Here is a 142478-nt window from a genome sequence, read left to right on the forward strand (position 1 = left end):
CTGGGGCATAGTCCTCATGCAAAGTGTATGGTATACCGCAGAGCTATAGCACCCCCCCCCCAAAAAAGCACACTTTAAAGATAAATACGCTTAAGAAGGCACAGCAGGGATCTTGCAATTGCCAAACACACATGGTCTGGGTGCCACAGTCTTCCCCACTATGGTATTTCTATTTAACTTAACAGTCATTTCTAGTCTTTCATCTGTGTACATATAAACCAGCATACACATTTTTTAAAAAATGCAAATATGCCAACTTTCCTCTCTCTCTTTGTCTGGAGGAGGCTATGTGTGAGTGGCCACTTAACTCCTGTCTGTTTCTCATTCCACTTTGCTGGCCCAACAGAATATTTACATGTTTACCCCACAGATATTTATATCTTCATCTTAATGTTTCTGGAATCTGGGCATATCAAGTTATCATCTGGGACAGAAAAAACCCCCGCAAGCGTTTCTTCCCTCCCAGCAGCAGTAACAATCCACATTTATTTATTATTTAGAAACAATTTGCTGCCCTGTCATTGCTCCCCGAGACGGCTGCCAGAATGCTTTGAAATAAGAAGATGAAGCCATCTAGAACGCTTATTGCAAGTTTGCATTTAGCCCAGCAAAACGGGGCATTTAGCTTTCGCCACAGACCAAGGAAGGCCAGAGGCTCTTATTTTCCAGCAATGGGGATCAGATCAAAGTGAAAACATTTGCGGATCATGCTCACTACCCCACCTCCCTCCCTCCTTGCCCGCCAGTAGACTCCAGCTGTAACACATCTCTGGAGCCTTATCTGGGACTCTGGTGCCTCTGCTTGCTGGTCAATCCCAGCTGTGAATTTCCTGCCAGGGATAAACAGATCAGGGGCCCTCGCTGACACAACCCAGGCCTGACAGGATAAAGGAAACCATTGCAAAGGCAACTTGTGAAACACACCAGCTGGGAAATACATGGATGGGAGTCCAGCCGTCAAATTCCCTCTTCACAGCCCCTCTCCAGTTGGTGGAAGTCTCTGATCCTGGACTCAAAAATGCCTTACAGAAATTGTGTTTGTTTTTTTCCTCTAGAGTGTACGGATGCAGCCCCTGATGCAGAATCCACACCATACATTAAAACCCCCCCCACTATAATACCATTTTAAAAGTCCTAAGGGATATGGAGGGGCGGGGCTCCAATTTGCTAAAAGTGCTGGGAAGGAACTGTAGCTTCATTGACAGCAAAATGGTTGGGAGTTGTCTGCTCTGTGGTGGGTAGACTACAGTCCCCAAGGTTCTTTAGAGAGGATGTCCTTTGATGGATGGTGCATACAGAACTGCCGCCTGTCTGATGATTTCTACAATGGCAACCCTAAGGCCAAGGAGGAAGTTGGTAGGCAGTGCCACCCCTTGGACTGGTTGAGATTGGTGGGGCAGGGGCCTCACTTGCCCTAGGGAAGCAGCCTGCAATGTCTGGTTAAATGAAGCACTGGCCCCTCTGCACACTAATTCTACTCATGTAGCCCATTGCATTATCTATTGCACTTCAGTTATTGCATCCACGCTGCCATTCAGGTATTGGTAACTTTGAACGGGTTGATCTACAAGGTTACATACAACTGCCTGGCAGGCCGCTAAACACAGGCCTGCAACAGGGTTTCTCCTAGTCTATAAGTAAGGGATGGGAACCGGCAGTCCTTGCCCTGATTTCATGCATGTGGCAAGGGGAGGGTGGCAGAGAAAAAAATGGGTGGAGAGAGAAGGGGAAAGGGTGCATTCTTTCCCCACTTGGCTTGGATCCTGGTTGCTGCCAGCATGCAGCCATGGCAGGTTGCCCCAAGTGAGTGTGGCTCTTGACAGGGAAGGAGAGGAAAGCCCCCCCCCCCCCGATATAAGAGAGCAGCATTCAGTTAATGTCCTGCCCCTGCATACAAAACTCACACCACCTGAATACTGAATGGGTTCAGTTCTATTAGATGGGGAACAGCAGGTGAGACCCAGGGCGCTTCACATCCTTGTGAGTCACGTTAATTCATCTTAATTAATCCGGAATGCGTGCCACTTCCAGCTCTGCAGCTAGAAAGCATTAATGCAGATTTTAGCCTCCGCTCTTCACCAAACAAAATTGGGCACAGAGATTGGCACAGTCAGCATAAGGCGACCAGGTGACAAATCGGGTGTGCAATGTAGAAGCGGGCTATTCTTGCCCCACATCCTCTGCGACAGCCCCCCCCCCAACTCAGCCAGTAGTGCGCAGCATATGCATTGGAAGCTGCGGCGGCATCGAACAACTGCTCTATGGCGGCGCCATCTTGTTTTAAGATGGCGGTTGCTCCAATCAACTGCACCTGTGTGTTGAGGGAGGGAGGACTGGCCCTGTCCAACAGGCAGTAGAAATGGCCGAAGGGACTCAGGGGCAGCAAAACGACGAGGCCATCTCCCCCTGGCAGCCCAGGCTCAAAAATACTCCGAGCTAATAGGGAAAGCTTTCGAGATGGAACAGAGGTCCCCTCCTGGCCTTGGTAGTGCAGGTTCTGAGTAGAGATGGGACTTCCCTTTGCCCCTAGTTTCCCCCTCATAAAAGGATCCCTGAGGAAAGAGGGAGTGGCAGCTTGGAAAACCCCTGAAGAGGAAATGCAGCTCTCTCCAATTACAGCAAAACGGACACAGTTGTTTTGGGCCTGCGTATCAAGGTTGCAATCACCTTGCCGACAAAGGTCCGTATAGTTAAAGCTATGGTTTTCCCAGTAGTAATGTACGGAAGTGAGAGCTGGACCATAAAGAAGGCTGATCACCGAAGAATTGATTGCTTTTGAATTATGGTGCTGGAGGAGACTCTTGAGAGTCCCATGGACTGCAAGAAGACCAAAGCTATCCATCCTTAAGAAATCAGCCCCGAGTGCTCACTGGAAGGACAGATCCTGAAGTTGAGGCTCCAGTACTTTGGCCACCTCATGAGAAGAGAAGACCTCCCTGGAAAAGACCCTGATGTTGGGAAAGATGGAGGGCACAAGGAGAAGGGGACGACAGAGGATGAGATGGTTGGACAGTGTTCTCGAAGCTACTAACATGAGTTTGGCCAAACTGCGAGAGGCAGTGAAGGATAGGCGTGCTGGCGTGCTCTGGTCCATGGGGTCACGAAGAGTCGGATACGACTGAACGACTGAACAACAATCAAGGTTAATTTTCAGCCAAGGCCTACCTAAAGCAGGGGTAACCTACCGGTATGTGGTCATCCCCCACCACCCAAATGTGACAGGACTACAACTCCCATAATTCCTCCTAGGTTTGCTGGCCATGCTGGCTCAGGGGGTTGTGGGATGTGTAGTCCAACAACATCTGGAGAGCATCACTTGGCAACCTCCGGCCTAGTTGGTCGGCATTGAAGGATCCTTTGGTTAAGAAATGCTCCATGGGATGGGGGGTGGGGCACATTTAGGGCACCCACCCTCCATGGCAGCTGGGTCCAGGGGGCTCTTCTCAGTGGGTGTGACATATGCCCCTCTTTTATCACCTCGTGCTTTGCCACTCCTTGTGCCAGGTTGGTTCAAGGCGGTGCTGGTTTTCTTTAAAAGCAAACAAATATACAGGAAGTGCCAGGGATCAAACCGGTCTGGGAACACCACCTGCCGCTTTTGTGAAACCTTTTTATCTTGAGTGTGGGAATTGGGTGTAATTACTCAGGGCTGAAGAAATGGCACTCTGCCCATGCTCGGGGCACTTTCCTTCCTCCTTTTATTTTTTTCCCCCGCACTCTGCGCGCCAAGCTCGAGTCCCAGCGCAAATTAAACCCCTGGTGAAAGGATTCGAGCCTGCGCGGCGCGTATAAAAAGCTAACCCGAAACACGAAGGGAAGAAAGCGTGGGGCCTTCGCCCTCTGCTGGCTGTGGGTGCAAATGGTTGCAACACTTTACAAAAAAATAAAAAATAATAACAGAGGAGGATTGTGGGATCGCGAGCTTCCTTCTTCTGTCCAGGAAGACGAGCTCGTTGCACGCGAGGAGGAGGCGGCGGCGGCGGCGGCGTGGAGCTGTTGCTCCTGGAAGCAGAGTCGGGGAGTGGCACACCCAGCCCACGAAGTCCCTGGAAGTCTGTCGGGCCACGGTAAGTGGAGTCTCTCCTCCCGTCCTTAACTCGCCTGCCGTTTCTTTTCTTTTTTTTACTTAAGGCTCAGAAGAAGGTCGATTTAGGAGCTGTGAGACCTGGGTTCTAATCCCCGCACTGGGCCATGAAACTCGCCGGTTGACGCTGGGCCAGTCGGTGCCTCCCCGCCTAACCTACCTCGCAGGGTTGTTGTGGGAATTTAAGCGGGGGGGGGGACTTGGGTTGGCCGCCGTGAGCGCGTGGGATGCGCAGGCAGGTAATAAAACAACAACAGAGTCGCTACAGGAGGAGCTGCCCATAAATGCTTTGCTTCATTCCATTTAAGAGGGCTTCCAGACGAACGGGGCATTAAGGTAGTGCGTTTTGTTTTTTGGGGGGTGGGAATGCCCTCCCATCAGATGTCAAAGAAATAAACAACATCTGACTTTTAGAAGACATCTGAAAGCAGCCCTGTTTAGGGAAGTTTTAATGTTGATGTTTTTATCGTGTTTTTAATATTCTGTTGGGAGCTGCCCAGAGTGGCTGGGGAAACCCAGCCAGACGGGCGGGGTAGAAATAATAAATTTATTATTATTATTTATTAATATTATTCTCGACCCACCAACCTCAGTCTGCCCTCAGCCAGCCTCCACTTGCCTTCTTTCTTCCTTAAAAACAGTCCAGGGCATGCCCCTGGCTTTTGTTCCTCCTGCACTTTAGTAGTGCCCTTTGTAAACTAAACCAGGAGAAGCAGGAGTGGGGGACTTGAATTAGTTGGCTCCACCTGCCATTATCTTGGCTGCTTTCCACCCTACTAGCCTAAGTGGACCCTGCTACTCACACATTCCTGGTTTTTCTTTTCATTGCAATTCTGCCTCTTGCCGGCCACACTGATGAAACACACCCTGCTGGCATGTCTTAGGGCTGTTATTTCGCCCTCCCTTTACTGGTTACCATTCTGAGCATGCACACAAGTATACGTCTGTCCCTGTGCATCACATCTTTCTTTTCTTTTAAACAACCACCACCACCAATATTTCCAGGAGGGCACAAGAGCAAACATCACCCAAACTGCATGGAGGTGGTTATCTTGTTTCACAATGGACAAGATGACCTCCACCAGCAGCATCTCTCATATTGCTCTTTTATTTTGATACTAATTTTAAGTAAGCAGCATTGGAGGGGAAATCACTCTTGGTTGAATGTCAGGGTATAGATGTGATACCCAGGGTATAGATATAATAAAATTTAAATCTGATCGACTCAATGCAAGGTTTTTGTGGGTGATCAGTGTCGCACCTCCTCTTGTTTTTGAAGCCTTACAGGCCCCCCCCCAGATGGTGTTGTGTTTTAAGGTGGTTGCGGTGACTTTGAGGCAGAGAATTCATAAGATACAACTAAGAGAGAGACAGTGTGCCACTCATTGCTGCCCGAGTTGCTACATCCTACAGAACACAATTGTCACCCTCTTAATTGATGTGTTTGACCACATTCCTTTCCCACCTAGTGTTCAAAGTTCACATATATTGGCTCAGCCATCACCTAACATGCCTGTAAATGCATGTCGGAATTGTCTCCGTTGTGCTCACAGGCGAGGGTGGATTTAAACCAGACACTTCCTGGTTCGTAATTTCCAAACTCTTCCGCAGCACCTTATGCGATCTTGGTACCTCATCTCGCTCCTGTTTTCAGGGACAGCATATCACTTCCCAGGCTCTGATTATTCCTTACAGCTACCCTCTTATGACCCATTATTGATATTGTCCCGAGGAACAGCATGTGAGAAACTGGTTACAGTAAAATTTGTCTTCTAAAAATTTTTTGTTCTTCCATAGAGCGATTCCAATTTGTAGCTATGGCTGAATTGGTTCCCTCCCTTGAGGATTCCCCCACTCACCTCTGTTCTGATACCCCTGTGGAACCACTGGCAGCCCCCGTTCTCTTCCAGCTGAGCAATCCCTTGCCGAGATCGACATCCCTTGCCGCTTTTTCCTAGAAGGTCGTTGCCGCTTTGGTTCCCGCTGCCGGAACAGTCACCCTGGTGACATGGAGCTGCTCCTCGTTCAGAAGACTGCGGATCCACCGCAGTCGTTTCTCCACAAGGCAAGAAGCCCCCCCATGAAGACTGCAGAGGATTGTTATCTCTGTCTCCTCTGGGACCCCAGGTGCCCGCTGAACATTTTTCTATTGGTTACCTTCGATCGGTTCTTGGGGGTTTGGAAGAGCCGTTTTGCTGCGTTCTCGTGGGAGGATCTGGCTTCAGCCGGGCCTGCGTGCTGGCTATCCCCATAACATGGATCCACTATTTCAAATACAAGACTTGCATGGTGTGGGACAAAGTGAGCCGCACAGACGACGTCTTTGGGTCCACAGGAATTGGGAGAACCATCTTGGATGTGATGAAGGAAGTCGACGAGGCAGCCAGAACCACCGAGGAAAGGGCTCAGGACCCCCCTTCAAATGGAGACAGGAGAAAAGGGGATGGGAGGTGTCGGACCAAGGCAGCTAGAGGCCGGCGGAGAAGAGGCAGTCATGGTTCAAGCCATAGAAAAACAGGGGTGCCAAGACAGTTGGTGGACACAATGTGTTCAAAGCAATGGATAATTTGGATGCCTTCAGCATCACAGAGGAAAATGATCCAAGAGTGGGAAGATGAGGAAAACCGGCTTTGCAGAGCAGGAAGGTGGACACCTTCCGCATCGCAAACAGCGTCCCAACCCATTTCATAGCTATCCGGTACCAGCCGAGAGACCTGGGAAGCTGTGAACTCTTGCAAGGCGCCCTCTCTGAGGTTCAGCCAGACCTAGAAGAGTTTCTACACCCTTTGCCTACTCTGCATATCACACTGTGTCTACTGCACTTAGATACTTCGGAACACATCTGCAAAGCTGTTACGGCTACTCCAGGAACTGCAAGCCAAGCCAGCGCCTGCTGCCCCCAGCCTTGCTTCTCTCCTTCCACAAGGTCGAGGCTTTCCATTCTCGTGTGCTTTACTTGTCACCAGCACCTACGCCTGGGCTGGGATCACTGGCCCGGACTTTGGAGGACGCCTTTAGCAAGAAGGGCTTGGCAGTGATTCCTCCTCCGGACAAAGAAAAGTTCCACTTGACCATGGTGAAGATCCCACGGGCAAAGGCAGATCTACGGTTGCCAGCAGATTCCTCATGGATTCCAAGTATTAATGATTTAGGAACACAGGCTGTAGAGGCATTGTGTTTGTGTGAGGTTGGAAAAGGTAGGAGACTGATGGGTTTTACACCACGGTTCTGAAAATCAATCTATACTGAGACGGGTGGCGCCTCCTGTTCTGCTGCTCGAGGCGAAACAGGAAGTTTTGCCATGCTGCTGCTACTGCTACCATGCGCCTTGTCAACACTGGTGGTGATTTTGGGCAAGATTGTGTTGATTTCAGACGAGATCTTACCTCGAATAGACAGGTTTTGTCCAAAATCGGCACAAATTGCGGTGGCACTTCTCTGCTGCTGGTAGAGGGGCAGATGCATGCTGCCCAGGGGCTTCTGCCACCTGAGGCCAGCAGCAGCACCCTGCCTAATGGTAGAGCTGGCTCTGCTGAGGCAGTTATCAAGCAGCAGGTAGCATCTTGCAGTCAAAATCCACTCTACCGAAGGGGTCTAACCCTGTAAATTTTATTATTATGAACAGCAGGAACACAACTAAGATGGTGAATTAGCCTGCTTTGAATAACCTGGGCTGGCTACCTACAGAAGGAATTTAAGAGGAATGGGGATGGTGGGGGATGCTCAGACTGTGCAGATACTATACTCATACTGCATTAGAGCTATTTTGATGGCAACAGTAGGAACTACGGTGTCCTTTCCCCATTTATTCAGGCAGGATACATCTGGTAGACTAGAGCAGGGGTCAGCAACTTTTTCAGCAGGGGGGCCGGTCCACTGTCCATCAGACCTTGTGGGGGCTGGACTGTATTTTGAAAAAAAGTATGAACGCATTCCTATGCCCCACAAATAACCTAGAGATGCATTTTAAAGAGAGTGGTACCTCTGGTTACATACTTAATTCGTTCCGGAGGTCCGTTCTTAACCTGAAGCACCACTTTAGCTAATGGGGCCTCCCGCTTGCGCCGCCAGAGCATGATTTCTGTTCTCATCCTGAAGCAAAGTTCTTAACCTGAAGCATTACTTCGGGTTAGCAGAGTATGTAACCTGCAGTGTATGTAACCCGAGGTACCACTGTAAAAGCACACATTCTACTCAGGTAAAAACACGCTGATTCCCGGACTGTCCGCGTGCCGGATTTAGAAGGCAATTGGGCCACATCCGGCACCTGGGCCTTAGTTTGGGCACCCCTGGACAAGATAAGTACATTGGGGTACTGGGAGCTACACCATCCATGTGATGAGAACACCAAACTTTGACGACAACAGGGACATAAAATAGGGAAGTGGCTTGGATGACATGGCCTCACCCCCCCCCCCTTTGCGTAACAAAATGAAGCAAGACTTTTGAATGCAGATAAATTTGTTCTTACCATTTAGTCATGACCAAGACCTTTTGAGAAGAAAGTGACTCAACTGTGCACTTTTAGTTGTACTGCTTTCAATGGATGTTTGTCATGACTAAATGGCAAGGATTGCCGGCCACTGTCCCTGTACCATGTAAAGAGGAAATCTGCAAACATTGTAGCTAACTAGCTCAGAAAGGCTGTAGGCTCTTATGTTCCTCTAACAACCTCCTCTCCCCCCTGTCCAAACACTTTGTATGGTAGCTTTTGCAAGTCAGCAAATCTACACACATCACACACACCTTGCCTGTTACTTTCGGGGGGGGTGTGTGTGAAAACAAGCTACAATCTCCCTTTGCATGTGCTCTGTTCCTGTGTTTTGTTCCTAGAGACTCTCCCCCCCCCCCCCGTTCAATCTTAGAAGCCAAAACACCAGAGATTTTGCAGATTTTTGTTTCAAAAATTTGCTTTAAATCAGATGGAAAAAGATTCAGAGGTTTCTGTAAAGGAAAAAGGAATCTTTGAAAAATCCAGCCCAAGCAAAAACATCCCAAAATTACACATGTTCAAAAATAAAGAGAGAAAGAAAAGAGGAATCAGAGCAAAGGAGAGAGGGTGGGGAAGGGATTATGAGAAGGCTAGAGACTAAGGGTGGGAAAGGAGGAGAGAGAGAGAGAAATGGGAAGGGAGAAAAGACAATTGGACAATCCTTCAAAACTTTATAAACAAAATTGAAAAAATGTGAAGGAAGAAAAGTAGAAATGGGGTGGTGCGTTTTCTGAGTTTACCTGTAAAGAACTGAGGACAGAGGGAGAAAAATAAATAATAAAATTTAAAAAACAAAACAAAAACTGAGCATGACAACTCCAGAACACAATAGAAAAGGAGGAGATTGCAAGGATCATCTTGTGTGTTGATTCAATTCCTCTGTGGTTCCTTCTTACTGCCTTGATTTGATTCTCTTTACGTCGCCACATCCACAATGAGGTGCAATTTACAAAGAAGTCTTTTGCATTCTCTGCACAGGAAAGAGTCACTGAAACTGGTAGGAAACACGCCAAGGCAAGGCAGGCTTTGCTTTGCTCTTCCCCCTCAGGCTGGTTTTTTGATCGGCTGGAGAGGTGACATCTCTTTCTCCCCCTCATGCTCTTTTGGAGCCAGGCCGTAGCTCGGAAGAGGAAAAAACTGAGACAGCGTTAGTTTTTTGAGGAGCACAATGGAGAACACAAAATGTGCACACAAAACAACCTGGATTTTTCATCTTCAGAGAAAACCATCTGTTAAACTCATCATTATAAAAGTAGAAAAGCACAGATTTTTTTTTCCTCTTAGAAAACAAAGAGTTTTCCTAGCATTATTTACAACTTGTAGCTTCTGTACAAAATCATCATTCCACATATTTACACAAGGGAACCATTAGTTCTCATGTACCGCTGACTTCTCAAATGTTTTCCCGGTGGAATCTAGATGAAATTACGCCTCTGGAAAGATACTCGAGTGGGTTTTAGAAAAATCTAGACAAAGGGGTCCCCCTGTAGCTTAGGGAGAAATCATTCTAGCTTCCTGAACACTCTTGTGAGGGTGAAGGGACGGCAACACCAGGAGACAGCAGTTAATTCCACATCTCCCAGTGATTCATTAAAGATCCCTGTTCTTTCCCCAACCCGTTATCTCAGCCATTTCTGACCAGTGAGTGGTGGATGGGGTCTTGCAGCTATGGTCTCTCATGCATCTTGACACGAGGGGAAGAAAAAAAACACCAGATGATCGTAAACTGATGCTCACGTATTCCCCAGCACCTCCCTACCCCACTGCTGGCAAAAAACACAATCGTTAAGACTGAACTCTCTGCTCTTCTCCGTTCCTGGTGGTCTCAGACGCCATCCGATGTCCTTGGATCTTACCCCTCTTCTCTCCGTGTGCGGCGTGGACAAGCGGGAGAGGCGCAGCACAGCTAGGTTCCGGCATGCCCACAGCAGCCAACTGAATCTGGTTTTATATATGTATAAATATATATATACATATGTACATAGGTTAAAACAGGGCAGGGCGGGGAAGTGGGCCTTATACTTTCAGAAATTGGCCAGGACCGCCAAGCTCTGCTTGCAGTCAATCTTGGTGGCGTCGGGACTAGTATACACAAGGGACAGAGCTGCGAGGAAAGCTTGGCACTCCTCCTCGCTCTCGAAGGCCAGCTCTGACACAACGTAGGAGACTGGAAGCACCGGGCGGAAACTGGGGGAGATAAAAAGAGACACTGGTGAATGGGAAAAGGCAGCAGATGAAATCCAGGCTAAGACGACAAGCAGAATCCTGACCCTAAGTATCCAATTAGTTACCGTTAGCTACCCTGGCAACGTGAAGAAACTTCACTTGAGCTCGTTTCGTATTTAAGCTCCTGGCCCTCGTGGTTGTTTTAAGGAGTGTTTGAAAAGAAGGGGTCCATTGGGATGGGCTTTCAATGTGCTGTTTCATTTGTGAAGAGGAGCCAAAGTTCAGCTGGCATAAAGTTGAGTGTGTGTAGAGAATTAATTACAAAGATATGGGGCTGGATGCAATAACTGAGGCATTCTATCCTTGCTCAGAAGCACATTCAGGAGGCCTGCAGATTATAGAAGTCCTAAGCTATGAACGACACACAAAAACTAAACCTACCTCTACACCCCAATGCAATGGTACTAAACATACAGAGTGAGGTAGAAGAGGCAGCTAGCTACACCCAAGGCAAGGTGGAAAGAGTTGTCCAGACTGTACTGGTAAATAAATAGCAAGTTAGTGATGAAGCGCCCACACATCCTGAAAATGCAGAATAGTCAGGACTGGCATTGAGCAGGTATCGGCTCTCCTCCAAGTGGAAGGAAAAGCTTAGAAAAATGTACACAGCTGTGCCTGGGGAGCAAGTGGGGGAATAAACCCACTTCAGGGAACTCTCCTACGTCAAAGTAGAATTGACTTTATATAGTACAATTGTCAAAAGGGTGACACCGCAGAAAGAGATCTTGGGAAATGGGGCAGGAAAGAGTGTGCTATGACAAAACATACTAACTTGCTGTTCTAAGGAATCCTATTAGTCGTTCACAACCTTGCACACAATTAAAATTTGCTCCTTCCAACACTCTCTCTCTCTCTCTCTCTCTCTCTCTCTCTATCTATCTATCTATTTTTGCTTGCTATCTTTTGGTTACTTCTGGACTAATGGGCAGTTACCACTGCCACTAATTACCACAAGTGCTTTGTAAGCTTTTGGACCTTACAACCATTTTATTAAATCCCTGTAGACAAGAGACCTCCCTGGCACTTTATAAAGGCTTGTGGCATAAACTGAAGGAGCATGCAAAGCATATGTGAGCAGATACCACCCCTCTATGCAAGCCCTTTTTTCAGTGCAATGCGCACATCGGATTCCTTTCCTATCAGGATGCAACATCCAAGGCTGCGTCCCACTCAAAACAACAGAGTGTAGATAGATTGCATCCATGCTCAAATGCACATCCAAGGGAGGCCCAGTTTCCCAGTTCCAACAAACGATAGCTATGCAGCGGCTGCCTTCTTCTGCAGCTCTCTTTATCTGAACCAGGGCAGGCACTGTGCCATGGGACAGTCCTATTCCTTACCCTGCCCTCTGTCCCTCTTCAGGTGTGGGATGCAGCAGCAGCAACAAAATTAAATCCCACAGGTTTGCTCCTGTAATTATTATTTCTTTCCCATACACCAATTTTGTTTTTTGTCTGGGGCAAATGCTATTTATTGCTTCTTGTGCCCAAATAAAATCTCAACGCTGTATTTCCAGAATCAAGTAAAAATAAGATGAGCACTTCCTTTAGCTGTTAAGTTACTTAGATTTCTTAAGTGAATCCAAACAGCCCTGGTGGGTCCTCAACCTGGTCCCAGTTTCACAGCCAAACTGCTATTTAAAACCCAAGGGATCAATGGTGGCTTAAGCCATCTTCCTACTTACCTGTGAAGGACATGGCCCTCTAAGCTACAGTCGCAGAAACACAACCCCCTTTTACCCGCCTCTAGCTACAGGGGACTTAACTCTTCCTCTTTGCCCCACAACAGAGTTGGGGCAAAGGGGAGAGGCAGGAGAAGTGTGCAGGTGTGAGTCATCTCCCCAGCCCTGACCCCAGGAGTGTCTGGTTTGACTTCACATACGTTTTGATCATGGCTTTGAGGGCCGTTTTCCTCTCTCGCTCAGCAAACTTGTCAATGAGGTAGCCGGACATGCAGGGCGCCTGGCGGTACAGGCAGAAGAAGCGGTGGTAGTTGGACAGGGCCCAGGCAGCCCGCAGGGCAAGCGCATGTGCCACACAGGGGTCCGCTTTCATCTCTTTTGTCAAATACGCCAGCTCTGTAGTGATGTCTGGAGGGGAGAAAACAGAGTCATCAAGATTCATTCTCATGCTATAACCTTCCCCGCCCCCATTTGCTTACTCTCAAATGCCCATCATGTTTGGCTTAAATATACAGGCCTATTCTTCATGCCAACATTTAAGCTTCCTTGGCTTGGCACAGTCTATTAACACAGTTGGTCAAGAATTTAAGCTCTTCTTTCCCAATAGTCTGGAGCCTTTATCTGCTTTACAGTATTTTGAAAGCAGGTTTAGCAATATACTTGATATCCTTCTAGGGCTGGCACTGATGGAAAGAACACTAGCCTTTGCAGGGGCAGGCTGTGGGGAAGAGAGGCGCAGGGGCTGGGAATTCCTGATAGGTCTCACGCTACAGTCCAATGTGTAGTGACTGCATCTTCCGCCTACAGGCACAGTGGCTACAAGGACACGTTCACGGGCAAAATGCCACAAAAATGGGATCCCCATGTGCCAAAGGAACTCGGCAGACTAGCCTTGAACTACCAGAGACTCCTGCATCCCCTTCCCTTCAAGAAAAATGTGCTAAACAGCAATGAACAGGGATTGGTTTCCTAATTGCAATTTACAAGTAAGATAGGCAGCCTCACCACAAAACTGCTGCAGGGTCAATTCAGATTTAGCTATGACCATACAGGTCTTCCTCTCCACCCATGCACCCCTCCCCTTCCCAGCCCCAGCACTCACCCCCTGAGTTTTTTGTGAAAATGTAATAGAGGATGCGGTAAGCAGTGAATTCTCCAACATTCCCAGGGAGGTTCTCTGCATAGAGTGACTTCAGCTGTGTCTGGCACTGGTTGAACTCCTCATGGTCACCCTAGAGAAGATACTCCCGTTATTATGGAACAGTTTCAAGTTGCCGCACACCCCTCCCGCCTCCTAGAGCCAGATACAAACTTGGCAGTCATGTGCTCCAACCTCACCAAGCCAGAAAGGCTCTGTGCCTTCCCTGAATTAGCACCATCCTCCTGCACTTATCCATGTATTGAGAGTGTAATGTGTGAATGGGCCCTTAATCCTCACAGGTTCTCATCTGGCTAGTGTAAGAGAGAGAAACTCTTTGTGCCACAAGGGCTACCTGCGTTGGGAATTGTCACACACCTGCGCCTCCCTCCCTCAAGTTCTGCGTGTAGCAAGTTCTAGATATAATTCAATTTACTAATATTTTATGAAACACACTGAGAAACTATCAGTATGTGACAGGTGAAGGAGATAGGAAAAAGGCAGAGGATAGGCCAAGGGTTATGATGTTTTTGGGCTCTTGGGCACACCTGCAAACGAGACTGCCATGGGCACCCCAGCTGCACTATATTTGCCTCTCCCCAGCTGTAGCCCCACCCCAACTGCCCCCTGCCCCACAATTCTATGTGAAAAAGGCTTCTATTGGCTCACTAAGGCTTCTTTCAAACCTGATTTTGGGGTGAGGGAGCTGATAGGACCCTGTGGGTGCCAGAGAAGGTCTCTGAGGATATGTGTGTAATCATGAGCACTAAGCTGGCAACACATTAACTAGGAGAACAAGGCACCTATGTCGTTCCCCAAGGCATCTTCTTGTTTTTAAGTAGGTGCAAGAAACTACAGGCAGATTTATAAAGTTCTCCACGGTTACAAAGTGAAGTACACTGATTCTTTTTCCTTACTAAAATGCAAAAGGAAAAGCAGGGATTCTCCAGTTTGAGAATACCTTGGTGCATCTGACTGAGGGTGGTAGCCACTCTATCTCTTCTCTACTGAGAAGGGCAAACAACACATTTCCTGGGACATGGTCTGAAGAAATGCCATGAAGCAATCTTGTTGAAGCTAATTAGTTCTGGGTCGGGCGATTACTTTGTGTATGCACACGAAAGCTCATACCAAGAACAAACTTAGTTGGTCTTTAAGGGGCTACTGGAAGGATGTTTTTTATTTTTTATTTTGTTTCGACTATGGCAGACCAACACGGCTACCTACCTGTAACTTAAGGTTATGTACATGGTTCTCCCACCTTTTCTCCTCATATCAACCCTGTGAGGTAAGCTAAGCTACAAGACGGTGGTTGGCCCAAGATGACCCAGTGAGCTTCATGACTGAGGAAGGATCTTAACCTGGATCTCCCCCATTCTAGCTGTGACGTCCCATTGGCTCTTACCTTCTCCAGTGCTATCCTGGCATGGGTTTCATAGACCTCCACAGTGAATTCTGTACGAATTCCCTGAACCTAAGCAGGGCAAGAGAGAGAGTTAGCAAGCAGCTATAAGACAGTAAGTATTTACATATTCATCAGTGGCTGAATTCATTTCTGCTTTCCCACAGTGAAAGGAAGGTTTGGAATATACGTGGATAAATGAAGTGCAGGCTGATTCTGAAGCTATCAGGTTTGGGAGACACGTCGCAGCCTCCTGCAATGGGTGGAGAGACTTTGTTGGCCATGCATAAAATGCTCTCCTAACACCGCCCCTTGGCAAATAGAAGTTTCTACAAGGCCAACCTGATCTTCCCTTCCTTGTTCTTGCATGATTCACGGATATGGGCAGTAACCAAACCAGAAGCAGAAATTGCAAAGTAAGAGCATAAAAGTGTTCCAATAACTCAAATGAAGCAAGCCAGCAAGCCAAGGAGGCGGCTCGAAAGCCCAGTTATTTTAAACCAACACAAAAGATAATACAGATAATCTGTGCCACAAGCAGCAGAAGACCAAGGTGTACCAAACCCTACATTAAAAATAGCCTTTAAATCTGCTTCATCGTATGAAGATTGCATTTTTAAAAGCTTTTCTGAAAGCTTCTATCTTGGTGTTACCTCCTGTGGACAACTCTAATACGGCTCCCCCAAATAATTTATCTCCTTCGCTCCCTGCCCCCAAAAGTAACCACCAACCCTAGTTAGAACTTGGAAAGCTATAAAAACTACATTAAACAAAAAAGTTGGACATTTTTGAACCAGCTTTACTGTACTGTTGATGCCACCTGCTACTGTGGAAGCTCCAGAGGTGATGCAAGGCCCTTTGTTGAAAGCAGCTCCCACATGATTATAGAAAGCGGCAGGCCTGTGTCACCTTGGGGGGCTTTCAGAGTGCCATTCTGAGTTCACCTTGGCTGTTCACATGGCTTCAAACAGCTGTTTCCTTTCTTAGTACTTAATAATGAGAGAACAGCCTATGGCAGAAGGCTAACATGAATAAATTGCTATTAGCTGTTGCTCCACCTATATTATGTCAGTGCTGCTCAACCCCATAAAGCAGTGGTGTCCAAACTTTTTTCAAAGAGGGCCGGATTTGATGAAGTGAGGGACCCTGAGGGCCGACCAAAGGGCCAACCTTTTTTAAGGACTGAAGTTGTTGAGGTTTTTTTTAGGATTTTACCCCAGGAAATAAACTGTCACAGGGGCCGGATTGAACCAACTGATGGGCCGGATTAGGCCCACGAAACGGACTTTGGACATGCCTGCCATAAAGTAACACAGCAGTTCACAAAGGGCACATGTGTTAAAAGCTACAGGAACACAAAAAGTTGCCTAATTTAAGTGTTCCTTACACAAGTAAAGGTATGGCCAAGTACAGAAAGAACCAGGGAATCACTCATAAACGTTGAACTGCAGAAATACAGCTTTTCTTGCACAGAATTGGGTTGAACTCTGTGACTTGCATAAATTGCACACTTCTAAGGCCCTGAAACAACAGTCCACCTATTTGCGGAAAGCTGCTCTTTCCACCTCTGGTTTCCGATAATTTCACTAAAAATATCATTGCCAGCACTTCCAGATTTAGTTTTATAAAACAAACAAACAAGAGAAGCAGAATCTCAGGACACCAAACTGTATTCGGTACAAAGTTTCATGCTTGCACCAAAACAAAAACAAACAAAAAACAAAACAAAACAGCCCACAAAAAACCTACAAATACATGTGCTAATCAGGAGACATGATACCCATTATGGAGAATTCAAATGTACCAATTCCCTTGCCAAAATAACTGGTAATTACAAGTTCTGTTGGCAAGAAGCAAGTCAATAGATGAAGACCTCTTGTCTAGCCAAGTCTATTACAGTCACAGCAAAACCCTCCACCCTCACCAACTCCTGCCATTCAGTGCCTCAGGAAAGCTTACAGTGAGATCTTGCCGTATGGATTTCATCTGTTCACAAGCATAGGCATAATCTTGCTTCTCTTTCCAGTGAGATTTCACCATGGTCAATGATTTTTTAAGCACCTGGGAGAAAAATAAAATAAACGGTTAAGTTAAAGAGACTTCTGCCAAGCATTAGCTGAGAAAGCTGCTCAGCCTTGGAGAAACGTCTTTGGAATAGGAGTGGGTAGGATGCTGAGTGGTGGCTGGGTGACAAAGCAATGGCAATTGCTACCCAGGCTGCAGCACCTGGCATCACTGAGTTTTAATACAAGGTTTCCCCCCTTCCCAAGCCAGCATGCTTGTTTATTTTAGCACATTTCGCACTTTCCATTCAAATTAATAACCATCATAATCAAGGCAGCTATCGGTAAAGCACAGTTCCTATTCAATAAAACAGTACAGTACTTTGCTCCTTACAAAAATATGTGCGCCCTGGTCAGTCTGATCCTGCCATCAGTATGTTGTAAGTTTCCATTTGCCACTCAGGAGCCATATGGGTTCCAGCTGGTTTCCCCCACACCTGCATCAGTGTACTCTCTTTTCCTTATGCATGTGAATGAGGTCTTGCTCTTTCCCCTTGCTCTGTCTGGCACACCCTTTCCTCGAGTTTTGGGTGTATGCACCTCCCTCTTTCTCACCCACCCCCCTTGTTTGGATGTCTTTTTAACACTGATAAGAGCCTATGGGCTCCTGTACCATATATACATACATCACAACCTACTCTATTAGCCAAAAATAAAATGCTTCTTCCAAGCCTAATTTTAGCAGGGGGAGGAGCCCGTGGGCACCAGGAAAAGCTTCTGCAGGCACAACAGCTGCCCCTTATCATTCTATCTGTGGCTGTTGCCCAGAAGCGAACACAGAAAGGTAGTATGTCCAGGTGGAACAGCAGAAAGGCACAAGGTAAGCTCTTGAAGAAGACTCCACTGCCTAGGGTTACTCACAGACACGGGCCGGACAGTAGAGGGGTCCGGTGCACAAGTGAGACGCAGGTAATGTTTGGTGATCTCCTGGCAGGTGCCCACAATTTTCAGTTCGTTCCAGTCGAGTCCATCAGAGCCAGTGCTGTCAAGGCTATTGATCTGCAAAACGAGGGGCTCCAGGCGCAGTTTTTTGAAAAGGCTCGCATGCTGGAAGCGGGCTGCCCGCCGCTCCTTCTTGAACTCTTTCTCAGGATCTTCATAGTCCATGGTGTTGCGCTTCCGGTTGCGCTTGGAAGGGCCCTGATCATGCCTGCAGAGACCAGAATGAAAGGAAGGAAATGCTATTCATGGGAAATGCCCAGTTCCTCTGTGGATCAGACAGAACATGGTAACCCCTCACAGCCGCTCCTGCTCTCATGGTCTTTCACTCACTAATCTAAAAACCACACGCAAGCAGCCAGTGAATATGCTGAACTTTGGTTTTCCACCCAGCCAACCTACCTTTTCCCCCGCTGAGCTCTCATCCGGCCTCGTTCCATGTGACCTCCACGGCCCCGGTTCTTCTGGGTGTTCCTGCGGCCACCCAAGCGACACTCAGTGCCTGAATAGGAACTGTCTGAATCAGAATCACTATTTTGAGAGAGGGAGAAGAAGAGTTAAAGTGTTTCATCCCTTAACTCTTCACTGCAAGTCAAGGTCCTATATTGTAATCAGATTCATGTTACACCTGCCCCACTAGCTCTTGCGAACCTTAAGGCTGTTTGTACAATCATAAAATAACCTGGTTTTCAAATTAGCCCAGCTTGTATGTAACTTTTCCTTTTAAATTTTGTAGCTCTTACACCAAATACAATTCTGTCAACGTTCAGTATATGCCACTTCAGTGTACACCAACCAACATGCCCCTTAATGACCTGGTGCAAACTAGGGAGAGCCCAAGAAACAGTCTCTGTTCCCATTTTGCTTCTTTCACTTACCTCCGTCGGAAGTGGCGGCTGGGAGACCGTGACGAGGAACGTGACCTGGAACGTGAATCAACGCTTGAGGATGAACTGTTATCCTTCATGAAGACATTGCGGTTTCCAAACTTGGTGGGGAAGCCATTTCCGCGAGCCCGACCAGCCCCCGTTCCCCCTCCACCTCCTCCACGCTGTAGTTGAGAGTTGCCACCACCACTTCGATGCTGCTGCTGCTGCTGCTGCTGCTGCTGCTGCTGCTGCTGCTGCTGCTGTTGTTGTTGCTGCTGCTGCTGCTGCTGCTGGGAAAGGCTGGACTGCATGGAGTTCCGTGGTGAGTGGAGAGAAGACATCTCCCAGCGCTGCTGTTTCTTCTTGGGGCTTTCAGCCATGCTGTCTCGGCCCAGGCTGCAGAGAAAGCATGGGACTGATAAGTGTTCTGGATGCAATCAAGTATTTATCCACATGCGCCTTTCAAGGAAAATTCATGGCCCCCAACATGTCTCTCTCCAAATGCCCTGGATCTCACTCAGAATAGTGGGGACAGCAAAACTAGCAACAACTAAGGTCAGTGCTCCCAAGTCTGAAATCAGAAATCCTATGTAACGTGCCTGGCCTTGCAGCTACTTACCCTGGAAGTGGCTCTCTGCTCCAGTCAATTGTATAGGCAGTGCCATCTTGCAGCCTGGCTTGTAGAACTTCCTTGAGCAGCTTCTCAGTGCGGTCTTTGTCCTCTTCTGACTCGCAGGCAGTGAAGCAGCGTTGGACGTACTCCTTCATGTCTGGTGGCCAGTCTTCTGGCTTCCCCGTTGAAGAACTGCAAGGAGAAATGTATTTATATTTCAAGGGTGGTGCTGTGGGGTTAAACCAGAGCCTAGGGCTTGCTGATCAGAAGGTCAGCGGTTTGAATCCCTGCGACGGGGTGAGCTCCCGTTGCTCGGTCCCAGCTCCTGCCCACCTAGCAGTTCGAAAGCACGTCAAAGTGCAAGTGCAAAGTGCTCTGGTCCATGGGGTCACGAAGAGTCGGACACGACTGAACGACTGAACAACAACAACTGGCGGGAAGGTAAACGGCGTTTCCGTGCACTGCTCTGGTTCACCAGAAGCGGCATAGTCATGCTGGCCACATGACCCGGAAGCTGTACGCCGGCTCCCTCCGCCAGTAACGCGAGATGAGCACCGCAACCCCAGATTTGGACACTGCTGGACCTAATGGTCAGGGGTCCCTTTACCTTTACACTTTGAAGGCTTTTGCCATGTTTAAGTGGGAGGCAGAGAAAAAGCAAAAGTTTTGGGGAAACGCCATCTTTATTATATACCTTCAGACTACGTCTAACTGTGTTAGGCTGGCAAACATGGCAGCAATCAGCATTCTGAAACAGAAAGAAAACCCCTCACCAAGACTCATGCCACTCTTCAGGGTATGGCCTCTCTGAAGTGTTACCAACACGGTCAAATGTTTTTATGAAAGAAACTCATCTATATTGCATGGTAATTTCTTCTGAGCCAAACTCGTTTTAAAATTCACTGAACCTAGCTTTTTCAACACTATCTCACCAACAGTTTTAAGGCCACATCTTCCTATGAATGCATCAGCTGGGGATGGACCAACCTCCAGAAAGAAATGAATGTTCAAGAGGCTTCAGCAATGAAACACAAAAGCCTTTAAGCAATCTTCTCATTTAGTACTGAAAGGTGCTAGCTAGTTGCGAAGAACACCTGGCTACAGAGCATGCCTGAAGTGTTTCTCAATGTGGAAGGAGGCAGTGGGTGCTAGAACTTAGTCGGGGCTCTCAAGGAAGGACAGAAGTAGGCTCAGTGATGGGCAGGGCTTGGGGAGAAAGTACAGCAAGCCAGACTGAGAGGCCTAGTGGGCTGCATTCAGGCTGCGGACCAGAGATTCCCATCTTTGCATGTACACCTCTGTGCTGTGAGAACTTTAGGGATTTGAGAGTGAGACACTATAGTGGAAGTCAAAGAGCAGCGATGGCCAAGCAAAAGGCAGCACTGCTCTTAGGCTTCCCTCCTAGCATAATGGCATCCTAGTTGGTGAAATGGGGACCAGGTATGACCATGATGTGGAAATCTCTGGTATATTTAATAATCTGGGCTGGATTGAAGTGAACAGGTACAAAGTAAGGTGCTTCATTTCTACAGGCTGAACATCAGCTGCTGTTCTGAATCAGAAACCTTGGGTTACAAGAAACTCAGCAGTGCACAATCTTAATTATAGTGGCAGCAAGAATGTTCGCTCCCAGAAACCCTACACTGAAACCAAGCAACCAGGTGCTTTCCAGCCTCTTCCTAGAACTAGAAGGCTAGAAACGTGCAAAAATGAAAGTGAAGTATTTCCAGGAATATGGAACAATCACTGACACTAACCCCGCCCCCCCAGAAAGCACAGCCACAGGCAAGGGGATTTCTGCAACCTAGAGATTTGCTTGCCACCATCCCAGTTTCCTTCCCCTTACTAGAAGTGTGAGCGCCTACCACCCAAACATAAATAATGAAAAACTGAGGAACTTGTGCACACCTGTGATTGTGGCGTTTCTCAGAATTCTGCTGGGAACCAAAGTTGCTGTGTTGTTGCTGCTGCTGTTGCTCTGAGGAGTTGAAGTTCTGATTTGTTACCACAAAGGGGCGTTTTGGTAGGTTGAATTTCAGACCACCAGACCCAGGTGCTTCTGTTGGGAAAGAGAGGGGTTTGTGGCGATTCTTTTTTGGAATTTGGCCGTCAGTCTCCTCCAGGCACAGAGTTAAAATGCCATAAGGGAGACTCTTATTAGTTACTGTGGCCGCAGACGCTAGCACAATGGAATCTCGTGTGCCATTTCAGTTACACGAAAATGCTTTTACTCAATCAGTTCACTTGGATTCATGGTTCTTCACTGTAAATAAAATCCTGCAATCTGCTCATGAAGCAAGTGGTACCATTCGTTTCTGTAAAACTGCAGAGAAACAGCAGTTCCTTTGAGTGAAAGCACAGCAACAAAGGATTATTTTAATTATTTGGAAATGCAGTAAGCACTCCAACTAGTCAGGACTGGATGCCAGGTCTTTTATAAGAAAAAAGAAATCTCTTTCTCATTGAAATCAGTGAGACAAGAGTAAAGACACAGCTACCGGTAACTTACTGCATCAAACACCTAAGTGCAACTATCTCAATGTTGATCCAATGAGCTTTTTGGGTGAATGGGAAGGGCTTCAACTTGCCCAAGGGAGTTCCCTATCTTGCCGATTCTCCCCTCCAAGCTCCCTCATGTCACAAACCATGCGGGTCTAGAAGGCTCCCAACTCTAAAGAGCAGCTTTTCGGAGGATTCAAGGGGCTGCAGTATGAAATCCACATTGCATGAGAACCAGTGTGCTGTAGTGGTTAAAAAAAGTGTTGGACTAAGACAGGAGACAGCCTAGATTCAAATCCCTATATTGGGTGACCTTGGGCCAGTTACCGTCTTTCAGCCTATCTCACAGGGTTGCTTTGAGGAGGGAAAACAGGAAGAGGGAGAACTATTTTCATCACTCTCAGCTCCTTGGAGGAAAGGTGGTATGTAACGATATGTATGCATGCAGAAAGGAAGCTGCTTGTGTTTCTCAAGAGTCCAAGCCCATATATTTAAACTTTACTAAAATGGTATCAACAGTTACAGGTGGGTAGCCGTGTTGGTCTGCCATAGTCGAAACAAAATAGAAAATTCTTTCCAGTAGCACCTTAGAGACCAACTGAGTTTGTTCTTGGTATGAGCTTTCGTGTGCATGCACACTTCTTCAGATACAATGAAACAGAAGTCACCAGATCCTTAAATAGAGTGAGGGAGTGGGGAGGGGTGTTACCCCTGGTGACTTCTGTTTCAGTGTATCTGAAGAAGTGTGCATGCACACGAAAGCTCATACCAAGAACAAACTCAGTTGGTCTCTAAGGTGCTACTGGAAAGAATTTTCTATGGTATCAACAGTTCACAATTCTTGGCTGGATTCAGTAGTTTCTAGTACCATTTCAAGCTATTGACAAGGCTTGACTTCCTTAGCTTTTGTTAGGCTTTTCCATAAGGGGCACCCACCACCCAGCAAAGAGGAGCAGTGGTCAGCATCCACGTGTCTGCAGCATCCTCTCTTCCCTCAACCTATGATGTGAGTCTGGTGATATTTTTTATTTTCCTCTAGTGCAGGGGTTGCCAAAAACACTTCAAAAGTTGTGGACCAGAACTTCTGTCAGCCCCACTTAGTGGAGCCAGGGGTCAGGGATGGTGGAAGTAGCCTTCCAAAGCATCTGCAGGGAGCCATGTTTGCTGCTGCTACTGCCCTGGGCCCTTAGAAACTCACGTTTCATGCGGTTCCACAGCTGGTGTCCTTTCTTGGGCTTGGCGGCATCCTGGTAGGAATGCTGCTGCTGGTTGTACTGGTTTGATGACTGGTTTTGCTGGCAGTGTGGCCCTCCAGGAGGCCCCCCCTGTTGCTGTTGCCCCCCAGAGCCCATGGGATGGTTGCTATGTTGTGAAGGATGGCTGGGATGTTGCATAGGCGACTGCGGGGGATTGGGGACTTGCATCTGTTGCTGTTGGCCTGGGTAGGACATCCCTCCATCTTCCATGCCTGGGACTGGAGGCTGAGAGAAAAAGGAAGGCGATTGGCACCATCACCATCTCTGGAAGCCACATTCATGGACAGTAAACATTACGGGTGCAAGGCCTCAAATCAGGCAGGAGTCAAATACACCATGGCTTCACACTTCTGCCTGAAAACCTAGAACCCCGGCCTCCCTTTTTCCATCCCCTCTCAGAACTGGGAAGGAAAGTCAGAATCTGTTTTGAGCCCCTGGCTGCACAGAATTGTTTCTATGTGCTGTATTTCTTTTGCATCACACCCCAGTCATTAACTACCATCACTGCAAACTTCTGAAGCAAGAATTTGGAAAGCCAAAAAATCCAAGTCATACAGTCAAACTGCACAGCACAATACAGAGCTGGCCTTGCTCACATCCATGGTAGCATCACACCCAAAAGAATTTGGCTGAGTCAGACAAGTTTGGCTAGACATATGGGAAGGCAAAGAAATAAAGCTCATTTCCTCCTGCAGCCTTTAACCCAGGCAACACCCTCTTTTCCAGAGAAGCTGTTTACTATTGGCAGCAAAAGAACAGATCACCCAACAGCCTTTCTGTAATCAACCAAGCCCTCTTCAGCTAAAATAGCTCTTTACAGTAAGAGATAAGACAGTATTTGGAGAAATTACTTAGGGGGAAACTAAATAGAGTTTAGGTATCCATTACCTGGTTCATGTTTCCCTGATGCTGTCCAGGAACTGGTGGTTGCTGGGATGCTGTGGACGAGTAAGAACCTGGGACACCATATTGTCCAGGAGAGCCATACCCTGGGTAGACATTCTGTGGGGAGGGCAAGCCATGGAATCGTATCAGAAGAGACAAATTCAACGTAAGAAGGCACTTCACACGCAATATAAAAGTTGGCCACTTCCCCATGCCTTCTATACGGCAGTTCATGGTGGTGGCCAGAATCTCACTTGAGTGAACAGAGGGTTTTTTTTTTCTTGCCCTGCCTTTCCTGCCCTCCAATACCAAAGGGTTTCACTCAACAAGCTTTCTATGTTTTGGAACCGCAGAAATAAACAACTCCGGCAGCAAGTTATGCTTCTGTGGCACACCTTCTCTGCAGTTAGCTTTGCTATTACCCTGCTGATTTAGTACAGGATGGAGGGAGGGCATAGGGGAAGCCCAACTGATGGGGTTGGGAACTGCCTTACCTTCCTGTCCCCCCCCCTTCTGAAATTCTAGGATCCTTGCTGCAGATGTCTCTCGACTGAAGAAATGGAGTTACGATGAACAGGCATGCTGGGAGGGAGCTTAGGAGGCTGGCCAGCTGCTGTTACTTACCATAGGGTAATAGTAATTATAGGGGTAGAGGTAGTTGTACTGCTGATACCACTGGTAGTACTGCTGCTGCTGTTGCTGCTGTTGCTGCTGCTGCAAGGATTCTCCTTGTTGGGCTGCATACTATAGAAGAAAAGAGCACAAATGTTTATCATAAAAGGATGTTCGGGAAGTTGTTTGACCTTGCTGACATAGGAGCTAGGCTAGCTGTCCAATCACTCCAGGATCTTACTACTTTTCAGAATGACAGATTTGGTTGTGTGTCTGTCTGTTCAGTAATACAATCATGCTACCCAGGCATCCAAAGTCCCAATAATGCAGACACCAAATCTGTCCCAGAAAGCAAAGGCTCCTAGCCTAGTCTACATCCTCCCCAAATCAAGAAGAATCTGTTCTTCACGCTATGGAAGCTCATAGCATTCATGCTCATTTGCATGCAGTTACTGTATGCTTTAGGCAATGGAGCCCTGGACAAAGCCTCCCCTTTGGCTTCTGAGCAGAGTTCCAGCTAGCAAGTTAAGATTACATTTCCAAAGGTTTGTCAAAAGCAGACTTGCACACTATGAAAACTGGCAAAGAATTCTGCAACTTCTCGGGTTACTCCAAGATGCCTTTCCAGGCAGCTGAAGAAATATTGAACCTTCTTACCTGTGCATTAGCCTGTCCATTGGTGGCACCTTTGTTATTGCAAGAGGCAGCAGCAGCACTGGCCTTACTAATGCTAGCTAATGCTTGACGGGCCTTCTCCCATTCGGGGTTCTCATGCATGGGGCCTTCCATTCCATTCTCTCTGCTGCTCCCGTTGCCCAGATTGTACTGAGGAGCCCTACAAGGTGACATATTGGGATGAAAGATTAGTGAATTCCAAGTTCAGTTATTACACAGCCTATTATTATTATTACTATTACTATTATTAAAACATTTAATTGAGCAGTGTTTTCATTTTCTATGTTTGCCATTCCTTGGTCATTCTTCTGAATTTACAGGACTGAACGCTCAAGGCGACCCAGTGAGCCACTATCATTTGAACCCAGATCCAAATCCTCTCAACATTCACAGCTAGAGAGTCTTACATAAGTAAATTATGCACAGAACGCATACTAGGTTCATGTCACAGTACTACCTTATAAGCTGTTCCTTTCCAGCTAAAACATCTGAAACCATTCAATTGATCAGCATCCAAAAGGTGTGACCAGGATGCTCATGGCATATTGCCACCCATCAGAAACATCAACACTGAAGTTTAAGACCTTCTAAATCCGGGATGGGGGAAGCTGTGGCACTCCATTTGTTGTCAAACTCCCAATTCCCATCAGCCCCAGCCAGTATAGCCAATAGTTAAGTTTGACAGTAGTTGTGGCCCATATATGGAGGCTAAAAAGGCTCCCCTTTTGTGTTCAAAACTCTCAGTAATTTAGACCAATGCTAAAACCCTTCAAATCAATGGCAGCTACAGGACCCTGGCAACAGAAGGCACCACACGCAGCCAGGTAGCTGACTCACAAGGCCAATAGAGGCCCTTTGTGACATCAGACCAGTTGATAACAACTGAGGCAGCAAATGCAGAAAAAACAGACACTGGAGGACAGCTGTCTCCTCACTTCTGAAAGCCTTGTGCTCCCCCTCTCTTGGATTTGAGCCAATTTATATCCTAATCTGAACCAGGATTGCTTGTAAATAATCACTATGAAAGATAAGGCAAAGTCTTTGTTTTATTTTCAGGACAACTCTCAACTCAACCTTGAAATGAGCTCCATAAAAGCTACTAGCCTGCAATCTCATATTTCTATGTTGACCATTTGTAGCCTACGCACAAACACACCAGGTTTTGTGACCTTCTACTTGGTTCCCTTGAGACCACTCTTGCTCCCCAAAGTAAGGCTGGGCATTTGATCAGTCCAAAAAGATCCATGTGATTTGATTGGTGAAGTACTGTATTTTCTGGCGTATAAGACGACCCCCAACTTTTCCAGTTAAAATACAGAGTTTGGGATATACCGGGTACTCGACCACAGATTCTCCACTCAGCGTATAAGACGACGCCCGACTTATGAGAAGATTTTCCTGGATTAAAAAGTAGTCTTATACGCCAGAATATACAGTATTTGCAAAAAAATGGGCAGTTAAACATTAACTGTATTAGAACAAAAAAAACTTTAGTTGTCGATAAAGTTGGCATGTATACTAATTACAGAAACAAATTAGTTAATAGGTTATATAAGCATGAACAAGTTTCTAGACTCTAGACCTCTCTCACAAAGGAGCTTCACAGAACAGACAGCCAATCACACAAAGTAGGCAGACTTGTCTCTGCTACAAACAAGCTGAAATTACTAGTGATCCTTTGCCAGTGATGACTATGTTCCTGTTTGAAGATGGCTACACTTATGGCAGATTAAACATGGGTAAACTCCCTTACTCCCGGGCTTTGCTAATAGGTGACACCATAATATGATTCCTACATAGTGCCAACTTAGGCTTTATCTGACTGTGATCAAATAACTGGTTGCCAACAGACAACAACCAACTATTCGACTGGCAAACCTAGCAACTGGGCAAGTTGCTGTGAAGCTTGCCTTAACCATGAGTTACTTTTTTCTGCTCAACACCACCACTAGATCTTTTTTCATTTAGAAAGCGGGTGGCTAACCTATGGTCTTCCAGATGTTGCTGAACTTCAACTCCTATCAGCCTAAACCAGCATGACCAATAGCAAGAGATGGAAGCTGTAGTCCAGCAACAGCTTTGAGAGACAAGCTTTGACTCCAAAGTAGAATAAAATAAGCCAGATTTTCTGCTGTTTGTTTGATTTATTTGTTTGTTTGCATTTGACCTTCAATCATTTCTAAATTTGTTAGATGCTCTGAAGGCCCACAGGCACAAAAAGTAGTCTAGAAATACTTAAAGAAAACTTTAGTACAGGAATTTATATGCTGCTGTATAACCAAGTTCTCAAGAATAGTTACTACAACGATTAAAAGGAAAGAAAACACACCAAACAACTCAAGAACAGAACTTGTCCCAAAAACATAAAGAACCTTACTTAATGAAAATTATAACAAAGCTCGTTTGTTTTATTGCCCCAGGGACAACTTTCTGCAGAGGAAATTCAACACTCACCCACATCTGATGACTAAAGGAAAAGCAGAGGTCTGAAAAAGGTAGGTACTATACATTTGAGACTCTGGTCTCACTTTCATTCCTCCTGAATGTCCTGTTATAGACAACTCTGTAAGACCAGCAAACTTGTGAAACCATTGCCATTATGATGTCACAAGGTGAAATTATGATCTCAATGACCAAAGTCTCAATAACATGTTTAGTTTTGGACATGTCGTCAATACAACTCTACTGCTGTTATAGCTGGCCACTGGTCCTATCTCTTAACATCCACATTTCCTCTGAGATGATAGCAGGCAGTTACTATAAAGTTTGTCAAAACATCTATGCCAAATGCATTTCTTCTGCACTGGCTAGCCAATAAATTTGGCACACAGTATTTGGGTTTCACTTCAATTTTCTGTTACGTGACACATAATTTTGTGGGATTAAACTTGATTTCTCATTCTGCAGAACCAAGGCCAGCAATCTTGAGTCAAGACCTCAGACATTACCTTCATCCAGAAAGCTGTTATAGCTGCAAGCTATAAGCCCTTCTGAGCTCTGATCAGCATCTCTTCTTTCCTCCACAAGCCTATCCAGCCACATAAAAACTGATCTCAATTTGATCCTCAACCGGATGCTTGAACCTACTGTATAATATACAGCCTTACATTGAGCCAGAGCACTGGCCCATCTACCTCAGTGCTAACTAGCAGTGGCACTCAGAGGTATCCAGCAGGGGTCTTCCCTAGTCCTCCTGAGATGGGGGGCAGAAGAGAAGGTAAATTCTTCTGTGGATTTGAGTTTTAGCCACATGGAATTTCAACGTTGGAAATGAATGTATTTCCTTAGTCACACTCATCTGGTGAGTTAATATCATTTAACAGCAGCAAATTCCTAGCCCTTTTAGGTTATGAGAGATGACAGCTGTTACAGCATGGAAAAGCTGGCTTCATATTATTTCAGCCGCACAGCAACAAAAGCAACACTGTTATGAGCATAGTTCAAATGCTAGCAAATAAGAATGAGGAAGCAAATGCCGATCAGGTTACCAGAAGTACAGTGGACAACCTTTTAAAACCACTCGGCGCACCCCAAATTCCTCCTTTAATCACACCCCACCGACCAAGTTAAAATAAACCGCTGCAATCACCATTCCGAGGCACGCTGGTCGCCTAGATTGGCAGCCATCCTCAGGTCCGTGGAACCGACAGCCGAAACCAATCCTTCCCCCGTGAGAATCTCGGGCGGCGACCTTCTCTTGGAGCGACTGCCGCTCCCGCCCTCTTTTCTTCTTCTTCTTCTTCTTTTCCACAAGTAGAGGCCAAACAAAGGAAGTTAAGTGGGCGAGATGAACATCCCGCTCGAGGCACCGCCGCCACCTGGGGACGCCCCTTGGGCACCCTCGAAGCCCACTTCTAGGGCGCCCAGCACAGGGCGAGAGAGGGAGGCAGGAAATGAGGCACCCGAAAAGCCAAAATCCTCAGGATTGAAAGGTCAGGGGCTCTCCCTCTGAAGCCCCCTCCCAGTAAGAGGAGCCGTGGTCTGCAGAGGCCGATGCGCCCTCCTTGCCGCCCCAACCCCGGGGTCTAATATCCTGTATACCCCAGCTGTTGTTTTTAAAAAACTGTACCCCAAGTTAATAGTATTTTCTCTCCTACCCCGCCCCCACCCAAGTCTCCACCAACACCCCCCTCCTTTCCCTGGCGAAAGAGACCCCCCCCTGCCCTTGTGCCCCCTCCCACGGCCAACTGGCAGCCCCCCCCACAAAACTCAGGGATGCCCCTCCCGGCCTGCCCACCGCAGGCCAACCTCGCCCCCGCTCTCCCCGACTCCGCTCGGCCTCGTTCTGCCTCCCTCAGTCGGCCGCTTCTTCCCTCATACGGGTCTCACCCCCTCCCCCCTCTGCCTAACAGGGCGGAGGAAAAAAAATAAAGGGTAGAAGCGGTTCTCTTGGCCTCGCCGCTGCGGTGGTGGCGACGGGAGGCGAAGTGGAGTGGCTTTTCGGGGTTTTTGGTGTCGTCGTTGTTCTTCTTCCGGCGCCGCAGCGATTAGTGGGAAGCGCTGCAAGGCCGCTGGGTCCCCGCGCTGAAAAGCGGAGGCAGAAAAGCCGGAGAAGGAGCCTCTCGCTTTTCCAAAATGGCGTCTGTCTCCGTCTCCTCCTCCGTCTGCCTTTTCTTCCTTCCGGCGGCCCAGCAGGAAGAGCGGGGGGTGGGAGCAGGAGGCGTTCGACGCTTCGTCCTGTCAATCAAAAGCCTTATTGCGGCGCTGAGGGGAGGAGGTCTGCGCAAGTCCGGTAGTAGGGAGGCACTGGCACCCGTTCTTGGCTTTGGGCCCCGGGTTCGAATCCCCGCCTCCCCGCCCTATCTGTTGGAAGGTCAAAGTGTGCCAAGTAGGTACTGCCCCTGAGACGACGAATTGGGTCAAAATGGAAACATGTTGTTGTTCAGTCGTTCAGTCGTGTCCGACTCTTCGTGACCCCATGGACCAGAGCACGCCAGGCACGCCTATCCTTCACTGCCTCCCGCAGTTTGGCCAGAGCACGCCAGGCACGCCTATCCTTCACTGCCTCCCGCAGTTTGGAAACATGGAGGGGCGCTAATAGACATTTAAATGGTTTGTTTTAGACTCTAGATGTTATTGGACTTCAACTCCCATCAACCCCAGCCAGCATAGCCAATAGTAAGTGATGATGGGAGTTGGAGTTCACGTCTGGGGGAGCAATAGCTTCCCCCTTCCTGTTTTAGCACTCGCCACCCCGCCCCGCCTTTTATTTTATTATTAGCCCCACTCTTGATTTTCCACCTCTATTGCTTCTGTTGGGGCACCTGGGACTCTTCTCAGATCTCCGTCGGCAATTGGCTGGAAGGCACTACTTGTCATTTGCTAACCAATTGGCGGCGGCTAAGGGCGGGACAATGACGCCACAGATTCTATGCCGCTGTGGTTCTTATAGAGCAGGCATGGCCAAACTTGGCCCTCCAGATGTTTTGGGGGTACAATTCCCATCACCCCTGACCACTAGTCCTGGTTTGGATGATGGGAGTTGTAGTCCCAAAACATCTGGAGGGCCAAGTTTGGTCATGCCTGTTTTAGAGGTAGGACAGTAGACAGACACACAGCCTGAAAGACACCGCTGGTTTGATACCCGATATTTTCCATAGGTGCAGAACAGCATCGCTGTAGCATATGGATTCTAGGCAATAGCATCACTGTGATGAACCATTTGCACTGGAAATAAGATTGGAACATCATACCAGATACATATGAGGACCTTGATGGTGTGCTTGTCTCTTCTTCTGTTTCTCTACTTGCCAAGTGCAATTAGTCAAAAGTCCTTGTGGTTTGCTTCTCCACAGACTCTGGAAATGGTTAGGTTCCTACTGCACCATATTTTTAATGCACATAACCAAAGAATCCTGGGAATTGTAGTCTGTTAAGGGTGTTGGGCATGGGATCTCTGTGATGGGTAAACTACAGTTTCCAGGATTCTTTGGAGGAAGCCGTGTGCTTTAAACATGCTTTAAATGTAAGGTGTGAACACAGCCATAAGTCTCAATGGGGCTCCAATACTTTGGCCACCTGAGAAGAGAAGACTCCCTGGAAAAGACCCTGGTGTTGGGAAAGATTGAGGGCACAAGGAGAAGAGGACGACAGAGGATGAGATGGTTGGACAGTGTTCTCGAAGCTACTAACATGAGTCTGACCAAACTGTGGGAGGCAGTGGAAGACAGGAGTGCCTGGCGTGCTCTAGTCCATGGGGTCACGAAGAGTCAGACACAACTAAACGACTAAAACAACAACAAAAACCAGGTTAATGTGCAAAGAATTGCATCCCTATAGCACAGGAATTAGGAACCGGCGTTTGTCCGCAGACAGCTTCCGGGTGATATGGCCAGCATGACTAAGTAGCTTCTGGTGAACCAGAGCAGTGCACGGAAACGCCATTTACCTTCCCGCCGGAGCGGTACCTATTTATTTACTTGCACTTTGACATGCTTTCGAACTGCTAGGTGGGCAGGAGCTGGTACTGAACAACGGGAGCTCACCCCGTCGTGGGGATTCGAACCACCGACCTTCTGATCAGCAATCCCTAGGCTCTGTGGTTTAGACCACAGCGCCACCCACGTCCCTAATAATGAAGTTAGTGTGACCTTTTGTGCATGTGCACAGAACCCCCATGTTTTTGCTGTCTTCATAGGTAGTATGCCCTAGGCCCACCCTCATTACTGTATTTATAAAGCACCTTTTCCTTTATAAAGCTCAAGGTGGCATGCTTGGTTCTTCCACCCCTCCCCATTTTATCATCACAACAACCCTGGGAGGTAGAACAGATGAGTGACTGACTGACCTAAGAGCACTCAATGAGCTTCATGCCTATTAACAACACGGGGGCCACTTTGTTTCTTTCCCCTTTTTTTAACCACATACATGCACCTTATTAGAGAGAAGCAAACTGGAAGAGGGAGGTCATTAGGTTGACCAGCTGAAAAAGAAAAGGCACCTTGAGCTGTTGTGTAGTAGAACATGTCAGTTTGCATTTCTTAGTGCAGAAAGTATTGATCTGATGTGTAGAGATCTTTCCTATTCTAATTAATTCAAGAGGGTTCTGGAAGCTTCTCTGTGAGAAAGAAACAAGCGGAAGGTTCGTTATGTTTGGGCTATTCCTTCAGAGAAGCTGAGTACAGCTGGCTTAAACTGCTTCTGTTATCTCTTCTGTCAAGGTCATGCTGACTATAAAAGTAATGCCAGAAGGAGCCTGGGTTTCACGTTCTCTGTCTCTCTTCCTTCTGGTGTGGTGTTCTTTACATAGTATGCTATGGTGTTAAGGTTTAGACTTATTGTAAGTTTAAGTTAAGTCTGCTGTGAAGTGAGGACACGTAGTCAGGAGTTGGTTGCAAATGAGCTGTGCCGAAAGCAAGCTGAGGGTGAGCTTGGCAGAGGCTCCTTTTATTAGCAGAAACTGCAGAACTAAACAGATACACTTTGGACTGTGCCCTTTACACCTCCTCCCCCCACGAGGTTGCGGGATGATACCAAGTTATTTTGATACCTGTTTCCACAGCATCATTTTCCCCTTGAACATAGTTTAATCGAAAGCAGACAAAGGTCACAGACAGCGCATGGCAGGCCGCTAAGGATGTGAAAGGAGGGCACGGTGTTCAGACTGCCGTGGATTGTACATGGGCGGTGGTTTGCCTCGCCCCAGAGGTCAAGCCTTGGCTTATCTGAGGGCGTTGGTTTGCCTCGCGCCCGTGGCCGATTCCTACACTGCTGCAACTGGATTTCTTATGGACAGTGCCAATCCTGAATGTATTAGATTTGTGACCATTATGCTCATTTGCCTTCAGTAGCAGTAAAGCTCTGCTGGATGAAATACAATTGCCTCTGGTCTATTTTTGGGGGGAATCCTGCAGCATGTTTAAGTTTTTGCTCTGCTAACTGTACGTCAGAGTTCTGCTCTGGTACAATATTGAATAGAATTCCATGACAGAACAGTGCTTCTCAAACTATCTGATAAGGTGGACCGGCAATCCTCCCATCTACCAGAGACTGGTACCATATTTGGTTCCTGAAGTGTCCCCCACCCAACCTGTGCCGAGGTGGAGTTGCCATGGACCCACAGCTGATGACTACTTTGAGTAGCACTAGTTTTGAAAAGGGAGTATCAGCTTGCATGGGAAGGTATGCCTGGGAAAATCTTCTATTTTCTGCACAAGTATTAAACAGGAGCCCCACCCACTTTTCACTTGGGTCATCCCCAGACCATTTAAATGGAAACAAAATGGTTAGGGGGCCACACTCTTGGGAAGGAATGAAGGAAGGCACCCACCCCCCCCATCCCCCCGCCGCCGCCATGGACTGGGCGAAGTGGGGAAATGATAGAGGGCTCAATAACAGGAATCGCCCAACATCCTCATCTCCTCTAGAAGAAGTGAAAAAGGAGCTATTATCACAGCAGGTGCAAGAGTGAGAAGGAGCCTTTCGCTGCTTCAGTAAATTTAGCTTCGTTGAATCACTGGGAGAGAGGAGCAGCTGGCTGCAGAGGACTCGTGTGTGTCTCTGCTGTCTCTCAACGTTGTTGTTGTTGTTTTAAAAAGATGCCTTGCCCAAAGCTGGGGAGGTTATGCTAGTTGTTTGTACAGCATCAAATGTAAGCCAGACCCCTACACCCAGTGAACTGGAGTGAATAATTCAAAGCCTCTGTTTCTGAAGCTGTGTGCCCTAATTCTAAACTTTGAAAATCCAGGTTGCGCTAGCTGATTCTTAGTTTATTTTCCATTCCTGATTTGCAGTTCACTGCCTGTTTTGCACTGGTTCCTTTAACACTGAGCTCAGGTTGTGAGAGCCTACAGGAAATGGAGCCAGGATGGGCCCCTGAGAAACAAGAGGGAGGTGTCAGAATTTTGGTTTGCACAAGTACTATATACCCGATCATCGCTGCAGGTGAAGGTCTCCTGCAGATACAATCTTATCAGAAGGTCCATTCCATATAGACCTCTGGTGTGGTGGCACTTACTCCTGAGCCTCTTGGGCTTGCTGATTGGAAGGTCGGCAGTTTGAATCCCTACGGCGGGGTGAGCTCCCATTGCTCTGTCCCAGTTCTTGCCAACCTAGCAGTTCGAAAGCACGCAAGTGCAAGTAGATAAATAGGTACGGCTCCGGCGGGAAGGTAAATGGCATTTCTGTGGTTCTGGCACTCGTCACGGTGTCCCACTGCGCCAGAAGCAGATTAGTCATGCTGGCTACATGACCTGGAAAGCTGTCTGTGGACAAACGCTGGCTCCCTCGACCTGAAAAGCAAGATGAGCGCCACAACCCCATAATTGCCTTTGACTGGACTTAAGCATCCAGGGGTCCTTTACTTTTTCTACCTTTTTAATTCCCTCCCCTTGATAGGCATCACCTCTCATGTCTTTTCAGCACTGACTGAGGACCTCCCTTTTTCAGCATCTCCATCTCTTTTAAGGTGTTTTTATTGTTTTATCATATGTTGTTTCCTGCCCTGAACTCCTTCGGAAAGAAAGGCAAGATTTAAATCAATAAGATAAATACACAAGTCTTTCAAAAAACAGCTATAGGGATTACTTCCCTCCCCCTGCCCCAAATAGCCCATTCAATATGGAAAATAGCCAAGGAATGCTAACTTGGTATATACACAACATTTTGGCGCAGACCCCCCTTGTCAATACAGTTCTACCGTATTGTCGTCCCATACAATTCTACAGGACTGGGATATCAAATAGTGGCTGAAATTTTAGAATGCCAAATCTACAAAACAAAAATGGGGGTTTCAGAATTTAAATGAGGGAGATCATTAACTTCTGCCCTGTTCCTTCATCTGCACTAGGCTCCCACAGCCTGAAGAACATCCTTCTCCAAAGCTGGTGCCCTCCAGATATTTTGGACTACACCTCCCATCACCACTCACCAACAAGGGGGTACCAAGCAGGGTTGATAGGTGTTGGGGAAGGCTGTCCCAGAAGGACCCGGAGGACCACACACACACACACACACAAAATCAAACATAAACGCCATGTAAAATAAAGTTTCCCTTTTATTTTTAAACTGGGCAAATTCCAAACGCTTGTTAGTGTTGGGAGGGGGCTCTAATTTGGAGCAAGGAGGCTGGTGGGCAGCAGGGCTGGTTCTGGGCCCCTACTGGACTCCCCTCTTTCCTTGGATCTCCCTGTGGGGCCCAGCAGTGTGCGCCCCACCAGTCTGGGGTGCCCACAGTGAGAGGGTGCAGCAGGGATGAGTCTCTCTGGCTGGGTGGCTTAGCAGTTCCCGTATCTCAAGCTTGGATTGCCACCTTTAGCCTCCCTCGTCCTTCTGCGCTTTCAGCCTACCCCTTGTTTCTTTCCTTCAGCCCCTGCATCCTTTCCCTCGTTCACTGGCTCTCGTTTGCACACCCTCGTTTGCATATAAATGTCCATCTGTTCGCTCTATTTTCACCTATCTATCTACGCATCGCCAGCTGTTTCCGCCGTCCACACTTTGCCCTGCACTTTCCAGACACAGGTCGGTGTTTAGAAGCTCAGAGTCTGGGTGATTCGGGTTTTCCCATGGGCTGCTGTTTGCTCCGACTGGGCGGGGAAACGGCAGGGGCAAAGGTGCTCGGACACAGGGCTCTAAAGCGTGGGAGGGGCCTGGCAGGAGCGGAGGGAACCTAAATGTGGACAAGCCCCCATTCAGGTACCTTATTCACCCATTTGGCCTTTGACTTGGCTCACCCTTGTCCTGCCTCTTTCTTTTCCTTCTTTCTATTACATTCTCCTTCTTTGATCCCCTTTCCTTGGCCTTTTGCTCACTCATCACTCCTGCTTCTATTAATGCCCCATATATTCACATATGGGACATTAATATTCATATATATATATAAATTCATATATATGCATGTGAATGAGATAGAACTGCTCCCCTCTCCTTTTCTCTTGCGTTCTTACAGAAGGCAGGCAAATGAAATGAGTGAAGAAGAGATCCAGGTGAAGGGGGGTGGGGGGGCAGACAAGACGCAGCGACATGGCTAGCCTCAAGTTGCGGCTCTGGAAAGAGGTGTGTGTTTTGGGGGTGGGATCTGCTCTGTGTTAGTTGGATGGCATGGAGGTGGGTTGGGTCGGGGTCTTCTGGGGTTCATCTAGGGCAGGAATCCGGTCCGGTAGGGAAGGTCCACTTCTTCGCTAGCACCGACGTAAGACGCTCTCATGCTGGGAGAATACTATGGGGCGATACATAGACAGGAGTATCGGGGTTATTACCCAAGAGATATATCACAACAGCAATTGGAACAGCTGCGGGTGGGGAACTTGTGGCCCTGCAGATGTCACTGGACTCCCAGCTCCGATCAGTTCTCAGGACACAGCCACACCTATAAAGTACAGTGGTACCTCGGTTTACGAACTTAATTTGTTCTGGAAGTCTGTTCTTAAACCAAAACCGTTCTTAAACCGAGGCACGCTTTCCCTAATGAGGCCTCCTGCCACCGGTGCCCTTCCACCATTCGGATTCCGTTCTGAGACCAAGGTAAAGTTCTCAAACCAAGATACTATTTCCAGTTTTGCTGAGTTTGTAAACCAAATTGTTCTTAAACTGGACTGCTCTTAAACCGAGGTACCACTGTACATGTCTCTCCCCCAAAGAATCTGGGGAAGCTTATCTAATTGCATTTGTGGGAATCGTAGCTGTGCAAACTACAGTTCCCATGATTCTTTGGCAGCGGTGGGGGGGAGATGTGCTTTGAAGGCAGTGCATGAATGTGGCCTCAGCATGGCCAGTGGGAGACTGCAGTCCAGCAAATTCTGGGGTGCCACAGGCTCGCCATCTCTTCACTGCTTCATCGTTCTCTATCCACCGGCAAATGCACATGGCGGATAAGTAGGACTCAGGTTGGGAGAAATGAGCAGGAAGAATATGTGAACATTGCCTGAGCATTTCTGCATCGTGTGGCCCTTTCTTCAGATATTACTAACAAGTGCTGCCAGACAACTGTGGTTGCACAGGTTATTGGCAGCATCCAAAGTTGCCCTCCTCCCCCCTTTTATAGGTGATGTGCTCATTGACCACAGAGTATACTTATTTCTCAACCGAGCATTCTATATTTGGAGACTTTGTTTAACCATTCGGGTCGATTTTATTTTTTTAAAAAATGCAGCCTTCTTGGCAGTTGACAAGTGGTCATTCCATGCAGCTTTAAGGGAGCAGAATTCCTTTACAATTGCACCAAACTGCTTATACAGTAACAGCAAACACAATCCCCTTTTGCTTTCCATTGTGTGTATATGTTCTGTTCTAGCAAGAGGAGTTTTTAATGTTTGATGTTTTATTGTGTTTTTAATATTCAGCTGGGAGCCGCCCAGAGTGGCTGGGGAAACCCGGCCCGATGGGTGGGGTATAAATTTTATTGTTGTTGTTGTTGTTGTTGTTGTTGTTGTTATTACATTGTGGCTCACCAGGTTTTCAATAGGCCCCCCCTTTGCTGTTTTCGCAGCACAACCATGGCCACAAAACTACAGTGGTTTGTTCTGCGGCCACTGTACCTGCTGTGTATCACCCCAGTGTGCCACATCTGGGCCCCGCGCAATGCTGAAAACTTACCGAAGGGGGTGGGGAATGGCGGTCGATGAGGGGGACGCTCTCAAATCGAGGACTGCCACTGTACGAAGCGCTTTGACTCCTGCAAGCAACATTGACAAAGAAGCTGAAAACAGGTCCCCCCCTCCCTCCCCAGACCACTACCCCAGATCTGGAAGGTCAAATCCACACTCACGAGATACTCAAAAGCCTCTGCTCTGCCTGCCTTTTGCAAGTTCCCAGAGAGCAGGCAATTTATATGGTTCTCGGTTTATTTTGGTCACAATTCAGGAAGCCATAAAGCAGAAGGCAGATCCTCATTTCACCAAGGCATGACTGAGACGCCTGCCTGGGCTGTGGATGCTCTTTGTGTTTCGGAGTCGATGAATTCCCTCCTTCTGTCATATATATAGTACTGTAGAATCGTAGAGTTGTATGTGTTTGAAAGTTTAATGGGAGAACTCCACTCGCAGGGTTTCATATGCACAGGCACAACTGGTGCAATTCTTTCTTCTCAGAGGAAGGGAGGGGCAGAGCCGGCCCACCCAAGAGGCAGGGTGAAGTGCTTGGCTCAGGCGGCAGGAGGGCAAGGGGCGGCGCTCTGCCTGTCCCACCACTTCTGCTGCTGCCACTGAGAGAGAGGTGCTCATGCGTGTGCCATTGCCACTCGTCATCCTTGCCGCCGGGCAGAGAAGCCGAGCAGCAATACTGACTCCTGCTAAGTCTGCCCCTGGCTCCTGCTGGGTTTGGCAAAAGCCGGGGTATTTTTCCGTGCAACGTTGCTGCTCGGATTCCCTGCCCTCCAGGGCGGAGAAGCCAAGTGGCGATGCTTTAAGACAGTGTTTCCCAAACTTGGGTCTCCAGCTGTTTTTGGACCACAACTCCCACCATCCCTGACCACTGGTCTTGCTAGCGAGGGATGATGGGAGTTGTAGTCCAAAAACAGCTGGAGGCCCAAGTTTGGGAAACCCTGCTTTAAGGAGTGCCTTAGCTCCCTTAGGTGGCAAACTGGGATGGGCCACGGCCTGGGAAGGTGAAAAGATAGAGGAAACGATACTGTACTCATAATATGCAGTAGGAGGAGGGCAATGCCTAACCCTCCACTATACAAAGAGGATTCACAACCCAGGTTAAGTGAATCAGCCAGATCTAAGAAAATCTGGCCCCAATCGCTTCAATTTTTTAAAAAAGTGTCATTTGTAGCACATTCCGATCTGAATCTTGCCCCAAAAGTTGGGCCAGGGCAGTAACAAAACAGAACAGTAAAAGGGTCATGAGAAGGAAGGAAGGAGAAGAATAAAACAGAATGTTTGTTTGAGAAGTTTCCCCTACATCGGGAAGCTTTTGGGTGAGAAAAGGAGCAGCAGCTGAGAATACTTCAAAAGGGAGAGGGAGGCCTATGCCGTCCACGCCAGAAGAGCCTCTCTGGATTTGGGAAAGCTTCCGTCTTGGGATGGGAATAAGGGGTGAGAATGAGTGCTGGGACAAAGCAGTTGTTGGATAATTCCTGTGCAAACAGGGTAGGAATGGGAATGGGGAAGCAGGACACGCAAGTGACAGAGAAGTGAAGGAAACTAAAGGATTCTTTATCCATAACTCCCATGGAAAACTGCTTGATATGGGCTGGATTGTGATGGTGGTGGTAAAGGACACTTAATGGATACAGGTTTGGGTTGAGGAGGGGCAGCTTTTGAAATATAAAGGATTGTGGGGGTTGGTTTGGGTCTCAACCACGCATTCGATTTTGTATTTGTAAGGCTGCGGTTTGCCCGCAGAAGGAACTGCTGAACGGGTCAAACCAGGATCCTGTTAACATCCATCCTCTCACTTCACCCTGTTTACATGTCTAAAGGAGCTGGTGAAGAATAGACATGTTGCCATGGAGACTGTTGGGTGATGATGATGCTCTTTCAGGAGAGGGGAAGCCCTCCTACCCATTCACTTGGGTGGATGTCATGCAATCCTACGGAGCAGGAGAACAATAAGCCAGGGAGCTAGTCTTTTGTTTCAGGCTGGTCTGAAGCTGAAAAGAGACACCGAGGCGTGACTCGCTCTGTGTGTTGAATTCAAAGCTATGGCTTTGGGGACATCCCTGAAAACCTAATGGGGAAGAAAGGTCTGTTGAAGATGTTAAAGCCGGAGGGTATCTGAACCAGGTACTCTCAAAGCCCTAACTCAGGAAGAGAGAAGTGTAAATAGTTTTATTGTTCTTTGGGAATCGGGTACCATATTTTTCCACGTATAAGACTTGATTTTTTTTAAAATACCAAAAAATTAGGTTTAAAATTGGGGCTCGTCTTATACACGGGTAGTGATAAGGGGTGTTTTCTTAATTTGGAGTCCCCCAAAATAGGGGGCGTCTTATACACGGAAAAATACAGTACTTAAAAGATGTCGGGGAAATAGGGGTGATGAACAGGGGTGAGCTACGTACTCATGTCACCACATGACAACCACTCCCTCTTTACGACCTATTGATGATGCTGTTGGAAGTGTATTATGGGAAAGGGGTGGATAAGTCTTAAAAGTCCATGCAACCCCATGCTCAGTGTTCCTACTCTTTGTGTATTTGAACCTACAAATAAAGATCAGGTCTACTGACCACTGTTTTGCTTCTTTAAATTGGCTGGAGACTCCTTCCTTTGACTGACCAGAGGGACCCTCGGGGAGTGGCACCCAGACGAGCTGGGCAGCGGAGTAAATCTGCACCCCAAGATTATTTTCCTTATCAGAGTGCTAATGCTATGGGCTCTCCCATCTTATGCTCAGGTGATATATATATATGTAAATAAAACCATATATCCTAAAGTCACGCCAAACCCAGGGCAAGCACTTGAACCCCTGGGTGCTCTTGCTGCTTGGAGACTGGCGTGTGTGTGTACACACATATATACACAAACATCTCTCTGTGTGTTTGGCTTTAGAACACAGGAATGACATGCAGGAGACAGGAAATGAATGAGCAATGACAGGTAGAGAAATGAAGAAAGTGCGATAGGGATGATGGCGATTCTGTAGCAGTAGACGAGGAGAGGAGGAGGAAGGAAAGGGAGAGGAAGCACTCGGGTGCAGGTTGGGAGGGAGGGGTGGGGACTGCCCTCCCTTCCCCCCGCCACTCGCGCACTCGGATCTGTGCCGGTTGCTGGCCACTCCGAGCCCCTCCCGCCTCGCAGGGGGCACCGTGACCGAGCGAGCGGGGAGGGGGGGTTGGGAGGTGGGCGGTTGGGGCTACTCACATGTACTGTGAGACGGGGGCGTTGGAAATGGGGGGGGCTGAGAGGCGCAGGCTGCCACGGCTGCCCCAGCTTGAACAGTGGCTATAGGAGCCGGGCAGGGTGGGCCCGGGCCCCCCCGCGCGCACCGTCGGCTGCCTACGTGCCTGGGGCGTGAAAGGGTCGTCGTCCTCCATGTCGTCGTAGTCCGAGTCCCTAGACAGGAATCCGAGGAGAAAGAGAAAAAGAGAGAGAGAGTGTGTGTGAGGGGCAAGGTTGGCAGATGCATGGCCTACCTCTCAAGAAGGGTGTGGCCCCACAATTGTACTCAAGAAGCAAGAGAGCGGGGTCCTCTTTTGTACCACTAGGCTCATGGCAGGCCATGTGCCCTACTTTACAGAGAATGGTTCTCTCCTTGAAGGATTCTATACCTTCCAAGTGCCCAAGAAAAAATGGCGGCTTCCGGTTAGGTGCCGAGTCAATGGCGGACGGGAGTCCGACGGCTCCGTCCTCCGTTAGGCGATAGGGAGCTCCGTGTCTGCGCCATGGGTCCCTTAAAGCCACGGGAAGAGCGTCCCGTGGACCGACGGCTTCGTGGGTCCCAGACGTGCTGTCTCCGCTCCTGATTTACCCTCGTAAGGGGGAGAATCGGGCGAGCGGAGCCCCAGCACGGGACTGAAGAAGCGGCTGCCTGCGGAGGATCAAAGCAGCGATCCCGCCAGACCTGAGCACCCGGCACTTCCTACATAGAAACTTCCAAAGAAACTCTGTAAGTCAAAATTTGGATTATTTTACAAGTTTAAAGAGCACTGCTTGCAGAGGAAACTTCAAAAGGAAGCCTGTTCCCTTTGAACTGTTTGTGCGAGCTTGGTAGCGCTAAAGGATCAAAGCCCCGGCTAACGGGAAAGTTTTGCGAACTCTGCCAAACTTTTTAAAAGTGATTTAAAAGTTGTTTAAAGTTTGTTTAAAGATCCATAAACAGTTGATATGGCAAAAGAAGAAGCCCCTCACCCTCTGGATTAGGATTCCGGGTCAGTAGCGGGCTGGGATATATTGTTGCCATTTTTTCTTTGTTGGTGTTCTAGTGTTACAGTGACTGTTTACCAGTGGAGATACTTTGACTCTTTTACAGCCAGATACAAGCTACTTTAAAGACTTGGTGGTTACACTGCAAGTGAGAAAACAGTTACTGGCTTGGGCTATTTAAAATAGACTCTTCTTGGCTTTAAGGAATTTATAATTCTGAAAAATCTGAACTCTTTGCCTAAAAGTTGGATTAATGGACTATTGTGGACTCCTGGCTCAGCAGCCTCTTTGTTCTCAGAAAGTTAGCTGCAGGCCACCTGGTGTTTACTTTTGGGACTGTTGGTCTTCTGCTGTGAATGTCTGAGATTGTTACTATAGCAACTGGAGTGACCTTGAGATTACAGTTACAGAGCCCACAAGGAATGGAACTTAGATCTAAAGGAACTGGCTCTGAAAAAAGGAAAGGCTCTGTTTCCTTAACTCTTCAGGAACAAATGGAGAAATTGGCTGCAAGTGTGGCAGAAATTGCAGAAGGCTTGAAAAGTGTCACCGAAGGGTTGAAGCAAACACAAGAATCGGTGAATGCTATTGGTGCATCAGTGAATACAACAGTTAACTCTGCAATAGAAAAGCTCCAAGTGGATATTAAGGCCGATATTAAAGCCTCCACCCAAACGTTAGAAAAATCGATTGGCCAAATTGAGGAAAACGTCAGAAAGAACAGAGACGAAATTAATAAAATTGGGCAGGAGGTGACCACGTTAAAAAAGGACTCGGAGGAAATTAAAGTGGTCAGAGAAAAAATACAAAAGGTGGAGGAAAAATTGGACAATTTGGATTTGGAGCGGATTGAAAATATTGGAACACGACAGAGGACTGTGGAAGAGTCTCTTGCTTTTCTGCAACTACATCAGAGAGAAGGAAACCTAAGAATAAGGGGTCTTCCAGAATTGGAGGGGGAAGACCTGAAAGCCTATATTGTGGAACTATTCTCGACTTTTTGGGAGTTAGAAGAGGTAAACGTCTCAGCACGCATAGTGAAGGCCTTCAGATTTGGACCAAGAGGTTCCAGAGGAAAGAAAAGCACTAAAACAGTCAGTGACTGTTTGATTGTGCTACACGATAGACACGACAGAGACTATTTTCTGGATTTACACTACAGAAACAACCTGGTGGTACAGCAGAATAAAGTAATTTTTTACAAGGATATCCCCAGATTCTTTTTAGATAAAAGAGCTCCCTATAACGACCTGGTGACGGAGCTAAGAAGAAGAAAAATCTCCTTCAGTTGGGAATTTCCAGAAGGCCTGGCATTCACGTTTGAAGGGAAAAAGATAAGAATAAGGTCCTTGGCGGATAAGCAAAAGTTTTTGGACAAGCATCTGGAACATTTCAAAGGAACTCCATTGGACCCAGCACAGCTTTACAAGTTTCCAGAAGTATTTCCACCACCGCCGGGACCACCAGGACCAAGCCAAGATCCAGAACAAGATAAGAAAGGACAGGCAACTGGAGGAGAGGAATAAACAAAGAAATGGCGCTCAAGTTAATGACTTGGAACGTTCGGGGATTAAATCAGAGACCAAAGAGACGCAGAGTGTTTTACAGCATAGAAAAGAAGAATTTGGATATAATATGTCTACAGGAAACCCACATAGTTCGGCGTCACAGAAGATTGCTACAGAACAAAAAATTAGGCCAAGAGTTCATATCATCGGATAAGGTCAAGAAGAGAGGAGTAGTGATTTATGCAAAGGAGAAATATAGCCCAAGACAGCTATTCAAAGATGAAGAAGGGAGATACATCGCAATTGAAATTAATGTACAAGGCGAAAAATTTTTGATTCTGGGACTTTATGCACCAAATGATGGAAAGTCGATTTTTTACAAAAAAATCCATGATTTGCTGTTGGATTATTTGGACTATAAGGTAGTTTGCCTTGGAGACTTTAATGGGGCAGTTTCCACATTAATGGACAGATCTCAAAGAACAAAATTAACAAATGATGGGAAACTCCCAAAGACTTTTTTTGAAATGGTGGACAATTTGAATTTGGTAGATTCTTGGAGATTAAAAAATCCCACAGAAACAGAGGCAACGTACTTCAGCGAATCTCAGCAGTCATGGTCGAGGATAGATTATATCTGGATCTCGAACGAATTGGCTCCAAAATTACAAAAAGCAGAAATCGGTCCTAAAACGCTTTCAGACCATAATCCGGTACAGGTAAACCTAAAAATGATTTCCAAGGATTCTTTCAGGTGGAGAATGGATGATGCATTGATGAGAGATACCAAGCTAGTAGAAAGAGCGGTGAAAAAGATGAAAGAATATTTTCAAATTAATTGGAATTCAGATGTGGAGAAAAGGATTGCCTGGGATGCAAGTAAGGCGGTAATGAGAGGATTCCTCATTAGTGAAAAGGCAAAAAAGAAGAAACAACAAAGTGCAGAGATGGAGAGACTGTTGAAATTAATCAAAGAAAAGGAAAAAGAACTAAGAGGACATCCCAGATGTGTTAAAATCCAAAAAGAAATCAAATACTTGCAATCCCAATACGCGAATATCATGAATCAAGACATCGAATGGAAAGTGAAAATGATGAAACAAAGAACATTTGAATCTGCAAATAAATGTGGAAAACTACTAGCTTGGCAATTAAAGAAAAGACAAAAGGCAAATGTCATCAGTAAATTGGTAGTAAATGGAAAAAATGTAGAGAAACCGGAGGAAATCAGATGGTGCTTTCAGAGATTCTATAAACAACTGTACAAGGAGGAGAAGATAGATGAAGTAGAGATAGACCGATTTCTGGAGAAGAATGGATTGCAAAAGGTCCCAGAGGAAAAACTAACAATTCTCAACCACCCAATAACGACACAAGAAATAGAAGATGCAATAAACAACATGCAACTGGGGAAGGCTCCAGGACCGGATGGATTAACAGCAAAATATTACAAGATATTGAAAGACTGGCTATCACAGCCGTTAAGAGAAACTTGCAATAGAATACTAGAAGGAGATAGGGCACCAGAGACGTGGAAAGAAGCCTTTATCACACTGATCTTAAAACCAGATACTGATAAGACTCTAATGAAAAACTATCGTCCAATATCCCTTTTGAATGTGGATTATAAAATCTTTGCAAATGTTTTGGCTACAAGGTTGAAAAGAGTGTTGAAAGATCATATACATAGAGACCAAGCAGGTTTCCTACCAGGAAGACAAATAAGCAATAACACGAGAATTATTGTGGACATTTTAGAAAAACTGGAGAGAGACATAAACACAGATGCAGCACTATTGTTTGTGGACGCAGAGAAAGCTTTTGACAAAGTATCCTGGACATTTATGAAAAAGAATTTGGAAAAGATGGGAGTTGGAGAAAAATTCTTAAATGGCATTAAGGCCATTTACACAGAACAAAGAGCAAAAGTTATTGTAAACAGTGTGATATCGGAGGAGATTGAAGTAGAGAAAGGAACAAGACAAGGGTGCCCTATCTCCCCTTTACTTTTTATTACGGTCCTGGAAGTCCTTCTGAATATGATTCGGAAAGATAAACAGACAAAAGGAATTAAAGTGGGAGAGAAGGAATACAAATTACGTGCCTTCGCGGATGATTTGATGCTATCCCTGCAAGAACCAGAAGGCAGTGTCCCCAGAGCCTTGGAATTAATTGAACAATTCGGACTTGTAGCTGGCTTTAAATTAAATAAGCAGAAAACCAAAGTTTTAGGTAAAAATCTGAGTGCAGAACAGATCCAAAGAATTCAAGAAGCCACAGGCCTCAATTTTGTCAAATCTGTAAAATACCTAGGTATCAATCTCACAAACAAGAACTTGAACCTGTATAAGGATAATTATGAAAAATTGTGGATGGAGATAAAAAAAGATATGGAGATCTGGACAAGACTTAAACTGTCGTTAATGGGAAGAATAGCAGTGGTTAAAATGAATGTCCTACCAAGGATGCTGTTCTTATTCCAAGCCATACCAATTTTGGACAAACTAGACTGTTTTAAAAAATGGCAAAAGGACCTATCGAAATTTATATGGCAGGGCAAAAAGCCAAGAATAAAATTCAAGATTTTAACAGACTCTAAAGACAGAGGAGGCTTTGCCCTGCCGGACTTAAGGCTTTATTTTGAAGCTGCGGCCTTTTGCTGGTTAAAGGATTGGTTTAAACTAGAGAACGTTGATGTGTTGGACTTGGAGGGACATGATAATATGTTTGGTTGGCATGCATACCTTTGGTATGACAAGGTTAAAATCCACAGAACTTTTAAGTCTCATATTGTGAGAAAATCCCTATATCAGGTTTGGACTAGATACAAAGACTTGTTAGAGAGAAAGACTCCTAGATGGATTTCTCCAGTGGAGGCCAAGGCATATAAGAGACCGAATATGTCTGCAAACTGGTTAAGATATATGGACATATTGCAGCAGGAAGGGGACTCCTTTAAGCTAAAAAGTTATGATCAAGTAAAAAGTCAGGTCCCCGACTGGCTGCACTATTATCAGGTTTATGAAACATTTAAAATGGACAAAAAAGTTGGTTTTCAAGTAGAAAAATCAAAACTGGAAACAGAACTGATAGAATCGAACTTCAAAAACCTTTCCAAAATGTATAACCTTCTGCTAGAGTGGCATACAAAAGATGAACTGGTTAAATCCTCAATGATAGATTGGGCAAAAGATGTAGGACATAATATTATGATGGATGACTGGGAGAGATTGTGGCAAAAAGGTATCAAATTTACTGCTTGTCATGGTTTAAGAGAAAACATAATGAAAATGGTTTATAGATGGTACCTGACACCAGTTAAGATTGCTAAGATGAATACCAAAATGTCAGATGTATGTTGGAAATGTAAACATGCGAAAGGCACCTTTTTTCATATGTGGTGGTTGTGCCCAGCGGTAAGTGCTTTCTGGGATAAGATTTACAATGAGCTTAAGAAGGTAATGAAAGTTACCTTTTGTAAGAAACCAGAGGCATTTCTTCTGAGCATGACCAACGAAGAGATACCCAGTCAGGACAGAGTGTTATTTATGTATGCCACAACAGCAGCTAGAATATTATTGGCAAGAACATGGAAAGGGGAAGAGATACCAACGGTGGAAGAATGGCAGATGAAGATGATGGAATACATGGAACTCGCAGAACTGACCGGCAGAATCCGAGACCAGAGGGAGGAGACGGTATCACGAGAGTGGAAAAAATTTAAAGACTATTTAGTTAAATCAGTAAAATTGAATATTTGAGCAGAAATAAACAGAACATTGGCTTTGATAGATATGTGTTAGATATGAATGGTAAGAGGAATTGTTGTTAGGTGAAAGATGTATGTGTCAAAATATGTTAAGATAGGTTGTTAAGATAAGATACATAGTTATTGAGATATTTGACTAAGTAAAAGCTAAGTATATTAAAATTTGGGTAAAAGTGAATTGAACAATATATAAAGCTACCTTGAAAAAGTATATGTTTTTTGAAGACAGTGGAGGGAACGGGGGAAGTCCCCAAACAGAGAAGTTAGAAACAAGAAATATTCAAAGAAAGATACTGGTTAAGGTTTGTATATGTTATTTTTATGTTTTTATTGTTGTTATTGTTTTGAATGTTGATTATGTTTATAGTTGATTATGTTTAATGTTTATTGTGTTTTTATTGATGTTTATGTTATGTGTTGATGTTGTATTTTGTTCTCTTTTTCTTTTATTGGAAAATAATAAAATCTTATTAAAAAAAAAAAAAATGGCGGCTATGCTTTCGCCCTGATAAAGTGTTTTTCAGGGCCACAATCCCGTGCGGCACCCAAAAACACGTGTTATTAAGCACCATGTGAGATCACATCCCCAAAAAGCAATTTTTCCGGGGTGAGGGCGAGCTGCAGGTCACATGACGCCCTCGGGAGCATGTCCTGGAAGACACACGTTTTGCATCGGAAAATGTTGGACCCTAGCAAAGGGCAAAGCCCTGATCCACTGCGGTCCTGCTCCAAATTGGGACCCCGACACCTGGAAACAACTGTTCTGAACTGGGATCGAAGCAAGGGATGAAGCGTTAACAGTCCCCTACCCCTGCACCAGGTTCCAATTGTACCTGCAATTTCCTTTTAAAAACCCGTTCGCACAATTGTGTGAATAGCGTGGTCTCTAGTTTGGCCCTGATGCTAGACCAGAGCATAGGCTGGTCAGTTGGCTGGGGTGGGGGTGGGGCTTCTTTATCAGCAGGAGAAGCTTTTCACAGAATGGAGATAAGTATAATTACCCGCTAAATGCCTGCACATCAAGACAGACTGTTAAATGCACAGGACATAAAAGCTAATTAGAAAGCTGCCTGTTCAACCAGGCTGCAGCCCGCATGTCAGATGCTACAGCTAGAATGCCTCTGGCCACAAGTTGACCGCCAAGTACCCTTTTGCAATTTTGCATGGGAACACGACCACACACCTGGCTGATGCTACAGCCTGACTGGCTGATAGTTATCCATCTCCCAAGATGTACAACCCGCCTTTTGGATATTTGCTCATTGCTTAATTGCACATAAAATCTGACCACAGGAATAAATACTAAATCGGGAAGGCAAATAGCCACTTGTCCAGTTTTCTGTGGCAAATAAGAATAGCCTCCAGGCAAATCTTAACGATAAAACAATCTGAAGACGTGTGCATGCACACGAAAGCTCATACCAAGAACAAACTTAGTTGGTCTCTAAGGTGCTACTGGAAGGAATTTTTTATTTTATCTTGATAAAAGAATGAACAGGGAGGTGATACAAAGACTACTGCAATCAACACAAGATAATATCACCAAGTGCTGAAGCACTGGTATATTGCAAGTGAACTCTCTATTTTCAGCATTTGCTATTGTTTAAGATAAAACCAATTTGGGAAAGAAACTACTTTTGCCATTTTTTTAAATTAAAGATTTTCTTGATTTACAAAAGTGTGTGCAATGTCTCTCTCGTATTTTTCCATGTAACATTTTTATTGCTTGTTTGCAGAAAGTAGCCTTGGTGATAATGTCTTGCGTCGATTCCAGGCAGATCTGGCAGGAAAGCAAGAGGAAGGGCCAGAGCTGAGCCTTGGAGGACACCGTTCACATGCAAAAGGTCCGAGTTCACTCTCCTATTGAATCAGACCAAGGGGTTCATCCACTCCAGCATCCTGCCTCTCACAACAGCCAATCAGATGTCTTCTTTGGGAAGTCCAAAGGCACAGTATGAAAGACATCGCCCTATCCCATTGTGGCCCCCCAGCAACTGAACTCCAGCTCCCATCAGGCCCAGCCAGCATGGCCAATAGTCAGGGGTGAAGGGAACTGTAGTTCAACAGCATCTGCATTATGGATCTGGCCAGTGGCTCATCCAGTCCAAGCATCCTGGCCAACCAGGTGATATACCGTATATACGCGAGTATAAGCCGACGCAAATATAAGCCGAGGCACCTAATTTGACCACAAAAAACTGGGAAAACTTATTGACTTAAGTATAAGCCGAGGGTGGGAAATGCAGCAGCTACTGGTAAATTTCAAAAATAAAAATAAATACCAATAAAAGGCTTGGAAAGAAAGGGTCTCTTACAGGGAGGGCTCAGGGGGTAAGGGGGCATATTGTGGGTACATTTCAGGGGGCAAGGGGAATATTCTGGAATGGATTAAGGGGGAAGGGGGCAGATTCTGGGAAGGTTTCAGGGTGGGTGGGGCATATTTAGGGAGGGCATGAGAGGCAAGGGGGCATATTCTGGGAAAGTTTCAGGGTGGGCAGTTTCTAGGGTGGGCAGAGCTGGGATGGGCAGGGGTTAAGAGGGAAGGCTTGGAAAGAAAGGGTCTCTTTACAGGGAGGGCTCAGGGGGAGGGGGCATATTCAGGGAGGAATTAAGGGGGGATTCTGGAATGGATTAAGGGGGAAGGGGGCAGATTCTGGGAAGGTTTCAGGGTGGGTGGGGCATATTTAGGGAGGGCATGAGAGGCAAGGGGGCATATTCTGGGAAAGTTTCAGGGTGGGCAGTTTCTAGGGTGGGCAGAGCTGGGATGGGGGCAGTTTCTAGGGTGGGCAGAGCTGGGATGGGCAGGGGTTAAGAGGGAAGGCTTGGAAAGAAAGGGTCTCTTTACAGGGAGGGCTCAGGGGGAGGGGGCATATTCAGGGAGGAATTAAGGGGGGAGATTCTGGAATGGATTAAGGGGGAAGGGGGTTGATTCTGGGAAGGTTTCAGGGGTGGTTGGGGCATATTTAGGGAGGGCATCAAGGGCAAGGGGGCATATTCTGGGAAAGTTTCAGGGTGGGTAGTTTCTAGGGTGGGCAGAGCTGGGATGGGGGAAGGGGTTAAGAGGGAAGGATCGGAAAGAAAGGGTCTCTTTACAGGGAGGGCTCAGGGGGAGGGGGCATATTCAGGCAGGAATTAAGGGAGCAGATTCTGGGAAGGTTTCAGGGGTTGATAGTTTCAGGGTGGGCAGTTTCTATGGCGGACTGAGCTGGGATGGGATGGGGGCAAAAGCAACAGGCTCTCTGGGGCTGAGCCGGCTCGCGGGCCTGCTCGATACTTGTCCTCCTCCTGCTCCTGCTGCCCCCCGTCGCTAACTCTGTTCCCCTTCGGGGAGAAGGGACGGGAGGAGGAGGAGGAGGCGATCCTCGCACAGAGCAGTGACTGCTCTGTGCAAGGCATAGGAGAGGAAAAGCATCGAGGAGCACTTTCTCCCCACTTTTCCCTCCCCAATGCGTTGCGCAGAGCAGGCACAGGATCATAGAGTCTCAGCGCAGTTTCTACAGTGGGCAGAGCTGGGATGGGCAGGGGTAGAGCAGGCACAGGATCATAGAGTCTCAGCGCAGTTTCTACAGTGGGCAGAGCTGGGATGGGCAGGGGTAGAGCAGGCACAGGATCATAGAGTCTCAGCGCAGTTTCTACAGTGGGCAGAGCTGGGATGGGCAGGGGTAGAGCAGGCACAGGATCATAGAGTCTCAGCGCAGTTTCTACAGTGGGCAGAGCTGGGATGGGCAGGGGTAGAGCAGGCACAGGATCATAGAGTCTCAGCGCAGTTTCTACAGTGGGCAGAGCTGGGATGGGCAGGGGTTAAGAGGGAAGGCTTGGAAAGAAAGGGTCTCTTTACAGGGAGGGCTCAGGGGGAGGGGGCATATTCAGGGAGGAATTAAGGGAGCAGATTCTGGGAAGGTTTCAGGGGTGGGTAGTTTCAGGGTGGGCAGTTTCTATGGCGGACTGAGCTGGGATGGGATGGGGGCAAAAGCAACAGGCTCTCTGGGGCTGAGCCGGCTCGCGCGCCTGCTCGATACTTGTCCTGCTCCCGCTGCCCCCGTCGCTACCTCTGTTCCCCTTCGGGGAGAAGGGACGGGAGGAGGAGGAGGAGGCGATCCTCGCACAGAGCAGGCACAGGACGAGGGATCAGAGAGCAGGCACAGATGGGGGATCGGCAGGGCAGGGGAGACAAGCAGCAAGAAAGGATCCCTTTCTTGCCGCTTGTCCCTTTGCAGCCGCCCGCTTCACCTGAGTATAAGCCGAGGGCGGCTTTTTCAGCCCAAAAAATGGGCTGAAAAAGTCGGCTTATACTCACGTATATACGGTAAGTACAAGACAGCTTCATATGTTCAAGTTTTGCAAAAGTGGGCTATTGTTGTTGTTGTTGTTGTTGTTGTTGTTTTTGGGGGGGAGCTTTTTAAAGTAACAAATGACCAACATAGATGATGTCTGAACAAATAGGGCAGCAGCCCCTGTGGGCTAATAAACTTCTTTTTAAAAAATCATTTTTATTAGATTTTTCTCTCTAAATAAATAAATAATAAAACTACGTGCTAATAAACTTTAATGGGTTCATTGGCAAAGTTGCATTAAATCTGATGCCCAACTCACTGACGCCAAGACTGTGGGTGCTCACCTGTTCTGGAACCTCTTCCACGCCCGGGGAAGACTGCAGACGGCAGTGGTGAAGGAAAGGGCAGAGAGGAAGGAGAAGAGGAGGAGGAAGAGCAGCCCTTCCATGCCATCGTAGCACAGCCCTTTCAGGGCATCCACATAGTCCTAGGAGAAAGAGGAAGACATGTGCAAGCACACACACACACAGAGAGAGAGAGAGAGAGAGAGAGAGAGAGAAGGGTTAACAGGGGAACTGGCCTGCCCAGATGCTCTTCTCAACAGCTTCTTTGGTAATTCTTAAACTCAGTTTCCCTAGAGCAGGGCTGGCCAGACTTCAAGCTTGCAGGACCTACATTAAGATTCTTGGGTTTTTTTTTAACTAGGACCCTGGTGGTAGTACAGTACTCCTGTGCAACCCGCCTTGGATCAGGCCAGGAGCCACCAGCTGAAGACTAAACTACCAACTCCTGTTTCTCTCTTCCTCTTCTCAGTTGGCAGGATGCTACTTTCTCTAAGCTCCAATGGGCATCTCATTCAAACATACAAAGAGATTCCCAGTTATCAGGAGGCCATTCCCCTAATCACTGGCTCCTTTTGATGAACAATCAATTGACCGCCCTGGGTTATTAGCCAGTAATAATTTATTCTGAACGTTGTCACGAGACAATGTGTTGGATGTTCGGAACAGCTGCCGAGGAAGATTTTGGCTGAAACACATTCGTTCCTTTTGAATGAAGTTTAATTTGGGCAGTTTGAATGATGTTGTGCTGATGTACTATAATGGATAAATTTGGAAGCTCTCTTCGGAAATGCCGTGCCATGGAGGCGAGAGCCACCGTTCGTCAATGGCATTGTACGTGTTGTGAATGATGGATACGGTTTTTGACAAAACTGCTGAAATAATAGTAATTGTTCTAAAATAAAATGTAGGGGTCCAATTTTTATTTTTATTTTTGATTCAGTGTTGGGGTGGCCAATCAGATCCCAACGGGAGGCCACAGGCAGGTCCTGAGCACAACAGCCGCTCTCCCTGTCTTGTAATTCCCAGCAGTTCGTATTCAGAGGCATCTTTCAGTGAGAGTGGTATGCAGCCGTAGAAAAATGGCAGGTATAGGACAAGTAGGGAGAAAGGGGTTCAGTGGAGGGGCCAGTGGATCACTTAAGGGAGGAATAAGAGTGTCTCAGTTACCTTATGAAGTCCCCGGCAGTTGAGCAGAGCAATAAGGTTATGGAATTTGCTTTCTGTGTTGTTCAAAGTGCTCTGGATGGATAAGATGTTTTTCTGCAATGCACAGAGGATGTGAGGAGAGAATCCAGTAGTCCTGGATTACACAGCCCTTCCCCCTCCCTTCATCCTCCTAACCCACCAGGTCCCTTTCCAGGCCAAGAGTCCAAGCACCCAGCACTTTTCTGTCCCCCCCCCCAAATCTGGGCATTCCTACTGACCTCAGCTGCTGGGAAATGTGGGATGGCTTCTCTTTCCAATCCGTACAGCTGAGAATGTATGTTGGACAGTGCCCTCTGACACATGGTGAGCCTCTGTAGAAACGGTGGGAGCAACACGGGGCATGTTGGGTTAGAAAACTTCACAAGCCCACCACAAGGGGGGGGGACTTCCCAGAGTTCTTCTGGCGAGGCCTGTAGCCACACAAGAGCTCGTGGGCCGAATGCCATGCTATTCTTTGTGTAGAAAACCACAGAGGGCAAATCCACACCACGCACTGAAAGCACCTGACTTCCCCCAAAGAATCCTGGGAGCGTTAGTTTGTTAAGCGTACTGAGAATTGTAGCTTGATGGGGGAGAAACTACAGTCCCCAGGATTCCACTGTGCTTTAAATATAAGGTGCGGATCTGCATCTCCATGCCATCTCTTAAGGGCTGCATCCAATTAACATGTCTCCTCAGCACAAGGATTTACACTTGCGCAATAGAAATCTCCCCCCTCACCTGTTCGGGCCCTCCTGCAAATCTGGGAACCCCTAGAACGGATTCGGGCCACCTGCAAATCTGGGAACCCCTAGAACAGATTTATGAGGCACACCAGGGGAGGGGGGGAGTTCCATTGTGCAATTTTTAAATATTTGTGCTGATGGGAAATGTCAACAAGAAACGGCCCTGAATTTCTAGGTAAAAAAACAACAACACATAGCTTTTGAGATTTTCTTTTGCTTTCCAGTCCATTATGGGACAGCTGACTATTCAGTTCAGTAAATCATAATGGGCAGAACTCTGTTTATTTCGCAATGTTACGGTGGTACCAAGTGCACCGACATAAAAGTAAAAAGAAAGAAAGAAATGGTAAGTTTTTAGTTGCTACTGCTGTAAAGAAAAGCACAGGCAATGCTTGGAACAATCCTGTGTGCAGGGCCGTCTTACCCATAGGCGCTAGGGGTGCAGGGCACCTGGGCGCCGGACTCTCAGGGGCGCCAGGCCAAGAGTCCAGGCTCTTCTGCTGTGGGCGGCTCTGCGCTGTGAGTTTGGGGGCGAGTGAGCCAGTGAGGTGCTGAGGTGGCCGGCTGGCTCCGCCCTCCTGCACGCCTGGGACTGGGCAACTGGGGGGGTGTGCCAGGTGGATCTTTGCCTCCCGACACAGCATATGCTTAAGACAGCCCTGCCTGTGTGGGGATGTGGCTGGATGTGGTGGGAGCAGAGGGGTGGTTGAACCACATGGGTGGCCCATGGCGTTTCAGGGTCCTGCATAATTCTTTGCCCTTCCTGACACAAATGAGAGTGAAACAAAGATTGCATGATGAGATTTTCTAAATTTTCAATATTTGGACATAGTGGTCGATTCTAACATTGTATGGTAGAGAATTTGGGATAAGTTGGCCCAGAGTCACTCCACGCACCCACATGCAGCACGCTTCTTAAGCCTTAAAGAAGGGAAGGGAAGCCTACCTGCTGGAAAGGGTTAAAGACGTCTTGGCTGCAGGTTAAGTAGTATTGCAGGATTTCTGTGGGATTGGGAAGGAAAGAAAAAGGAAATCAGACCATGGCTCTGACCAGGCTTTTCCCGTGCCCCTCCTGGATCCTGTGTTTGTTTTATCTAACTTGGGTTTTACATGTTCAAAAAGAGGCTCTCTGCCCTTGATGGCAACATTACAGGCCATGTGACACTTTCTGCAGGGGTGGGGAACCTTTGTGTGCCCCCCCAGATGTTGCTGGACTACAATATCCATGACCCCTGGCTATTGGCCATGCTTGCTGGAGCTAATGGGAATTGTAGTTCAGCAATATATGGGGGGTCTAACTACACGACATGCAGTGGTGCCTTGGTTCTTTATTTCATTGTTGAGTAGCTGCTGTGGGGAGAGCTATGGGGAGCAGTTGGGAAGGGCCGCCCTTTCTTCTCTCACTCTGGACAAATATTGCCTCCCCTACCCTTGCAGCAATTATTAACTCCAGAAGCGCAGGCTCCGATATGTGCCTAAGGTGGTGTTACAAGAATTGTAAGGCCTCAGATATAGAATAAATACTCATAAATGCACACCTATCTAAATATATGAACCATGTGCCTGAAATAGTATGGGAGAGCAATCCTGAAGCCATTTTGACTCTCCCAATGACGTCAAGTATTCCTCTGCAGTAAGGGAGGCAAATGGGGAAAGCCTTCCCCTTGTCTTTGCTTGCAAATCCTGTCTTAAGGGTGAGCCTGTGACCTGGACTCAGGAACTAAAGTACTGACCATCACAAAAAGAATGGCCAGGCTGCCCAGGTAAATGCAATCAGTGACCATTATCAGGTATTCTGGCAGGCAGGATTTCTGCTGGAGACCACCTCCTTCTGTGATGTATGTATGATTTTGGGGGGGGGGGGGTTCTTGGGCTACAGGGTGGGCAATTTCAAAAGTCTATATAAGGGCTTGAACGCCCTTGTTCAGGGTGCTCCTCCCTCCTGTGTGTGGTGAGTGGGGCCCCTGTTGCAACAGTTCCTCAAATAATGATCAGGCTTACTAGCTGCTTTGCTTCTCAAATATACTCTGGTTGGCCTCTATTATTTTCTCCTACCGATAGGGAACCCACTTAAGGACTCTATACGGGCTCTGGGATACCCCATAAGGCAAAGGGAGCAGTTTTTCTTATAACAGTGGTTTGCCTTTGGGAAGGGGAGCAAGTGGGATTTCCACCAAGGCTGCAGCAGGGGATGATTTATACTTCCCTGCATGATGGTCCTGGTGAAAATAGCCCCGCCTTGTGGGCACAGTGACTATTAATAATTTTAAAACCATTTCCAGGTGCTGGAAAGTAACCTCGGAGCTATCATTGCAAAGCGGGTGTTCCGAGCATGGCGAATTGCGCTGGCAGAAAAGCTGACACATAATTATGGATTTTAAAGGAGGATTAGCTAATCCTCATGCATTTGATTCTATATGGCTCCCATTCTTATATTTTGTAAACATGGGCGTTTGGCCTCTTACACAAGGCAGGAGTCGTGTTGGAAGGAAGGGCACCTCAGTCTAAATGATTATGTTTCTCTGATGATGGCAATGTGCCTGTGGCATGTCACTCAGTTTCACGAAGGAGGATCCAGGGCTGGCCCAATACGTTTGGGTACCTGAGGCGAACCACAAAATGATGTTCCTCCTCACTCTGCTAGGGAAGAAGGGGGGAGGGAATGAAGATCCACCTCATGAACAGGGGGGGGGGAAATAAAGAAGAAGAAGGGGGGGAGTTTGGATTTGATATCCCGCTTTATCACTACCCGAAGGAGTCTCAAAGCGGCTAACATTCTCCTTTCCCTTCCTCCCCCACAACAAACACTCTGTGAGGTGAGTGGGGCTGAGAGACTTCAGAGAAGTGTGACTAGCCCAAGGTCACCCAGCAGCTGCATGTGGAGGAGCGGGGAAGCGAACCCGGTTCCCCAGATTACGAGTCCACCACTCTTAACCACTACACCACACTGGCGTTAGAAACAAGGAGGGAATCACATCAACCCAACGGTTAAACTAGGAATCAAGGGCCGTTGTGAGGAGAAAGCGTCTCACTCTGAATCTTGATGGGTAGGGGGCAGAGCCTAGGAGACCCCTGGAGGGCACCCCCCACCTAGGAATGGGAGGAGACCAGCAGCACCTCTGAGAGGCCACTGCGGAGGCAGAATTGGGTGAGAGGGGTTGCCAAGGAGATGGCAGATCTAGACTGGAAGAAATGTGCTACTGAATTGTTCATTGGAGGCCGGATTTCCCACACCTGTGGATCCTGCTGCCTAATGTGGTCGCCTCACCTTGCCGGCCCTGGGAGGACCACGACCTCACAATAGGAGGGGATAAATAAAAGGGTTCCATTTCATTGTTTGCTACTTTGGATAGTTGTACCGGTTGTAGTTCAATGTAGTGCTATAGAGATTTCTGCTTGCTCAGTGGAAGTATCTCCCCCTTCCTCCCCCCATGGGCTTTTCTCCACCCTCCAGAGTAGATCTGAGGGAGGCGTGAGATCAAAAAGATGGGGAGAAAGCCCTGCTGTGCTAGTGGGGATCCTTATGGTGGCTTCTGCTAAGGGAACCAGGGGATTGAATCCAGCCTAGTTATTATTAACTAGATGTCTCCATCAGAGAACCTCTGTCATAGGCCCATTGAGAAGTGAATCAACTGGAGAACGAATGCCCCACAAAATACCCTAGGTTTCAATTCTTGTAGACACGGATGTAAAGTCTGGGTGACACTCTAGATTGCATGAAACAGGTTCAGTGGCAATTAGCCCAAGGAAGGCCTTGCAGCTGAGCCGGCAAGTCAGGTGTGAGTTTAAGCCAGGCTTTTCAGGTAGGGTTGCCAACTAACCAGCGTGGGGGGGGGGGTGCAGGGGGGGGGAGTCCCAGTCTGCTCCTGTGCCTTTAACAGCAGACCTGCAAAATTTGGCATCGGAAGCTTTTCACAGCATGGAGAGAAACATGATCGCTGGTGAAACTCTACACATCAGGCTTCTGCAGTGAAGGCACAGCGTGAAAGTTGTCAGCCCAGCTCCCCAAATGCTAGCCCACTTTGCTTTTCCCTGGGCCCCCACGGCACTTCCAATCCTACCTGGGCTGAGTCCAGTGCTGGCTTGGGTTGTGTTCATCACATAGCCATCTGGCTCAAAGCAGAAATCGCTCAGTCCCTGAAGGGAAAGGGGAAGAAACAAATGTCTCTTTTACTGCAGTCAGTTGCTAGCGGGATCTAAGCAAAAATGTGTGGCTGCAGAAGGTGGAGTCCAGCACCTTTGACTGCTGTGGATCACTCTGACAGGCATCACAACAGAAGGCTCAAAGCTAGGATGGTGGGGGTGGCAGCTTTGATCCACAGGGCGTGGGAGAACGTAGAGGGTTCAAATAGAGATTTTTTTGGCGGGGGGGGGGGGACTTTGAAAGGAAAGAAATAGTGAGTACATGATCTAGGCACTGTCTCTGCCAAATGTATTAATGGAAAACAACAACAACAGCCCCAAACTCACCACAGCAGCTGCTGTCTCCAGCCCCATGGAGCCCCAGCTCAGGATGAGGACTAGGAAACTCATGACAGTCATTCTGTAGGCAGGAAAGAGAGAGGAAGGCACTCAAATGGGCACTGACGGTGGTGCAGTCCGGGCAGGACATTGGGGCAGAAGTCGATGGCCTGGCTCAGCTAAATGAATAGGAAGACCCCCCCGCACCCTAACACAGCATGCCCTGTAACATGTCCCAGTGCAAAACCAGGATGCTTGTCTTCTGGGACTGTGCTCCCGTGCAAGTCACTTGACCCATGTGAATGTCATGATCTTGCACAAGACGCACATCTGGCCGTGATCTCACACGTTTTTGGATCCCGAGCTCTTGTGTGTTTGGGGGCACCATGCTCTTGCATGAGAGCGCAGGCCACCCCCACCCCCCAATATGGGATGTCCTGATTTAATTGGGATAGTGGCTGGATGTGACCCATCCATGCTGGCTCACATCATTTGGAATTAAGTGAAGGAGGGCCATCTAGAGAGCGAAGGGGGGCATGTGATTCTAAGACCAGAATCTAACATGACATAACTATATCATGGGGCACTGAGGGGGCTGATGGGAGTTGTAGTCCAAAATGTCTTGAGGGCACCAGGTTGGCCAAGGCGCTAGTGCAGGTGCAATCTGGTGTGAGCACGCTGCCTAATCACCATGAATGGGGATATTGCCATGGTTTTGCTTCAAAGGGCTGCTCCATTAGGATTTGACAAACAAATACTAATAGTCCTTGATAAGTTTGGATGGTGTACAGGAAACCCAGCTGCAGGAGTGCCTGGTGCAAATGCTTGGGAGACCAGGAGTGAGCAAGAGGGCTTAGAAATGGTGAAGACATCGATGCAGGAGGTGGGAAAGAGGTGTGGAATGGTGGCAGGGCCTTTTTGGTGGTGGTGGGATTTGGAATAGTAGGGGCAATTGCCCCAGGTCTCATACACGGAGGAGCCACATCAGTATTGGCAGATTGTACCACTGGGCAGAGGGGAGGGGAGAAGGAAAGCGGGGGTGTTGCCTTTGTTAAATAATCGAGTCCTGAGCCAGGGAAAGCATCCGGGTTGCAAGGTCTCTACGGGGTTCTGATAAAATCATAGCATCGCAGAGCTGAAAGGGCCCAAGCAGGTCACCTGGCCCAACCCCCTGCAATGCAGGAATCTTTTGCCCAACGTGGGGCTTGAACCCACGACCCTGAGATTAAGAGTCTCATGCTTTGCCAACTGAGCTATCCCAGCTGTGAGGTCTGCAACCCTGCAGGTCTGCTCCTTTGCGTCTCCACTCAGGCTCTTCTGGGATATTGGCAAAGGAAGTGAGTATTGCGAACAGATCCCTCTCATCTAAAGGCTCTTGCAGCGCTGCCTTTTGGAATGTCTCACTACTCTGTTTGTGTGCGTTTCTGCAAATCTTTACGTTTTGATATTAAACATCCCCCCTGTCCCCCGAGGGAGGGCCATACAGCTTGAAGCCCACTGATGTTTTGTTTCAAATGGGCAATTCCTCAGTGCATCCCTGTTGGGTGCGTTTAAGACGCCCTGTAGATTTGCTTCCTTGTCTCCCTCCTCCCTCTACCCTCTTCTCAGTTGCCGCCTCCCAACACCAGCAGCTCCCGGATGTGCCCACCAGATGGCGCACTCACACGATTACCAGCCACTTGATCTGCTTCGCCAACCCCAGCAAGGTGAAGAGACAGATGATGAGGTCCAGCAGCAGCAGCAAAATGTAGGCCAGCCACCTGGGGTGCCAGAGAGCGAGAAACGGGAGTGAGGATGACGCACTCGGCCCGCTTCTTCCACCTCCGACCCTTCTGCCCACCTCTTTCCACTGCCAGGTTGCTCCCCCCCCCCACTGCAGAGTTGTAGGCCTCTGCCATTGGCCAAGGGACAGGGGCCTGGATGATGCCCCTCTGTCCTACCAAGCCTCCCAGGCAGTGGTGCAGTGTGTTAAATTCTGAAATTCACATGCTCTTCATGGCACTATGCAGGAAAAATGGTTTTTTGACCAACGCAGGCATCATGGCAAAACACTCCCCAAGTTTCCTTCCCACACCCTATACCTCCTGCTTTGCTGAACATCCAGGCTGATTAGCAGACTTAAAAGCATTTTCACTGTTTTGCAGGCATAGGCAAATTCGGCCCTCCAGATGTTTTGGGACTACAACTCCCATCATCCCTAGCTAACAGGACCAGTGGTCAGGGATGATGGGAGTTGTAGTCCCAAAACATCTGGAGGGCCGAGTTTGCCTATGCCTGTTGTTTTGTGACATTATTGTTGGTCATCATAAAGCAGTGGTTGGTTGTCAAACTATTCCCCCCCCCCCCCCGCCTCTGGATCACGCTTTCAGAATAAAAATTTGCTCGCGCCAAACCGATTTTTTTTTAATTGATAAGAAATACTTTGGAAAACAATCCCTAGCTGTGCTTGATTTATAACACAGGACACAACCGCTTTATAATACGGTCAGGGGGACATCCAGAAAGTATAAAACAAGGCAGCTACACATAAGATTCCCACACACTTGATGTTCTTGCTCTCATCCTGAAAAGATATCTATCCATATTCTGCAAATAATAACAATATTTTTTATTACTATACCACACTGAAATGTCTAAACATTTATTAGATTGTCCTCGAATCTTTCTGACACACTTGCCATCTTCTCCCGCTGCACCCTCTGAGAACCACCGTCATAAAGGGACTTTGGGGTTTCCCACCCACCCGCCTGCAAATGAGGAGTGGCAGTTCAACTCATAGTCTTACAGACTGATGTAAACCTACTTTGTTCTCTGCTTAGCTTATTTGGGGCCCCTCCGGACTGGTGTTTTATTATGGGTGTGTTTGAGAACATGTTATTGACACAACAATATAGTGTGTTCAAGGCAGGTTCGCTCTGTATTTATTAAACTGTTCTGCCGTGCTTCCTCAATCCTATCACATGGTGGCTATTTCAGAAGGGCTAGAACAATTGTGGTCCACAAAGGTTCTAGGATTTCAGCAGGAAGTGATGGGATGTGCACTGATGGGAGATGTGAATTGTGTTAGCTTACAAAGGCCTATAGACGGCTGGTGTTTTTACTGTTGATAAGATTCTCAAGGTTGTTGTTTTGTTAGGGAATGCATGAATGCTGTTTTGAACTCTGTGCTTTTTTTAAATTCCAAGTCGCCTAAAGAGTGTTTTTGTACTAATAAATCCGAAAAGCAACAATGAAAAGAAAACATATGCGCTCCCTGGAGTTGCGCTTTTTCTCATCATATATCCATTTCAACAGAAACCCCGTCTTTCTGTCAGTACTAATACCCACCATTGTTCTTCCAGCATTCCCCAGTGCAAAAAAGATAAAGGTAAAGGACCCCTGGACAGTTAAGTCCAGTCAAAGGTGTCACTGGGGTTGTGGTGCTCATCTTGCTTTCAGGCCGAGGGAGCCGGCATTTGTCCACAGACAGCTTTCCGGGTCATGTGGCCAGCATGACTAAACCGCTTCTGGCGCAACGGAAACCAGAGCGCATGGAAACGCCGTTTACCTTCCCACTGGAGAGCTACCTATTTATCTACTCGCACTGGTGTGCTTTCGAACTGCTAGGATGGCAGGAGCTGGGACAGAGCAATGGGAGCTCACCCTGTCGCGCGAATTCGAACCGCCAACCTTCTGATTGGCAAGCCCAAGAAGGTCAGTGGTTTAGACCACAGCGCCACCCGCGTCCTCAGTGCACGCCCTTCTTCACCACCCCATATCTCACCTGTAATCTTCCAGGTAGCCAATTTGTTCTGCTAGGACGCTGGGCGTGCTGCGTGCCTCACCCCAGAAAGGGATGCCATCCAGCATTTGCGCTACTGCCTCTGCCTGGCGGCGTGTGTTCCGCACCACGGCCACCAGCTCAGTTCGTGGGGACAGTGTCTCCTCCAGCTGGGTCAGCTCCCCTCGTACAGTCGCCGAAAGCAGCTCCACCGTCTCAGACACCTTTGGGTAGAAAAGAGGAGAGTTGCAAAGCAAGGTGCAGGCAAGGAGGAGAAGCCATATGGCATTGTGTGGCGTGCAGGGCCTTGGCACAGATTCGTACACCAGACGCCCATGGCAAACGCGACGCATTGTGCCCCATGTGCGCCTGTTCACACCGGACCCGAGTGCCAAGCTGCGCTTCGAGAACAGGCTGTCCTTACATCGGCGACAGAACGACTTAACCACAGGGTTAGTACTGGAGATTGGCTCCCAAGTTGCCAGCACTGCAGAACCTTTTCTGCACTATAGTGGGGGTTGGCGGGGTCAGGCTCTGTGACCTGGATTATGCAAAATAAACATATTTGCTGAGATGTGTTCATTTCCTTCTTCGCACAGCCAAAGGGAAGAGGACATTTGAAAGTTTATCAATGGCTATGAGGTGTAATATGGAGGAACGCCTTTCCGCGTTTAGAGGCGAGACTCCCTCTGGTTGCTGGGGACAAGCATGGGGTAGCTGTTTGTATCACACCAAGGGGGCATTTGGTGAGCAGTGAAGACAGAGCGTAGGATTAGATTGACTCACACCCTTGGCTTGCCAGACACCATGACCTTGCCTTCCACACGGTGGGAGGGAATCCGGTGTCGTGCTGTTCTAATGTTTTTTTTTTGGTGCCTGTATTTTTGCTTACCCAATGGAACCACCCCCAAACCCCGCACACCATTCTGGGGGTTCTCACAACCTCCCAGAGCCGATTTGAGGCATGTGTGTGTGTGTTGATGATGTGCAGGGAGAAGGGGAGGGGAAGCCATTCTGTGCCAGCCAAAGTCCTTGTGTGGGCTTCCAGTAGCAGGATGAGTTTGTTCAATCTGAACCAGTGAGTTTCTCCACACCTGGCGGAGGCTGTTCTATTAGTGCCCCACCAACGTCATCTCAGCCAGCCCCCACGTGCCCACCTTCTTCCTTAAAAGCAGCCCACAGGCTGGCAGGCTGGCTGTTGCCTTTCCTGTTCCTCAGTCTCCGTTCTGTCATTGTAGAACTTAGCAGGGATGAGGACAAGTTGGCTCTGCCTGTCCTTGGCTCTGGCGCCACCTACTGTTGGCCTCCCTGCCTTCTGCCCTACCAGTCCCAATAGACACTACCCATCACTGCCTGCGCCACACATGGCATTCTCATTCCACTCATGCTCCACAATATGCTACAGGTGTTCACCTTTTAACACCAAGTGCACTAGACCTGCCCTTCCAATTTCCCTACATGCTCTGCTGCTGACACCTCTGCATGCTGAGCAGGGAGGTCTGAAGGGGGAATCTCTTCACATATTTGGCCGGGTGGGCATAGACATCTCCCCTGCAAACCGGAGCCCTGATCGCTCAGGGTTCTCGTTCTAAGTGGATAATAGATGAATACTCAGAAATCTCCCCTTTGGACCTTCTGTTCGTGGTGTGAAGGTTTCAGGGTGTAACCAGAAAGGACAGGGCTGGCTTGCACACCCTGATTCCTCCCTACACATGCTCTGATAACATGTGGGGGTGAATGCCTAGATATGGCTTAGCGCGTGCGACAATCTTAGCCGCCGTGTGCCGTCATATTAAGGGCACTTGCAACATGTTGGACGCATGCTGTGCACATGTCCCTGGAGGGAATAGGCATGAGTCAAATACCAGTGATCTAGCCATGGGTTGCTTACAGGCAATTTCAACCTATGGTTCCTCTCTGCAAGTGGAGCACAGGTTAAAAGCATATTCAGGGATAACTGACCATATAAACAAGTGCATGGGGTTTCCCGGCTCATTCGCTCACGCACTCACCAGAGCATCGATGGAGCTTAGTGTGTGGTTGGTGTTCAGCAGCGAGTATGTGACCTGATACACCCCATCGTTGGTCTCGCTGTTTCCATAGAAACCGATGCCAATCCCAGCGCTGTGTTGGGGGTGGAGAGAGGCAGAGAAATGGATCAGCATGCATGCAGGGTTTGCAGCTGGCATAATCCCGTTCCCAAAACAAGGAGAGGGTGTCCCTTAAATCCTGCATGGGCCCCATATCTGTGCTGCTCGTGCCTGTTTATACCGGGGTATATAAGAAGCAGAAAGTCCCAGCTGAATGAGGCCAATCACCCATCGAGTGCAGCATCCCGTTCTCACAGTCGCCAAGCAGATGTCTATGGGAAGCCGGCAAGCAGGACTTGAGCGCAGGTCCTGCACAGCCCCCCTAAAGCTATGTAAGGTGGAGCTAGAGCGGCCACGTGTGCTACTTCACAGAGGACAGCTCTCTTTGTGAAGTACCGAGCCCAGTTTAAAGAAGAACAGCCCTAAGGAGGCGAATGTGGGAAGGGCCCTTGAAGTTGGCCGTCTAATAGTTAAGCACCTGTCAGAAGAGGCTCCAAACAGCCCCCAGCTCAGTCTCAATAGCTTCCCACACTCTTTGATTCAGAGCTTGTGCACTAAACTGGAAATGCAGAAAGCAGGTGTTTCGTCTGCTTCACCTATGCTATATTCCGGCTCCAAAGAGGCGTTGATCATTGCACAGTCTTTGGATGGAGGCCTGCCGCAGGGCTTCTCTTGGACCCAGAGAAGGGAGGGAGAGGGGAGCCTGGAATCCTGGGACCCAGCTGACAGTGCATTGAACACAACATAGCAGGAGGCGAAGGTGGGGCTTTCCAAACCGGGCTGTCGCTCTCTCCCTTTTGCAATCGCTTGCAACGTAGCCTCAGCATCCCGTGCAAGTCTCGCCACTGCCATTATCTGTGGCGAGGGTGGGCGAGGACGGGCAAGGGAACGCAGTGGACATGTGTGGATGGTAACAGGCACCTGTGGACTGGGGGGGGGGCAGGTGCATATTGGATGTGCACTCATCCAGCCCATCCTTGCAAATGGCTGTGTAGCCGTGCTCCCGAAGAACCCAGGGCAGGAACAAGGAGGGATCCTCCTGCAGGCACAGTGGAGGGAATCTTTGCCAAAAAAGAAAGAAAGAAAGGAGGAGTCGCATCAGGAGAAATGCTAGTGCAGATGGGAAGAGCAGGAAAGGAAACAAGGGACGAGCCCGAAGATGCATTGGGGGAGCAGCATCAAGCCAGGGAGGAAAACGTCTAAGCTCCTTATGGCAACTGGCTGGGGATTGGGAAGGGATTTGCGCAGAGAGGGAACAAGTGAGCGTGAAAGGAACTGTGCGCAAGAGAGACCCCGTTAGCTCCCCACTCACCCCCCCTCTCTCTTTCCTTCTCTCCCTCCCTCCCTCGTCCTGGATTGGGCCACCTATCTGCGCCTGGCTCCTGACAACCGGCGTTTGCCCACCCCCTGGCTCGCTTCTTAACTGTAATTACGGAGCATGCCGGGTGGGTAATTACAGTCTTTCTGGTAATGACACAGGCGTGCGCAGAACAGCTGCAACCAAAATGTATAGGGATTAGCACAAGAGGGACCAAAAATACCGACGGTGGTTCTTCCTTCAGTCAGACCTGCCCTTCTCCGCACATTCATCCACCTGAGCCACACTCTGAGGGGCAGTTCGCCCGAGTTCATGGACGGCTAGTTTTTTGTTCTTATCTGGTGGGGTTGTTTTTTTTCTAAGCTAGGGGTTTTCTTGTTTGTTTGTATTGTAGTATTTTATCCAGGTTTCCCAGGATTATGTGCAGGATTGGTGATGAATCAGACTGGAGGAATGCACAACTCCTGCTCTTCTTCCATTTATCTCTCACAACCTGCCTCCCTTTCCACCTGTTGCTCTACCCCAGCATCCTTAAATGCCGCTAATTCAGTGATGCTATACTGACATTACAGTGGTACCTCAGGTTACAAACACCTCGGGTTACAAACACTTTGGGTTACAGACAGCGCTAACCCGGAAGTAGTACCTCTGGTTAAGAACTTTACCTCAGGATGTTGCCAGACTCCAATTCCCACCAACCCCACTCTATGGTAGGGGATTATGGGGGTTGTTGTCCAGCAACATCTGGAAGGACTCCTTGTGATTTGAACCTATTTGTTCATGCACTGCCTTCTGGAGTGGCAGAAAAAACAAAATGTTCCATCTTCTATGTGACTCTTTTTTTAAATATTTGAAGACAACTGTTATATAACGCCTCTGAATGGTTTCTTTTTCAGCCTAAACTCCCACCTCCCACCTTTCCTCATAGGATTTGGCATCCTGGCCCCTCAACCCTCTTTGTCCTCTAGACACATTCCACTGTTTCTATATCCTTCCTAAAATGGGCTGCCCGTTTTAGGTACTCCAGGTGAGGCCTTACCAAAGCCGACTAGAAGGGCTCCATCATTACCCATTGCAATCACAACAGTATATGGCTGTGTTATGGCTATAAGGCACCTTTGAAGCATATCCTTCCACCCAAAGAATTCTGGGCCCTGTAGTTTATCCCGCATGGCGTTGCAATTCCCAGAAACCCTTAGCAAACTACAGTGTTCTTTGAAGGAAACAATGTGCTTCAAATGTGCTTTCAAGGTCTAGTGTGTACATGTTGATGCAACCCAGAATTGCATTTATCTTTTTAGCTGCTGTACCGTTGTTACATCAGTGTTTGAATTATGGGGGAGGGGGAGTGATAGGCAAGTTCTTGGTACCCCCTCCCCAAATTTGGCCAGATCATTGGTCCCTCACAAACCTACTAAAAATAGTAGCAAAGGGGGCTTTTTGCAAAAGGAAAGAGGGAGATAGGCCAGGCCTGTCCTCCCTTTGAGTCAAGCACTGAGTTACGCTCTGTGGGCTGAGTGGGAATCAATCCTTTTTAGGGAAGATCGCTCTGACAAGAGTTTGGCTCCACACTGAACTCACTCAAGCAACCTCTCAACTAGTCACCTCATCTGTCTGAGTGTCCAGTCCCTTACATCCATTCCTGGCCAGCTCTGAGGATCCAAGGCTGGCATCAGGGTCACGATCCTACCTTTGCACAGGGCACCCAAGGAGGTTGTGGGCATGCCCGCGAGGGAAATCTCAGTTTGGCATGCCTCTTGCGTTAGCCCGGCCTGAGCTCTCCCCCAAATCCTGGAGCCAGCACTGCATTCACAGATCCACCTGCTCTCCCTTCACACACCAACCCCCAGCCGTTCTTTCTTTCTCTCTCCCTTCATTCACCCCTTCATTCACGTACCCACCCAACTTTCACACAGGTCTTTGCCCACCCCCATCTTTGCCTCTTTCAGTCACACCAGGCCCTCTCTTTCTCTTTCTCCCTAAATCTCATTTCTATGGCAACCACCTCCCTCCTCTCCTTGCAAGGGGGGGGGGGAGAGGCAGCACCATTCTCATGATAATAGAGTTTTTTCATTAGATGGGAGGCAGTTCCCAGACTGAAGGGTGAGGGGATAAGGAAAAAAAACAAACCATGGTGGGAGGGAGAGTGTTCCTGGCTCCAATCCCACCCCCTCCACAGACCCTCTCTTACTACCCCTCTCTTTCCAAAGAAGTCGGGAGTCTTGGTTCCCATCCTACCCTTCCCTAAACTCTCTAGAGAGCATTTCAGTGGGACAAGAAAAAAGAAACTTGATATCTGGGCCTCAAGAGTCTCAAAATCTCCATGTCTGGGAGACTGGTCAATTACCTGTTCTGGATAGGTTTGCACTCCCTCTGGTGGAGCAACTTTGCAGCTTGGGGGCACTCCCTGATCCATCTTTGTCACTGGAGGCTCAATTGAACTCTGTGGCAAGGAGAGCCAGCTTTGGTTGTGGCACCAGCTGTGACCATTCTTGGACCAGGATAGCCTGATGACAGTGGTCCATGCATGGGTAACCTCTGAGCTTGATTACTGAATGGTGCTTTCTGTAGGGCTGCCCATGTCTCTGGTCTGGAATCTGCAGCCAGTGCAGGAATGCAGCACCCAGTAGGCTCACAACTTGGGCCCAAAACACCTTAATGTTGACACCGGGAAAGGTCCTGGAACAGATCAACAGTCTGTCTGTGAGCACTTAGAAGAGGGTGCTGTGATTACTAAGACCCAGCATAGGTTTCTCAAAAACAAGTCATGCCAGATGAGCCTCTCTCATTTCAGGGGAATGCTAGGATGTAGCGTATCTTGAGTTCAGTAAAGCTTTTGACTAAGTCCCTCATGATGTTGTTATTTGTTTGGGGTGTTAAGCTGTGTCTCCTCTGAGGCCTGTTTCCAGCAAGTGTTAAAAGCCAATCAAGCCTTCTAATTCCTGGAAGAGCCAAGCTAACTTCCTGGTGAGGTGATGGGGGATTAAAGATAAAAGTGAGTGAAACCATGAATGCAAATGTTACCTTTATACGGGAGGCAAGTTTACACCCACCCACACCCCTACCTGTCTTCCATCCAGGCAACCAAGAGGCATGGTCAGGGTTCAAGGATAATGTTCTAACCCAGCAAAACCCTCAAGGAGGCTGGTGAGGGGTGTGGCCTGTAGGGGGAAGAGTTTGTCTTGGGGAGAGTTCCAAGGGTCAGATAGAGGGGGCTGAATTTGCCCCCTACCCCCCGCCAGAGGTTCCCACCACAATTCTGGATGGATAGCATAGATAGCTCCATTACGGTTTGGTGGCAAGATTGCTCTGCCTTTGGGACAGTGATGCTCACTAGATGCCTTCTGATTTGTAGCTGCTGCTGGTGCCTTACTCTGTTCTCCCAAACCACTCATCTCCTCCTCCTGACCCTCGGCCCTCTTCCTGTTTCCGTCCACTAGAACTCTCTCCCACTCCAAAGGACCCAGTCAGTTGTCTTAGCACTTCATCCGGATGAGCAAATGACCATTTACTGCTCCAGGCGGTTTTCCATGCAGAGGACGGGTGGCATCTGGCTGCTAGACCCTCCCTGCCTATCCGTCTGGAAGGGTTATTTCTCCCTGGGCTGGATGAATAAAGGTCCTCATGCTAAAAATATCTCCTAGCCACCCGCTCTTTTGAAGCTCTCCAAAGAGCAAAGGGATCGCATAGGCTACCCATTCGCACAGTGTGGGGTGAGACGGACAGTTCTGTGAAATGTAGTCTTAGTTCAGAGATGGCAGGGATTGAATGAGGCGGAGAAATTACCGTAATCTTAGGCTGTCTGTACAACCACAGCCTTAAGCTGCCCCCCCCCCACTTTCGCCTCAGGGTTGGAACAAGTTCTCTGCAGCTCCATGATTCTGTTTTTGGGTGCTTAAAAATCTATGCTGCAAAGTGAATTGGAAGATCAGCATGGAGGGGCAAGAGGAGATGAGTTTCCTAAAACTATCCCACTTACACTGTTGTTTTTTATGCTAGAAACTTCCCTCCCCACAAGTTGCTGTTGTTGTTGTTGCTGCTGTTCAGTTGTTGTTGTTGTTGTTGTTGTTTTACCCCTGTATTGAGAAAAGATGCAGGTATCCGAAACTTTTTTTCTGAGCAGGGGTAAAAGTAGCTGGGAAAGGAGAGACTTTTCGTCTTCTTGTGCTTCAAATTGCAGCCTCAGCAGCTTCATTGTATTTAAAACAAAAACAACAAAAACAAATAGCAGGAAATATAAGATCACAGGATTGTTGTTGTTGTTGTTGTTGTTGTTGTGCCCATCTGACTGGGTTGCTACAGCCACTTTGGGTGGCTACCAACAAAATATTAAAAACCATAAAATGAAACAATTAACAACAACAACAACAACAACAACAACAACAACAACAAGCTGCCTTGGCTTAAACTGAGTCAGCCCATTGCTCTATCTACCGGTAGCTCATGATTGCCTATACTGACTGGCAGAAGCTTTCTGGGGTTTCAGTCCAAGGTCTCTCCCAGCCCCATCTGCAGGTGCCTGGGATGGAAACCTGGGACATTCAGGATGCAAAGCTCAAGTGCCCCTCTACTGCCAACACTTTTGTAAAGTCTTGCTCCTCCACTCGGAACCAACCTCTGTCTTCACCTACAACCCCACACATGGTGTAATGCAGGCATAGGCAAACTCGGCCCGCCAGATGTTTTGGGACTACAACTCCCATCATCCCTGACCACCGGTCCTGTTAGCTAGGGATGATGGGAGTTGTAGTCCCAAAACATCTGGAGGGCCGGGTTTGCCTATGCCTGGTGTAATGTGAAGCAGGTCACTTGCCCTGCTACACAGCGGGGCTGCCTCTTGGCAATGGAAAGGTCGGGGAGAAGCACCTGCAGTAAGACAGTCCCTAGCACTCTCAACAACCCGCAACTCCCAGGACTCCTTTCTGGAAGCTGCCATAGTTAATCGGGTATAAAAGAGATGTCTGCAGTGTAAATGTGTCCCCTAGGAAATGCCAAGAAGCCTGCTTGAGTGTCCAAGAGAGGGTAAGAAACATTCGGGGTGGGGAGCTAGTAATATTCTAGCAATAGGGAAAGTGTAATGTTCTAAACATCGTAGCCTAACATATGGGATAAGGAACCCGAGGCCATTGCCATATTACCAAATAAGGCAGAGCAGGCACCGGCCTATGGGCCCCACACCTTTTAGGGCCCCCGCGACAACGGATCAAAATAATATTGATTTGACCTTGAAAGAAAATTACAATCAAGTATAAGGAGATAATTTGCAAGGGCTCCCCTCCACCGAGATTTTGACTGCCTAGGGACCTCCACAGGGTTTAATCCGGCATGGCCTGAAGCCCACGAGATGATGATGGACCCCAACTCCCATCAGCCCCAACCAGCATGGCCAGTGGTCCAGGATGATGGGAGTTGGGAGTCCAGCACCATCTAGAAAGCCACCAGTCTGCAAATCCTGTTCTAACAAACACCAATGTGCTAATTAAAATCAGGGTACTACAAATATGTCCTACACAGGGATCTCTAAACATAGGATTAAAATCCTCTGCAGATTTCTAGAAAGGGGGGGAAGGGGAGCAAATGGAACCAGCATGTGTTATTTCTGATTACAGGCCAATTATAATCCACTAACTAATTGCACTTTGAATGACAAGAATGAAACAGATACTGCTTCATCAAGAGGGAATTACTAACCATGTAGTTACACTTCTGCACAAGGAACTAGCAATAATCATGGAAACCCCACAATGAGGGGGATGGTAATGGAGGAATAATAAAGGGGTAACAAAGATGTAGTGAAGACCACCAAAAAGGGGAATTAGACAAATTCATGGAGGATACGGCTATCAATGGCAGCTAGACGTGATGGCTATAAGAGCCAGTGTGGTGTAGTGGTTAAGAGCGGTAGACTCGTAATCTGGGGAACCAGGTTCGGGTCTCCACTCCTCCACATGCAGTTGCTGGGTGACCTTGTTCTCTGAAGTCTCTCAGCCCCACTCACCTCACAGAGTGTTTGTTGTGGGGGAGGAAGGGAAAGGAGAATGTTAGCCGCTTTGAGACTCCTTCGGGTAGTGAAAAGCGGGATATCAAATCCAAACTCTTCTTCTTCTTCTTCTTTTGCATGGCCTCCAGGATCAGAGGCACTCTGCGCCTGAATACCAGTTTCTGGGGATCACGAATGGGAGAGCGCTATTGCATGTGTCCTGCTTACAGTCTTTCTCTGGGCATCCCATGGGCCACTGTGAGAATGGAATGCTAGGCTAAATAGGCCTGATTCGAGTAGGGCCCCTCCTACGTTCTCATCGAGAAAGGGCGTAGTAAGTTCTGGTTAGAACTGCCTACAAACGTAGTAATTGCATTCAAGCAAGTTCTAGCAATAACCTAGCAACAAGCGACGAAAAGGTTCTAGTAACAAGAGACGAACAATTTTTTAACAGCAAAGGACTTTGTTACAGAGAACACTGCAACGTTGGTCTGTTTCTATTGCTACTTGTACAGGCATAGAGCGTCGACGCTATACAAATTACTAAGGATCTGCTAATGAGAGGGAATCCGTCATTTTTCGGTAACAAATTTAAGCTAGTACAAAGTGCTGCGGCTGGTTTTGACCAGAGCCAGTTATTTGGATCATGCAGTTCTGGGCTTATGGCAGATTCGCAGGCTACCAGTCTGTTTCCAAGCACAATTCAAAGTGCAGATTGCAGCCTAAAATCAAGGCATTGGGAACCACAGGCCCTGAGGCCTCACTCCTTTCTAGGCCATACTTATCACTGGCCCTGCTTTGCACCCTCCTCCTGTTTTTTTTTTTTTTTGCCTGGCTGGACTGTGTCCTTGACCTTTGATACTGCTCTTTTATTTTTTGGTATGTACGTATGGAGTGTTAATTTTGGATTGCCTTTTGTTGATTGCTGTGTATTGTCTTGTCTTGTTTTGTATTTGTTTTGTATTGTTTTTTAAACTAATAAAGCATTAAAAAAAAGAGAGAAAATGCCCTTGGTTGCCTGGCTGAAGGATACGGAGCAGGGTGTAAGTGCGTTTGAAAACTAGCCTGCTGTGCAAAGGTAAAATTTGCATTCATTGCTCTGCCAACATTTGCTCACCACTGTTGGGTGGCCCCCAGGAGGTTTCCTAGAAGGGAATGTGGCCCTCAGGCTTACAGGGCTTTCCACCCCTGCTCTAAATGGTTTAAGGGTTTCTCTGCCACCTACAGAAATGCATTTTGTCATCTGTAGTCCAATTGGTTCAACTCTTCCTGCTCAGGGTTCTGTCAACCCATTTCCATCTCCAACCAGGCCCGAGACAGTGCCTCTTAAGTAGATTACCGGTATATATATGCATGCACACACACACACACACACACACACACACTTTGCTTTTAGCTGATTTGGGGTGACTTTGTGTCTAATCTATTGAGCCTGGAAGTAGGCAGTTGGGAGGTATCTGGAGGAGCAAAAAGGAGTGCAAGGCCCATTTAGAAAAGTCATGTGCCCTATATTACAGAGGACAGTCCTCTTTAGACTCTACCATCTATTGGAAAGAGTTCTCCATCTGAAGAACTGTCCGATCCAAATTCAGCTTAAAAAGCCGTAAGAGGAGAGGGAGAGCAGGAGCGGCTTTGAAGTTGTCCACCAGCACTTAGCACAGGGCTCAGCAAACTTTTTCAGCAGGGGGGCCGGTCCACTGTCCCTCAGACCTTGTGGTGTGCACAAGGTCTGAGGGACACAAAGTGTGCACAAGGTCTGATATTTTTTTTGGGGGGGGGGGATGAACGAATTCCTATGCCCCACAAATAACCCAGAGATGCATTTTAAATAAAAGGACACATTCTACTCATGTAAAAACACACTGATACCCGGACAGTTCGTGAGCCGGATTTAGAAGGCGATTGGGCCGGATGCAGCCCCCAGGCCTTAGCTTGCCTACCCATGACTTAGCACTTGGACAGCAGACTCAACCGCCAACACAGCCCACCTCTTCAAGAGTCTTGCCCACTAGGATGAGGTGCATCGTATTTTCTGCTGAAATTATAATAACCACGTCTAAATCTGCACAGATACATCTAAATCAGCACATGCAAATCCGATGCAAATCCGAGCCCCCTTTCCCCTAGTGATGCATTTCTTCTTTTTGGCAGTGAATAAGTGGCCAACTGATCTCTCCTGGTGTGAGAATAGCACTTGGGACACAGGCCAACCACCCCATAGAACAGAACTACAGCCACAAGGGACATACTTGGAAGCAGCAAGTTCCATTGCAATAAAAAACAAATGGAAAACATTTCTATGTGAATGTTTTTGAGGTGTGGTATACAGTGGTACCTCGGGTTACAGACACTTCAGGTTACAGACGCTTCAAGTTACAGACTCCGCTAACCCAGAAATAGTACATCAGGTTAAGAACTTTGCTTCAGGATGAGAACAGAAATTGTGTGGCAGCGGCACAGCGGCAGCGGGAGATCCCATTAGCTAAAGTGGTGCTTCAGGTTAAGAACAGTTTCAGGTTAAGAATGGACCTCCAGAACGAATTAAGTTCTTAACCCGAGGTACCACTGTATAGCTCACATATCTTAGTACAGGCTGCTATTCAGATAGCTCCCGCAGCTTGCTTGCACAACCAACTATCCTAAGATAACCCCTGAACTTCCACCAACCTCAAGCAGCTTGTTTACATGTCCAAGAGGAGAATCAGATTCTGAAGTGAGTTAGGAAAAAAATAAGTTAACAACCCCCAGCAAGCATATGGGCATCTTAATGCCAATATTATACTCTTCCAATTTATTTTTAAATGAAAAGCGGCCATGGGAAGCTGTCAGTTTCGAGTGGGGGAAAAACGGCAGCAGAGGGAGGAAGGCTGCTTAACTCTTTCCTCCCCACTGCTTTTTAAAATCAAAATTACTTCCCCCGATCTGTTTTTCTACCTTGGGAGGAAGAGAGAGAGCTTATATATATTTCCTCTGTGGGCTGCAGGCGAATTTGAGTGCAAAAACAATCAGAGGAGAAGTGGTTACTCACAGTTTCTCCCCCCACTGTTTGGCTGCTCACAGTTGCAGATTCCCATGGCTTTTCATTTTAAAAATAATAGACAAAAATCGGGAGACTTGTTACATTACGCTCTGCTCCTGTTTAATGTCTAGCTTGGCCTTCTATTACACATCTTTAAGCTAACTATCCAGGGTCGCTCACACAAGTAACAGAGTTTCTCTCACCCTTGCTGTGACCACACACCACAGCTGAGATGCTTGCTACGCTGGAGAAAACCATTACTTGTGAATGAACCAAGACAGGCAGCCCTGTGGTAGTTAGTGCTTGTTCTTCACAATAAACACTTGCATTGGTGGAAGAATTGCATTGGTGGAAGAATTTCAGCAAGGGCAGCTTTTTTTTTTTCCTGTCAGGAGAAACAACAGAAAAAGCTGCCCTTGTTGAAATTCTTCCTTCCACTATACGACTGTTAAAGGAGCCTTTCCCCTGTATTACACCTGGAAATCTCATAATTAATATCCTCTCCTCGCCCTGCCTTGAACCCATGACCCCAGGCTGTCGCTCATAACGGTTAAGTAACGAGCACCACCCTAGCAAGGTGGGGGCCACAAAACGCCATTAGCATAAATGGTGTGGCCTGTATGTAAAGCACGGGCCTTCCTCTAAGGCCGAAGCCAGCACTTAGCAACCCCTTAGCAACAGCTTTTGTTCCTCGCACCATGGGCCGATCCCGAGTCCATTGTTGGGCCTCTATGCTGTTGGGAGGATTTGGAGCGATTGTGTGGTGGGGCAGGGTCTCTTTAAGCACTCTTTCCCCCATGCTCCCCCACCTACCCCAATTGGGGCCAAGGACACAGAGGAGCCATTATTCCCGCCATGAATGGGCACAGTCTTGGCATGAATGGGAGCCTTATTTTTTTGTGGTTGCTGGGCTCGTTCCCAAAGCGGCTGGGAATGAACCCCGATGCGACCCTTGTCAAATCAGGACAGGGATGGGGTGTTCTTGGGAAGAGAAGGTGTGGGGAGGGGAGGAAAGGAGCTAGTTTTCCCTAATGGGGAACATGTATTGGCGCAGATTCGCTCCAGCATTTGGGTTCTGGTAGAAAGAGGAGAGCGTGTATAGAGGCAGAGGAAGCTGCCTTATGCTGAATCCATCTAGGTCACAATTCTCTGCACTGACTTTAAGATGCCATCCCTGGAGACGTCAGGTATCCCAACAGGAGCTGGTCTGAGGACCCGGAGTAGCCAAGCTGCTGAGGAGGGGTGGCACAGTGACAAAAGGGCTGTGTGTTTGGTGTTCTGGAGAGAGGCTGCCTGGCTGAAGGCACTGGAAACTGCTGCCTTAGACTACACCAGGGGTCCCCAAACTAAGGCCCGGGGGCCGGATGCGGCCCAATCGCCTTCTAAAGGCGGCCCACAGACGGTCCGGGAATCAGTGTGTTTTTACATGAGTAGAATGTGTCCTTTTATTTAAAATGCATCTCTGGGTTATTTGTGGGGCATGCCTGGTGTTTTTACATGAGTAGAATGTGTGCTTTTATTTAAAATGCAACTCTGAGTTATTTATGGGGCATAGGAATTCGTTCATATATTTTTTTTTTCAAAATATAGTCCGGCCCCCACAAGGTCTGAGGGACTGTGGACCGGCCCCCTGCTGAAAAAGTTTGCTGACCCCTGGACTACACATTTCCAAATATTTCTGTTCTGCAGCCTAGTTCATGTGTAACACCAAGCCAAGCTATAGCTTAGTGAGGATGAGGAAGAGTGCTAGTGCACATTTAGGAAAAAAAACATTTGCTCCTCCTCCAGTACCGCTGCTGTCACACTACCGGGAGCTAATGGTTTGGCTTAATGTTTCGTCCAAACCTGGGCTCATCATTTGTTTTCCTCCAAACAAACCACAAACCGTAACTAAGTTTCCTTCTTGCCTTCCTGCTCTCAGTTTGCTTGTGGAAGACAAACCCTGAGCCTAGGTTCAGACGTATCACTAAACCAAACCACAGCTTAGCTCCCAGTAGCTTGGATGGGGCAGAGTGAAGCAGCCACAATTTTCTCTCTGTTTATTCATTCACACCTAGCCATAGTTTAGCTTCGTATGACATGCAAACCAAGCCAGTGTGTACTACTAATTGTCTTATTATGTGTGCACTATCATGCACCAAAAATTTTCAGGGGGTGAGAAACAGCTACATTGTGTGCAGGCCCATCATCCTCTGTAACATCATCATGATGGTTCCATTGTCCTTCGCTTCATCACTGAACTGGCTTTGGATGGCACTAAAGGTAAAAAAAATAATTAACTGGGGCTCCCACAGATTTGCCATGGGGAATATTCTAAGAGGCAGAGGTAACAGAGCCCAACAATAGGCCCCATTGTCAATGTGCAAGTTCTAATTAGTTTTGGATCTGCAGAGCAGCTCATCTCTCTGTATCTGCCAAGCTCCTTGAAGTTTATTTTTGAGTGAGAAATCTAGGAATCATAGGGCACTTCTGCTGATCTCACTTGTCTGGGCCAGTCATCCAACAGCCTCTGAACTTAAAAGAACTTGACACTGTCAGTTTAATAAAGGCTTTGTAAATTTTGTGATGTATGTGCGTGCGTGTGTAGACTATGGGGAAAAGTCATACCCAACATGTTTCTAGGGGGGAGGAGAATGAAAAGATCAAGGGCATTCTTGCTACTAATATTGTAAAGATTGGTTTGGAGACCACGTAGTGCACACAGACATCCGTCCGTCTGTACTGAGGGTTAGTCATTGCATATATGAGAGAGAGAGAGAGAGAGAGAGAGAGAGAGAGAGAGAGAGAGAAATGAACATCACTGTCAATTTAAAATGAGGGTGGAGAAAGAATTTTAAGCACAAGGGTACTTTTAGTTTAGAGTTTCTAAGTTTGCTGAAGAAGGCTGGGGCCTTGTGGATCAAAACAGGAGGTTAAAACAGGGGTGGGGGAAAGGAAGGAACCATGCTAGGGAAAGGGAACAAGATCTAAAAGGCTGCAGAAACGGAAAGAAGGGAGAACTGGGAGGCAGGATTTCTTAAAGTTGGGATTTTGTATGTTCCGAGAGCCAAACTGACATGCAGCGTCATTGAGCAGCCTCCCAACAGCCCCTACACACACACAAACACACACACGAAATTCACCTTAAGGTTTCCCACAGCACCTGTAATTTGGTCCCAACTGATCCTATTTATGAGGTTTAGTTGCTATGTGTCCTGCTGTCTGTCCTTGGCAAAGCACCCTATTTATCTTGAACCTGTTCCATGTTTTGGGGACATGTCTGAGATGCATATGTACAACGCTGTTGTTGTATGCACATACATGTACTATAGTTATGCAGGTTTCAGGCCTCTGATGGTTAAATATCAGAGTGGGGAACAGATGCCTCCCTACTTCGAGCACCCATGCCACATGCACGTCAACGCACAAACTTGGACGAGAAATGGCAACTGCACTACTTTCCTTCCATCTGCTGGTGCCTAGTTAGTAAATGCTGCTGAAAGTGTTTGAGTTTCTACTTTTCTATAATAAGTACAACCAGATCCATTTGGAGCTTAAACATTCTGTTAAGACACCCGTAAGCTTTCCTAAAAGGAAACCATCATGATTATTCTACCAGCGCACACCCTCCTTTGGAAACCAGTGTAGAACATGCTATACACCACTGAACAGCTCCATACACACCATAGGTTTAAAGCATGTTATTTCCCCCCCCCCCCACGAAACCTGGGAGCTGTAGTTTAAGTCTACTGGGAACTATAGTTCTGTGAAGGGTAAGCCACATGCTTAGGATTCTTTGGTTGGAGGCTGGGATGTGTTTGTTTTAAGAGCTTGGTGTGTACACAGATACTGTCACCACTCTTGCTAGGATTCTGGTAGGTTATTCACTTTTGGAATCATTTATTTTTTAAGTGAAGCATGTATGTTTATTCACCTAAATATTAATTCAGTGCCATTTATTTGCTTGTTTTAAAGCACAGTCAATTTAATCAGTGTGGTGCAGTGGTCAGAGTGCTGGACTAGGACCCATGATGACCAAGGCTCAGATCACCACTCAGTGATGAAGCTCACCGGGTGACTTTGGGCTACGTCCAGCCTCAGCCTTAACCTACCTCACAGGCTTGTTGTGAGGATAAAGTTGAGAGCAGGGAGAACTATGTGTGCCACCTTGAGCTCCTTGGAGATAAGGTGGGATATAAATATGATAATAAATAAATAAAGTTTATAAGGCGTTGCAAACCTGCTCCGTGGATGTGGGGTGGGGTGGGGGGATGTGTATGAGAAGAGTAGATTCGTGATGTCACAGTACTGGCCAGTAGGTGCTGTTCACAGCCAGCTTTTGCTGGAAATTCACCAAAACAAGAGTGACTCTGCAGAGGTGTTTCGTATGCACAGAACACACAGCTAGTGTGTTTGTAGAGCTCTTCCACAGCTCAAACACTGTTATATCGTATACACCCTAACTGTTATAGGTACACAATCATCCTAATTCTCATCTGTGAAATGTCAGGAGGGTATGCTTTTCCTGGCCTCTGGCGAAGGGGATTTCTGCCTTTGAGGGAGGGGAACGACAATGGTGTGTTTCAAATGCTGCACGTTAAGGCGGAGTCCAGCAGTGTGTGTGTGTGTGTACGCTCTAGGGGTAGGGTAATGACGGCAGAGACAACTGTTGCTGGCAGGGCTGTGTGTGTGTGTATGTGTGTGTGTTGCAAGGAGTTCAGGTCTTGGAATAACAAACAGACAAAGGGGCCTGGCGAGGCTGTGACGGGATAGAGAGAATGGGACACAATTTCCTATTCTCCCCGTGGAACAAGAGACCCATTGTGACTTCTGTTGGGGGGGGGAAGGGGGTGGAGAGGATGAGGGGGTGAATGGGCATCTAGTGTGAGAGACGACAGGAGCGAACCGAAAGAAGCAGGGAATGCAATAATATTCCAGTGTTAATGTCTGGATGGGAGGGCAGGCTTTTCAGCCTTTCCTTTGTAGGACCACGGGGTGGGGGTGGGGGCATGTAGAACGGGACTGGAGCTCTTTCCCTTCTAGAAGACTCCAGCTCAGATCTCAGGTTGTTTACCTCAGGTTAAACACGGAGGGACTGAATAAAGCAGGCCAAAACACACCGAGAGATCACACGTGTAAAGTCAGTGACTTTACAAGGAATCCTAGAACTCTGGTTTATGAAGGGTATTGGGAATTGTAGCTCTGTGAGCAATAAACTACCCCAAGGAAGAAGTAAAGCTACTGGGTTTTGCTGCCAGGTGTCTTGTTTAAGGTTCCTGGCGCCTTATGTTAGCTCTGCCCTTTCCCCCTTCTGTAAGGAGTACCATTTCTAGCCTGGAGGACTGACAAGCTTTCGGGGGGGGGGGGGTATAGGAGTCTCCCTTTACCAGCAGACGATAACAGCCGCCACGCAGCTCCAGGTGACACAGCAAACCCTTTGCGTCTTGCTTTCCTCCTCATCTTCGTTGCTGCAGCAGCAGAAGCGGATCAGGTAGACACAGATGAGAACTAGGCTGATGGCAAAGCACAGGCCTGAGACGCTAGCCAGAAACAGCAGTGCCTGGAGCGAGAGCAGAGACGAGAAAAAGAAGTGAAAGGAATGGGGCGGCTGATCTTTGGCCTGTAGTTTATCAGCACGTCTGGGGAAACAGGACGATCTGTGTCGTCGTCATCAAACACGAACTGCACAACCCTCCTTCCTTCGCCAAGTTTCTAGGCCTCATGATGTGCTTGAGAGGCGGTATAGAGAGGGCACAGTAGTTATGCTTCCCCACATAGCCTCCAGATCATGCCATTCGCTTGCAAACACTTTCTATCCTGCTTTCACCCTCTTCCCATATACCTCCTCACTGCAAACAAACAAACCTCGCGAAACATGCTTCTTTCATGGAGTTTGTTGGGGCAACTTTTGCCTCTTTCTTTTTGGAATGGAGAAAAAAAAAATATTTTGAGGCCGTTGAATATCCAACTTTGCAGAGAATTTTGGGGGGGGGAACAATCCTCCCCCTCTGCTCTGCTTCAGTGTGGATTTTATTGCTTATGTACGAAGCTGGCTGCATTTCATGCTTGCCCCATTGTTAGTTTCCTTGGTTTTTTTTTTTCAGAAACGAAAGGTGAGCCATGAATATCAAAAATGCATTAAAAGGCCCGCCACAGCCAGAGCCTCAAATCTTTCAGGAAACATGAAAGGACTTCCACTCCAGGAAAACATTCAGTGAATTTTTATGAGCTGCAGCCTTCTGGAGGTCTACATATTTGTGTGTGATCTTTTGGGGTTTGGCGAAGTGCTTTCGAACTCCAGTTTTGTGTTTGTTGTGTTTAATTGTGTTGTTGATTCTTCTTCTTTTTTAAAAGAAGGAGAAGACTGAAAGCCACTTGGAGCTATTTGGTAAAGTGGGATATAAATTAAATACTGCATTTTATTGCAATATCAATTCTGCAGGAGCAGGGTCTAGAATCCCTCCTTCAAAACCTGATTTCTCTGGGCAGGCTTTTGTACCACACCATTCTTCAGTCCTCACAGCCCACTTTCTGTAAGTTAAATTACATTTAAGTATCTATTGTATACAAGTCATAGAGGTACAGTATATACAGTTGAAATAGGTGCATATTGCTTCCTTGCTTACGATTTTGTCTATCCCCCTCCATCCTCCGCTGTCTCCCTTGTAGGTGCGGAGAGCCCGTGGCCCTCCCGATGTTGCTGAACTACAATTCCCACCATCCCTGCCTACTGACCATGCTTGCAGGAGCTGGTGATAGGGAGTGATAGTTCAGCAACATATTGAGGTTCCCCACACCTATTTGAGATCATAAGCTCCTTAAAGCTCTTGTGCATTGCAAAACACCATGCACACTGAAGATAAAATGAGAAGAAACATGAAAACCACTACAATCCTATGTGCACATGTACCTGGCATTAAGCCCAATTAAACACATGTGCACTTCTTCAAGAGCAGACATGCACAAAATCAAGCTTTCTGTGCAAACTTGCATGCCGTGAAGCTTCATCAGCACTCAGGATTTGAGAATTTGGAAGCACAAAGGCTGGCACATGTTATTTTTTTACTGACACAGAAAACAAAGAGTTGGGCACTGGGCCTAGCTGCAGAATCCCATCACACAAATATTGAAGAATGAAATTTGCACACATCTTTAAGAAGAGTTCCTTGGATGCTTTGGCTTTTCTGAATATCTCCCAACCTTCAGGTGCTAAAGGAGGGGCATTGGGACTCCAGTGGACCTTGGCAGTATTAATTCTGTCTCTTCTACTCCACCACCACCCCTGACGCATGCACACACGTCCGTGCACACATACACAGAAACACACACACTGCAGCTGCTCCACAGCTTTTCTGCATGACACCAAGGCTCAGAGTAACAGCAAGGCACACCCTATCCTGCTTGCTGGTGCCGCCTGAGGCATCACAACAAGAGATGTGGATGGAGGGAAGTGTTTATCTGCCTCGCTGGGCCCTCCCTTCCCATTCCGCAAACATACAAACAAACAGATTACAGGCAATCTGACAATTTGCCTCAGGCTTAGACACCACAATCTGTGCCCACGGCAGCTGGCAGGGCCAGAGGGAGCGGCTGGAGGGGTCAGGGGGGGTCAGTTGGTTACACTTGCCGGCCTTTCAAGGACTGAAAACATCACCAGTCCCAGGAATGAGGATGCATCTGAAACTCTACTTCACACACACACACACACAGAGAGAGAGAGAGAGAGAGAGAGAGAGAGAGAGAGAGAGAGAGAGTGCTATCCATTCCCTTCCCTCAGAAAATGTACAGCTGTACATGCGGACATAGCCCTACATACACCAGTTTTAACTGTGGGTGGCCGTAGTTGTCCTACTCTATAATAAAACTGCAAAGATGTCATCACGCTCCTGTTTGTTTTGGCCGCCAATAGGTGGCCTCGCAAACTGCAGTGTGGTGATGGAACTGCAAGTGGTCATCCTACGGTAGGTAGGTTGGCTGGCTGGCAAGCAAGCGAGCAGGTGGCCCCAGCGAGCGACAGAAGAACAGCCGGAACAGGGCAGGGCAACTAACCAGCAACCATCATGCACTGCTGTGCACCTCACATCGATGCCATCCTTTCAGCCTCAGCAGCATAGACATCTGAGGATGAAGAAAAGGCATCAGAGCAGGACAGATGCTGGAGAGCTGTACCAGCCTGTCCTGGCTGTTCCTCAGTAGCTCATCTAGGCAAGGAAAGGAGTTGAGAGTGAGAATGAGGAGGAAGCAAGGAAGAAGGCAGTTCCCGCTGGTAGAGAGGAGGGGAAGAAAGGTGACCTCCCCTTCATTCCCCACCCCACTCCTCACTCCTTGGTGCTACCACTGGCTGGTGCTGTCAGAAGAAAGAAGAAAAGACTGCATTTTAAAAAGCAGGGCTCCTTCTCTATCTTTGTGTGGCAACAGCAGGGGTAAATGTGGGGAGGGGGGGGAAGAGATTTTCTCTCTCCTTCATCTCCCCCCCCCCATGCTCCCACCACTGCTACCTGCTGTCTTTGCTACATGAATGCAGGCTTCTCCATCTCTTTGAGAGGCAACCAAGGCAAAGGGGTTGGAGGATGAATGAAGGAGCTTTCTCCCTTTCAGTCCACCTCCTCCCCACCAACAATGGTGGTGAGATGTAAATGGGTGCGTGTGGAGAGTTTGGCAACGTGTGAAAAGGGGGTTGGGGAGCTGTGAGGGGAAGGGATTTTATTTTTGGGAGGGGGGTGAGGTGTAACACAAAGTCCTGAGCAAGCTGTAAAGGGGATAACTGGTCAGGTGGAAAGGGAGAGGGTGTTTGGCCAGTTGTAAAGGGAGGGAGTTTTTGTCAAGAGGGTGAGGGGTTTCCCCCCTCTCTTTTTGAATATTTGTTCAATGCTGCTGTTTTTGAAATCATAATCTATATTGTATTTTAATCTGCTTTTATTCTTAGTTATGGATTTTTTATTTTATTTAGAAAAACCAAGCTGCCTGATGCTTCTATTTTCAGGAAACCCAGGATGAAGAAAACCTTTAAATACCGGTATTTCTCCATTCCCCTCTTTTTATCAATCCCAGTGTGGGGTGTAGTGGTTAATGCAGGCAGAACCAGAGACTCAAATCCTACATGCAGCTGCTAGGCAAATCTCATCCTACCTCGCAGGGCTGTAGCGACAATGATCACAGCACTGCGAAGAAGATACCATTCCCAGAATTTTTTTGGGGGGAGGAGCCACATGCGTTAAATGTGCAGCATGGATGTGTGACCGATCACATGGGCTGAGGGAGAATCTTGTACACCCCTGTAAATTCCTCGGAGGAAGATCAGAATGAAAATGGACTAACAATGTAGCTAACGCAGGGGGGCCAACATGAATAAAAATATTGTGGGGGTCCTGGTAAGCCCTGCCCCACATAACCGATCACATGACGCAGTGCACCCACACCATGTGAATGGGAGTTCCCATCAACTTAGTGGGGGCCCTGCTGCCCCCTCAAATATTTCATTGTGGGGGCTGGAGCCCCCACAGCCCCTAGGAGTGGGCTCCTATGAATGTAGGGATGGACTGAACAGGAAGAAATTGTGCTTTCAAGGTAGGGATAGCTACATGGGATTTATGGAAGGGAGGGCAGGCTTCATGTTGGGGGGCGCAGGACCTCAGTTAAGTATTTTTATTGATTTGTTTGATTTAGGTGGGGAGGCAGCTGCCCATGGGTAGCTAAATTGAGTTGATGGGCTCTGTGTGGAGATCGAGGAAGGTGTTTTGAGTCAGGACTCCGGGACTTGTTTTCGGTGTCACTGGAAACCAGGCAGAGGGCCTTCTCGGTAGTGGCGCCCACCATGTGGAACGCCCTCCCGTCAGATGTCAAGGAAATAAACAACTTTATCGTGTTTTTAATAGTCTTGTTGTGAGCTGCCCAGAGTGGCTGGGGAAACCCAGCCAGATGGGTGAGATATAAAGAACTTATTATTATTATTATTATTATTATTATTATTATTATTATTATTATTATTACTACTACTACTACTACTACTACTATTATTACCAGTAAGAGAGAGAAACAAGAGTGTCTCTGAGAAGATGGCCCCTCCACACACGGCTTCCTCCCATCTCGAGAAAGATGGAGCAGCAGTCAGATAGAAGTAGGGAGGGCAGAAACAAGAGAGATGGATAGATAAACGCGACTCTCCCTCTCTCTCTCTCTCTCTCTCTCTCACACACACACACACACACACACACCCCAAAGTGGATCAGCTGCCGCTGTGAGGCTCAGCCTGACCTACATATCAGCAGTCAGAGCGCTCGCCTCCTCGCTGGCGCTGGGAGGGAATCTGCTGCTGCCGCCACAAACTCCCGCCCCCTCACCCGCAGGCCGGGATGGCGCTCCTCGCTCCCGGAGTTGCCCGCGGCAGGGGCTGGCAGCGGTGGCGGCCGGCTTCCTTCCCACGGCCGGCTGAACGCGAGCGGGTGCAGCCCCAGGCTGCTGCGGCAGGTCGTTGCCACCGCGCGGGCTGCTTGCTTCGGCTCCCGCGCCTTAGCCACACCGGCGATCGGAGCCGGGACATCGGGAGACCCCCGGGGGCAGCCTTTGCGCAGCCCTCCGAGGCGCACAATTAACAGTCTTGCGCTCTCCCCGCCACCTCCGCTGCTTCACGCTTCGCAGCTGCTCCCAAGTTGCTGATACTGCTTGCAATAAGCGAGCGAAAAAGCAAAAAATAAAGACTCGGAGCATGTGCAGTTTTTGCATTTAAACCATTTCCTGCTGCTTCCTGGGTGGTCGTCTGTCTGGGGCCTCGCTGGCCCCCCACTCGAGCCCTAGCTCAGCTCCGCAGTTGCCTCCCTGAATGTTTTTGTTTTCCCTCTGGCACCAGAGACATCTGTTATGGACATAATTAATTTAACGTAATGGGCTTCTAAACGTTTTTTGAAGGACTGAGCACTACTAGGAAAGCGAAGATGAGAGAGGCCTCAGATCAGATCAGGTGCCGCCTCCATTCATTCCCCCTCACACTCACAGCCCACCTAAGGAGCCCAAGGCTTTGTATGCTGATGCTATTAGCCCCATTTGCCCTCACAACCATAGGTGCCAATTCCGGGGGGGGGCATAAAATATTTTAGGGGGCCAGGCCTCCCCAGAATTAATGGGCAATGCCATTCAAATAGCGTGTCTTGTGATCAATTATGCAAGGTGGGGTTTACCCCCCCCCCCATATTTTATTCAAGTTGGCACCCTTGCTCACAACAATCTTGTGAGGTAAATTGATCAGAGAGGGAGCAATTGAGCTTCATAGACCAAGCAGGTATTCACGCCTAATCCAGCTCCCCTCCCCCCCTCCAAAGCCACACCACCACACACTAGCTCCATAAAGCCAGGACCCACATTTTTTTTTTTTAAATTAAAGATTTTCTTGGTTTACAAAAGTGTGTACAATGTCTCTCGCATTTTTCCATGTAACATTTTTACAGATCAATTTTGGTTGTTGAGACATTAGGGAGAGAAGGGGGAAGGAGGTGGGTGGGGTGGGGAGGCGATGTTTCTATTTTCCTTAATATATGTAGGATTTGGTGTCAGCATCGTTTGTGTTGGTTCTCTGTTGTTCGCTTGTGTTTCTTTGGCGGTGAGAGGTCAAGATTGGCGTGGGGTGTGCTTGTTCATTTGTGGTTGGCTGTGGTGATCTTTGGTTTCCTGTGTGAGTGGGGTGGGGAGGACCCACATTTTCATCCCCAAATGCACAAATAAGAAATACCTGGGCGCATTTCTCCCCCTCCCCAATGTCTGGGTAGAAAGGTGTGGATAGGCGAGATGTGGAAACATGTACCTGTGGATCATCGGTGGAGCAAAAGGCAAGGAGGCCAACAGTATGTGGCGCCAGAGCCTACGAGGGGGCAGAGCAAGCCAATTCTAGGTTTGCCCCCATCTTCCTCCTCCCTGCTGCGTTTGACAAGGGCAATACTGAGACTGAGGAGAGGGGGGAACTGACAGGCAATGCCACCCCCTGGACCGGTTGTAAAAAGAAGGCAGGCAGCTAGGGGCTGGCTGAGGGCAAACTGAAGTTGGCAGCACAACACCCCATTCATGACCCATCGGATCATGCCCACTGCCGCCACCCTCACCTTTGGGTGTTCAGTTGAGGCTCTACAGGTTTGGTTGGGGACCCCATTTTTTGTTTTTTTATTATTATTATTATTATTATTATTATTATTATTATTATTATCTGGAACAGATTAATCCATTTTGCATCACTTCCTATGGGAAAGCGTGCCTTGGTTTTGGAACGCTTTGGTTTTGGAACGGACCTCCAAAACGGATTAAGTTTGAGAACCAAGGTACAACTGTATCTCAGAAGCCTACTCCGCAGTAACTCAGAACAAAACTTTTAATGTGGCTCCCCATGTACTCTGGAATAGCACCCCTGTCCCAATAAGACAGGAACTTACTATTTGCACTTTTCAGAAACATTTGGATACATGTTTGTTCCAACACACTTTCCCAATGTTTTGCCACAAGTGTCTAATTTAAATTTCTTAAGTTTGGTTTTAAAAGCATTGGCTGGTTTTATTTAAAAAGCCAAAACCTTATTTTGGCTGTTTCAGTTGTAGGTGACGGCCTTGAGATGATTGTGTAGAAGGCGATTAATAAATGGAGATGATAATAAATGAATGGTAATAAGTTAATGATAATGATAATCCACTTGTTGCGTTTCCTCCCCACTCAATCTCTCTCCTAGTCCCCCTGCCCATCCTCTTCCCCTTCCTGTCATACAGAGTAGGAAGCTGCCCTCTACCAAGTCACAACATTGGTCCAAAGCTCGGTAAGTGTCTATTCTAGGGATGGGAGAGGATGTGGACCTCCAGACGTGGTGAGACTCCAACTCCCATCAACTTCAGCCAGCATGGCCATAGCTCAGGATGATGGGAGCTGCACTGTAGGTCTCTAGAGCAGCTTTCCTGCATCTGGTGCCCTCCAGGTGTGTTAGACTCCTAACTCCCTTCAGCCCCAGCCAGAGCTGTAACCTGGAATTGCCAGAGATTGAAGCTGGGAAGTTTTGCATGCAGAGCCTGTTCTCTACCGCTGGGTTATCTTTACTGCATAAATCCACCTGCCTGTTTCAGTCTGTTGCAGAGACAGAAAGATAACCTGATGGTGATACTTGTGAATGGAGAAAGGGGAAATGCAGAAGACAAAAGGGATCGGGGGGGGGGGGGAGAGATATGGATGGATAGATCAATCAATCAATCAATCAATCAATCAATCAATCAGTGGAAGGCAAATAAATGAATTAGCTGATTAATTGAATATATTAATTAATAAGACTGTTAGTGAAGGGGGGGGAGGAAGCAAGAGGAAAGCCTTTAGCTATTAGAATGTAAGAAGGATGCAGAAAGCTGTTCTCCCCCCTTCCCATCCAGGATGAATTCACAGATCCCCTGACACTCATTAATCCAGCTAATTTGATCCGATTGTTTTAAAAAGCACTTTCAAATATTTGAGTCTCTTAATCCCAAAGCCAAATCTCTCAGCTGGTGTGAACCAGCCTCCTTGTTGTTGTTTTTTGTTGTTGTTGTTGTTGTTGCCTTTTTGTTGTTGTCGTGGTCAATTGGGCACGATCCCCACATGATGACCCCCACTCTTGTTACAAAGTAGCTCTGCATGTCATAAAAGACTGGATGGAGAAACATGCTCTGTGTGTCTTGTATAGGTGATTCAGAGAAGCAGCTTCCCCAGGGGAACATTTTCATCACTGTTTATTTACTGCTCGTTAATGTATTGTAGGCCGATCGCCGAAGAATTGATGCTTTTGAATTATGGTGCTGGAGGAGACTCTTGAGAGTCCCATGGACTGCAAGAAGATCAAACCTATCCATTCTCAAGGAAATCGGCCCTGAGTGCTCACTAAAAGGACAGATCCTGAAGTTGAGGCTCCAGTACTTTGGCCACCTCATGAGAAGAGAAGACTCCCTGGAAAAGACCCTGATGTTGGGAAAGATGGAGGGCACAAGGAGAAGGGGACGACAGAGGATGAGATGGTTGGACAGTGTTCTCGAAGCTACTAACATGAGTTTGGCCAAACTGCGGGAGGCAGTGAAGGATAGGCGTGCCTGGCGTGCTCTGGTCCATGGGGTCACGAAGAGTTGGACACGACTGAACGACTGAACAACATCAATGTATTGTAATGAGGTGTGTGGGGTGTTAGGGGAGGGCCACGCCATGCTCCTTCTGGGGCAGATTGTCCACCTTTGGTCCCCACCCTGCACTCAGCTCTCACCTGTGGCTCCTAGGAGCTGTCAGCATGCAACGGCGGCTGCACCCGGGAATGGCTTCGCCTGGCCATATAAACCAAGTAAGGGTAGCTTTGGTAAATAAGGGACTTCCGCATGCATGCAGAGACAGGCTCCAGCAGATTAAGCGGATGAGACCAATAGTGGGTCCAAGAGCCACGAAGGCAGTTCCTGGACATGGTGGGTCTCATCAGCCCTGGGAAGATAGCCCATCTAGGAGAAGGAGAACTCTGATTCTAAACCTCTACTGTCTTGTGGGATCCTCAGAAGAAGGGGAAAAAACTATGGAGTAAACCCAACACATATCTGGAGTGGAGTCCACTCCATATATATCCCTGAAAATGATACAAAAGGTATTAAGACTGGGAGTCTTCATTTTTTTTAACCTCTCTTCTGAGCAGGAAGATTTGGCAAGGCCTTTCCCCTCCCATGAAAACAGGGCCGGCCCAAGACATTTTGGCACCTGAGGCGAACCACGGAATGGTGACCCCTCCCCACCAGGGAAGAAGGAGTGAGTGAAGTTCTACCTAAGGAACAAGGGGCAAATAAAGATATGCCCTGAGGCCTGTTGTCCCTGTGGATCCTGCCACCTGAGGTGGTTGCCTCACCTTGCCTCATGGGTGGGCCAACCCTGCAGGAGAAGCTTCTGTTCCTGCCACATTTCTGCACGTTTCTGAATACTTCCTGCTGAGAAGCTACACAATGCAGATCACACAGTCTGCACTTTCCCAGGTATCTACCACTATTAAGAATCAGTATATTCTGCCCACAAACACACACTGTGGCTGCAATCCTAAATATAAAGAAGCCCCATGGAATTTAATGGGACATAGTTCTCAGTAAACACAGATAGGAGTGGCCCATAAGACTGCAGTCGAGCACCCAAATACATGCAAGTCCCTCTGATTTTTAAGCATGAAAAAGTGGAGGCAGGATTGTACTGCTTAAAACTAGAGATGGTTTAACCCCAGCCTTGTTGTGTGATCAGCATTGCCTTCCAGAATTCTGATGGTCCACTCATGCACTTTAGACTGCAAAGCAAGACTGCACACTCAGGATCTTTGAACAGTTAACTAATCTGTGCTAAGTGATCTTGAGTATCCACTACTCTTTAGGAATGAATGCAAATACCTTACTTGGTCCGATCAAGGCTGAATTCACAGGACCTTTCCAGACCTTTCTCTGATTGTTAAGCTCCGCATTATATTTGAGCATTCACACAACAGAAATGCCACTTCCTGAGCTATAGAGGAATATAGGGCAAGTTTCCATGTTATTTGCTTCCAGGAAAAAAAAATGTTTGCGAGAGGGATGTTAAATTTACACTGCATTCCACTTTAGTTCAAGTATATAGTTCCAGAAGTGGCTTTTACATTTATGTGAAAGTGCAGATATGATGTGGAAATTAATAGGGAAATGTCATGAAAATGGAATAAGCTGCCATGTGAATGCAACTCAAGGTCCACCCCATGTATCATTCTTTGCAAAGCTCCTCGCAGCCAGGAGGTGTTCCTGTGGGGGTCGATTAGACATTGGCATGTGGTCCAGCAGTGGACTACAGTCTTATTTTTTCCACTCCACCCCTGCTGAGGACTACATGCTACCTGTGAACTTTCACTACTGTCATGCTTCAAGCGGGAACTGCAACACAATGTTGCAGCGTGTGAAGTGCTCCATTCTGTGCCCGCTCCCTCCTGGTTCACAGTTCCCACCCACAACAGTCACTCAGCATTCTGTGGCCACTGAGCATGCACAGCGCTCAAGGGGTTGTTTTAGAGGTCCCTCATGTAGGGCTTCAAAACCCCCCCCCCCATTATTTTTTCTATTGCTGTAAACCTTGGGAGTTTCTCCAAGCCTGTTGGAGACCTCCCTCTGGTATGTGGGAGATACTGTTTTGTCTATCTGTGCAACGGTACTTGCAGCCTTACAGATGAACAGGCAGGAAGAGGAGCAGCCCTTCTGGAGAATGCATCTAGGTTCTACTAATGACACACGAGCAATAATTGCATCACACGGGGTGCCTGCATTGGAAATGATGTCATTCCTATGGTAGTAATTAGCATTCAAAGTAGAAGCGTAGGTATGGGATGCTTTTCTGGTTTCAAGCGGTCCTTCAAGAGCCAGGTAAAGATCAGAACCTGGAGAAGCAATCCATGAGCAGGTGTGTGGGAGAAGAGCCAAAGGTTGGAAGAAGCCCCAGATACCATCCCATGAGGATTGGGGGAGTCCAAAACCAGCTATTCCCCCCCTTTTCTCTCAAAATGCACATCAACGCGTGCTTATGCAACCCCAAATGCACACTTCCACGCTCAGATGCTATAAATACGTTCTGTTTCATTATTCCATTCCAATGATGTTTTGCACACACACCCCCAAAAAACTTGACATGCTACCAAATTTGGAGGAAGATCCAGTACATACTGTAAGTAATACAGTCCATCCTGGGCTTGCCAAATGTGGTGGTGCCACGGGCAAGTAAGGCTGTGTATGATTTATAATTTAATTTGGCAGTTTTATCTGCTTAGTTTGTTTATACACAATTGTACACAAAATGTGGTGGCTGGTGGTGTGTATCTCTCTCTCTCTCTCTCTCTCTCTCTCTCTCTATATATATATATATATATATATGTAAAAAGGTAAAGGACCCCTGGATGGCTAAGTCCAGTCAAAGGCGACTATGGGGTTGCGGCGCTCATCTCGCTTTCAGGCCGAGGGAGCCAGTGTTTGTCCACAGACAGCTTTCCAGGTCATGTAGCCAGCAGGACTAAACCGCTTCTGGAGCAACAGAACACTGTGACGGAAACCAGAGCGCATGGAAATGCCGCTTACTTTCCCACCGGAGCAGTACCTATTTATCTACTTGCACTGGCGTGCTTTCAAACTGCTAGGTGGCAGGAGCTGGGACAGAGCAACGGGAGCTCACCCCATAGCAGGGATTCAAACCGCCGACCTTCCGATCAGCAAGCCCAGGAGGCTCAGTGGTTTAGACCACAGTGCCACCCCCCGCATCCCGTTCTGTATATATATATTTGGCTCAGGGTGTGTGAGAGGAAGTGGGCATCAGTTCCTGCAATGGAGGCCAGTGATCTGGCACTGCCACAAGCTGGAGAGGGTGCCAGAAGGAGCTGGAAGGGGTGGGCTTAGGGCATGTGGTTTGTAACTGTACATCTATGATTCTATGTCACGGATGCTTTAGCTGAGATTCCTGCATTGCAGGGGGTTGGACTGGATGACCTTCAGGGTCCCTTCCAACTCTATGATTCTATTCTATGATCTAACCATCAACAGAGGGATAAAAGAAAGGGGGGAGTATGTTTTCAAGGGGGTGTCATGGGAGACAAAGAGGAGAGGAGTCTCCCTTTCTGCCTTTAAATATGGTTTAGAGCAGAGGTGGGGAAATGTGGTGGGTTTTTTTCTTCTTCATATTTTCCGTATTCATTTGTGAGCAATTTCCTGGGGCTTGAAAACAGTGGTGGGCAGTGCCAGGGGAACAAAGTGGGCAGGCAACAGATGCCGCTCTTGTAACATGTAGGCTGTATTCCAGCCACACAAAAACCAGAGTTCTTTACACAAAGAAACCTCTTCATCCTCCATGCAGGTAAGTAAGGTCACACGCACACCTTACATTCAAAGCACAGGGCTTCTGCCCTACCACCCCAAAACAAGAACCCAGTTTGTTAAGGGTGCTGGGAATTGTTGCTCTCTGGGGGAAAGCTCTGTGGTGTGGATGTCGCCCAAGTAAGAGGCATTATCGCGGTTTAAGGCACTTGAGGAAGGGTCTGGCTTGAGTCCTGAGGGCCACAGAAGGAGACCGGGGGGGCACTTTTGCCAGCCCCCCAGGCTCAAAGTCCGCTGCCACCTCTCGTTTACAGCAGGTAGAAGGCAGGTTGGAATCTGCTAATATATCTCTGAGCGATGTTGCAGTAGATTGGCAAGGATTCCTGACCCGGTTTTTTAGCAGCTAGCTATAACAGAACAACAGCTTTCCCACCTACATTTGCCTGCAGAAATGAAGGCTAACTAGAGCTGAACTTTTGTGATATAAAGGCGCTCTGGGGCACTGTGGGGAATTTAAATGGTGACACAAATGCCCTGTATTTTTGTGGAATTTGCTTCTGTAATCTGTTATGACATGAGAGTTTGATCATTTTATGTTTGTACGGTCTTTTGCTATTTGAGCGGGTGGCGCTGTGGTCTAAACCACTGAGCCTAGGGCTTGCCGATCAGAAGGTTGGCGGTTCGAATCCCTGCGACGGGGTGAGCTCCTGTTGCTCAGCCCCAGCTCCTGCCCACCTAGCAGTTCGAAAGCACGTCAAAAGTGCAAGTAGATAAATAGGTACTGCTCCGGCAGGAAGGTAAACGGCGTTCCCATGCACTGCTCTGGTTCACCACAAGTGGCTTAGTCATGCTGGCCACATGACCTGGAAGCTGTACGCCGGCTCCCTCGGCCAGTAAAGCGAGATGAGTGCCACAACCCCAGAGTCATCTGCTACTGGACCTAATGGTCAGGGGTCCCTTTACCTTTACCTTACATCCATGGAAGTTCTGGGCTGTGCAGGTGGTTGTTTTGGGGTTTTTTTGGCCATGACAGCCACCCACTTGGACAGATTTAAAATAGGATTAGATTAATTTGCGGCAGATTTGGCTAGCAATGGCTACCATTCACGATGGCTTTATACTTCCTCCAGTAATATTTCTACATTTTGCATCCAGACATACAAATTAGCTTAAACAGATCTGCGTACAGACAAATCCTTTGTATTCTTTTTTTTTTAAGTGATGTATACCCTAAACAGGGCTGCCTTCAGATGTCTTCTAAAGGTTACTTATCTCCTTGGCTCAGGGGCCGCATAACTCCATACCCCCCCCCAACATTTCTCTGATGAAAATAGGGACGCCCTAAGGAAAAGTGGGATATACTGGGAGGATCAAATCAGAAACTGGGACAGCTGCTGTTAATCCGGGGCTATCCCTGGAAAACAGGGACACTTAGAGGGTCTGAGTGATGCCTTTCTCTTCTCTGGGTGAGACATAAGAGGCTGATTTATTTATTTATTTATTTATTTGCCGCTTTATATTTTAAATAAAAACCTCAAAGCGGTGTACAGCATATAAAATCAATAAAGCAATAGCCGGGCGATGTTCCTCCAGCCTCATGAGGAGCCTCTTCAGTAGGGCTGGTGAGTGTGGGTATACCCACTAGACCCTTTTAAAGCACATTCAAAGCACATCCTACCCTCCCCAAATTAATGGGAACTCTAGTTTGTTAACATGCTGGGTATTATAGCCCTGTATGGGGAAACCTGGGGTCCCCAGGATTCTTTCGTGGGCGTGGTGGGATGTGATTTGAATCTGCTTTAAAGGTGTTGTGTGTATGGGGTGTGTATGTGTGTGTGTCACAGTTGCTGGGGAACACCGACAGAAAAGGGCTATTGCCCCTCCTGTCTTGCATGTGAGCTTCCCGGGGGCACCTGGTTGGCCAATCTGCGAAATGGGTTGCTGGATTATAGAGCCCTTAGGGGTCTGATTCAGCAGAGCTCCTCTTGAGTCTGCATTGGGGGTGCTCCGGGGATTTGAGTGTAATTTAAATGGTGGCTCCAAGTTGAAGCAGCGCTCACTGGAATGCCGTAAAAGGGGGGAGAGGCATCAGCCTGGGCCCCGACAACCGCCTGGCAATGTTAGGCACTGACGCCAGCCCTGCCTGGTGCCTCTCCCTGGGGGCTTAGCGAGAGAGGTAAGTGAAAGGCTGCAGCCACACACCTTTGGCAGCGCCACAATGTGCCATCTATTAAGGCTGCGAGAGCTCTTCTTCTTCTTCTTCTTCTTCGCAGAGAAACAGTAAAATGGGCTGCGCAGAGATGAGAACTGCGAAGATGTGCCAGGAGTAAGAGCTATATAAAAGATAAATTATTTATACCGTGCCGGGTTTTTCACATTCACATCTTTAAAAGGATGTTCAGAGAGAAGATTGTTAAAAAAAAAAAAAGCCGTAAAAAGGAAAAGAAAGAAAGAAAAGGCTCACGGCATGGGAGAAGAGGGAGAGCCTTGTGGAGATCTGTCTGAACCGCATTTCTAAAAGAAGGTTATGAAGGGAAGGTGTCAAGAAGGGCGCCCTACATTTTATGTGACCAGAAAACCCAAATTCTCTAATTGAATCAAATGAAATAGATTTGCATGAGCTTGCTTAATCACAGCACTTTGCGTTGGTCTCAGAGAGCAAGCATGTTCTCTCTCTCTCTCTCTCTCTCTCTCTCTCTCTCTCTCTCTCTCTCTCTCTCTGTTTTTGGTAGCAGCTGGTGTTCCTTTTTAGGAAACCAGGCAGTGTGGAAAAAAGGAGGGATTTGGTGTCGGGACTTGGATTCTGTGCTGAAGCTCAATTCTGTGTGTGGCCGTGTGATGAAATTCATTTTGACGACAACAAAATACAAGGTGGCAAAACCCAGACTTAAGGGAATGAGGGCATAACCTTTTCTTTAATGTACCACTTTGCTACATGTAGGGAACTCCCCCCCCCCCATTTTTAAACACAAGGGAAGCAATCACAAACATGATTCTTCACAACCTGTAACTTGAAGTGGTACAGTCCAGAACCCCACCATCTTAGGCTGCAATCCTTTGGAGCAGGGGTGCCAACTTGAATATGTAAAATATTGGTGGCGGGAGGTAAGCTCTGCCCCACATAATGGATCACAACACACACACACACACACCCATCTGAATGGCAATGCTCATCAACTTTGGCAGGGCGTGCCATCCTCAAATATTTTATGGGCGTCCGATGGGACCTCGGCCCCTTCCTACACAGGAAGTAGTATGAAGTGGTATAGATCTGAGGATTTGACTGTACCACTTCAAGCTGCAGGTGGGTGGTGGTAGACAATTATATTTTTGAAAATTCTCCACACATAGAAACCATCCTGACAGGGAATGTGCTGGGTTATGTGCGTAATAATAATAATAATAATATATTTATACCCCACCCATCTGACTGAGTTTTCCCAGCCACTCTGGGTGGCTCCCAATCGAGTGTTAAAAACAATACAGCATTAAATATTAAAACTTCCCTAAACAGGGCTGCCTTCAGGTGTCTTTTAAGAATAGGATAGCTGCCTATTTCCTTGACATCTGATGGGAGGGTGTTCCACAGGGCGGGCGCAACTACCGAGAAGGCCCTCAGTTCCCTGTAACCTCACTTCTCGCAATGAGGGAACTGCCAGAAGGCCCTCGGCGCTGGACCTCAGTGTCCGGGCAAAACGATGGGGTGGAGACGCACCTTCAGGTATACAGGACCGAGGCCGTTTAGGGATTTAAAGGTCAGCACCTTTAATTCTTAGTAGCAGGATTTTTAAAACAAAACAAGGGGGAGCATTCAAAACAGATGTCCCTAGCTGCAGTCTGAAGCTGAATACAGACTGTACCTTTGAAGCACCTTTCTTTCTCTGAAAAAATTATGGGCACTGTAATCTATTAATGGTTGCTGGGAATGGTAACTCTGTGAGGGGACAAACTACAGCGCCTGGAATTCTTTGAGGGAAACAATGTGTTTCGAATGTGCTTTAAAGGGATAGTCACAGGGGTCAGCAAACCTTTTCAGCAGGGGCCGGTCCAGTTCTGCCCCACAGACCTTCTGGGGGGCTGGACTATATTTTTTGGGGGGGAAATGAACGAATTCATATGCACCAGAGATGCATTTTAAATAAAAGGACACATTCTACTCATGTAAAAATACGCTGATTCCCGGACCGTCTGTGGGCTTGATTTAGAAGGCAATTGGGCCGGATCCGGCCCCCGGGCCTTAGTTTGCCTACCCATGATATAGTGTGTACACAATCTGTGATCATAAAAGTCTGCTCTATCACCTCAGGGTTCATACCATCTTCGTCTTCTGCCTGGGTAAGGTAAGGTAAAAAGTTAAAGGACCTCTGGACGGTTAAGTCCAGTCAAAGGCAACTATGCGGTGTGGCGCTCATCTCGCTTTCAGGCCAAGGGAGCCAGCGTTTGCCAACAGGCAGCTTTCTGGGTCATGTGGCCAGCATGACTGAACCGCTTTCTGGCTCACAGTGAACCGTGACAAGAGCCAGAGTGCACGGAAACACCGTTTACCTTCCCACCGCAGCAGTACCTATCTATCTACTTGCACTGGTGTGCTTTCAAACTGCTAGGTTGGCAGAAGCTGGGACAGAGCAACGGGAGCTGGATTCTGCCTGGATAGGGCAGGCCTCGCACTGAATGCAGTGGAGCGAACTGGCTGTGAATGTCCTATTCCGCATAATGTGTAGATTCACAAAAGGGCTCTCCTTTGTCAAGCAGACCAGTCTTGTAGGAACAACAGGAACTTCTGCATGCGCAGCATGTGCTCTGCCACTGACCCTCAGCTCAGAACTTCCTAAGAACTTTCTGTTCCCATCGAGGTCGCTCCCTGAGTCCACCATCACCCATCCCACTTGGGCCAGGCAACAACAGTCCCAGTGCTTTGAATGGAAACGGGAACTCTTTCATTCAAAGACTCTTTGCAGGGTTCCAGCGAGTGAGTTTATTTGCCACTCAATGACACAAGTATTTGGTTTAGGAAACAGGTTAGGAACAGCCTGCAAGGCTGGCATCGTGCTTATATGAGGGCCCTGTTTTCTAGTCTCCTTTAAACATTATAAATTTCACCCAAATCTACAGTTGGCTCCTGCAACTCAGTGCTGGGAAAATTTGGTACAGAACGATCCAATCAGTGCCAAAAATGCACCAGGCCTCACCCCACAGAGGGCCCCCCGTGGTCCACCTCACAATGTCTCTCAGACTCTTTCACCGATGGGGCAGGAGAACTCATTGCTGTGAGATGTTGTGCTCATACTGAGAGGGCAGCTCTGTTCCAAATGGGAAGGATCACAGGAGGGTCCTTCAGGGACTCAAGGAGGACTTGAAACAGCATTGGCTGTGGTGGGAAGATTACAGAACGCATGCGAGGCATTGCCAAGGCAGACCTGACTCTCTTGACTGACACACCCGGAGAATGAGCAACGACTGTGTCATCTATTCAACAATTGCCCACATTGTTGTTTTTAAAGCATCTGTTAAAATTCAGCACAGTTGAAGCAAAGCGGCTGGCCTAAGGTAGACCACCGATGGAATTCAGAGACAGAGCAAAGACCCACCCCCCTCAGAGAAGCTGAATTGGGGCAATCTCTTTTCATTAACAATATCCAGAGAGGTAGCCATGTTACTCTGTTTTAGTGAGAGTCTAAGGCTGTGTACACAGCATACCTTTTAAAGCACATCTGAAGTGGAGAGCTGGAGGAGGAAATGTGCTTTGAAAGTATGGCGTGCGCACAGTCTAACGCATTTTAACTACCACAACATGCAACCTTAATCCTGTGCTCAACCCTACTCGCCCCCTGCTTTGTTGCGGAGCATCTTGCCTGAGGAGAGTTCTGGAGAACTCAGATCCTTGCCACTGTTTCATAACATTTGGTTGGTCCTAACGAAAAAGTATTGCCCAATGTGGATTTTGGATTTTCCCCCTCCCCCTGCCTCCACCTGATGGACCAAGATGGCTAATGTTGCTTTTTTATTTACAGGTAAGTAGCTGTGTTGGTCTGCCATAGTCAAAACAAAATAAAATAAAAAAATTCCTTAGCACCTTAGAGACCAACTAAGTTTGTTCTTGGTATGAGCTTTCGTGTGCATGCACACGAAAGCTCATACCAAGAACAAACTTAGTTGGTCTCTAAGGTGCTAAGGAATTTTTTTAATTTTATTTTGTTTTGTTGCTTTTTATGTTTTACTATAGCATTAGCTGTTGTAGGGCCACAGGACACTTAATCAGTTCCAGCATCTGATGGAGTGGGCTCCAGTCCATGAAACCGTATGCCGTAATAAAATGTGTTAGTCTCTAGGGAGACAAGGGACCATTTGTTGTTGTTATTAAGGTTCTTCTTCTCATAATGAAGGCTCTTTCTTACACCCCAGTCAAGTCTCTGAGGGTGGTGCAGTGCACAACAAGTCATCTGAGTGCACTGGGTGATCAAGATTGCATGCAGAAAGTCCCAGGTTCAATCTTTGCCGTCTCCAGGTAGGGTGTAGACAGACCCCCGGCTGAAAAACTGGAGAACTGCTGCCAGTCAGTGTGGACAATACTGAGCTAGATGGACCAATGGCATCTCCCTAGGTTCCTAGTCATTACCTCTTTGACTTTGTTCGTTTTGGTATTTACTAGTGTAGCTTTGGAGATTCTACTCTTCCAAAATAATGCACCAAACTTCTTTTGCGGCGTCCAAATCATGTGGTGGTTAGTTCCACAAGGTACAATCTGACAAACTGGGTAGGCAGGATGTAATTGGCAAAGCGGCATCAGTTAGTCATATTGCCCACAGTGGTTTGTGCCCAAATCCCCATTTGGTAAATTTGGCAAGCTAGCTTTTGTGGCTTGGGGGTTAAGAATGAGCCTTTTCATGTCTTAGATAAAAGAACAGATAAATGTTCTATTTCTCTCTTTTCACACTTTCCTTCCCAGCTTGGGGAAAAGAAAACACATAAGAGAAATCAGCAGAGGTGACTGAAGGAGCAACTAGATTTTACAGAGAAGTTAGGACGTTGGGGTTGACCAATGCTTATAATTTATTTTTAAATGGTATACACTACAGCCTAAGAAGGCCCCATTTGCACAGTACATTTAACCACACTATCATACCACTTTGAACAGCCATGCCCCCCCCGCAAAGAATCTTGGGACTTGTAGTTTGCTAAGGCTGCAGACAGTTGCTAGGAGACGCCCTGCTCCTCTACCAGAGTTCCCTGGGAATACGAATGGACTGTTAAACCACTCTGAGAACTGCAGCTCTGTTCTCAGCTCCCAGGATTCTTTGGGTGGAATCCATGGCGGTTTAAAGTGGTATTATCCTGCTTTAAACATATAGTAGATGTGGGGGGCTCAGTGACAAGAGTACATGCACAACATACATTTAAAGAACATTGAAAGCATCCCCACCTGCCAGAATCACAGGAACTGTAGTTTCCTAAGGGTGCCAGGAATTATAGTTCTGTGAGGGGTAAACTACAGTTCGAAGGATTTCTATGGGTGTGGGTGTGTTTTAAATCTATGTTGTATACACAGCCTTTCTGTATGCATAAGGTCCCAACCTCAGTCTTGGCATTTTCAATTAAAAGGATCTGCAGTAGCAGATAATAGGAAAGAAAGACTTCTGCCTGACACCCAGGAGATCCACTGCCAGTGTAGGCAAGCCTTCTGAACCCGGTGTTTTCCAGATGTTTTAGGTTACAGCATCCATTGCCCCTGACCATTGGCCATGCTGAGGCTGATGGGAGTTGTAGTGGGGGGGGGGGCGGGAATCTGGAGGGCACCCGTTGGGAAAACCTGGCCTGGTCGACATAAACAGCGTCCCACACTCCTAAATTAATATTGGGTGTGTGCTCCAATTTGCTTTGAAATTAAGATGCAAAAGGCTGAGGAGTAAAATGTTGGTTTGAGGAATAGATGAAGTGGGATTAGAAAAGCAGAGGCAGAGGCAGAGGCAGGCATCTACACAGCCACGGAGCTGATCCGCACACAGTACAAGCTCAACATGTCCTCAGCTGCACTCATGCGCCTTCGCTTGTGTAGCGAGGGAGAGGCATTAAGGTGTGAACCAGGCTAATGCAGATAAATCAGCTGCCTTTCATTTTCACACAACCTTTCATTTTCGGGCGGATGCAACCGCAAGAACGGCTGTTGGGGCCGTATCCGTGTGCAACTGGTTCGCACATTACATGCCACTACACACAAGTGTGCGCTCTCTCTCTCTCTCTCTCTCTCTCTCTCTCTCTCTCTCTCTGAGCCAGTCGGGTCTGTCTGTTTGTAGAAGGAGAGTCCTAAGTGAGTCGCCCAGGATAAGACACACAGCAAACGGGAAGAGGCTGCTGAGCCTCATCAGCTACGGCAAGGGGCTGCAGAAATCTGAGGCAGGCGAGTCTCTCGACAGTTGAGCCTCCCTCCACGGATGCAACCTCAACACACACACCTACACCTGGACCATTGATGGCTCCTCCTTGACTTCAAAGCTGGAGCTTCTTGACACATGAGAGATGCTCCTTGGACCTCCTTAGCCCTTCCTCCCTGGCATCTGTCTCCTCCTGCCCCACATTATCCTCTTCTTTCGCTCTGTGTGCATTTCCAGCCCCATCCTTCTTCCCTTATCTCTCGATCTGGTCCTCCATCTTTCCCAGAGCATCCTGCCAGGTTCCCTCCCTCCCTCCCCCTCTCCCCCTCTCCTCCCTCTCTCCTCCAGTCCACCCCCCCTCACACTAGCTGCCCCATTACCTCTCCTCACCTCCCATTCCTTTTCCCACAAGTCCCCCTTTCACCCCATTCTGCTCCTCTCCCTCCCTCCCTCCCTCCCTCCTTTGGCATGACATTATCCGCTGCTCACTTTCTCCTCCTTCTCCCTCAACTCTTCTCATTTTCTCCATCCAGGTATTCCTCTTGGTTGGACCACATCTTTGCACTCTGACTTTCTTCCCCACCCGTCTCGCTTCCCTCCCTTAATCTTTGCCATCCCATCCTGGTTGCTCCTCCATCCAAACAGCTCTGCCTGCGCGCACGCATTTTAATTCTATGGGCGCATATCTTAATCTAGTGCATTCAAAAGCCCTTCCTTTCCCCCTCTTTCCCCCCCCACCTCCATCCCCCCCCCACCTCTCCCTCTCTCCCCTCACCTTCTCCTCCCGCCCCCGCCTGCCCCCTTCCTCTTTCGCCTCTCTCATTCCCTTCATCTTTCCCACAGCCCTGCCTGATTTCTGCCTGGCTCGCTGACCCCACAGATCCTGCAAATCCATGCCCACTCTGGGCATCATCATGGCACTCACCTGCTGGTACCCCCAGTCCTCCGGGGCAAATTCGCTCCCCACGGCTTCAAACTGGAAGTTGATGTGCGGCGCCTGGTGCAAGAGGAACGTCCACCACGAAGCTCGATACCCCTGGGGGGACCCCATCCCTCCGACGCGGGGCGCCCACAGCCCCAACCCCGCTCACCGCGCTGGTCGCCGACCCCCCATGCTGGCACACGGATGGATGTCGGGGAATGATGTGCAGGGAGGCAGTGCAGAACATCAGGGCTTATCCGCGCGGGATATTGGGGAGGGGGGGGGGAGTGATGGTTAGGGAAATAAGGGAGGGGGGCTAGGTGGTGGGGGGGGAGGACAGTGGAAGGCGCAGCGCCATCTAGCGAGCGCTGCTCCCGTCACCGTGATTTAAACCAGCCCTCGTCTCGCCCGACCTGTCAGAGAGACTAATAGCTCCCCCAAGTGGATCTGTCCATCTCTACACAATAAATAAAAGGCATCACTGATCAGATTTAAAGCGCGAGCAGAGTGGGAGAAAAACGCACTAGTAAAGCAACTTCTAAAACTTCGCAATCGCTTCCAGCCTTCCCCAATCTACAAAATATACTTGCGGGGACCAGCAGTTAAGGCTCAGCAATTGAAATATGTGGAGCGGGCTAGGAAGAAACCCAGCGTAAAAATCCATACACACCTGCAATGATTTCAACCCGTTTTTCTGAATGGTCAGGAACCCTCACAAATAACCAGTTGCTTCAATCATTGCTTCCTGCATTATTATTATTATTATTATTATTATTATTTTATTATTATTATTATTATTATTATTATTATTATTATTAGGGGGAGGCAACCAGAAAGTAGTTGCTGCTATAAGCATAACATTTCACCGGTTGATACGTTGTAGTTTTGTTGTTGTCGTTGTTGTTTAGTCGTGTCCGACTCTTCGTGACCCCATGGACCAGAGCACGCCAGGCACTCCTGTCTTCCACTGCCTCCCGCAGTTTGGTCAGACTCATGTTGGTAGCTTCGAGAACACTGTCCAACCATCTCATCCTCTGTCGCCCCCTTCTCCTTGTGCCCTCCATCTTTCCCAACATCAGGGTCTTTTCCAGGGAGTTTTCTCTTCTCATGAGGTGGCCAAAGTATTGGAGCCTCAGCTTTAGGATCTGTCCTTCCAGTGAGCACTCAGGGCTGATTTCCTTCAGAATGGATAGGTTTGATCTTCTTGCAGTCCATGGGACTCTCAAGAGTCTCCTCCAGCACCATCATTCAAAAGCATCAATTCTTCGGAGATCAGCCTTCTTTATGGTCCAGCTCTCACTTCCATATATCACTACTGGGAAAACCATAGCTTTAACTGCTCTGATTTTTAAGACTACGGGGAAAACCATAGCTTTAAATGTCTCTGCTTTTTAAGATGCTGTCTAGGTTTGTCATTGTTTTTCTCCCAAGAAGCAGGCGCCTTTTAATTTCGTGACTGCCGTCACGAAACGTTGTAGTTTAGAAGATTCCCCCCAGATCGCTGCAGTTGTTGCCAGGAATGTAGCAACAGGAAAAGCCCCAAAGGTTTTAACATTTCCTCACAGGGAAATTACTACAACTCCTTGGTGATTTTGGTTACCTTTTCCTGAAACTTTCCCAGCTCTACAGTATCCTTTTTGAGGTGTAGCAGCTAGAACTAAACACTGTGTTCCAAAAGTGGTGTAGCACCATAAGGGCAGTGATAGGGGATTTTATTTTCAATGTCTTTCCTAATGATCTGAAACGTGTAATTCATGCTTTGCATAGCTGCCATACACTGGGCTGACTCCTTCATTGAGCTATCCACCACAACCCCAAGATCTCATTCCTGGTTAGGTACCAGATCCTATTAGTGTATATGCAAAGTTAGGATTATTATTAATTTTTGCCTCAATATGCATCACTTCATACCGGTACAGTACTTGCTTACATTGAACTTCATTTGCCATTTTAATACCCATTCACTCAGCTTGGAGGGATCCTGTTGCAGTGCCTTACAACTACTTTTTGATTTCACCACCACAAATAATTTGGCGTCATCTGCAAACTTGGCTGCTTCATTCTTCATCTGCAACTCTAGACAATTTATGAAGTTAGAAAAGTACCAACCCAGACACAGATTGTTGGAGGACCCCACTTCTTGCATGCTTCCATTGTGAGAATTGTCCATTTATTCCTAATCTTGGCACTTGTCCTCCAAGGGGACTTGCTCCAGCCTCCAGATCACTGTGGTGGGGAATTTTATTTGCAACACCAGACTCAGTCACTTTGTGAATTTCTATATTTATTTTGAACGAATGTCTCCCACGGTTGCACTCTCTCCTGCTCTACAACTCAGTGACATCAACTTGGAATTTCACTTATTTTCTGTTTCTCGAACACATGTTCACATGGTCTTGGTAAACCATAGTTTGGCTTCCCATGCCATGTGAACCAGGCCATAATGAATACAACCGTGCCTTAGAAGTTGAACGGAATCCGTTCCGGAAGTCCATCTGACTTTCAAAACATTCGAAAACCAAATTGCGGTTTCTGATTGGCTGCAAGAAGCTCCTGCAGCCAATCAGAAGCCCCGGAAGCCCCGCCGGATGTTCGGGTTCTAAAAAAAGTTCGCAAACTGGAACAATCATTTCTGGGTTTGCAGCATTCAGGAGCCAAAACATACGAGTTCCAGGGCATTCGACAACCAAGGTACGACTGTATATCCAAATCTTAGTGTAACAGCAAATTTAATTTATTTTAGTATTTTAAAACTGTAAACCACCTTGGGTGCCTTGGCAGATAGGCAATACATAAATGCAATGAATATAAATAGTAAATAAATAATTTGTTCATCCCACACTTTTCATTCCATTTACTTTCCTACCCTTTAAAAAACAACAACAAAGAAATGTGGATTTGTTATGGTAGGCAACAGAGAACTTGAATACCCTTAAATCTCCACAACATCACAAATGTGGTTTTGAAAGCTGCTTGCTGCCTCTTCTCCCCCCCCCTTCCTGCCCCCACACCTGCGGCTGCAACTTAAAAAGGGATGTGGTTTGTCAGAAAGTGCAGTCAGCTTACTGTGGTCAACCATATTGTCACACTACAGAATACCTGCATGTCAAGGGGGGGGGGGGAACCGTGTCACAGAACATTGGATGTTTGAGAAGCTGCGGCCTCGTTTGTGGTACAGCACGGCAAGGTGCAATGGAGAGCTGCTGGCTACAGAACAACTTGAGTTCCTCTTTCAGCATCCTCTTTCTTGGCTGGTATGATCAACTGGAAGGTCTCGGGACCAGAGACCAGACAGGAGGATCAGAAACCCAGGTGATGTGTTTACTGAGCCTTTACTGATGAAGTACAAATTCCATCAGCCTCAGCAGGCATGGCCAATGGCTGGGGATGCACAACAATGGTTGGGAATGATGGGGGGCGTAGTTCAGTGACACTTGGAGGCTGTCAACCTTTCCCCCTTTTTTGCGGTAAATTCCCTTATTATAGCATTGGGAAACAGCAGGGAGGGTTGACAGCTATGCAGCCCCCCACACCCGAAATATGTGAAGTAATGGAGGAGGGGTATGTATTTGCCTGAAAGAGTTAGGCCTAAGGAGAAGAGACTTTAAGGCTTTGGGAGCGAGGTTAAGCCCCACCATGACTTAAGGTCCAGCACTTCTCATTATAGACATTCAACACTGTGAAGGAAGGGTGAAGACTGTAAGCAAGTGAGGGTTTCATAGGAGGCAAAGGACACAGCCCTGGGCACCCATAGAAGCAACTAAGTGCTAAGTCGTGTTAGTGGAGGCAGGTGGGGGCATAGCTGTCAACTTTTCCCTTTTCTTGCGAGGAATCCTATTCGGAATAAGGGAATTTCCCTTTAAAAGGGGGTGGGGGGAGTTGACAGCTATGGGGGGGGGGAGAGGAGGGAGGCACAGGCTCCACCACTTTTGTGCACCATTTCCTCAAAAGGTAGGTAATAAAGGAGATGTGAGACATGCATAGAGGAGTTCCTCTTTAGGCAAAACAGTGAACTAGGCTCTGTATCAAGGATGGGCTACAAATGAGGGTTTGGAGAGACCTTTCCTTCCTTTTTATCTTTTGGATTATGTGACTGCACAGCTACCTGGGTGGGGGGAAGTGGTTCGTTGGGTGGTGTAGAAGTGATGACCATGCTATCGGTCACAATTGTACCAGTAAGGGAAGAAGAGTTTTACAGAGGGTTGCTGGGCTTTAGAAGATGCAGACATTCCCTGCATCTTCAGTCAGTTGATGGAAGGCGCTGAGGCAAAATAGGACGATCTACCAGGAACAGAGCCCTCACCATGAAGTTTTCTTTCTCCGTCATCTTTTTGGGTTGGTATTGCAGAGGGGGAAATAGGAGGGTGGAAGGACCAGAGAACGAGATGCTAGTTTCTGTTGCTCAGTTATCTTTCCACTAATGAAATCGTCTGCTTTTCCAGGATGGTGGCTGACTGGGAAGACATTGAAAGGTGAGCTGCGTCCTAGACAAAATAACGTTAATATGTCTAATAATCAGAATGATGTGAATGTGAATAGAAGCTAAATGGCATGCCTTTTCCTAACCAAATTTTTTCCCCCTTGAAGTTAAGATCTACCAACCTTCCTTGCTTGTCTATACACTCCTCAGAGACCACGCCACTATGTTAAAGGTTTCGCTGCTGTTTCTCTCCCACTTCCTGGTCAGTTGGCAACCTTTGTGTTTTGCCACTATTGCTGTGCCACTCATATCAATTTTGCTAATCTATTTGGACTAGCAGCAAAATGCACCAAAACTGGCACAAGCCCTGAGTGGATTGTGGATATTGGGCAACCCAGATCCCAAAGCCTCATCTGAAAGAACCTACAGATTAGTCAGGGTATAGGGATTGGGGGGGGGGAACTTGGTCAACTGTGTTAAAGACAAATCTGTCTAATAATTCACATTTCTTCAAATCATGTGTGAACCAAAACACAGTCATTCTTTGAAATTCGCACTTCTCTGAATTTTGCAATGCATTATTCCAACCCAGTAATGCTGATGAATTTTCTTGGAGAATTAATTAGGAGGCCATCTTGGCTGTGATTCCTGGAAGAAATGTTCCCTGCCTTGCAGGCCTTTCCCCCCTGGACTCCAGCTACAAAAACTGAAGGTGTTGAAAAGACTCTTGGGTTTTTGTTGTTGTTGTTGTTGTTGTTGTTGTGGGAGGTTGTTGCTGTTATTGATATTTTGTATATCTCTTGCTCTCTTTTTTTGCCCAGGACAATCTTATCCCAAGCCTTCCATCTCAGTGGTCCCCAGTAAAATTGTCCCCCTGGGAGGCAATGCTACCATCCACTGCAAGGTGCGCAGTGAAGACTACGAACAAGCAACATTTATTCTGTTCAGAGAACTGGATTCATCTTTGCATGCTTCAGTAGTCAAGAAGTCAGAGTGGAACGAGGTTGCATTTTTCTTTGCCAATGTCAAACTATTAGATGGTGGGATCTACCGATGCCGATACTGCTTCAACTCTTTCTCTGGCGACAGCTGCTCACATTTAAGTGACAGAGTAAAGGTCAAGATAAGAGGTGAGAGCTGGCTGAGTCAAATTTAGAGATGTACGTGAAGTTTTCTAAACTTGAGTCTGGAAATGAGCTTTGGAGGGAAAATAAAAATAGAGGAGAATATAGGAAACCTAAGTTCTTCTCTGGCTCAGACTAAAATCTGAGCCAGGGAAGAATTCCTGTCTTCCCTCTCATCCTCCCTATCAGCCTTTCTGAGCTCACAAATATCCTGTCATCCTTCCCTTTGAAGCTTTACCAGAGCCAGTGTGGTGTAGTGGTTAAGAGCAGTAGACTCGTAATCTGGGGAACCGGGTTCATGTCTCCGCTTCTCCACATGCAGCTGCTGGGTGACCTTGGGCTAGTCACACTTCTGTGAAGTCTCTCAGCCCCACTCACCTCACATAGTGTTTGTTGTGGGGGAGGAAGGGAAAGGAGAATGTTAGCCGCTTTGAGACTCCTTCGGGCATTGATAAAGCGGGATATCAAATCCAAACTCTTCTTCTTCTTCTTCTTGTACCATGTGGCAGCAGCACCACTGCGGCAGCCCAGCTGTGGGGGATGAAGGAGAGGGAAAGAGAGTCTGTATGTGTCTCCTTCCTGGGTCCTTATGCAGCTATGCACTGTGCCAAGACAAAAGATGCAATCGCCTATGGAAAATGCAGTATAGTTTCTAATCTATGCAAACCAAGGCTTTTTAGTGTACTGGCACCAGAAATTTGGAACACTATTCCTACTGATGTCAGACAGGCACCTACAATCTTGATAGATTTCAGTCTGCTGAAAACACATTTGTTTCACCAAACTTTTTAGAGAACTAAGTTGACTCAGCGTTGGTCATTTGTTCTGGATTTTATGCTTTTATAACTTTAAGATTTGAAAGTTTTGTGGTGTTTGAATGATTTTACTGCACACCACCTTGATTTTCTCTCAATGGCAGTTTGTATACATTCTTCTAAAAAGCGTAAGAACTAAAGAAGAGTCCTGCTGGATCAGGCCAATGGGCCATCTAGTTAGTTCAGCTACCTGTTCTCACAGTGGCCAAACAGATGCCTGAATGGGCAACCCACACACAGGGCCCAAGTACAAGAGCCCTCTCCCCTCCTGTGATTTGCAGCTTCTGCCCCAGACCATGGAGGCAGAGCATAGCCATCATGACTAGTAGTCCATGAATCTGTCCAATCCTCTTTCGAAGCTGTCCAAGTGGGAGACCATCACTGCCTCCTGCGGGACTGAGTTCCACGGTTTGATTATGCACTGTGTGAAGAAATCCTTTCTTTTACCTGTGCTGAATCTCCCACCATTCACCTTCATGGGAAGCCCACAAATTCTAGCATTCGTGTGTGTGTGTGTGTGTGTGTGTGTGTGTGTGGTTCTCCCAAAGGGTACTGTCAGGAGTGGAAGGGTCCTTCCTCTTTCTCTCTACCTCCTTCTCCAGCAATGGGGAACCTGTGACAGATCCCCCACCTTCCAAATCTCAGTTCTCTTCTCTTTCTCACCCAGCTCTGCATTTCCCCAAGCCTTCCATCTCGGTGAGCCCCAGTAACATCGTCAAGTTGGGCGGAAATGTCACGATCCACTGTAACAGTCAAGGCTACCAAGATGTAGAGTTCCAGCTCTACAAAAAAGTGGGTCCATCTTTGATTCACGTTGTAATGGAGAAGGCCGGGCAAAAAGGGGTCGTATTTGCTATTGCCAATGCCACACTATTTCACGGAGGAATCTACCAGGGTACATATTGTTTCAAGTCGACCTTCTATGAACTGTGCTCAAATTTCAGCAACAGCATATATATCTACATAAGAGGTAAGGCTATTTGTGTGCTTTAAAGGTGAAGGGGCCCCTGACCATTAGGTCCAGTCGTGTCCGACTCTGGGGTTGCGGCGCTCATCTCGCTCTATAGGCCAAGGGAGCCGGCGTTTGTCTGCAGACAGCTTTCGGGTCATGTGGCCAGCATGACAAAGCCGCTTCTGGCGAACCAGAACAGCGCACAGAAACGCTGTTTACCTTCCTGCCGGAGCGGTACCTATTTATCTACTTGCACTTTGATGTGCTTTCAAACTGCTAGATGGGCAGGAGCTGGGACCGAGCAACGGGAGCTCACCCCGTGGCAGGGATTTGAACCGCCGACCTTCAGATCAGCAAGCCCTAGACTCTGTGGTTTAACCCACAGTGCCACCTGGGTCCCTATTTGTGTGCTTTACCCCTCCTCAAAATAAATGGCACTAACATGGATTTTGTATTCCATGCTGCTGTATATCAAAGGGGAAAGCTGCATTAGCTAAAACATACAAGGTGTTGAGTATCATTAGCAACCTTCTCAAATGGTGCATTCCAGGCTGAAACACATTATTTGCTGCTGAATTTAGCGGGATATGTAGACACAGGCTACCTACACGCTGATCTCTCCAGGGTTTCAGACTGGGGTATTTCCCAATCATATGTGGTGATGCTGGGGACTAAACCAGGCACCTTCTCCCTGCAAATCATTTCCCAGTAAGCTGTGGTCCATCTGTTCATGGACATAGGAATATGAAGAAGAATGACGGCAAACAAAGGCTTGTTTCATTTAAGCCACTCTGGTTCAAACTGAAGCGTAGGGTTAGGCCTTGCAGGATTTTTTAGTGAGAGCCTGTCCACCCTGTGAAAATAAACCCTGGTTTGGAGCTGCTTCAGGTTCTGAAATACTAGAACTACAGGCTATGGAGGAACCTTCTAAATACTGCACACATTCAGTTTATTTGCAGTGGTTCCCGGAGCTGCCCATAAGCCCCTCAAAGTCTTGAGATGGGACAGGATTCAATTCTACCTTCTGACCACCAGGTGGCAAACGTCTACCAAAACCGGAATGGAGATAAACCACACTGTGATGCATGCAAGAGTGGGGAAAAAATCTTTTGATTTTTGGTTTGAAAGCCAAACTTTTGCATGAATGGAACTCTGTAACCTGAATGAATGATACAAATATGTATATGCTTCCTTTCTCTGGATTAATTTTGTGACCAGTGCTCATGCTTCCTTATTGCATATAATTCTGCTGTGAATAATGGGGGGGGGGGAGTTATGAATGGCTGGCACTGAAATCCTGGCCATGAGAATTCTGGTTTAGCACTTTGGCTTCTGAGACGGGACCTGGCATTGCCCCAAACATATCAAATGCATGTATCAAAGTGAATTGGAATCTCACTTTTACATGGCAAAACCTGAGATTCGCAGGGTTTTTACAACTCACTGAAGGCTCAGGTGATAGTTAGCATTTCTCAGCAATGAAGTCTTTTTAAATTAAGGTATGTGCATTGTTGTTGTTGTTGTTTTAAAAAAGCATAATGTTATTGCAAATTTAATAGACTAGACCATAATGTAAACATAACTTTTATAAGCATTGGGAAACAAACAAACAAACAAATGTGTGATTGACTTTACTGTGATAGTTGCTTTATTGTGGTGGTCTGGAACCAAACCCACAATATATCTCTGAGATATGCCTGTATTATAGTAGCAGAATGAGACTGCCTGAGTAGGAAATGAATTGACTGACATGGTCATCAGCAGGAGATATTCCTTGATTACCATAAACATTGCTACTCCCTGCCTCCCCTTTTATTTCAACATGTAGATCCCAGCCTCTCCAAACCATCCATCAGAATGAGACCCGAGGACCCACTTGCTGCAGGCTTCAGTGTCACCATCGAGTGTCACGGACCAGAGAATGGCCTGAACTTTTCTTTGCAGAAGTCCAGCAACCTAATAGCATGGCAGATGGCAGAATCGGACAGAAACACAACTGAGTTCTCTCTTTCCATGATCAGGTTGGAGGATGATGGGAATTATACCTGTCAATATCACCGCAAAGGACATGCCTTTCAGTGGTCGGAGCCAAGTGACGCAATGGGGCTGGAACTTGTGACAGGTGAAGAGCATTGCTTTGTGCCTTTGTTTTCTTTCCTTTTGTGTATACGGCAGGAGTTTGGGGAATTGTGACCTCTATCAAAGCCAAGCACCTCTATGGCGGAAACAAGGCCACATGGCACAGAATGGAGTAACCAGGTGATTTGATTCCACTGGCAATGGCTAAGTAAATGTGGGTTCAGGAACGAATAAGGGAGAGGGAGATAGCCCTTGGAATTGTGGGAAGCATTTGCTTGTATTTACATTATTGTGTTTGGGACCACATTATCGCTCTTTGATATTCAGATGTATCAGGGGTGGCTAACCCACAGCATGTGGATTATATCCAATCCCACTAATTCTTTTCATTTACTTAATATCCTGCCCTTCGGCCTTCCTCTGCTGCCACCAGACTCAGGCTCAGGTTACTCCAGCTCCTCTTCTTGAGTTCCTCATTGTAAGTCCTCACAATCTGCCCAAGCGTTCCCATCTGACCCCCAGAAGACTGTGCCGAACCTGACCTTCTGCTCTCTTCAGCCAGGACCACCCAACCAATCTGTTTGTTGATGAAATTTCAAGCCCACATCATGGAGCAGTAATTCTGAATGGAACACCCAGCAAATGACCAATCACAAACTGACCACTTTTGAATGGCTCCTGCATTTACATAAAAACTGAAAGGCAACATGTGTCCCTGCCATCTTCTCAGTGGAGCTGTCTGTTGGTCCACTGCTTGCAGACTTAGCCTGCTTTGCATCATCTCTCTGGCTCTAATCAGAAGTAAAAGGCAAGTAGAGTAGATTAGAAGATTGCTTCCATTGGCCTGATCCAGCAGGCTGTTCTTAGAAATCAGAAGTAAGTCCCACTGGACTCAATGGGGCTAAGTATGCTGAGGGCCGCAGCCTTGAGGTAATCTCTCTCCCCACCCTGCCTCCATCACAACCAACAATTGCGTAACTCTTCTCTGTCTCACTCTGCAGCAAACACTTTTCCATCCATGGAGATCACCATCCGCCTGGCAGTTGCTGTCTTGGTCCTGCTCTCCTTGGTGCTGATTGTGGCTGAGTTCATGTGCGGCAGGCAAGGCTGAGAAGCTCTGACTCGACTCAGTTCCATGAGTCAAGACCCTTCCTTGAGGCATCCGAGACAAGCAAAGCCACAGGAATCCCATGGAGACTGGTTTCATTTCTTGTTCACATGAAGGCCAAATTTCTATTCTGTGATAACACCAAGGAATCTTTTTGGAAGCAGCTTGGTTGGTGTGAGAATACTGGAGGTTTCTGTTTTCTGTGCCTTTTTTGAGCTTTTTATTTAAGTTTGGAACACTTAACTTACTGCTCAGCTAAGTCCTTCTCAGAGAAATCCCACTGAAATAACTAAGCAAATTGTGTGTATTAAATGCATAACTTATGATTTTATTCTTTGTCTGGGTGTTTTGCTATTATTATTATTGTTATTATTATTAATCACTTATACTAATCATATCAAATGAAAATCATTAAAAAGCATACCTGGCCACCTAAAAACAATGTGACTGTGAATTAATTGCTTTTCTGTTGCTATGAGCTGTGATTGGGCAGGAGTAGCAAACTCCCCGATGCCCATCCTCAGCGAGAAAGCAGTTCCTTAAATCTAGTGGGGGAAATGAGAGGCTTTTGGGGCTATGCAAGCAGAAGACTGTTGTGTGGAGCCAGCATGGAAGGATGCTAGTGCATATCCCATGAAGGAATGGAATGAAAGACCCCTAGTTTAATTTAAGGGTGGCAAAGGCAGGAGGCAGAGATACTGTTGGGGTGCTATTTTAGGGACTGGGGTGGAGAGAGACCACTGTCGAAGCTCTGCAGAATACCCCCCTCTCTCAGAGTCTCGGCGAGAGTGAGGTGTTCTGGAAGCCTTTGCAAGGTTTTCCTCCTGGCCTGGCAGTGAGGCTTTGCAATAAGAGCATGTCCTTGCAGGGCCTGATGCCCGGCCCTATTATTACAGTGCAGCTGCACCACATTTAGCTTCAGGCATCAAAACATCTCAGGCCACTCCTGACATGAAGTCATTCCCAGAGGAGTTCCAGGGAGCCTGGCTCATCGTCCGCTCAGCCTGCAATGAAAGATGAATATAGACCCTGATTTTGTAGAAAGAGGAACTCTGCAGTGTCCCCTCGTATCACTTCTGTTTCTCCTGCTTTTGGATGAAATGGGATAAGGGGAATAACACAGAGTCAGATGTTTCACCCGCAGTGGTTGTCACCATTATCTTAAAGGGAAGGGACTGCCTGCCTTTCTAATGGGGAACGAGTGTAGCTTGGTAGCAGAGCATCTGTTTCGCATGCAGAGGATTCCCGGTTCAATTCCTGACATCTCCAAGTACAATACAAAGAGAATCCTGCCTGAAATCCTGGAAAGCTGCTGCAATTCATTGCAGACAAATCCTTTTCCGCCCCTTTAGGAAGGAGGGGGAGTTGCGGGCATCACAAGCCCAGCACGTGCGCAGGGGATGATCGCATCCCCTGCCATCACTGGCTGACCCCTGGGCGCGGTGCCCAGCGTGCTGGCCAGGTGGGCTCTCTATTACGCGCTTTTGTCCTCTTATGCTTGCAGTTGAACATCCATTTCACGGCTAGATTTATCCCTGGGCTTAATAACGACATTGCGGATGCTTTATCTCGTTTTCAGACAGAACGCTTCCGCTCACTGGCACCAGAGGTGCGGCAGTTACCGGAGCCTTTCCCGGAGTACCTTTGGAGCCTTGGGAGCGAGATGTCTTGAAGGGAGTATCAGCGTCTGTCGCTCCTTCCACATTGAGATCCTATCAAAAAGCGTGGTCCGATTTCATGGGTTTTCGTGCGGGGATGTCAGGGGTGGGGCCGGACTCCCCTCCTAATAAGAAGGAGGTGTTACAGTACCTGTCTCACCTCTGGCGCAAAGGCAGGGCACCTAGGACCTTAAACATCCACTCGGCAGCAATCTCATTCTTCAGCAAAGCGATCTACTCGATCGACCCTTGTGAGGATTTTGTTGTGCGGAAAGCCCTGGAAGGCTGGCGCAGGTTGCAACCCCCTAGTAAGGATGTTAGAAGGCCAATTACCTTTGATATCCTGACCCAAATTCACAAGCAATTAAGGAAGCTATGCTGGTCCAAGTACGAAGCCAGGCTCTTCTCGGCTGCGTACTCTATCGCCTTCTTTGGAGCTCTTAGGGTTGGTGAGGTGGTGGCAGAGGCCCAGGGCACCAGGGGGATTGCACTTGAGGACGTAAGGCTGTCTGCATCGGAAGTGCTGCTCCTCATCCGGCAGTCAAAAACGGACCAACTAGGGAAGGGGGCTTGGATGCGCCTCCCTGCTACTGGTCACGGGGGCCCCTGTCCAGTGAAAGATACTAGGCGTTTCTTGCGTATGAGGCCAGCTGCACCCGGCCCCTTGCTTATTCATCAGGATGGTGCTTGCCTAACTCGGGCTCAGTTCACGCGGGTTATGAGAAAAGCAATCGCTGCCTGCGGCCTCCCCCCTGACAAATTTGCAGCGCATTCCTTTAGAATCGGTTCAGCAACAACGGCGATGCACTTGGGTCTCTCTGTAAAGAAAATCAAAGATCTAGGCCGCTGGAAATCCAAAGCTTACAAAGGGTACCTACGCAACTCTTGGTAAAGCATGGTCAGAACTCTTACCACCTTCTCTCCTACACTTTCTTTTAGGCACCAAAGCAGTTCACATATGGATGGTGGGCAATAGTATCGTGCACTGGGCCCGGGAGCGTGCATCCCAGCGCGGATGGGGTCGTAACTTGGGTCTGCCTCCTAGCGTCAAGATATCCTGGATTACGAGGAGAGGGATGCGTTGGGATGAGTTTCTCCCGGCAGTGAAATCCAGAGCCGCCTCGCAGGGTCCGCCCGACGCCATGGTGATTCAGCTCAGCGAAAACGACCTCGCCTATCGAAAGGGCGTTGATTTGCAATGGAACATATTTGAGGACTTTAACGAAATAGTGGCTTCTTTTCCATCAATGACTTTGTTTTGGTCCACGCTTTTGGAAAGGCGCACCTGGCGCGATTGTGTTTGCCCGATTGCAGTCAACAGAGCCAGAAAATTGTTGGACAAGGCGGTGGCACGCCGGGTGGTGGCCCTGGGGGGGCAAGTCATTCCTCACCCGGCGATAAAATTCAGCGAGGCGGCTCTTTATCGGAATGATGGCGTTCATCTCTCAGATGAAGGAAACGATGCTTGGCTGGCGGATATCGTTTTAGCTATCAGGTATTGGTTGCGGATCTGAGGGTATTGGTGGCGAGCCCCTTCGGGGGCTCGATTGGCGGTTAGGCATTGGTTTATCCCCAGTTAGGATCTCGGTGGGGGGGGAGGTTCGGCCATCACCTCCCCCCAGGCTCTGAAGGGTACTTCAGTAAATGAGTCCGGGGGGGCGTGTCCCTGTCCGAAGCCACGGTGGGCGAGGGCCAAAGGCACGCCCCAGTCCGGTGATCACTGGGTGAGTCCCTAGCTGATGTGCAGCAGCAAGGTTTCTCACCCATCAGTGGTTAACCCTTCTTGGACTGCCAGCACAACGTGCTGGAGTCGGATATTGTTAGTTAGTTCCAATGCCTAAGCCAATACCGCTCAACATCCGTAACCAATAAAGTTGTGGCCTTTTATGCCCATTAACCTTATTTTCGGTGTCCTGTGTCTTCATTTCACCACGGGAGGGATCGGGTATTGACACGCAATACTGGCCTCAATGGACCAACTGACTCACTCATTCTGTGCTCCTTTCTTTGCTTTGTCTGAGGTCTCTCAGTAACCTCCTACTTTTGTTAATGGGGAAAAATTGAAGGAAGTAGTTTAAAATTTGACTTCCATTTTATTTTTTAAGTTTTGTTTTAATGGAAAGATTTCACCACAATCAAACCATGATTTGGAAGTCAGGGAGAACTCTGGTTAATCCAAATGGGAAATGGGAGCTTCTAATATCGTATCTGACAAGAGAGGAAGCACATGACCCTGAGGCTTACTGCGGTTCGTTTATATAGAAGAAAACCATGAATGTCAGAGCTGGGCCTAGGACAGACAGAAATAAATAAATATTTGGGGTCTGGTCATTCCTCTGCAGCGGGGAGCCATCATAACTGCAGTCCCAATGCTTCTGTGGAGCTTAAATTTACAACTCACTCACTATGTATCTGTGAGTCTGTACAGAGGGACACACCACCAAGTCTCCTAATTCTTCCTTAAACATGCTTTTTTGATCAACAGGGTCCAAAGTGACAGCATAGGCACAATGTCTTTGGGAAGGAGGCAGTAAGGGACCAGAGCTTGAATTTGCCATGATGTACAACTGGGCATACTAGATTTATTTATTTATTTATTTACTTAAAATAATTTTTATTCAAATTTTTTTAAAACATACATAAACAAAAATATAACAACACAACTAACACAAAAAAATACAAACTAACAAAAAAACACTAACATATTACTTCGCTAAGAATATAATCTTTCCTCACATCGTCTCAGGACTTCCTCCTATCTCCTCCTCCTGCGTCCTTTGAGAATACCTTTTATGTAATTTCCCTAACTTCTTCCTTCTAATCTTTACACAAATATCCATTCTATCTCCTACCTCTTAACCTTATTATAATCTTATCTAATAATTAACTTATATCTTATCTAAAACTTATCATCTACGACTTATCTTATCCTCAGATTATATCTAACTTTCAATCATACAATGATCTTTCAAATACAATTTAAAATTCTTTCACTCTTTTTCCACCGCGTCGTCTCTCTGGTCACGGAGTTTCCCGGTCATTTCTGCAAGCTCCATATAGTCCATATAGTCCATCATTTTCATCTGCCATTCTTCTATTGTTGGTAGTTCTTCTATCTTCCAGTTCTTAGCTATCAAAATTCTAGCTGCTGTTGTGGCATACAAAAACAAATTCCTGTCACTTTTAGCAATATCCTGGCCTAGGATGCCCAGTAAAAAGGCCTCTGGTTTCTTTTTAAATGTGTTTTTCAACACTTTTTAAATTTCATTATATATCTTCTCCCAGAAGTCTTTCACTTTAGGGCACGTCCACCACATATGGAAGAAGGTTCCTTCTGTTTGTTTACATTTCCAGCATTTATTACTTTGACCATGGTAAATTTTCACTAATTTCACAGGGGTTAAATACCACCTGTACATCATCTTCATAATGTTCTCTCTTAATAAACTGCATGCAGAAAATTTTATATTCGTTCTGGGCATACTAGATTTATTTTGCCACAAAACGCGGGTGCAGCTGTTGGTTAAAACACAGAGACTAGGGCTTGCAGAAGTGGCTTAGTCTTGCTGGCCACATGACGTGGAAGCTGTATGCCGGCTCCCTCGGCCAGTAAAGCGAGATGAGTGCTGCAACCCCAAAGTCGTTCGCGACTGGACCTAATGGTCAGGGGTCCCTTTACCTTTACAACTGGGCATACTGGATTTCTTTTGCCCCAACAATACTACTGAGATGCTCTCTCTCTGATAACTAGAAAAAATAAAAATAGGAGCTGTGTTCGACGCCAAACACTCAGCCCTTCACTTCCTCTGGTTTTGCAACCATCAGACAGATGCAGACTAATAAGGGATGTGGTTGGTCAGGCAGCTGTGGGAAGGGAAGAAGGACAATGCAGTGGCAGATCAGAGAGGAGTCATACGTTCTGGGGAAGAGCTGCATCACAGAACATTGCTGGGTTTCAGCGGCAACAGCCTCCAGCAGAGATCTTCATTCGGGAGACAACAGAATTAGGAGCAAACAGAACAAACTGGTGGCTACGGAAGCCAAGCCATGAAATTTCCTTCCAGCATCCTCTTTCTAGGTTGGTATCACTCCTTGGAGGGCGGGGGGATCAGAGTGTTTATAAGAACAAGCCTGGGAGATCGGAGGCCCAGCTTCCATTTCTGTTGCTCAGATGTCTTGCCTCTAAATGGATCTTCTCCTTTCCAGGGTGTTGGCTGACCAGGCAGTGGCAGATCGCTAGAGGTGAGTGTCAGTCAGCCGTGATAATGGTGATGGTAATATAAAAAAGGGGGGGTGAGAAGAATGGGAACTCAATCCGTGGACTCCTCCAACCAGAACTACTTTTCTCATGGTAGACAATAAGTGGCACTTGCCAAACTTTCTCCATCGCATATTCAAGGCTTTTTTTCCAGTTGGAATTCAGTTATTCACATATCATGTGGGTGCAATTGCCATTATCAGAGAACGAGTTTGGCTTTCATGTTGAGTTCCGGTACCTCTTTTTCTAGAAAGGTTGTACTGCTCATATTTATTTGTCTCTAGACAACCTGTATCCGACTCAAGGAAACACTCCTCCCAGTTAACCACTTCAGTTTATTTCTCTTGTGTGCAAGGGCTTTTTAAACACAGGGAGATCCTTAGTCCTTCCCCTCCCACTGTAAACATCAACAGATACTCAGGGAGAATCTTCTCTTTCAATGCCTCCTAGGTGCATGAATCTCAACTGGCGCTGTCCTGCCTGTCTCCTGTGTCTCGGCTTATGCAGGAGAGTGAGCAATCGAGCTACATAAAGGACAGCAGGCTCTGGGCTCTTCTACTTCCTCTCCACCCTGTCCTCCTCCAATGTCAACAGGGAAGGGGAAGTTAAAGAGCTCTCTCTCTCACTCTCTGCTATCTCAGAAGTGAGTCATTGGTTGAAGGCTGTATTGTTGGCCCTACAGCTGTTGCTCAGTTCAAAAATTGATTCCTACTTCTTTTGAAAACAGCTTGGTGATGAGGAATATGTGAAAATATTGATATATGTCAATTGGAAAATGTTACAGATTAATATACTGTATGTACCACAACATTGTGGATTTTTGTACCCTGGTACAAGTCTACTTCAAGTCTCCCATCGCTACTGCTCTGCCTTCCAAATCTCATTCCTGTTATCTTTCTTTCCCAGGACAGCATTATCAAAAGCCTTCCATCTCAGTGATACCAAGTCCTCAGGTCGTCCTAGGTGCAGATTTCTATATCCGCTGTGAGACTAAACATTACTCAGAAGCAACCATCTACCTTGTCAAGGAAGGGAGTTTAGCGGCTGTGGATTCTAAAACTGCCTCACATTACCTGTATACAGATTTTCCCCTTTCTAATGCCAAACATGTAGAACCCAATGGTGGGGTCTACAAGTGCAAATATTGCTTTAATACAGGCAATGAAATGAAATGCTCACCATACAGCGATAATGTTTATGTCAACATAACAGGTGAGAGTTTTGCTCTGTCCTTAGACATATTCATGTGTTATTCATGTGCAGGGCATAGTTATGTTAACAGCAAAGCAGGTTCTCAATTTAAACCCTAACCCTATTGTCGCCACATGTGTTACATGTGGTTGTCTGCAGAGAATTCACTTCATGGACACACATGTCAGGACTCTGTGTGATTGTGAAACCTCGTTGCATATGTCTAGGTGCTTGCAGGTGGGAATGTCTCTGCAGACAACCCCATGGAGCACATGAGTATTGCAGAAAGACAGGAGCGGCAGCCCATCCTGTGTCGCCATTTGAGGCAAAATGGGAATGTGCCACTCCTTGCATGCCCCCCACTTCCGCTCCGGCCAGAATGCCCCCCTTCTTGCCAAATGCAAAAAGAGTCAGGCCGTTGCACATGGCGTTGCCACTCATCTTCTCTGCCCCAGGTGAGCAGATATTTCAAGAGCAGGAAAACGTTGCCTATTTTACAGAGTGATACAGTTGCAGATGTTCCACCTTCCGAATACCAGTTCTCTTTCTTTTCCAGGAGAGCTTTCTCCAAAGCCTTCCATCTTTGTGAGGCCCAGTCCTCTCGTCATCCCAGGGACACGATTCTACATCTACTGTACAAATGAATATCGTGAACAATCAACGTTCTATCTCTCCAAGGAAGGGACTCCGGGGCATTTGCTTTCTAGGAATGATTCATTTGGTGCTGTATTTGGCATTCCTAATGCCAAGCAAACAGATGGAGGGATCTACCAGTGTTCATATTGCTTCACTCAAGACCAAGTTCGAAAATGCTCACATTCCAGCGACAGAGTTTACGTCAACATAACAGGTGAGGGCTCAGCTCTGTCTTGGTGTGCCACTTTCACAACTAATACTAAAGTGGAGGTCGGATTTATTGCATCTGCAACTAGAAGGAAAAGAAGAATGGCCTAACATACAGTTTCTCTCTCTCTCTCTCTCTCTCTCTCTCTCTCTCTCTCTCTCTCTCTCTCTCTCTCTCCTTTTTTACATTATTATTTTTATTAAAGATTTTCTTGATTTACAAAGGTAGTGCAATGTCTCTCTCGTATTTTTCCATATAACATCTTTACAAATCAGTTTTTGTTGTTGAGACATTAGGAAGAAAAGGGGGAGAGAGGAGGGTGGGATGGGGTGACGATGTTTTTATTTTACTTAATATGAGTAGGGTTTGGTGTTAGCGTTGTTTGTGTAGGTTCTCTGTTGTTCACTTGTGCTCCTTTGGCGGTGAGAGAGGTCAGGGTTGGCGTAGGGTGTGATTGTTCATTTGTGGTTGGCTGTGGTGATCTTTGGTTTTCTGTGTCAGAAACATCATAACCAGACACTGGAAAGACCTGACAGGAGCAAACATGGACCAATGGTACCAAGTAGTATGGGAAACAGCCCTACTAGAAAAACTAACTAGTAACCTGAAACTGACATGGGACAAACAGAAGAAGACACCTTCACCCCGGTATGGTTCCCCTTCATCACACACACAGCCCAACAAGACAATGACAAAAATCTACCAACAGCATACAAATCAATATGGCTAACCTGATCCAAAACACCCACCAACCCCACTCTTGTTCTCTTCTTATATTACATTCCTTGTAAGTATTGTTCTGCCTTTTGCTGCTTAGAGGGCAGTGCTTGTAGACTGTCAACTTGGTGTTGCCTCAGGAGGCGGACACAATACAGGTTGCCTGAGAGAGCCAGTAGCTTTTTGGTTATTAAGTTCTGGGTTTGCTGTTCCTTGACTTGGGCAATACTGAGTTTTCCCCTGCTCTGGGGAAACAGTGAAAAAGGGGCAGAAGCAACAGAGGGGCATGGACAGGAAAAACCTGGTGGTTTACACCAGGGATGCTTGATCAAAGCAGGGATGAAGAGATGTGGAGAGTTGAAAAGTGGCTGTTTGAATTTTTGCAGTTGTGGGGGACATGTTTGGCAGTTGTGGGGGACATGTTTGGTTCCAGCCAGCATCCTGTTTCCCATTTTACAGAGTAAGAGTGTTGGAGTTGCACCAGGGCTCAAACTTCCCTCTTCTTCTCTTTCCCATTCAGAGCAATTCTATCCCAAACCTTCCATCTCAGTGAATTCGCATGAGTTTATTGCCCTGGGGGGAAATGCAACTATCCGCTGTAAGAGTGAAGAGAACCCAATGGCAGAATTCACTCTGTTGAGAGAAGATTATTGGGGTAACCGTGAGATCAAGAAGATGGAACCAGGCTGCATTTTATTTCCCATTCTCAATGCTAAAGGAACTGATGGGGGGATCTACTTTTGTACCTATTGCTTCCAATCAGACTTAGACTTCCATCAGCAATGCTCAAACTACAGTGACAGAGTATACATCAACATAACAGGTGAGATTCCGTCTTAGGTCACATCCATGCCAAAGATTCTTATACCACTTTAGCAGTCGTGGCTTCCTCCATGTAGTTTGGGAACTGTAGTTTAAGCAAAAGGTTAAAGTTTCTGTCAGAGATTCTGGATGACATTGAACAACAATCTTTCTCAACTAACCTGCCTCACGTGGTTGTAATGAGGACAAAATGAGGTAAAGATCCATTCTGCTGGCTTGAGTGTCTTGGGATATAATTGGAAAAAAAATGATGATTAATTAGCTAATTACACACACACACACACACACACCTTAATATAATGTTAGGAAAATAAAGGTGTACCATTTTAAGTTTTAAAATCAGAGGCATTCAGTTGCATTGGCAATAATCCAAGTTAACAGATTTTTGTTAGGGTTGTAATCAGTGCTTTTTCCTTGGGGGGGGGGAATGCAGGGGTACGCATACCCCTAAACATTTTGTGAATCTAAGTTTGGCCTCATTGGGGGGGGGCAGTATTTCAATATGAGTAGGAAAAGGAGACTACCTCTAAACATTTTTAAAGGAAAAAAGCACTTGTTGTAATGCATTATTTTGGAAACTGCAGATTAGGTAGATCTGCCTTTAAGTCTCTGTTAAATCAAATTTCTCTGCCTTTGCTTCATTCCATCACCTGAAAATGAAGGAGAAATTGTTTAGCTTTTTGGCTGATTATATGGAATTGGTGCATAGTGGCTCAGGCTTCTGTTGAAGACCTTTGTAAATGGGGGTGTGGAGGTATACAGATGAGATGAAGACCATATCAAATTATCACGTCCTGTTTACTGGTCATGATCCAAATAGACTGTGTCCAGAAGTGGAAAAAAGACTGTTGTTGTGTTATTCTGTGGTACATGTGCACTAGTTTGCCAAAGTGATGTGGTGGAGCAGGGAAAGGGAACCTCTGGTCCTCCAGATGTGATTCTGCTGCAACTCCCACCATTCCTGACCATTGGCCATGCTGGCTAAGACACACAGGAACATCTGGATGGCTACATGCTCCCTATCTCAGCGATAGACTATTTGCTTTGCATGCAGAAGATTCTGGTTTCAATCATCTCTAGGTAGGGCGGAGAGAGATCCCTGCTTGCAACGCTGGAGAGCCTCTGCCAATCAGTGTAGCAGACAATGCCAAGACAGATGAAACAATGGTTTGACTCAGTATAAGGCACATATCCTTATGCACTCTGCATTATTAGTTCCCCAGCTACTGGTTTTGATGGGGCAGGGATAATATTCAGGGAACTAGCATATGTTTCAGCCTCGCTTCTTGCCCTCTAGCTTCAGAGTTTGTGGTTCACGTTGCCCATACTTTCAAACCTGTCTTTGCACTATTAAGGGTTAGAAAGATGGGGGGAGAGATGAAGCTGAAATAATTTGGATGATAAAGTATTTGGATGCTACTCTCTTTGCACAGTGTGCCTGCACAGTATATCCAATACAGGTCTATTGAAGGTGATTTTGTGCATAGCAAACAGGTCTTTTGATCTGATGCAAATTAGCAGGATGCATTAAATGCATCACAAGCAACATGTCTGAATCCTTTCTTGGCTGACCCCCCCCCCTTTTCCCTTTTTCCTAACACTAGATCCCTGGCTTTCTAAACCTTCCATCACTCTGAAGCCAACACAGCAGATTTCTCCTGGAATGAATGTCAGCATTGAGTGTCAGGGGGCAAAGAGTTACGTGACCTTCTCCTTGTTCAAATCAAACAACCTGATAGCATCACAGAAGACAGAAAGCGACAGAAATGCAACCAAGTTCTTTTTCTCTGAAGTGAGGTTGGAGGCTGGAGGGAGCTACACCTGCCGATATCAACAAACAGGATACTCCTTTCTTTGGTCAGAGTCAAGTGACCCCATGGAACTGGTTGTGACAGGTGAGGAGCTTCCACAGTTCTTTCTCCCACCTTTCTTCTAACTCTCAATCTCTGTGCATGAGGCAGGAGCTCTAGGGATTATGGTTGTCAAAGCCAAATACCACCCTAGGCGACCTTGAGCCACATTACAAGGAATGGAGGAACTGGGTGTTTGGGTTTACATCAGCAACTGGTTACTAGAGGCAAGATCAGAAAGGAAGATGATTGCATGCCAGGTGAGGTCCATGGGAGATGGAGGTGCATGGAGACAGCAGGAACCCCATCCCAATAGTCACTTACATGGGACATATATGGGAACGTGATATGGCTTTCTGCACTTGTGTCATGTAATCATTGGCTGGAAGGATATGCATGGCCCTGGAAATAAATGAGATGCAGCAATGAGATTCCCTATGTCTAGGGAATGAATGGATCAATACCATTTGACTGAAAGATGTTTGAACTATAAAGATGTGGAAAAGTACATTCTTGAATAAGACAGATGGGAGGCAGGGTGCTGGAGTGGTAACTTGTAGAACTTAAGGAGGAAGATGAAAGGTCAGGTAGATGACCTTTTCATAGACATATGGCAGTATAAAAGAACTGCTTCCCTACACAATTCAGGGCCAGCTCTGCTGTTAGGCAGAGTAAATCAGCTGCCCTGCCTGAGACAGCAGATGCAGTGGACAGAGTTGGGTGCCATGCCACCTCCCACAGTGCAAGCTCTGCATAACCTATAGAAGCTGGTGAGCATGAAATGGGAGGGAAGGATGGCACCCCCTTGTCACTCACCTCAGGCAGAAAAATATCTTGGGCTGGCCCTGCATCCTATTGGAGAATACGTGTGATTTAATCAACCATGATGCTGGGACCAGTCACATGGATCATTCCAACTTCAAAACTGGTGCTCTCCTTTCTGGCATGGCAGCAGTTACCCCAACCAGTTTGCCATGCTCAACGGGATTGCTCCATCTGCACATATATTCCCAGTGTAAAGGAAATTCAGTGTGTGTGTGTGTGTGTGTGTGTGTGTGTGTGAGAGAGAGAGAGAGAGAGAGAGAGAGAGAGAGAGAGAGAGATGGATTACACCCCATTTAAAGCACATGACTTATCCAAAAGAATCCAGAGAACTGTGGTTTGATAAAGATGCTGGGAATCGTAAGTCTGTAAGTAGTAGCTTCTGGGGAAACCAAGGCTTTCTAGTAAAGACATATAACAAATAGCTAGATATTAAAGGACTAAAAGTGAAGCCTGTTGTTATCATGCAACCAAGAATGTATCTTATAAGATTTCGTAAGGGCAAAAGAAGTTCCAGGGTTTTTTTTTGGGGGGGGGGAATTTGGTGTGTAATATTTCACTACTTGAATGTTTAATAATTGACAAAACTATAAACCAGCTTATTATTGATGGGGTATTGGAGGCGATAACAATGTTTGTTGCTTTGAGTTTCCTGAATAAAAGTACTGTATGGTTGGGGGGGACGGGACGACAAAAAACAAAACCAAGGCTTTCCTAGGATTATTTATGGGAAAGCATGGTGCTTTAATGCTTATTTAGCTTCGTGGTGTGTGCACAGCCAAAGACGATGGGTGTCCATACTGTGCAGTAAATAGAAAGCTTTTGCCGTGAGAATGACCCCCGCAGAATCAGACCCAAGGCCCATCTGGTCCAGCATTCTCGTCTCAGAGCGGCCGCCCAGAAGCTTATGGGAAGCCCACAAGCAGCTTCATGCATGCAAGATCATGCGCATGATCTTCAGCAACAGATGTTCAGAGGTATACTGCCTGTGAAGGTGGAGGTACAGCACATGCACGGCCATCATGACTAGTCCAAATGCCACCCTGAGTGACGTGGTCATGCAGGGGCTAATGGATGCGTGTAAGGGAACTGGGAGGTGGTCTTGTGGAGGTTAATCAATAGATCCAAAGGCCAATACGAGGACCATTCCTGATAGCCACTGGACACTGCACAACAAGCATTAGTAGCATTCTAACTGTAACCTGGTTCTACAGACAGATACGCAGTCATCCTGTGGGCAAGCATTGCGGTGGGACTTTTCCTTCTGATTCTGTTCCTGCTGGGACTTGTCTTTATATTGTACAGAAAAGGCAGAAAGGGTAAGTGGGATTCTGGATGGACTGCTTTACAATGGCCGAGATTAAAGCATGCAAAACTGTTTTTGTAGCGGTATAGGTTTTCAGTGACCTGAACAGCAAGTTATTCAAATTCAAACTTTATTTGCGTAGCCGACTGGCCATAGCATCTAAAAGACAAACACCAACAAAAATACAACAAATATGGTTACCAATAAAACCTTATAACCTATTAAAACTCAAGGTAATATCTCCTTGGAACTTAACATAAATAGTAAAATGATAATAATAATGATAATAATAAAATCCTATGCTGGGAATCTGGATGACTACACTGTTGTTGTTCAGATAGCAGCTCTCAGTCTCATTGCTCTCTCGATAAATCTGGCAACCTTCTCTGTTATCGAGCTGTTCTGGTCGGCTAGAAGTGAAAACAATTTAGCTTGACAAGAGCGGCCTGGGATGGTCTCATCCCTCAGGTCTTTATATAGGGGGCAGGACAAGAGTACGTGTGACACAGTCTCTACATAGCCGGATCCACAGGGGCAACAGCAAGTTATCTTTTTGCATCTCTAGCAGAAGAAAAATTTTCTCTGTGTGTTATTTTAAAAAGCAATTTAGTATATGGGTTACCTTGGTAGAATTTCTTTCCAATGCAGAGTGACACACAGCCTCACAGAAAAGAAGCAAGAAGTTTTATCCATCCATGAAGAGAAGGGTCTTTAGTCAGCCTTCCCCAGCCTGATGTCATTCTTGTGGAAGTTTTTGGATGACAACTCCAGCATGGCCAATAGTGAGGGCTGATAGGACTTGTAGTGTAAAACATCTGGAGGGAACCAGGTTAGGGAAGGCTGGTCTTTAGAGTTAGGGTGCATGGGGAGGGAGTAGACTCCACAATGCTGCTCTGAAAGAAGATTGGGCGAATAATCTCATGCTCTCTTTCTGATCTGCAGGTTCCATGGCCCACGAAAGAAGACAACCACCAAACACAGTAAGCTTTCCTAGCAACAAAAACTTCCCTGTAAACAAAAACCTTTATGACTGTGGACATCCTGCCAACCTCCTACACTCCAGACCCTTCAATCTAAGAAGGAAAAAAACACATCTCTGTGTAGCAGCCTCTGCCTAACCAATTTGGTGGAGAAAACATAAGAGACAGAGAAAGATACAGCCCGTTGAACACTTCAGGTGTTCGAACGAAAGCAGCCATTGGCAATTATATCCTCTGGATCCCAATAGGGGGTTTGGTTTTTATTCATGGATCTCTATGTGAAAGTCCTGTGGCACTTAGGATTCATTGACAGTGTATAAAGCACCTCAGTTTTATACCAGAAGTTTGTGGAGAGGGAAGCGGCATTGCAAATGGACCCCTTTAGCCTTAGGGGTGGCAGAGTTACGTAAAAAAATAAAAAAACAAAAGTGTGATCCTGTCCGGCAACATTTTATTTAATTTTTAGCAGTAGGCTCATTTGATTGTGGGCGTGCAGGCATGTGCAGAGTGCCAAGTAACACTCATCCTCTTGAGAGTTGAGTGGCAGCCCCAGGTGCAGTGGCGGAGCTGGCATCTGGGTTTATTGCAGGCTCTGGTACCAGTGTCCATGTTGAGTCCTGTTGTTGTGTTATTGTGGGTGAGGAGTTGTTTGAGATTGGGTTTGAGATCATTCCCATTGTCACTCTAGAAGATGTAGTGGCAGGGACCGCGTGCTAAATATCTCCCTCCCCTCCTGCTCTCCATAGCCCCTGGAATCCCACAGCAGAGAAGACCCTGATGGAGTTTCTTACGCTGCACTGAACCACAGGGCCCTGAAATCCAAACAGGTACCCGATGCTGACAGGATCCCTGAAAGCTGTACTTACGCAACACTGGCCCAAGGCAGACCAAAGTAAGAGTGACAAGCAGGACCTCTTGTGATGTAGAGACTTCTGGGACCTCGGCTGATCCATGGTTTGCACAGACATCTCTAGTAGATCCTTCTTCACCGAGAGAACTGCTGCTCCCACCAAAGAGCTGGGCACTCAAAATATGTATTTACTCTCCTTCTTTGACCACCGAGCGCCTCCTTTCTGTAGAGTTCTTCCTTATGCTCCTGGCTCACCAAGGCGGTTTGCCCCTGCGGTTGAGAACATCGCCTCATCCAGGGTTGAAAATCTTCAGCATTATGTTTAATCATACGTGGTGGACGTGTAAGGTAATAAAAGTTTCCTGGGAGATGGTATATAATGAAATGAAAAGGAAAATGTTTAAAATAACTTTTGCTAAAAACCCAGAAGCTTTTCTATTAGAAATTACAGGTACCGACATTTCAAAAGATCAGAAAAGACTTTTTATGTACGGGACAACAGTCGCTCAAATGCTATTAGCCCAAAGATGGAAAGAAGACAAAGTCCCTACCAGAGAGGAATGGACTATGCCGAAACGGCAAAGCTGACTGGAAAGCTCAGGAACCAAGAGGACAAAATCTTTAAAAAAAAGAATGCGGGAAAATTATAGTTTATTTAGGAGACCACTGTAAGATGATGGAAAGATTAGCAGGCTTTTAATCTCATTTGTAATGTAACAGATAGCTTGGATAACATGGATTGATAAAAATTATAGATTATGCAATAATATGCAGATTTTAATGCTGATATTAAGACCCATGGAGGGGGTGGGGGGAAGTCATGAGATCAGAGTAATCTCTATATATGAATATGTATATGGATTTGTTATAATTCTATATTTGTAAAATCAATTTTAAAAATTCAAAAAAGAGAGTCTTCAACTCTGTGGATTGAATGTGGCCCCTCAGGCCTCTTTTGCCTGGCCCCTGGGAGCCTCCACAGGCTATGCCCTTTATAAGTCCTGCTTCGTTGCGTCTTCAAGTCCTTTGGACTACCTCCAATGTGCCTTTGAATTGTGACCATTGTTATGTATTGCAGTTCTCGCCCTAGGCCACTAGGAGGTGTGTGTATAGTGCATTCTGCTGCAGTTCTCACTCAGGTCCGCACATGCAAATGAGGGATTGAAAGTGACGTACATGGATTGGGTAACTACAGAAAGTTGTTACTGTTGCTTGTAGCTGAGTTCTATATAAGCAGGCTGCTGAGCCCTTCAGCTCACTTCTGTTCCAGCCTGAGAATAAACAGAGCTGCTTGGAGAATCACTGTGTCGTCTGCAATGTCCACCCACTATTTAATAACTATGCCTCTTGATGTGGGACGGGAAGGTGGATAGGGGTGGAGAACCTTTGGCTGGGTGTCGCCAGGCTGCTGGTGACAACAACCCCGAAAAATCCAGGTGACCCCTCCCAGCGGTTTCATGATAACATTTCTTTCCATGCAAAAAAGAACAATAGTGAATGTTGCATTTAGTTGCTGTTTAAAATTCACAGCAGGGAGCAGATTAAGACTGAAATCTTAACCCCACTAACCTGGGAGTAGGCCTCACCGAATGAATTAGGATTTATTTCTTAGGTTAGCATAACGTAGTTAGGAGTGCAGGCCCAGTGGATATAGGATGCCTTTGGCAACAAAATACACTTCAGAAAAAGGGGGAGGAGGGGAAGTACCAGTATATATCAAGGAACATCTAAACAATTTATATTGCAGAGCCATTCATGCATCTATTTACACATATATGTGCACACTTTTTAAAAAAAGTTTGTTATAAAGAACAAAGATTGAAACCTTTCAGAGCAAGAGTCCGTGCCACAGTGGCGGTTGAATGTACGGATGGAAGGAAATCCACTTGGCTGTTCGTTTTGAACAGATTCCCAGGATCCAACCCACAGTAGCATTATTTTGCACAATGCTTCTTGGTTGCTGCCTCTTGCTGACTCACGAGTCAGATGACAAACGATGCCACTACCTCTTCCCTTTTAGTCTTGAATTTTTTTCAGACTCTGCTTGTGACAGCTTATTTATTTCTTTTTGCCCTGTTCTTGCCCTCTTGGTTTCCACATGAGCCAGCTCCCCCCTACTTCTACTTCATTTTGCTAGTCATAGAGATAATATACTGAGCTACGAGGGTGATTTTGCCTGATTTAGATTATACAAGGAAGAAGGTTGAGCTCCAGATGTCCTCTTTCCCCCTGACAGGTCCTCTTTTCCACGTGTATATAAAATGAGAGTACAGTGGTACCTCGGGTTAAGAACGTAACCTGAAACTGTTCTTAACCTGAAGCACCACTTTAGCTAATGGGACCTCCCGCTGCCACTGCGCCAACAGAGCACGATTTCTGTTCTTATCCTGAAGCAAAGTTCTTAACCTGAAGCATTATCTCTGGGTTAGTGGAGTTTGTAACCTGAAGCGTATGTAACCTGAGGTACCCCATGTAATCATAGTGATCCATAGTTAAAAGTAGAAGTCGGCAAATGTGTCCTTCTTTGTGCTTTTCAAAATATGGCAACCCTGTGACAACCCCACCCCTACATTCCCCCCCCCCCCCCAGCTTTCCTGACCCCAACCAGTTCTTTCTCTACTGAGAACTGTGCCTCTGAAGAACACACTTCCAAGAAACAGCAGACAAGAATCAGGGGGTGGTTGGGTAGAGGCTGTTTGTTTCAAGGGAAGATGGGACTTGGGCTACCTTATGTAGGGCTGTCTATAGATGCTGGGAGAGGATAGGTTTATTAGATATCATCCTTCTTTTCTCATGCTTGTGACTTCAACAGGGTACATCCCTTTGCAGCTTAAAAGGGAAGCTTAGCTAGGCTAGTTTTAGCCTTTTAGTTTAAGTACTGTAATGCATTCTCCTGCATTCTGGATTCTCCTGCTATTTCCCCCTTTTCTCTCCCTTAAAACAATAATCACACAAACAGTCTTGCAAAAGGTAAAAATAACATTTACACACTCAGAGTATCTGTTGCAGAATAAGAGATACAGGAGTTTTGTTCACGAGGGCTTAAAATGGTAGCTCAGTTACACAGACCTATTTTAGTCTAGCTTAAGATGGAGTTTGAGCTACAGCTCAGACTTAGCAGTTCTCATTTCTGGCTTGGAGATGAGATGAAGAGTAAGAGTGAAGAGAGGCAAAGGAGAAGGTGCCCAGGTAAGGAGAATATATAGGGCTACACCCACTCCCTCTCAGGGCACAGTGGGATCTCTAGCAAACTTACAGGAAAACTCTGTGAGCTTCAGCTCTCATCATGTGCCCATCTACCAAACATGAATCATTGGTTTGACTGCATTTTAAATATCCCACACCTAAAAGCTGAACAGAGGCAAGTTGTCAAGTCCCAATGGGCTGCCCAGGACATGACTTTGCAATGACTTGTGACTGGCAGTACTAGATTCCTTCCGCCCTCACAATACTGCTGAGAATCTCTCTGTCCAGTGGCATAGCATGGGTTGCCAGTGTCCAGAGCCGCACCGGGTGGGGGGGGGGGGGTAGGAGGGAAACAGACAGAGGACAGATGCGCATTCAATTGCTTAATATCGTCCATGTCACCCAGGAGATTGCAACTGCAGAGATAAGAAAAGAGTCGTTCCATTGTCACTTCCTGGTTTGGATGCAGAAGCTATTTTCAATAGAGCCCAGTGATGGAAATGCACAACTGCATCGAGGCAGCACTGGGTGATGAAATTTTGGGCCCCATACAATTTTGGGCACAGGGCAAGCACCCCCGTGGCACCCCGCCAATGCTATGCCACGACCTCTGTTTCAGGACATCAGCCATAAAAAAGCACAGGGGATACAACTTATGCTAAACCGTTTTTCAAAGAAATGCAGAAGTTTCATCTGTTCACTTCCGTTCCTTCCATTGTGCAATCCACAGCTGTGACATAATAGGAGATGTGGTTAGTCAGGCAGTCTAGGGAGGGGACTAAGACCAGAATATCAAATCAGAGAGAAGTGATTTGTGCTGAGGATCCGCTGTGTAACAGAACATTGCCGGATTTCAGCAGCAACAGCTGCCAACCAAGACCGTCATTCAGGACACAGCAAAGATAGGAGCAAACAGGACACCCTGCTAGCGGCAGAACCCACGCCATGAGTCTGTCTTCCAGCATCCTTTTTCTTGGTTGGTATCCCTCCTTGCGGGGTGGTGGGGGCAGAGCAAGTGGCCAAGGCCCTGTGGGGAGCTCAGAGGCCCAGCTTCAGGTCCTTTTGCTCAGATGTCTTGCCTCTAACAGAATGCTCTCCTTTCCAGGGTGTTGGCTGACCAGGCAGTGGCAAATGGCTGGAGGTGAGTTTGGGTCAATGAAATTATCCCAAGAGTGGGACAGAGGCATAGGGCAGAATGGCACTTCAATGCCAGGGCCTCCCACGATCAACTTGCTTTCCTCACTACTGCTGAATGATAAAGTGGTAGCTCCCACACTTTCCCTGTAGTGTGCAAGGATGACAGGGGCAGGGGCCGCATCCTCCTTTGTCTTTACACAACCTGTGTCCATCTCAGCTGTCCATGTGTAACTCTGAAGTTTCTGTAGGAATTTTAAGGAAGGTAGGAGAGGATAAAGTTATTAGATATGCTCCTTCCTCGCTCATGCTAGTGAGCATAGAGCAGATCACATTCCTTGCAGCTAATAATAATAATAATAATAATAATAATAATAATAATAATAATAATAATATATTTATACCCCACCCATCTGGCTGGGTTTCCCCAGCCACTCTGGGAGGCTTCCATCACAATATTAAAAAAGAATAAAACTTCAGACATTAAAAACTTCCCTTCAGATGTCTTCTCAAAGTCAAATAGTTGTTTATTTCCTTGATATCTGATGGGAGGGTTTTCCACAGTACGGGTGCCACTATCTAGAAGGCTCTCTGCCTAGTGAAGTGTTATGTACTGAGTTGAATAGGATCCAAAATGCAGCAGCCTGATTGGTCCTAGAACAATAGGATTGAGATTGCAGCAGCCTGATTGGTCCTAGAACAATAGGATTGAGATTGCAGCAGTCTGATTGGTCCTAGAACAATAGGATTGAGATTGCAGCAGTCTGATTGGTCCGCAGGAGCCACCCAATCCAGCTACAGGTGGAAGTGAATCCGCATTCCGATTGGCATACAGGAGTATCCCGGAATTAGCCAATCACGTGGGGCCCATTGTGTAAATAGTGTATATGAAGCAAACGTTTTGGGGGAACTGCATTCCTCACTACTATGAGCTGAATAAAGAGCATGAAATTCACACTTGACTCCGAGTATATTTCATGAAGCTTGTTGATGGCTGGTTTCTGCCTTTTAACTAAGCAATACAGGATGCCTTTTGTGCAGACGCGCTTCTTCCTGGTAATTTCCCCTTTATTTCCCTCTTAAAACAATAACAACACAAAGCAGTCTTCTTAAAATAAGAATAAACTTTACTCACATTCAGCAGCAATCTGAAGGCAGGCTTTAGCTGCAACTTCGGTTTCATTTGCAGGAAAATGTAGACAAGAGAAGTGAAGTCTCAGACGTACAACATGTGGCCCACATCCTTTGTTATGGATGAGGCTGCATTTGAACAGCAGGATGAAGAGTAGGTCAAAAGAAATCCAAAAGAGAGATGCAGAAGAGGAAGAGGGCTGTGCGCCCAGCCCTTTTATATGGCTTTACTTGGGTCACGCCTATCTACCTGGTCACACTCAGAGGGAGGTGGCTCCCAACAGGTATGACAGGAAGTCCTCCCTTCTTGGAGCCACCTTCCTCTGTGTGTCCACTCTAGGAAACAAGGAATGTTGGACTTGACTGCTCTGTGTCTACACCCCACGTTTCCCATGGAGGTACCTGCTACCTTTGGGACTCGGTTCTCTTTTGACTCTTCCTCAAGCTACTGCATCTCTGAGTGATGATAGAGCTGCTTTTTAAAACAAAAAGCCTTGCTGACCAGAAAGTTACACAAACTGATGGATATGGGCTGTGTTGTAGTGGTTCCCAAAGTCCCCTCCTCCGGCCATGGATCAGATGAAAATTGGTGAGAGTCTTGGAGGATGACTTAACTCGTTTTATGCCTGTTGTAGCTGTTGTAATACACTGTGCCAGATGCCGCAAGATTTGTAGGTGTGTGTTTTTCTCAGACAGGCCACAGACCCCCTAAATGAAGCTCATGGGCAGCCAGCCGCTCAGGGACCACAGCTTGATAACCCCTGCTCTGTTCAATAATGTCAAAGCAGATTCATCCAGCACTGTCGTTTGAATTTTGTACAAACTCACTCTATTCGATTCCCCAACTGCAGGTGAATGCCTCCTATTTGACAGAAGGAGGCTGTTGCAAGTGTCCCACCTTCCAAACCACACTCCCATTCTCTTTCTTGATCAGGACAATTTCCCAAGCCTTCGATTTTAGTGACTCCCAGTCCTAATGTCGCCCTTGGAGGGAATTTCTACATCCAATGTGGGAGTGAATATAACGGAGCCACCTTTGACCTCTACAAGGGAGATCCTTTAGTATTTGTGGAATCAGAGACATCTTCGTCCAATACAGTGGATTTTTTCATTTCTGAGGCCAAACTAGAAAATGGAGGAATTTATCAGTGTAGGTATTGCTTCGCTGATCGCAGATGCTCGCATCTAAGTGACAGTCTTTACATCAACGTAACAGGTGAGGGCTTAGCTTTAATCTCTGTGTGACAGTTTTACAAATGGGTGTTGGGTTTACTCCATCTGCCAATCAAATGGGGGGAAAGTGCACTGAATGAACTATATAACTGAACTGTAACTGCACAGATCGAAATATGTACCTATCAAAAGGGATTCTTTATCCCCATTTCTATTTAATCATTAGTATTTTATTCCAGATTAAAATGCATTCTCTGTAACCAAAGTCATAATGGCATGCAGATTGTGTAGCACACTACACAGTCCCCTGCACTGTACTCCATTTGTCACACACCCAGGTCCCAGTCAACGGACAAGGCAATGGACGTTACTATACAACCTGAAGCCTACAATGGAGGGTCCACAGCAATCCTACCCCAATAGGTTCTGTCCCTCTCATAGGGCATCTCTGCTGTGCAGTTTGCCTTTCCCGGACAAGGGTCACATCCTACCTGTGTTCTCTGCCAACTAATCTCATGAGTAATGGCATAAATGCATTTTCTATGTTCCCCAATAGCATTTTACAAAGCCAGACAATTGTGTAAGATCAAAGGATTAAGCATCCTTCTTTTTCTCTTTCTCCCCCTGGATAAGCTTCTCCCAAACCTTCCATCTCAGTGAGCCCAGGTGAGGTGATTGCTCTGGAAGGAAATGCCAATATCCTCTGTAAGACCAAAGAACAGCAAGAAGTAGAATTTACTCTACACATAGAAAATTCTTCAAATACTTACAAAAGCAAGAAGATGGGATTGGGTGAAGTTCTATTTCCCATTATCAATGCCAAGGAATCAGATGGGGGCACCTATCGCTGTAGTTATTGCTTAAAGTTGAAGAACACTCAAGCATGCTCAGACTACAGTGATGAAGTACACATCAAAGTAACAGGTGAGATCCTGTCTTAATCCTTGTATGCATCTTTCGCAAATTGCATTAATACAGGTTTTGATTTGCTGCAATTGTAAATGAAATTGGAAAAGTGTGCTGGCTCCACCATTCCTTAGTTTTAAAAGGAGGTATCTCTCCCTCTTCACGTCACAGTTGGGTATCATTTCAACATTTGCAAACAATGGATTCTCTTGCTTCTATAGCATCCTGCCTCTCTGTCTCCTGGCCCCACACCTCTCCTACTCCCTCTTCTGCCTCAAATTCGGAACTGCCCTCTGCCCCAGACTCTTCCTGCTCACTAAACCCTGTCACCTGTGTATGACCCTTCCTCCTCACAGTCGGCTCTCCCTCCCTCTGACCACTCATCATTGTCCCACCACCAATCCCCTGGCTCTGAGCCATCTTCCCATGGGGACTCCCTTGGGGAGTGCTGATGCCTCCCACCTCTCCTCTGCATCCAGACAGTCCACAAGTCTTTATAAAGATATTGAACAACATTGGGCCCAGGACTGGGCCCTGCAGCACCCCACTTCTCAGTCCCCCCCTTGGTGAGCACTCTTTGGGTTTAGGTCAGTCAACCAGCTACAAATCCACCTGACAGTGACTGCTCCCCACATCAAATGGGGGGTGACTTTTGCGTGGTCACGCGCAGCCCTCTGGATCCCCGTGCGGCTCCTGGTAGTTCGGACTGGCTTCATCCTCCCCAGGCTGGATACCTGTGGTCTCCACCTACCTCAGTCAACCGCTCAATCCTGCCTGGGGAGGCGGTGCTAGGGGATTGGCCATGTAAGGGGAGGGACTGCTCTGCCCCCACAACAGAAGGTGTAGCTTACCTGTGAAGCAGCATTCGGCTCCAGAACTTCTCCCACCCTCCACTCCCTCAATTAAGTCTTCTTTTGCAGGATAACATCTTCTCCACAGATATGCAGGCGCTGCTACGTCAGAGTCGCTGTTGAAGGGCCGGAAAGGAATTTTCCTGCATTGGCAGGTTTCGCCTTTCCCGTAGCAATATGTCACAACTTTGGTGGTTTCAGGCCTTGGGCGGAATCCTTTAGTCTATCTTCCTAAATGGGGGGGCATGAGGCGGTGACCCTTGCCCCCTTTGCGACGGCAATACTGTTAAAGGGGTCTTGGGGGGAGGCATTGATCATACGCTGAGAGGTTGTCATTGCTCTCCCCCTCCAGTGGTGGCGAACGGGGGTGGGGGGTGGGATCTCTGCTTGAACACGTGTTCTCCAGAGCCAGCCCAATCCCCACACATTGTGGATAACCCTGAAGTCTCCCAGATCCCTGGCTGGGGAGTGGGAAGGGTAAATGCCCAATGCCTGAGCCAAGGTCTCCCTACATCTGAATCTTAATAAAGTTGTGGCCAATTTTAATCCCATAGCAAGCTGCCTTGAGTCATCATTCTGCTCAGGGGTCGCCTGGGGTTTGGGGGACTCCGCCTGTCCACGCAATAGCATCCTCTACCCACATTTTGCCAGTGTCTTACAATAATATTATGGGGAACTTTGTCAAAAGCCTTGCTGGAATCAAGCTGTGCTACATTCACAGCACTGGGAGATGGTAACGCAGAGGGTGAATGGAAAGATCCATGAACTGATAGAAGGGTCTTTCTTGGGAGCTTCTGGGCACTGCCAGTGTGGGGTTTGGTGAGCATTGGCAGCATTCCAACTCTAGGCAGGGGATTAGCAAGGGGGGTGGGGGGCGGGCTGCCCCGGGTTCCATAATGGAGGGGGTGTCAAATTATCAAGGAACAATTTTTTTGGGGGGGGGGAATTGAAAAAAAAAATTGAAATCTTTTTTTATATGCCTGCTCCGAAGGTCTTATCTTACTATACTAGGGATTATATAGCTATATATGAAATTTCATGCATATCGGTTAATATCTTGACCCTCCTCCACCAAAATAGCTGTTTACTTGGCTGTTTTCCTGTATCGTGAAGGCTGAAATTTCAGTTCAGAGAACACTTACTGTTCCCAACCCTAACCCTGTGGAAAGCCATCTGATTAGACTTTATTTTGATTTTGAGATGTTTTTAGGAGGTAATTTAATTATTGTTTGATTTTATACCAATGTTATGTATCTGATGTTAGCCACCCTGAGCCCGACTTCGGCCGGGGAGGGTGGGATATAAATAAAAGTTTATTATTATTATTACTTGTTATTATTCCTTTGTAAGAAAATATGAAATAACGTAAAAACATTTTTGCGGGGAGGGGGAAATCAATGGGGGGGGTTGACAAGAAATTTTTCGCACCGGGTACCACCTGACCTTCCCATGCCTGGGGAGGGGGTGACAAAAATTTTTTTGCCCCTGGGTACCAATTTACCTTGCTACGCCCCTGACTCTAGGTGCCCTTTTCATGCTGTTACAGGTGGACATTCAATAGCCATGTGGGCAGGCATTGCTGCCGGAGTTTTCTTTTTGGTCCTCCTCCTGCTGATCCTTGCTTTTGTATTGTCCAGGAAAAGGAAAAAGGGTGAGTAGGCTTCTGGACCAGTTGTTCTGCAATGGCTGAGATGAAAGCATGCACAACCAAGGTTGTAAATGCTCACTTTGTGGGAGCTGTACCACTTCAAGTTCCCCACGAGAAGATTAAAGCCCCAGGTGCCAAGACAGGTTACAATCTCAGAGAGAGAACGCTCTACTTTTAAAAACAAAATAGGGTTGAAGTTCATATGGTTGGACAGGCAGACGTGATGGTATTGGGGCAGTGCCTGGTGAAACCTCTAAAGCTGGTGCTGGGCTTGAGCAAAGCAAAGCAAAAAAAAAAGTGTATTTATTTATGCAATATATATGTGATAAACAATAGCACAAATCCAGCAGTGCGCACACCATGTGCCAGGAGAAATGAATTTGTCAGTTAAAATACTCACAAGTTAATACAGTGATCTAACAGAATACAGTGGTACCTTGGTTCTCAAACTTAATCCGTTCCAGAATTCTGTTCCAAAACCAAAGTGCGCTTTCCCATAGAGAGTAATGTAAAATGCATTAATCCGTTCCAGACTTTTAAAAACCACCCCTAAAACAGCAATTTAACATGAATTTCACTAACGAGACCATTGATCCATAAAATGAAAGGAATAAACAATGTACTGCAGTCACACAATCAATCAATCAATCAATCAATCAATCAACCAATCAGTAGCTGAACTGAGTTCCACACAGTCACAAAAAAAGAGCAAGAAGAAGAAAAACGCAAAATAAATAGCAAAAATAGACAGAACTCAGCGTAACACTCAAAATGGAAGTGTGGCACTCAAAACGGAGCATGTTCGGCTTCTGAAAAAAGTTCACAAACCAGAACACTTCCTTCCAGGTTTGCAGTGTTTGGGTTCCAAATTGTTTGAGTATCAAGGCATTTGAGAACCAAGATACCACTGTAGTTATAAATTCACATGGTGGATATAATTGTTCAAGGGATAGTTGACCATCCATTTCAGCTATGATCCATTCCACAGCTGCTACTTCCTCACTTGTGAGCCACACAATGCCGTTACCACCATGGAGATATTCCACCACTCCCATCTCTTTATTTGAAGATTTTTCAGGCTTGTTTCATGTTTTTGTTGTTTACCTCTTGTGGCGTCCTTTCACGGTTGATTTGTATGTAAACCAGCAGTGCAGCCAATCAGAAGCCACGCCTTGGTTCTTGAATGGTGCTGGGAGTTGTACGGACTCCCAGAACGGATTAAGTTTGACAACCAAGGTGATACCACTGTATATGGGCCAGTGGGGAGGGGAAAAAACACCATCCATAACTTTACTCAGAAACCTATGGGGTGAAAAATCTCACAGTGTGAATCTCTGCTCTACAGGTTCCGTGGCCAATGAAAGAACTCAGCCAACAAACATAGTAAGAAATATTCCAATGAACAAAAACTTTTATGACTGTGAACGTCCTGCCAACACTTTACAGCCCTGACATAGGGGGGTGTTCTAATTCGATGCAACAGCCTCTACTTTTCCAAGTAACAGGGGATGGCAGGGCTGATTTGATTTGGGTTGGGGTAGAGGGCCAGGTACCACCCTCCGTATAGTCTGTGCACATCTCCAGGTATGCCCGTTTTTGAACTGGCTCTTCCAAATTCCTGGAATTTCTCTGGACCAGGGATGGAGGACCTGTGGCAGATGTTGTTGGACTACACGCCCCCATCAGCCACAGCCCACATAGCCAGAGGTCATGGATGATGGGAGTTGTAATCCGGTAAGATCTGGAGAGCAGCAGTTTCTCCACCATTCCTTCTTTGTTTCCATTGTAACTCCAGCAGAGGGAATGGCAAGATTGCATCTCCTTCTTTTTTCCTCTCCATAGCCCTTGCAGTCTGAGCCTGAAGAAGACCCTGATGGAGTTTCCTATGCTGTACTGAGCCACAGTTCATTGAAAACCAAACCAGCACCCGATGATGATGGCATCCCTGAGTCGTGTACTTATGCAACGGTGGCCCAGCACAGAACCAAGGAGGGCCAATAAGCAGGATCTCTTACAGTGCAGAGACTTCTGGGACCTTTGCTTATCCCCGAGGGTTATGGACATTTTGCTTATTTCTAGCTTCCACGACATGGGAGACGAGTTTCATAAGGTGGCCTTATTCACGGAAAGAAACTATTGCTCACAGCTAAGAACTGGGCAGGCCATGCATGATGAATTTAAAAAAGATGTTTAAGATACCTGTTCCCAAGAGGCCTGAAGCACTCCCCCCCCCCCCGGGATTATAGGGGCAGAGGTTCCTAAAGAGATGGGTAAGTTGTGTGTGTAAGCAGCCGGAGTCCTCTGTGCTCAGAAGTGGAAAGAAGAAATCAACAATGAAAGAAGAGTGGGTTTTAAAGTTAATAGACTATGCAGAGATGGCAAAGTTGACAGCAAAAGTAAGAGATCAAAAAGATGGGAACTTTGTCGGAGAGCGGAGGTTCTTTTTGGACTATCTGAGAAAAAGCTGTGGCCCAATGAAATCACGAGCAGGATTTGGATAATAGGCAAGGGAAGGCGAATAAATAAATGATGTAAGTTATAATACAATAGAAAATAAATGCCGGTCAAAATGTAAGAAATTATTATATTGAAAGTGAATTGAATAAAATCAGATTTTGTGTAAAAAAAACTAATAAAAGTTTATTATAAAAAAAGAGAATTGGGCAGCTGCTTTTATGGCTGTATTGGAAGACCACATCCTTTCTGCAGATTCTTCCTTACTGTTGGCAATATGGAAACAGGCCAAAATAGGGGAGGGGACCTCATTTCCGGGGACTGGGTGTGGCCCTTGGGGCTCTCTACAGGCAACGATCCTCTGCACCATCTTGAGGGCTTTTGCCTGGCTGGATTGTGTCTTGATGTAATACTGCCTCCTGCTTGCCAGAATCTGTGGGATGTAAACACAGAGCAGTCAAAACACAACATTGCTAGAGTGGACATGAAGGTGTCTCAGTCCTCCAGGCTTAACTTCCTGTTTACCTGGACTGAGACAACTTCCTCTATGTAACTGGAGATGGGTGTGGTTTCACCTGGGGAGGTTTACACAAAACCACAGGAAGCAGACCCCATCTTTCTTCTTTGGATTCGCTTCTTCAAGGAAGAGCATCTCAGGGACAGAATAGTGAAGCCTACTTCTTTATGGAGTTAGCTTCTACATGTAAATACATTTATCTAAGCCTGCCTGCCTTTCTGAGACTGTATTCTAACTCAGGATAAGTAAACTCTTTTATATCTTATAAACAGTACTGTGTTGTGTCTATATTTTTAAGAGGGAACAAGGGGAATATACCAGGAATATATATTTCTTATAGAGGCTTTAGCAAGCCTATGCAACCGTCTCTGCTGTGTTTTAACAGGGAATGTAACTCTGCTAATTTTGGAGCTTGTTAATACAAGCTGGGATGAGATTTATAAAGTAATATATCATCATCCACACCCCTAAGCATTCCCACAGAATCGGGGCTAGAGAAGTGGGGTGTTGTTAGGGACCAGGCTGAAGAGGGCTGCACGGAAGAGAAATGTTGGGGCCTGCCCTTCCCCCTGCTAGTGATCAGGATCCTGACTTTTCACAGGAGCACTGGTGGAGGAAGAGGGGGGAGTGCACCGCCCCTGGCACCATGATCCCGGTGGGGTGCCATCACGGCTGTGCCCCCCCCCGTGCTGGGTGCCACACCCCTGCATGAAGCATGCCGCGCCCCCAGAATACATGCCACGCCCCTGTGGGCAGCGTACCATGTCCTCTGGGATGCGCGCCAGCCACAACCTCGCCTGCTCTCCACCCCCGGTGCCGGAGCAGGAAGCTCCGCCACTGCCCAGGAGCAGGAGGGCAGTATAGATGTTTTTACATGAGTAGTGTTATGTATTGGTTTAATATGCATATGTGAGTTTCACTGCTGGTTCTGTAACTACCTTTCCCACTCCAGGGTGATTCAAACAGGTGCGGTGACAGTTGCTATTGGTTAACTTGTTGGCACAATTTGGATCCTTACTCTGATTGGGTCCCGCCAAAATCTAAATGTATCCTTTCCCCAGCTCCTGTTCCTGAGAGTATAAAAGGAGCTCACCCTTTCCCTCCAGTCAGTCAAGTTCCTACTGCAATAAAGGAGATTGTTCTTGTTAGACTTGACTCCTAGCATATCCTTGCTAGCATGCTGATTACATGAAGAGCTGAAATTGTTTAGACACTGCACCCGCGACTTATCAAGTAGAATGTGTCCTTTTATTTAAAATGCATCTCTGGGTTATTTGTGGGGCATAGGAATTCGTTCGTCCCCCCCCCCCAAAAAAAATATAGTCTGGCCCACCACATGGTCTGAGGGATGGTGGACCGGTTGCTGACCCCTGGTTTAGCTCATCTTGGCCTGGTATCTTAACAACAAGCTGTGCGGAGTCACAGTTTGACATAATATATTGGGTGCTTTGCATCTGCCGGGACTCATCTTTCTTCTTGAGTTTCACTTCCACCCTTCGCTGTGGGGCGAACAAGTCGGCAGGAGGAGCACAAGTATTGCAGAAGCAGTGATAGAAGAGGCAGCTCCTTTTCTATTTGTTTGAAAGGGAAAGTGCAGCAGCAGCAGCAGCGACCACAGCAAAGCTCTGGTCTCTGGCCACAATGTTTAGCCTCAGCACCCTGCTCTGAGGACACCCCCAGTATTCCAGTGTGGTCTGTCTTGCATCTGCTCAGATGTGCAGCTCTCTCTTCCTCTGTCCCAGTTCAACAAATAGCTTTCTCTCTCCGTTTCATTTCTGCCCTTTCTGTTCTTTTTGGTTTCCTTAATTCTTGTGCTATTCTTAGGTTAATTACTGTCAGTGCTCAAAGGGGAAGGGGGAAAAAAAGGAAACAGCCAGCCTAGGGAAATACCATCCTACCTCATTCTCCTTTGAGCTCTGATGAATATTTTCTTTGAATATTTTGCTCTCCAACGTAGTGCGCCATT

General features: G+C 47.0%; 4 protein-coding genes across 7 annotated transcripts; 2 read left to right on the top strand and 2 right to left on the bottom strand.

Moving 5' to 3' along the window:
- The first annotated feature begins 5901 nt into the window (after positions 1-5901).
- On the top strand, positions 5902-7499 carry LENG9 (leukocyte receptor cluster member 9). The gene is given in 9 exon segments (XM_033168391.1): positions 5902-5974; positions 5977-6204; positions 6207-6244; positions 6246-6315; positions 6318-6557; positions 6704-6945; positions 6947-6963; positions 6965-7286; positions 7289-7499. Coding segments are annotated over 9 exon segments (1275 nt in total). The 3' UTR covers positions 7334-7499.
- A 1483-nt stretch (positions 7500-8982) lies between these two features.
- LENG8 (leukocyte receptor cluster member 8) lies at positions 8983-29495 on the bottom strand. 2 transcript variants are annotated; one of them, XM_033171202.1, is made up of 15 exons: positions 29024-29494; positions 25417-25594; positions 24772-24891; positions 24151-24264; positions 23205-23487; positions 21416-21566; positions 19514-19699; positions 18904-19290; positions 18428-18556; positions 17948-18236; positions 16983-17084; positions 15027-15095; positions 13586-13715; positions 12684-12891; positions 8983-10763 (listed from the first exon to the last, which is right to left on the bottom strand). In XM_033171202.1, the coding sequence occupies exons 1-15, from the start codon at positions 29059-29061 to the stop codon at positions 10601-10603; spliced, it is 2547 nt and encodes an 848-aa protein (XP_033027093.1). In that variant the 5' UTR covers positions 29062-29494; the 3' UTR covers positions 8983-10600. The 2 variants fall into 2 exon arrangements, with proteins under 2 accessions (XP_033027093.1, XP_033027094.1); XM_033171203.1 differs by lacking the exons at positions 8983-10763; positions 13586-13715 and having other exon boundaries at positions 12729-12891; positions 29024-29495.
- Positions 29496-36122: 6627 nt separating this feature from the next.
- TTYH1 (tweety family member 1) lies at positions 36123-101999 on the bottom strand. Of its 3 annotated transcripts, none has more exons than XM_033168947.1 (14): positions 101720-101996; positions 80000-80172; positions 64239-64350; positions 62230-62450; positions 60131-60226; positions 58476-58548; positions 58067-58142; positions 54952-55007; positions 53499-53591; positions 53242-53334; positions 52075-52217; positions 41178-41369; positions 37966-38044; positions 36123-36589 (listed from the first exon to the last, which is right to left on the bottom strand). In XM_033168947.1, exons 1-14 carry the CDS (start codon positions 101843-101845, stop codon positions 36509-36511), a joined length of 1614 nt encoding a protein of 537 aa, XP_033024838.1. In that variant the 5' UTR covers positions 101846-101996; the 3' UTR covers positions 36123-36508. The 3 variants fall into 3 exon arrangements, with proteins under 3 accessions (XP_033024838.1, XP_033024839.1, XP_033024840.1); XM_033168948.1 differs by having other exon boundaries at positions 41321-41369; positions 101720-101994; XM_033168949.1 differs by lacking the exons at positions 64239-64350; positions 80000-80172 and having other exon boundaries at positions 101720-101999.
- Positions 102000-105914: 3915 nt separating this feature from the next.
- LOC117057542 (immunoglobulin superfamily member 1-like) lies at positions 105915-139729 on the top strand. Its single transcript, XM_033168392.1, has 18 exons — positions 105915-106051; positions 106159-106188; positions 106958-107266; positions 108743-109045; positions 110856-111149; positions 112108-112207; positions 113794-113978; positions 114812-115367; positions 116358-116365; positions 118079-118114; positions 119037-119342; positions 119878-120171; positions 121403-121705; positions 123309-123599; positions 134770-135060; positions 137440-137544; positions 138887-138924; positions 139384-139729. The coding sequence occupies exons 1-18, from the start codon at positions 106021-106023 to the stop codon at positions 139540-139542; spliced, it is 3639 nt and encodes a 1212-aa protein (XP_033024283.1). The 5' UTR covers positions 105915-106020; the 3' UTR covers positions 139543-139729.
- Positions 139730-142478: the final 2749 nt, after the last annotated feature.

Source organism: Lacerta agilis, chromosome 14 (assembly GCF_009819535.1).
Source record: "Lacerta agilis isolate rLacAgi1 chromosome 14, rLacAgi1.pri, whole genome shotgun sequence".
Taxonomy (NCBI): domain Eukaryota; kingdom Metazoa; phylum Chordata; class Lepidosauria; order Squamata; family Lacertidae; genus Lacerta; species Lacerta agilis.

Bases quoted from the DNA above. Each gene is read 5' to 3' on its own strand.
- LENG8 (XM_033171202.1), bottom strand. From the start codon at position 29,061: ATGGCTGCCAATCTAGGCGACCAGCGTGCCTCGGAATG. The intron at 19,700-21,415 runs GTGTGCACAAGT...TTCTCCTTGCAG, and splicing joins GAGAAACGCCACAATCACAG to TTCTTCAACGGGGAAGCCAG. The intron at 19,291-19,513 runs GTAAGTAGCTGC...CTTTCTCTGCAG, and splicing joins AGCAGAGAGCCACTTCCAGG to CCTGGGCCGAGACAGCATGG.
- LOC117057542 (XM_033168392.1), top strand. From the start codon at position 106,021: ATGAAGTTTTCTTTCTCCGTCATCTTTTTGG. The intron at 113,979-114,811 runs GTGGGGCCGGAC...ACTTTCTTTTAG, and splicing joins TTCGTGCGGGGATGTCAGGG to GCACCAAAGCAGTTCACATA. The intron at 123,600-134,769 runs GTGAGGAGCTTC...CCCCTGGATAAG, and splicing joins CATGGAACTGGTTGTGACAG to CTTCTCCCAAACCTTCCATC.
- TTYH1 (XM_033168947.1), bottom strand. From the start codon at position 101,845: ATGGGGTCCCCCCAGGGGTATCGAGCTTCGTGGTGGACGTTCCTCTTG. The intron at 58,143-58,475 runs GTGAGTTTGGGG...CTTTCCCTTCAG, and splicing joins TGGAGACAGCAGCTGCTGTG to GGACTGAGCGATTTCTGCTT. The intron at 38,045-41,177 runs GTGAGTAGCCCC...TGTTGCTTGCAG, and splicing joins GCCCCCGTCTCACAGTACAT to GAGTCAAAGCGCTTCGTACA.